This window comes from Lingula anatina, chromosome 1, assembly GCF_051362555.1.
Source record: "Lingula anatina isolate TDL-2025a chromosome 1, LinAna3.0, whole genome shotgun sequence".
NCBI classification, from domain to species: domain Eukaryota; kingdom Metazoa; phylum Brachiopoda; class Lingulata; order Lingulida; family Lingulidae; genus Lingula; species Lingula anatina.
The window spans coordinates 1,320,426-1,441,258 of NC_141767.1; the positions used below are offsets into that span (position 1 = coordinate 1,320,426).

The 120,833-nt window shown below is 38.7% G+C and overlaps 8 protein-coding genes, 1 long non-coding RNA gene and 1 pseudogene across 15 annotated transcripts in view; 8 read left to right on the plus strand and 2 right to left on the minus strand.

The window, feature by feature from the left end:
* The first annotated feature begins 230 nt into the window (after positions 1 to 230).
* On the plus strand, positions 231 to 39,722 carry LOC106181113 (uncharacterized). 5 transcript variants are annotated; one of them, XM_013565398.3, is made up of 15 exons: positions 231 to 254; positions 16,641 to 16,884; positions 20,938 to 20,996; positions 23,630 to 23,705; positions 24,720 to 24,826; positions 27,037 to 27,127; positions 28,855 to 28,994; positions 29,485 to 29,573; positions 29,804 to 29,898; positions 30,138 to 30,242; positions 34,689 to 34,817; positions 35,505 to 35,957; positions 36,222 to 36,350; positions 37,438 to 37,545; positions 37,720 to 39,722. In XM_013565398.3, exons 1-15 carry the CDS (start codon positions 246 to 248, stop codon positions 37,833 to 37,835), a joined length of 1,950 nt encoding a protein of 649 aa, XP_013420852.2. In that variant the 5' UTR covers positions 231 to 245; the 3' UTR covers positions 37,836 to 39,722. The 5 variants fall into 5 exon arrangements, 4 of the variants coding, with proteins under 4 accessions (XP_013420852.2, XP_013420853.2, XP_013420855.2 ...); XM_013565399.3 differs by lacking the exon at positions 231 to 254 and adding an exon at positions 2,538 to 3,608; XM_013565401.3 differs by lacking the exon at positions 231 to 254 and adding an exon at positions 7,044 to 7,294.
* A 2,138-nt stretch (positions 39,723 to 41,860) lies between these two features.
* On the plus strand, positions 41,861 to 52,119 carry LOC106153506 (ras-related and estrogen-regulated growth inhibitor). Of its 2 annotated transcripts, none has more exons than XM_013527472.2 (3): positions 41,861 to 42,526; positions 50,211 to 50,341; positions 50,748 to 52,119. In XM_013527472.2, exons 1-3 carry the CDS (start codon positions 42,436 to 42,438, stop codon positions 51,183 to 51,185), a joined length of 660 nt encoding a protein of 219 aa, XP_013382926.1. In that variant the 5' UTR covers positions 41,861 to 42,435; the 3' UTR covers positions 51,186 to 52,119. The 2 variants fall into 2 exon arrangements, with proteins under 2 accessions (XP_013382926.1, XP_086857185.1); XM_087001059.1 differs by lacking the exon at positions 41,861 to 42,526 and adding an exon at positions 48,131 to 48,264.
* Positions 52,120 to 55,033: 2,914 nt separating this feature from the next.
* Positions 55,034 to 58,943, plus strand: LOC106153516 (uncharacterized). 2 transcript variants are annotated; one of them, XM_087001000.1, is made up of 9 exons: positions 55,034 to 55,143; positions 55,340 to 55,503; positions 55,837 to 55,848; positions 56,151 to 56,381; positions 56,661 to 56,705; positions 57,002 to 57,477; positions 58,029 to 58,125; positions 58,426 to 58,529; positions 58,699 to 58,943. In XM_087001000.1, exons 2-9 carry the CDS (start codon positions 55,344 to 55,346, stop codon positions 58,777 to 58,779), a joined length of 1,206 nt encoding a protein of 401 aa, XP_086857126.1. In that variant the 5' UTR covers positions 55,034 to 55,143; positions 55,340 to 55,343; the 3' UTR covers positions 58,780 to 58,943. The 2 variants fall into 2 exon arrangements, with proteins under 2 accessions (XP_086857126.1, XP_086857127.1); XM_087001001.1 differs by having other exon boundaries at positions 55,038 to 55,143; positions 55,343 to 55,503.
* A 5,150-nt stretch (positions 58,944 to 64,093) lies between these two features.
* LOC106153502 (uncharacterized) lies at positions 64,094 to 68,241 on the plus strand. Its single transcript, XM_087001003.1, has 9 exons — positions 64,094 to 64,200; positions 64,669 to 64,838; positions 65,176 to 65,187; positions 65,457 to 65,678; positions 66,317 to 66,373; positions 66,737 to 67,194; positions 67,330 to 67,429; positions 67,695 to 67,798; positions 68,016 to 68,241. The coding sequence occupies exons 2-9, from the start codon at positions 64,679 to 64,681 to the stop codon at positions 68,088 to 68,090; spliced, it is 1,188 nt and encodes a 395-aa protein (XP_086857129.1). The 5' UTR covers positions 64,094 to 64,200; positions 64,669 to 64,678; the 3' UTR covers positions 68,091 to 68,241.
* Positions 68,242 to 73,914: 5,673 nt separating this feature from the next.
* On the plus strand, positions 73,915 to 79,065 carry LOC106153503 (uncharacterized). The gene is made up of 9 exons (XM_013527470.2): positions 73,915 to 74,021; positions 74,440 to 74,609; positions 74,861 to 74,872; positions 75,112 to 75,333; positions 75,954 to 75,995; positions 77,613 to 78,076; positions 78,239 to 78,338; positions 78,572 to 78,675; positions 78,846 to 79,065. Exons 2-9 carry the CDS (start codon positions 74,450 to 74,452, stop codon positions 78,921 to 78,923), a joined length of 1,182 nt encoding a protein of 393 aa, XP_013382924.2. The 5' UTR covers positions 73,915 to 74,021; positions 74,440 to 74,449; the 3' UTR covers positions 78,924 to 79,065.
* A 4,287-nt stretch (positions 79,066 to 83,352) lies between these two features.
* LOC106153507 (innexin unc-9 pseudogene) lies at positions 83,353 to 84,537 on the plus strand (annotated as a pseudogene).
* Positions 84,538 to 87,894: 3,357 nt separating this feature from the next.
* LOC106153510 (uncharacterized) lies at positions 87,895 to 92,803 on the plus strand. Its single transcript, XM_013527477.2, has 2 exons — positions 87,895 to 88,579; positions 91,867 to 92,803. Exons 1-2 carry the CDS (start codon positions 88,429 to 88,431, stop codon positions 92,241 to 92,243), a joined length of 528 nt encoding a protein of 175 aa, XP_013382931.2. The 5' UTR covers positions 87,895 to 88,428; the 3' UTR covers positions 92,244 to 92,803.
* A 2,597-nt stretch (positions 92,804 to 95,400) lies between these two features.
* On the minus strand, positions 95,401 to 97,008 carry LOC106157538 (uncharacterized). Its single transcript, XR_015332188.1, has 3 exons — positions 96,659 to 97,008; positions 96,328 to 96,415; positions 95,401 to 95,905 (listed from the first exon to the last, which is right to left on the minus strand). It is a non-coding gene; the product is annotated as an uncharacterized LOC106157538 (long non-coding RNA).
* Positions 97,009 to 110,035: 13,027 nt separating this feature from the next.
* On the minus strand, positions 110,036 to 110,830 carry LOC147763819 (uncharacterized). Its single transcript, XM_087001090.1, has one exon. The coding sequence runs from the start codon at positions 110,828 to 110,830 to the stop codon at positions 110,036 to 110,038; it is 795 nt and encodes a 264-aa protein (XP_086857216.1).
* Positions 110,831 to 115,403: 4,573 nt separating this feature from the next.
* The window catches only part of LOC147763820 (uncharacterized), a 6,052-nt gene continuing 622 nt past the window's right edge, over positions 115,404 to 120,833 (plus strand). The window contains exons 1-3 of the mRNA XM_087002021.1: positions 115,404 to 115,835; positions 117,671 to 117,794; positions 120,348 to 120,584. Coding sequence (XP_086858147.1) covers positions 115,782 to 115,835; positions 117,671 to 117,794; positions 120,348 to 120,584 — 415 coding nt within the window. The 5' untranslated portion in view covers positions 115,404 to 115,781. The remainder of the gene's footprint in view (positions 115,836 to 117,670; positions 117,795 to 120,347; positions 120,585 to 120,833) is intronic.

Sequence of the window (120,833 nt, forward strand, 5' to 3'; positions counted from 1 at the left end):
ATCTTGGATTTTTAGGTGGGCCTGGTTACAATGAAAGAAGTGATAACCTTTTCAGCAATGTTCGTGTTATAGAGTTTAAATGTGGTGATTTCATTGTCACTGGTACTTGGTAGCATCAAGCAATAAATCAAGAAAGCAGTAGATCATAGACTTCTTTTTAGCAGTGTCTTAGGTGTCGACTATGGGGAACGGGTACCGGTGACTTTATTTGATGTAGCAGACCCCGTGCTGTGATGATGTGAAGGATGACGGGGGTGAGTAAGACATCACGATCTTTGCGTTGATATCATGTAACATACCAACGGAAAGCGATTGTATTTATGTAAATAAGACAGAAAAATAGCGAAAATATTCTAATGTATGTTATAAAGATTGACACTTTTGTTTGCTTAATGGGAGCACTCACATGCACAGGCACACATGCAAACCCACATGCACGCACATGCACGCGCGCACACAGAAACCCCGGCTTAATCTCACGGGCACATATAAGCATGCACAATCATTCACGCACGCACACGCTAAATCCTGGAAACCCTTTAGACGAAAAGTGTCAAAGGTTTAAGCGGCTGAACCTGAAAGGTACATATTCATTACACCATCAGAACATTTAATTAAGCTATTAGCACCGGACTCCTACCACATATCATCAGCACTGACAGACAAAAAATGGTACTTGAAAGTGATCTAACCTGACATAATGAAACGAGTGTGACGAGATCGGACCACTCTGCGGTTATGGAGCATTATATCTGACCTCAGAGCTGTGATTATTCACACCGCACTTAGCGAGAGAGACGTCAGGGCAAACATTTTCACTTCTTTTGATCATAACCATGAAAATAGGCAAGTAGTGAGAGGGCAGAGACGGAGATACGGGCCACAGTCACTGAACGCTACAGGCTGAGAAAATAGTAGTACAGGTAGTTAAAAAGAAATTAGGGATTAGGGACCGAAAAAAAGATTGAAAAACTGCATCATATCAGCGCCTGGGTGGTTTTTCTGGTGACAACTTTATGCGGGTCTCGCAAGCAGATCGATGATAGAAGCGATTATAAGATTTTAAATTAATTTTTTATGATGAAGTTGTAAACCCGTCTGTTCAGTAATGCGAGAGCACCTCTCTGACTGGCTTACTATTGTTCAATACTTTTTTCATTTTGGTTAGTATTTATGAATCAGTAAAGTACGCTAGTTTTTGCTAAAAAATCTCATTATAACAGCTGAAAAGATCACACGCCGAGTCTCAGAACTGTGACACTGCCTTCCCCCCCCCCCTCCATCCCCTGGCGTACGCTTACCACAGCCATTTAACAACGATCACATTTGCTGAAACGTTAGGTGCTCAGACTGCGTTACTAAAAAAAAAAATATGTGGATTTTTAATCTTGAGTAAACTTTGGTGTCACTGCACAATGGCAAAGGGCCCCATACCAAACTTGGGAGATATTGTTTTCACTGTTGATATCGACCGGTAGAGGAATGTCAAGTAGAGATTAACTGGGTTTAAGTAACTATTGATGAGATGCGTAAATAGTCGGCGTTGTTGACGTAGCAGTGCGTTCTCTGGAAAGGTCTACGATGTTTACAAACATAGCGCCAGGCTTGGCTTACTTTATACCCGAATACGACTATTTTGGGTAACGTATAGGGATAAATTGCGGCATCATTTTTACTGAACAAAGAAGTATTTGGCTTTGTTTGTTTTTAAACCATTTAAATATCCCAGCAACTGGCTTGGAAGGTAGAGGGAGCTCGAGTGAACCGTTTTTTCAAGGTTCTTCAAGGTGTACCAACAGAGCACCAACCTGGTTTATTTTCGTTCCCGAGTAACGTTATTTTTTGGCCAGCGCATTGGAATAAGGTGGTCTCTCTTTAACTTAACTAATGTAGTATTCAACTTGCTGAAAACTTTCTTTAAAAATCAAACATCGAAAGGTGTTCACTTCACATTTACGTCACAACCTCTCACGAGGAGAGGAAACACTTCAACACCTTTTTGGATGTATGAAATTACCTATTCCCCCTCCTTTGTTTGATATTATAATAGATCATCTGTTTTCGTAAGGTTATGATCAATTCTGTATGCTAGAGCTCAAGTAACGCATTTCGCACTTTATACCGACCAGCAGTGCTTGACGGCCTACAAACAATCCGGGTCCTGTACGGGGCTCAACATATAGCCAAATTTCTATAATAAGTTGAGATGCGGGGATCAATTACCCAATTTATATCGGTCCGGAACTGATGAAGGTTGCGGAACAATTTTTAATTGAGTAAGGTTGCCGCAGCCCATTTAGCCTGACGTCTGTTCGGCAACCCGATACTGGGACCTTTCAAAGTATTACTTTTTATAACTCGAGAGATTAGATAGCTACCTCCGATTCACAGGTTCCCTGCCGCTCTCAATCAGCTATTGTTAAAGTCCAAGGGGCTTGGATTGCAAAAATGAGATGAAATGAAAGATAATTGGACTCTCTCACGAGCTGAGCTTCGTTTGAAAAACCAGATGAGGAGAGTTTGGTGCACATAACTATTTCTGCCTCTGCAACGCATCGGATCTCCTCTCTCTTCGCCTGCCAGTTTGTCCGAGCGTCTTAGCTAAGTGGCTGTCTGGTGAAATAACAGTCGGATTTGTTCAATGAAAAGTGGTTTGAGAGGAACGTGATATTAGACGTGATTATTTCGAGAAATAATTTGAAAACTGCAAATCATTCTGGCTAACGTTTAACGAAGATTTACATGCGTTTACACGATCTAGGATCCGAGTTCTTGAGGCGTGTTAAGTAGTGCGGACTTAATCTGGCAGGTCTCCGGTAAGATTGTCGGAAGTTCATTAATCAGGATTGTTGTGTAGAGCTCTATCTTTTTATTCGAGGTTGATTTCTCTCTTCAGAATCCTGAATAAGCCAGTTGTCACCCCCCTTGTGAGTGAGTCATCTTAGAGACCTGAAAATACTATATATAGATTGACTCGCTAACTTTGCTGGACTGAACTTTGACGTCTCAAAAACTAAGCATACATCAGCCGATCAAGCCACTACGTACGCACAAAGAGCCGGGTTAGTGCACTGTAAAAAGTCCGGAGTACCCAAGTTGAGTAGAGCGGACGCCGGCATACATAAATTGGGACTTAACTAGTTAACGAGACATTAGGAAGGTGATCCGTGCACGTCCTTTAGGATACAAATATATTTTAAGCAATCACAGGTGCGACACGTAGCCACCGGGCAGCAGATCGCGGTGTCCAGTCAAAAGGTTAATACAAGAACCTGTTGTTTACTTCGTAAGAACAAAAGAACTACTTAAAGGGACTCTTGACTAGTCCAGAAATTAGGATAGATAACTGTGAGAAAGCCCATCGGGAAAAGGGACGTGTTCAGAAGTACATTGTATAAATTGTTGAAGTCACTCGTCATCCAGTATAACTTACTCGTTACGTTTCCACCCTTTATTGTACTGACGACGAGATATTACTGAAGACAGTGACAAATTGGCTCGTCTGACAGGTGCTCCAGACGAGTGCAATCGGGATTGAAGAGAAGACGAAATCCGCCTCCTACCTCTTAAATTACGGTTCAAACGCACGGAGACTTGCTTCAGCAGAGGTACGTACTCGTTGACACTGTGACTGTCTGGGAGATAATGGTTTATTAAGCGTTAAGTGGTGAGCTGTATGTGTGTGTGGTGTAATATTAAGATTCTTATGTTCATTTTATGTGCTGCTCAACACATTCAAACTTTTCATAAAGCACGCATCTTTACTTTTTACTTACTCTGTCGACATCTTTTTTGTCTACCTTTTATTACGGTGCGCTAAAGGGCAATCCCCTGTTAATTAAGTCACGTAATTCAATTTCTCGGTATTGTAATGTACGTGTTCCTTTTCATGTAATTCTGCATTCTTATCGTTAAAGTTTAGTCACCGGGTTGATAGGGCAACTCCTAATCTTTATTAATGATAACTGACCATAAATCGATACATTACAGCTTTAACTAAAATTTTACCATTGATAACCTGTTTAAAATGTTCAGTCTACACATCACGCGCTCAAGGCCTTACTTCCTTCAATGCCACCGAATTAACAATGATTAACTGATAATGCGTCGGGATAATCCCTAAGATAAAGCCTATCAGTGGCGGCATCTCTGGCGCAATTGTTGTCTCAACTGTCGCATTCACAAGAGCTCCACCACGACCAGATGTGCCTCCTCCTTTCAGCTTTCTGGATGTGTTAAGCTAGAGAAAGATAGAGAAATTATCACTAATCCTTTGCGGGAGTCGTTTATCTTTGAGCAGTAGCAATTTACCTGAACTGACTCCAGTGAAACCTAAGTCTAAGATAGCGAGGCAGGGCGTTAAAAGAGCGAATTTTTTTGGCATTCCCCTCGTACAAGTAGGCTTAAACACATTTCCTTGACCCTTGCTCGCTGATCTTCAGATAGCAGGAATACCGCAAAGGCTCACATAGCCGCCTCTGCCGCCCGCACCCGTTGCCCCAGAGAGCGTTATGAGACAAGAAAGGCATTTGTAGTGGGAACAATTCATAGCATGATTATCAATAACTGCTGTCAAATCAGTAAAAGCACCATAGTGTCGACTTTGACGTGGTAGGTCCCCATCGTGTTCTGATTACCACCCCGTCGCGTTTCATTCAGCGTTTCTTGTAATCTACTTCCATCGTATTAACACTCCGCGGCGAGACGCGCGCCAACTGTTTGAGTAGAGTCAAAGTTCTCATTAGATCCCGATAGACCGATTCTGATTCGATCCTTATGACGCAAGCATTCCCGATTGTATTCTAATATTGTGGCTTACCCAGTTTCTTCTCGTTTTATGCTAAAGCAGAAGTTAAAAGTTTACGAAATATTATGCGAGAAAGTGATGGGTCAGATGTCGGACTGCTGACGCTAAGGAGATCGAATCAGATTCGATCTAAGGCACCGTGGTGTGAACGCTGCTAAAAGTGACTGTACTAGAAACCACAATTGCTAAAACATTCTGAAAATTCTTGTTTATGGATAAAAACCACAAGAAAGAAGATGCCCCGCTGCGCCGTTACGTTACAAAGGATATTATTACAGTGTGAATATCTGTGATGATTTCTATTACGCGGCCTGCTGTCCATGGTGCCATTCTACCCTTGTAGGTAAATTGGCAAGATTAGTTTTTTGTAGCTTTTTTTTCACCCTTGCTTTCGAAGTAAGGCACGTGGGTAGTTTCCTTCACGTGAACTAGGTTGATTACGGGTCACGGGATGAGGTTTTCACTATTTTACCATACCTAGCTTTACATCCTAATGATAATAATGATAACATTAATAATAATAATAATAATAATAATAAAATTTATTCTTGCGACTTTTGAGTGTGTGTGTGTGTGTGTGTGTGTGTGAGAGAGAGAGAGAGAGAGAGAGAGAGAAAGAGAGAGGATTATAACGGTTCAAGTGTATTTGTGTTGAAAACATCGCAACGTTTGTTTTTTCTCTTGCGTCAGATTTGAAATCCGATAACATATTATGATAAACGAGCCATGTTCTGTTCTGTGATCAATTCACAACTTATTCTGCTAAATTTGCAACATTACGGTCGTCTGCAGCATAAGAATGGAGATGGAGCCTGTTTGCTCTTTCAGTGCCTTTACTAACCCATTAGCTGAAACGCGCATAACAACGCTGTTAAACAACGTGCAAAATAACGTTAACATTACGTGCCACGAAGCCACCTAAAGGCAATAATTAGATCATTGAAACGCTATCTTAATAGGTCTGTGTCTTGGTAAAGGAACAACCAGGCGTTATAATGCATAGAAATGAACAGGATGACGCAAGGAAAATATCTGGTTGCAAAGTATTACCTTTTTTTAATTATTTTAAGATTATATCCTTGTTTTAAAGGAGTGACTTGAAGTCTTTCACCTGTTTAACCAGCGTCACGTGACATAGGTAACACCGCTCCTTAGCTTGGGTGAGGGCGCCGATATCAAGTTCAGCCCCATCAGCCCATTATCTTACTAAGAACAATCCAATCGAAAGATATCTACATAAATTAGAATTGTATATTTAGTCAGAGCCGTGAGAAGTTGGATCAACAATTCAGCGTTTTTTTTCCAGGTCAATGGGCGAAAAACAACAAAGTGGGGATATGCAATCAATTTAATGACTTTTCCGTTTGCTGGAACAATTAGAATAGTCTTTATATATCTACAAAATTTGAATTGCATTAGTAGGCAGAATTATAAGCAATTGAGTCAACATCGATAAAACATAACAGTGGGAGTTAAGAGGAAAAACGCGTTCTTACGGGGATTTGACTGAACTCACGCGGATGTATTGCCGTCTAAATAAGTATTCCGTTCCGTTTGTTAAAAGGTGAATAACACGTGCTGAGAGCGATATCAAAAACTAATTAGATTAGAATAATTAGACCAGATTTTGGACGCGAATCAACCCAAAGCAGGTATTTTCTTTAGGTTAGCTATAAGCGGTATCCTATCCTCGATTTTCCCACCAAATTAAACTTTCCTTGAAAAAAAGAAGTAATTTTCTTCAACTCACAAGTCTTTTCTCGACTTCGATGTTTTACACCATCTTTAATTAGATAATTCAACTCTAAATGTTTCCCAAAAAGTTTAAAGCGACATGCCTTCTCTCCAGTCTTAAGATCTGAATTGAGATAGAAAATGAGGTTTGCACGATATGAAGACATAGAAACTGACTTTAGGACGTTTTCAAAAGTGGATAGTCTACCTATAAGTGACCTCAGAGCGATAGTATGTAATAGAAGTCGCCCGTCCTAGCACTGGCGGATTGGAGAAAATCCGGTCGTGTCACCAACTCTTATTACACCGTACCTTGCCTTGATCTGATATTATGAGATAGAGATTTCGACACAAGGTTACCAAGCGGAAAACAGGCAACGAATGTCACTTAAAAACATGGTAGTGACAATTAGATAACCATTAATAGGGCATAATTCCCCACCATCAGTGCCCTCTCTGCCTCCTGCCAACCTGCATGTAATGAGAGTAGGAAGTCGAGGTGCCCATTAACAAAAGGGATGTCGTTAAGCATCATGAAAAAGCTGTAATCTTGTCGCCTACCCATACAATTAAAGAGATGCTGAATTTTGTGTGCAAAGCTTTTTTACGACGCTCCCCGCGGTGAAATCTGACTAAGTCGTCGAAGTTGAAGATAGAAGCTATTTCGAGTCAGCGTCTTTCATGTGTAGCAGTAATGCGGAGGTTATGCACGCGTGTTTGTAAAAATTTTGTAACAAGTCGACTATTTTAAAGGTAAGTTTAAAAGCTAGTGCTTTTTATCGTCGCTTTTAGTTCTCCGGCAACGTTTTTTACACCAGACTTTCATTTCATGCCAAACAGAGATACATTTCGGCAGACTGCAACGGCATCCGTCACAAAAATAGAGGCTTAATTTTGTAAATATGAACAGGAAGTATGTAAAAAATATTATTCGTACTTCTGTACTTTTTATTGGTTTTCTGATCATGCTAAATGAAAAAAATCTCATAGACGTCATTCTCATGGCTGTTCCGCTGCGAAATCTTATCAATGGTTGTATGTTGCAACGCTAGCGACCTTAGAACAATCAAGGAACATTCTCTTGGGCTGCTGGTATTCTGAAGATGTTGCGGTTTCCCGCTATCTTCTATGATACCAAGATATAGCGGAGTCCCGGGGTAGGCAGGAGGACATGCAGACTTTAAAGAGTGCTCTGTGGGCCTTCTTTTGAAAAAGAGATACAGTTGTTAGTACCAGAGTACCTGGAACTTTAGGTTATCAACCTTCACAAGGCATCCCCCTGTTATTTCCGATTAACAAAAACCAACAACGTTATTGGCGCCGGGGCTTGCATTATTCATCAAATACTAGAGGCGGGAGGTAGGTTGGTCATTTTATGGGGGCTTGCTACATCAGGGACCCGGGCTTTTAAGGTGAGTTAAGAATCCCTCTCTTCTGTACTTTTCCCCCTTCTTGACTCTACACAGTAGAGAAATGTCTGTTAGGGCAATGTTTAGCATGCTCGGCGTGGTTGGACTTGGGCTGACATATATACATCCTCCTAAAAGTATTAAGTTAACCTTCCCACACAGGTAGGTGTGTATATACATAACAGTTCAGATGTCCAGTGCCCGGTCCTGACCCGCCAGAGCACGGACACCACGGACCTGCCAGATCTACACTCTTCAGAGTTACTCTGGAAAATGGTAAAAATTGTTCGACAGAAATGCCAGTATCGGTCTTCTTAGTTAATGGCAATATGAGCTCTATTTAGGACTCTACATTCTAAATATAAAACCGCAACTACTAGGGTTTCTCTTTATATCCCGTATTACTATTATTCTGCATTTATATATACGTATCTCCGCTCTAGTATTACCACCTTTACTCCCATAGGAGTTACATGACAGCAGGGAACAATCCATTAAAATACATAAAGGACAATAAAAACTTAAATCGATTGTTCAACCTTTATCGCCTGTAGCGCTCTATCACAACATCAGGAATTAAGGAAGATTATAAAACATAGAAGTTGCGCGGAGGGATACGGCATAGATTTAATCCATAAAATATATATTTCTGGATTGGCGGGGCGGATTGATGTGATCTGTAATTGCTCGACAACGTCAGGTACTCTTCCCCTATAAACAGTGCACTTAGTAAAGGTAAGCGTTAACTTTGCCTTGTCTTAATTTAGAACTTATGATTTGTGATATGTGTATCAGAGTCCGCGTTTCCCTACGTGGAGGTACGAACTTGTCACACATACATCGGTTCTGTTTTATGTGCTTTACAGTGAAGTAGACACAAGTTTGGTGACATCTTTTTTGCTAAGCAGTGTCTGTTTTTGTGCTTTTGGTGTAGCCTTTTCCGTAAAGAAAAAAAAAATAAAATACCTGAAAGTAGAAATATAGGTTCAGTACCGTAAATCATATACAGCAAATGAACAGACCATTTGGTTTTCATAGAGCAACCCCTTTGTCATTTCTTGGACCCCCTCTCGGTACAGCTTTTGACATTGCGTTAACTACTGTTGCCCTTGAAACCAAACAATAGCCCATGTATTGCAAATCTACTCTCGTTTTGTTGGTAGAGTTGGAGCTATGTTATTAGCTCCGTTAAAAACCCATGAGGTGATGTTCGCTTAAGGTGCTCGTGTTGTGCTCGCGGCCTTAAACTGTCAAACAAATTACCAATTATCTGCCGAGTTTTGTAAAGCTTTATAATGTCTCAATAGTAAAAACCGTCATATTCTCCATTTGTTTAAAAGTTCAGCGTTAGTCTGAACCCGGCACGTGTATTTGCACCGTGTGTTCTGTGTTAATGTCTGCCATATTACACAGAGTTCATGAAATGGAATTTCTTTTATCTCCCATATTTGTTTGAGATGAACCCATTCTGAAATAGGACCATAATCTATGAGGCAATTTCCGCAAAAGGTCCTTAATTATGATGAAAATACCCATTCATTTTTTGACGTGTACCATGGAAGAGCAATAACATACTGGAAACATGAAGCATATGCGTCCCAACATGGTATGTCTTGTTATGTTCGTGTTGATTTTCATGCCATCAAGATTTTCATCTCAAAATGCACTTTGAACAATGTTCATTACTAACGAAATGATGGATAATGCTGTCATCTGAGGACTAAGTATGCAATATTCAAAGGCACACACCCACGCAGCCTTGTTACCGGATTGGCCATAGCACATTGGTACACGCTCAAATCTATCGTTTTCTGGTCTGGTCTTGCCTGTGGGTGGCTTCCTTAGAAAAAACGTCAGAATAATTCGCCAGACAGATATCATGCATGTTTATTGGGTATGTGTAAAATGTCGAAAGTATTATTTACCCCAATCTACAAACATTGTTTGCATTCTGGCTTGCCTCCCAATAGTGCTTCCAGATCGTGGAAGAATTGCCGACGAAAAGCGTGCTGGAAATGTTCCGATATCATTCATAGTGATCGCATCCAGGGAAATGGTTATAATTGGGTATATTATCCCCTGTATCCGGAATCATTTCAGTCTTTGCTATATGTTCATACATAAATTTTCATTAGACAGGACGGTTTTGTTAAACCATTCAATGCCATATTCCTAATCATTCAGTTCATGCAATGTTGGCGGTACTAAGGTTAAAACACAATATAACACACAATTACTGATGATATATTACTTTTATTTAGTCGACGGGACATTAACGCCCACATTTTTTCTAATCCTGTGTTTTTAATCAGAACTATTAGAAATCAAAACGCCAGCTCGTACTCAATAATTCAAGGCGAGCTTTAAACGGACACTTCCACAGAGAGCCCCACTGCGTAGCAATAACGTCTTGCAAATAATGAAAAGGCGATACATTTTCTTTTCATTCTTGATTAGAGTTGTGAAGGCAGAAATAGGCAGTATATTTCGATGCTGACGTCCATTCATTACTTTCAAACATTAAACTAATGAAACGAAGACAGATGGCAACAAAACTTCTCCAATATAAGAAAACGTTTTCAAGTGCGATGACGGAAGCGATAATTGGAATTGAGGGCCACATACAACGGTTCCCTGATACACAATGGAGTTAGCTTATTCTATATCAATGAGTAACTCAACATGTCCAACTCTCTGCTATTATTTGGGTGTTTGCACTTTTGTGGCAAGCAAGCACATATGTTGTCAATTGAGACAAGACTCTGCGGCTGTTGGTTGGTGGCTGCGGTTGACGTCTCTTTGTTGGTTGGTGGTTGACGTTTCGTTCTGTGTGTTAGTTGGTGACTGTTGTTGACTTGATATTGTTCTCTGTGTTGGTAGCTACGTCTGGTGTGGCCCATGGTATCTAGATATACAGTTCCACACTGTCTACAGCTGTTGACTGGTCAGATAGTTCCTATAGATACACTTGGCGACTAGGATGTCATTGTGGTCATTGTGGTCAAGCAGTGACTGGACAACTGGCAAGACCATCCTAAGACATATATTCCGTGTTAATGAGACAATGAATGACGTCAGATTGCCATAAGACACATATCCTTATACATATTCTCACAGATTTTGAAGCGATTACTGTGACTTGGGTGTCTTGGATGAAAATGATATTTCATTCACTTCCTGTGAAATGATCTCAAAGAGACGAGGATATTCTTCAAACGTCAGATGACGAATATCCTCGAACTTTCAATACCGCGTGGCATGAAAATGACTGGGCCATCTTTGATTTCTTGATTACAAATGGTATTTCAATACCGCCCATTGATAATTGTTTCAAATAAATCACAGTGATTCATTTAAATTACGAATATCTTTTTAACTTTTTCGTACATTTCATTCTAAAGTAACTTTGCCAGTTTAGGTTATTTATAGGGATTGGTTTCGTTCACTCTAAACGGGAATGATTTCTTTGAGAAAAAATGAGCTTAGAATGAAGCAATCATATTTGTGCCAAACATGTGATTGTAATTAGACGATAGCACCGTCCAGACAGGTTGGAATCTTTGACGTTGGTAGCCGTTGATCAGTGTCATCGTCAGAAAAAAGCAGGTGCCCGTTGCGGTAGTTATATGACAAATCATGTATTGAATGTAATGTTTCCCGTCTCCTCGGAACTCATCTTTTTCTGTCAGTTTTGGAGATGCATTTCCATAATGCAAGCACGACTTAAACATGAAATGGTACTTTAAAGACACGATACTATGCAGGATATTGATTGCGTGTCTTCCTGTGCTATTTGTATGTGGGTTGTAGAGAATTGTCTTCTAATGTGCGATGCTATTCACATCACGGACACCTTGCACCAACAGTATATACCATGCTCTCTCTCTCTCTCTCTCTCTCTCTTTTTCTCTCTCTGTTCACCCAATGCTGAACTCTTTTCCAGCTATTGAGAACTAACATATGTGGTGGGTGATCGATGTTTCAATGTTGTAAATTTAATTCTTTTGATTGCTTTTCAACTCCAATACATTTGATACAAATTCTGTTACAATTGTTTACTGTGGAGGGTTAGTTCAGCACAAGGGGTGGTCATATGAACATAGCCAAAAACACCATTTACGTCGTAAGCTATGCCAGGACAACGCTCTCCAATAATTAAAAATGCCAACAACAGTTGTTCCGTGTTTTATGCTGTTTTTTTTTTCAGTTATAATAAAACAGTGACTTACTCTAATCCTACTCGCATTTTCTCGTTGAAGCTTTAAGAGATGAGATGTAATTCAGTAGTATTCTTTCTTCCAACTGCACATTAAACAGTATGAAACATTTCCTTATGGTTTTTTAACCGTTTTATTTATGTACCACCTGTTAGTATCATGGCGGAACTACTATAATTCAGGGAACTTAACTTCAAGGCTAAGGAGAGAGATAATGCAAAAAGAGCTAGAGCTAGTATTTAGACAGAGGGAAGAAGTGATGATGCACCACTATTTGGACAGAAAAATCTTCAGATCTATGTGATTTGAAACTTGGCTGAGTGGCAAGGAGCTGGGTTAGGGTAGATAACTAATTGTCAATTAAGTATAACGACTGTGACGAAGAGCAGCCTCTTTGACCGCATTCTGACACGGAATTAGCATTTGTATAAGATAAGATTCTTGGAGTCACGTAGAAGTGAAAGTTCTTTATCATCTTTAATTCCCATCATTTCGAATGGTAAATAGTGGAGAAAACAATAAGCAATGAAACAGATGCTTTGCTCGCTTTATTTCAACACATTTTGCGTGACAGGCCAGGGGTGCAATTGTACATGTAAGGTTCATTGCCAGATTCTGAACTTCCAGTTTCCAATGGCACAATTTGTTAATACCCTACCAGTGTTGCCCTGTGGTTATAAACTAAACTGCTACTGACTGTGGCGATTTATCCTCAAAACGGTGTCATGTTAGAAGGGCTTCCTTTTGGCTTTGAAGAAACGTTGAATTTGCAAACGTATCTTATAATTGGATAGATATACCACTTAGTATTTTCTTACCAGTAATCCACTCGTCGTCAAAAATTGTGCGAAGATGTAAATTTCTTTTATTACAGTAAAGAGTAACCTCCATACCGGACTCTGATATATGTGATGTATACCATCACAGTGAACACGGATGGTAAGGATTCGTGCTTGTTTTGAGATTCTACATCAGAATTGTCATGATTTCCTTACCAGCCAACCAAATCGGGGCCGCACCAATTCTACACGCAGCCAATAATTTTGGAACAGGCGTGTGTTGATAAAATAGTCTTACAGGGTGTTTGTTGCCATGTTCCCGGTAGCACACGTTTTGTTTTTTCCTTTAGAAACTTGATATTTGTCGTTTTCAATGCAATCCAATCGGAACAAGTCGGATACCTTTCATTATTTATAATTTTATATGTACGGATACGGATTGTTCATTTTGGGTCGGGTTTAGATTTTGCAAGCCCTCTCTATAAATCACCAGCCAGGGTGGATAAGTCCCGTTGCTCACCGAGCTTAGAAAGGAGAAAATGGAAAGGGAATTGAATGGTTTCCGGCTGGCCATTATTCTTAGATTACAGGTTTATACTTAGTTTTTCACGATATATTGCACGTTTATTAATCCATTACGACCTGCTAAACGCTTAAAGGAAAAGGTCTGCCAGGTGAATTAAACGACATAACAATAGAAATGGAACAGACTAGAAGTGTTATTGACAGACACTATGTCTTTGCAGTACGATAAGACGCCTAAAAAAGACGATAAGTGCACTGTCTAATGGAATAGAAGGACCTGTAATGACAATACAATTGATATTAAGTCCCAATTGATAGTCCATATACATTGTTCATTGGCGTTGTATTCTTAGACCCACGTCATTGATCTTATGGGGATTAATTCATGTTTGTACATTACATCATGAATACTTTTCTTGTTAATCACGTGTATTCAGTTCAATTTTCTAACCAGGAAGAGTTTATTAAAGAAACAACGCATTTCCAAAACAAATCCCTGATAATCTACTATCGAAGCAGTCCAGTTAATAAAATTTATTTGCAACACAGTAGGTAGCTTTGAACACAGAAACCAGGGGTGAAAGTTGACCCGCACACTACACAGGTTTACCTCTTAGCTTCAATCCCTTCTTTATCTTATTTCGATCAGCAATAAAAAAGGCATTTAGGCATGTTAGTTTTTTTTAGTGGCCAGGAAAATGTGCTTGGGTTTGATTCGTATCTATTGAGCAACTGTTCTTACTTGTCGAGTTCACAGAGCGCAAAGTTAGTCACAAGTGCACTGAAAACCACTTTTTAAATCAAAAATGTTTTTAAGAAAATGGTCATGCTGTTGCGTTCACGCCCCGCTCTTTACTCTCCTGGCATTCATTCTTGACACCCTTCAAAGTCAATTCGCAGTCATCAATGTTACTTGACTTCTGTACGCCATCCCAGACAGCCATCCAGTTATGGTCCAAGAACCTTTAATTACTGTTCTTGAACCAAGGGGCGTGACGTCAGATTATGTTCAACGGTTTTTGAGTGTTAAAAGTGGCCTTTGAAAGGCGCAGACGACACTTTCGCTCTCCTCAAGCAAGACCCGGCAACTGGTACTGGTGGAGATTATCTGATGCTCCCGTCACCCCGCTTGTTAGGTACGATACAGCGCCAAGGCGTACCAGGGCTCTCTTCCGCCACCCATAACTGAACCACTTTGTAAGATAGCGAGAAAATTGATAAAATGTTTAGATGGTTCAGTTAAATATTCATTTTGGCGGCAGATTTGTTGAAATATGCCATGTTGAAAGACAGTGTTTAAACCTACATGTGACAGTGTGGTACAGATCTAGTCAATGATGTTATTTTACATATAAATTATCACAATCACTGCAAGATGAAACATTTGATAAGATGATGCAGATATAGATAAAAAAATAAAAAAACTAATTCCATTCTGATTATTTATATCTTTCTGAATATTGTAAACTTTCGGTGTGGGATATGAAGCCTAGATGACAATGAGAGGCGTCAATAATAAAGCATTTTGTTCACTACATGGCATAGTTGATGTGCTTTACCACATCTATTTATCAAAGAGAACCGTTGATGACCATAGGAATCAGTGACGTGGAAAATACGTCCCCGGCCACCAATAAAACATGCCAACAGCTCCAGTAATTACAGACGCTGTGACCCGTGTTTAGTGCCATAAATCATTGGATTTTTTTCACCACATCCACTTTGGTAAGATATGAAGCTACTTACAAGATTCTTCTGTTCATTCACAGCTGCATGTGGTGTAATTAACTTCTAGCTGATAAAGCGGAAAGCCGTCTGCAACTTTTCTTACAAACAGCGTGTGTAGAAAAGGATTTGTTTATCTCAAAACGTTCAGCCTGTTCTTTTTATCCATTCTGATACAGTTAGGTTAAATTTTGGGGCGTTCTTTTGATTTTTATTGGTTTGCAAAAAATAAAAAAAAAACTCTTACTTCCACAACCTATAAATCAGCTATAAAATGATCTCAATAACGTTACTCTGTTAATCGGAATTTTTAGGAGAAGGGCATCATCAGGAGGATCTACGGTCAGTGGAAGAGCTCGAAATGCTTAATGTCCAGCGGTTAAAGAAAGGTCAGAACGCTACGCTCTCTGACTACTGGCCGTTAAAGTGGACGTTTAACGGACTGTAGTTGATTGTTAAGCCTTGGTGCTTCATTGTATCTAGTATGGAGTGTGTCTCATGAACAGCAGCGGCCCAGATGTGTTTTGTGTAAAAACGTGTGTGCCTTTCTCAGCTTGAGGTAGTGCGCTTTTTGTAGCTGCAGTGGCAGAACACCCTGTAAATACATTTCCGTATTACTACTGCTTAGTTAGGCAAACCGTGATTCCCTATTTCGCTTGACACCATTTATTATTTCATTGAACATAAAGAAAGTTTGACGAATGGTGCACAAGTTTGAAAAAGTCCCCCACCGATTAGAAAAAAATCTATTTTTGCCAATATTCTCTCTGGGCTAACCACATGGAATTTTGCTACGGATATACGTTACCAATGTAAGAGGTAATGCAATGCAATAGAACTGGCAGACAGCCACTTGTACATCGGGAACAGTATCCAACTTTCTTTACCTGAACACATGTTTTATTGTAGTATTGTTTTCGAGAAACGCGGTTGGGCATTTTACATTTCTTGTTGAGTGCGTAGCATCAAAGTTAACCGGATTACACTACGTTTACAGATCAACCGGCAGAAAGTAGTTATAACAACGCCGTCGTCAGTATGCGTTCCACTAAGACACATGCTCTTAGCAAAACAAGTTGTAATCTTAAGTAATCGACGTTTTCTTGCTTCATTTAAACGTTACTAAAAGTTCAGGTCTGCAAACCCTAAAACCATCTGTTTGCCAGTATGTGGTTTCTATACCGCGTTCATACCCGTCAGATGTCGCCACTGACGCATACGTACAACACGCTGCCTCCGCTACCGTTAATCAGAAAATCACTCTTTTCCGCAATCTGGAACAATTTGCTTTCGTCATACTACTGGAAGATCATATTTCACTTAAAGGCCATAAAACCAAACCCCTTAGTAATATCACAAATATTGACCCCGATTTGCATGTGTCACTCTCTCGGACTGCTATATAAACCAGCACACTTTCACACATTTTGTGTTTTCATTACAGCTCCAAGCTACGCGATACTCGAGGACGTCGACTGAACTCTCTAACTCCAAGAAGTTATCACTCTCTACAGACAAGAAGTGCAATTTAGCAACACAGAGTCAAAGGAAAATGGATTGTATACGTGACCAGAGCAACAGTTCTATACTACGATTGACAGTGACATTACTGTTATGTGTTGTTACTTTAGAAGCCAGAACGTACCACAATAGACACTGGGAGAATAAATTGATAAAGAAAGGCTACGGTAAGCTATTTCATTTGATTTTTCTATCTATATGTCTTTAAATATATATTTAAAGGAAAAAAGTAATCTACCTACAAGTGTTGTTTAGAAGTAGCGGTTGGCAGTGTAATGTGAAGTTGCGTCTGTGAGGATTTATAAGCGTTTATGTCTTTAACCGTGGGGTCGGGGTCAGCTTAATGTATACAAGGTTTTTATCTGTATATACAAGACGTGGAAATGATGGTGTTTACTGGAATATATGACAGGAGAAAGTACTCTGGCTGAGATTCCCAAAATTTTTCTGCTATTTTTGTTTCGCGTTTGTTTCAAAATCGTGCTTCGGCGTGTATACTTGGCACCCGCTGTTGATTGAAGTCGACAAGTTGTTTGAAGCAAAGAACGTGGAACACGCCATAAAGCAAGGCATAAACGACTTACATGTGGACCGTTGTTGATGTCAGTGCTACCGTGCCCCCGAATTCCCACTTGTTTTCTCCAGTTTTACGCACATTTTTTTTACTTGAAATATTATAGCTTTTGGTAGAGTCCGGATTGCAAATAAGACTGAGCGAAACGTAAAGATTGTTTGTAGTACACAAGGTAGACAATAAACACTAACGTATTTATTTCTGATAAAGAAATTATCATTGCCTTGAATTAATGTAGGTATACGCTATATCAGTAAAACATCGAATCGAAGTTTATTTTTGTCAAATAGGAGAGAGAGAGAGAGAGAGAGAGAGAGAGAGAGAGAGAGAGAGAGGGAGGGGATAATGGTTGTGATGATGCGGGACAATTAACTCAAAGCGGACACTTATTATCCCGGGTTGATTAACAGGGTTCAGTGGAAAAAAACACGGACAGTTTAATGATCCGGAATAATGACATCAATCGATACGACTTCTCCTTGTTATGTCGGAACTAAGAAAATGACTTGTTTGTACTTAGGGAGCATAGGCTTTAAGCGTCTGTTCCCTCGCCTTGGAGTCGATGTTAAAGCAGATTGTTACACCAATAAAAACGCATTTGCCTCGCGTGGCAGGGTAATGTTGGCACGCAGCAGAACAAATCAAAGCAGGCCTTGGAAGGCAATGTGGTTCTGATAAGGCAGGCCCTTTGTCTTCGAATCAAGATATTACGCCTAACACCTGAGAACGAAATGGTAATCATTAACTTCACTATTGTTCCCCCTGATGGACCCTGGATTGCCTCTCTGCGCCACTTTTGGTGGTTCTGGTTCGTTCCAGCTATCTGAGCTTTACCTCTGTTTGGGCCAAGTTGACGGAATGATGCCATTAGTCACTATTTCATTTTGAAAAGTCTCTTTTCGCTTCCCACAAACCACAGCTTGCTGGTTGAGTCAATTGCTCGGTATTTGTCAACCGCTGATATGATATGATAACACGCAGAGTAAATGGAGACATTTTACCACAAGATTGATTCGTTTCGTTAATGGCGTAACGCGTGGATGGATGGCATTAGATTTATGAGCTGGTTGTTTGTTACTTCAGAAAATATAAGTGACATAAGTCATTAAGATTGACTGTTTTCTTAGGGATTTATAGAATCTTACAAAAAGCAGGCATTGTGGCATCTCACGAACTTAGACTTTTCACTTTCTTACAAAATATGAACATCTCGCCATCTGATAAAGAAGTAGGTGTTTTAATATATTAAGAGGGTAGTCATGTCGGCAAAAAAAAAAAAAAAAAAAAAAAAAAAAAAAAAAAAAAAAATAGCATAGCGTTATCTGAAAAAAATGACAGTATATTGACAGAAACAATCGTCCTCTATGTATCCATTTTACGCGAAAGAAAATGAAATAGTCTGTCCGAACACCAAATGCCGTCATGTCACTTGTGTTAATTGAAAGATACGTTTAGGAAGGGCGAAAGACGCGAGTCTGTTTTGTTTTCCTTATGTTTTAATGTTAAAAGCTTTTTGTGTGGTTTGGGTATGTCTCATTGTTTTTAAAATAGGTGGAAGAAGACGCATTTTGCCTTCTGCTAAATCATTTATTTGTAATTCTTGAAATATGCCAACATCACTGTATGACTATTATCTGATGTCATCTTGTTGAAAGAGCGAGTTGGTGGATGTCGTATTGCATAAACAGATGTAACAGATCAGGAAGTGAATAAAAACATATATTTTGACATCATTCCGTGGATGATCTGGGATGATTTCATGAGAAGGGCAGATACATTGGTGATTGACAGAAGGCTCGTGGAACTGAGACATCCACCCAGCTTAATGGTTTGTGGTCGGTAATGCGGGGATTGTCGAATCTGTAAAACAATCTCCGTCTCCACCACGCCTTTTCTTTGAACTGAAATCGCATTTAAAAGCATATAATTCGAAAACAGCATTGAATTTTAGAAAGAAATATCGCTGCTGCGAGTACAAAGGCTAAATATTATATCGTGTTTTGATCCTTACTGCGTTCTTGTCTTTGGGTGTAGTCTAGATTACCAAGCGCCAGCCATTCCAGACTTAAAATCCTCTCATAGCCGGCCACTTGCTAATTTGCCCCCTTCGCCACAGAAGGCTTCAGTCAGCTCGTCTCTGGCAGTCTGCCATGAAGCACCTTCCTCGCCCAGACGTGTCTATCCTGTAGTTAACGACCGATGCAATGGATGAGTGAGAGGTGAGAGATCCCGCGTACGTGCAGCAGACAGGTATTTTTGAAATCGTCAGACAGGAACTTCCTACTTCCGGTTCATGCATGGGTGCCTCATTCCGCGTTCTTGGATCTCTCTCTCTTTAAATTTATTTTCGTTTTAATGCCTGTCCCAAATTTTATGATTGGTCTGAAAGTGAAATACTGTCATGTTACTTTATTCCCTCCTTACTTGTGTTCTAACGTTTAGAAAAAACATAAAACAGGTGACAGATTCCTATGATATTGTAAAATAATGCACCAACCGAACCCATGTGTTCTCCCTTTCCGTGAATATAAACTGAACTAACGAACGTAATCTAAAAACCAAAGAGGGAAGTATCTCATTGCTGGGATACTGCAACCCACCCCCAATTCTGTAGAGTGCAACACGTGTAGTTGGCTCCGTGTAGCTGGCAACAAGGTTCGTCCAATTTAAAACCAGGCACCAATCTCTATTCTGCAGGAACCTTCAAAAACAATGGAACCCGGCACCTTGAGTACTTTAATTGGAAACAACTCTTTTGAGATGTTGTTGTACAGATACCTGTAGTTGAAAAAGGCAAGGTACTAATCTTGGAGTTTTGTAGGGAGTCAATTGCCATACACTTTTAAGTGGGTAATCTATTTAGTTCATCAGCCCCATGGTCTTGGCCATGTTAAAGCTTTGGACGACGTATCCCAAAAGGGGGTATTTAGAATAGAACTTGAATGAGAACTACTCAGCGCCTGTTCTTTGCGTTTTACATCATTTGTCGACATGTCCCTTCGCTTTGAATCATTGTTTGAAATATAAAACGGAGAAGCAGAATCAAAATAAATTTTGGATAAATAAAATTACGTTCTCAGCACTTTCGTATGCGGTAGCTGTATGATCTGGCGAGTAATTTGTTTGAAAAAATGACTACTCAGCACGGCTACCCCGCCCCCACGCCACTCCTGAGCGTTAAAGGCCAAATGTATTTGTCTTCGTTTGTGTTTGAGTTGTATGACAGGGCAAAAATTAAAGCCATTATGCTCCCTTGCAAGAAGCTGTCACGAAAGGCAAAACCCTTAGTTAAAACCCAGTCCATTCTTCACTATTCTACCACAGGATAGCTGTGCATGCTAATACCAGATTATGTCAACTATAGCTAAATGCGTTTTATGACACTCAATTGCTCCTTTAAAGGAGTTATTGGTTTTCAGACCCACTTAATATGGCTTCTATTGGCTTCCGCCGTTTAATGAGGCAACTGCGTGTTGGTGCATTCTGTTTTTTATACGTAATTGTTACATTTAATATCTCATGACTCGCTTCAACTGACTTATTGAACTAGTACGTGCATATCTTCTTTCCTTCTTGTTTCTTTTTTAATAGATATATACCACGTATTTTCGTCTGTTTTTATTTATTTCTCTATTTATTTTCTTAGGTACAGATAACTGGGTGACCAAAAATCATATCGGAAAGCTGCCTTACGGGAAGACGAAGGTAAGACTTCATTTGGAAATGGTTTTACATATTGAAAGCATGGTTTGATGCTCAGAGGGTGCAACGGCAGATTACGACCAAAGTCGTCGTCTTTCCCTGAATGTATTGATTCTGGAATAGGAGCGTGAAGCACATGGGCATATTGCTTTTCACGAAGCCCCTGGAAAACCTTTTCAATTATTACATGGCGTCGCCCTGCCTCTTAGTTCTTCTTTCAAGGTACTGTATGCTCCACTTAATAAACTGGTTCTCGGTACAAACGTATTATACTCGCGGAGATAGAAACAGCTTGTGAGGCGTAAAAGATATGCTAAGTTTCTTTACCCAAACAAAAAGTCTAGGGAGCCTTCTTTGTCAAAATGTCATCGGATTTAAGTTAATGAATCGTTACTGCCGTCTCATTCTGAAAGCTGAAATGGATTCGGTAGGATGACGGTTCGAACGTCGGTGGCTTGATGAGTTAATTTCACTTTGTGTGCATTTACAGAAGGTCAACCGTCATCTCAACTTTATTTAAGCATGCGTAACCAGCATTCTGGTTTGTGTATACAATTAAATTTGAAATTTGTTAGGATGTTTACGCCATTAAGGGCAGAGTTGCTGCATGTGATGCCATCTGCATGCGAGTTAAGAGTTTGGTAAAGAGCCAATTTGACATGGCGCTCGCATCATCAGGTGTCTCTTGCAGAATATTGCCTTTAACGCAGTTAAGTGGTCAGTGGCATCTTGGATTGGTGCGTCATGTGAGACACAGATTCCCAGGCACTGTGCGTGAATCCAATGAATCGGCACGTGAATCACCGATACATTCACGTAGCAAAACCGAGCTCTCCCACCCATGCTGGGCCAGTTCTCACACTAACACAGTCCTGGGAAGAAATTACTGAAACAATGGTTTCATTTCCCAAACAATAGGGCGTGTAAGTAGTGTTGCCCTCCAATAAAAAAGATCAGCTGGGAATGCCCAGGGCTTTGGTCTACCGCTGTGTACTGAACGTGGTGCATTCGGACCAATCATCAAACACAAAACATAACAACTGGAAAATATTAACCGAGTCCTAGTTCTCACGTTTTTTACTCATATTTAATGAATGTGTTTTTCAGAGGATATTCGGTGTGTATCAAAACACTTCCTGTTTGTAGCGGAACATTTCCTTTGCATGCACAGGCTAAAGGTTGATTATTTGCACGATAGAACCAGTAGAGAATCGCGATAAAAATACGTCCATAACATTTTTACCCTAAGATCGGGCTACTTATCTCGAATGAGAGATAAGCCGATAAAAATGGGGTTTTAACTTTCCAGGTTTACATCTTAGCCGTCTTAAGTAAGCACTGTTTTTGTATTTGATTCTTTGGAACAATCTAGCCCCAGGGCAAGCACCGATGTGGCGCACTTTAAAACAAAAGCCAAAGGTCTCACTTATAAAAAGAAATCTAAACAAAGCCTGCGATTAAGTTCAAGGGTGCAAGCCAAAACCTAAACCGTAATGCACACATTCTTTGCTACAAAGCTCAGTAAGAAGTCTACAAAGTGAATCTACTTTAAACAAATAAAAACTGCACTTTTCATCGGCAGCTATCAGATAGTCTCTAGGACTGTGCATGTATGTTTCAGTAATTAAACAGTTAAAGAACTTTATTTTTGTTGAATGTCGTTACATTGTTAAGCAAACAAAGTCTGTTGTGATAAACCAAGGGAACCCCGAGATTTATCACGGAAAAATCCCCCCTAACACGTAACTCGATAGCTCGCCGTGCTTGGAACTAGCGCACACACGGTAAACTTTTTTCTGGGCAATTTCATGGCTTTCAATTCCAAATTACCGCTTAGATGCCCTTTGTTAAATCAAGGTTTTATTGTGAAGAAGTGATTAATATACTCTAAGAGACGTGTTTGACACAATAGATCATAGACCAACCCGTCTGGGTTGGACCGTTTTTAAACCCCTAGTATGTGAGTAATGTCTTATTTCCAATTTTTGACATTTCTCAAGAAGTTAATTATCCGCAACAGTACTTTTAATTGGCTCTATATTTCATCCGCCCTATTTTGGTATTGTTATTTTCCAGATTGTGTGTATTATATTTTGCCAACAATATCTTTAAGTTACCCAAGCTGACAGTAAACAATGGGCTTAATTAACTCGAGGTTGAAACTTTGTGATCACTTTTTTGGCAATATTTCCCTCCATTGTTGACACACGAGCAGCTCCACTTACGAAAAACCAGCCATGCTTGCATTAGCAGCAACAAAAATAAAATCCACAAAGCAGGAAGCATTCTGAATCACGTTTCAAAATATTCCTTTATCAAATGTCTAATTAATCATTCAGACATACACTTTATACATGTGCATGTATTGTTTATACTGTATAAATATAAATGATAAAACGTCACTGAGATCAAAATGATATAATGTCACATCTTGTCATCTCTCTACACTTAAATAAACAAAACATTACAAACATTATACATTTATTATTGTTATCATTACTTGATATAATAAAAATAATTATAAGTATTATTTAATGTAATGCATTGTTTATAGTGTACATATATTATACAAAATATTGTTAACAGTGTTCAGACTTAAGAACGGGTATCACTCTATCATTCATATTCACTTTCAGGGTTGTGAGAAGCGGTTCTCTGTTGTCAGTCCCAAACATACCATGTGCCTGAATGTGCACGTCAAAAGGAAAGATGGTACGTATTCTTTTTAGGTACACCTAACGTTTAGAAGCACTATGAGATTATTAGTTAATCCGTTTGTCTTTTGTAGATAAACAACACGAAAGTAACCTTTGTAGCAAATTCCTTAAATGTCCTCACGTTGCTGAGAGATAAGTTGTTTTGAGCGACACCAACGCAAAACGCCACGGGGCGCAAAGGATGGTTACACTGCTTTTTCAAAAAACATACGGGAAAGTTTTCTACTATGCATTTCTCGAATTTGGATCTCACTGGTATCGGAGAGAAAAAAAACTGTGGTTATTGGCATTTTTGCAGAACAAAAACTAAATTAAAGACACGTCTTCCCACCTATCTTTACCTTTACTACCTAAATATTTGTGGTTCTTCTGGCAACAGGTGGCAACTCTGAAAGCATTGTTGGGAAGTTAGTTTAGATTTCTGTTAAAGGTAGATTTTCTTCGTGAAGTACGCGTACAGTGAATGAGTCATCATGTTAAAACACATATGGCTTTTTAGCGGCCCTAATTACGGCTGGTTTTGCACTGAATATCATGTTGGTGTCGAGCAGTAAACGTTGCTATTGGAATTGCTACTACCAGGCCGAGATAAAAACTGCACTGCCAATGGAACTTTATGTCAAATTGAGATAAATAAATTCTGTTAATAGATTCAATTAAGTCGAAGTACTATGATGAACAAAAATCATTTATTTACCGTTTCTCATACCCTGTAAGTGAATGGGACAGGAAATGTAATGGCATAAACTAAGTATATTACATGTATTACATCCGTGTTTATTGACGTCAGATTTAATCTAGGAACAGGCCAAATTTCACTGGCATGTGCGTCAATCTTTTTTACGACTTTTACAAGGTGGACTTTTATGACCTTTGCTTTGTTTTGTGTGCATTGAGCAAAGATCAGACATCAATGCAATAAACTAACTTTAACAATAGCCAGTACAAATAATATGTCATGAATGCAGTTTCTGAATGGGAAATATTAATATGCTATTTTCTTCTTCAGGGATAACCGAAACGGAGAAAAATCTTATACTCGAAAGACACAATTATTATCGGGCCAATGTGGAAAAATTTAACAACCAGCCCCCAGCTACAGATATGAATAAGTTGGTAAGTCTCTCCACAATTCTCGGAAAGAACATGTATCACTTCATTCTTGGAACTGTAATTGTTCTGTGGTTAATGTTTATGGTAGTAATAGACTACCTAAGGGTAACATACCCCGTATCTTGCTTGTTGCCAAAATAGTTCCTTTGAAAGTGTGGACAAGATTTCACGTACTGTAAAACAAGGGAAGAAATGGCATGATATAGAATGGAAATTTAACGCAATTCTCTGAATTGGAGATATGATGTTACGAGTTACTGCCACAATTACAACAAAAGTGCTTACCACGAAGAATTTGTGGTTAGATATTTGTAACTAAGCACCCCTCTCCCTCTCGACCAGAGCAGATGCTTTTTCTTCTAAGTACTCAAATATCTCACTTTACGATCCGTTCTGCAAAAGTACGTGAGCACATACATTTAATAAGGCGATAGGCGTGATTGGAGGGAGCGTTTGGTGGGTTGAAAAAGAACCATTTTATTGTTCAAAAGACAGATCGAGCGTAAAAACGCTAATTGGACTGGAAAATAATCCGTGCACATCGTCTAGTGACTCAGAACGGCAACCAAAATCAGGGCACCAGCCCTCATTTAATTAGGTTCAACCGTGCGCGTGTAAAGGCTAAACACGAGGTTCAGCGAAACACAGTGATTTTAATTTCGAACGCTGTGAATCCGGGGTACCAATTCCGAACTCTTCATCAATATCACATTGCGCTATACATAACCGATAACTGTGTAAGTTACCGTTGCCTAATTATCATGCAGATTGAAACATTTACGCGGATTTGTAACATCTGTGAAAGCAACATATAATAGGATATCAACAGATGACGTATTTGGTGTAAATAAACGTGGGTATTTTGCTAATAGAATCTTATCACGCGACATAAGAGTTAAATATACAAGCCCTGCACCTTTTAAACAAAATAAACATGGGCACACGTTCGTCATTACAAGTGGCCAATCTTTGGGTTACTCTAAGCCGGGCACTGCTATGACTCAGAACCCACGTTAAACCGATAATGGCAACAGGTTCTCCTGCCAAAAATACTTCAAAACTTTCAAGAAAATGAGGTGATTAAAAGCTTCATTTGTAAACATGCCGACCAACTCTGCACGTAGTGTTTGGTATTTAATTGGAACTGGTGGACGTGCAGAGGGTGGTGCTGGGTTCTGGCTTGACCTTGGTCGTGTTTGATGGAGTGTCCAACAGGGTGATTGGCAGTACATGTAGCATTAAATATTCAATAATGTACATCAGGATACACGGGCTTAACAATGGCAAAACCAAGGAATTCCGTATATGGCAGTTGAAAGTCGTGGCCATTGTGTTATTTTCGCTCTCAGCCATTAAGAGGATGTGTTCATTGAGCCATTTCGTCACTTGTGCCATTTGGTGTTCCGTCTGTTTTCCCAATCACCTCGCACTAGCCTCCGGAAGCCAATAAAAATTCACATGCTGACTAGTATAGAAAGACACTTCACTCATAAAGTAAATCGATATACCCCCTCCCTTCTTACCACAACTGGCGTTTCATGTTAGTGACCCTCACGTTTTTTCAACGAAATACAATATAAACTACACGTGCGCGCGTGTCTTCGCATGTCAAGGCAGCGCAAAACCTGGACTTCACGGACCGGAAGTAAGTCGCGCAGAAAATAACTGAAATACCTAAAATATCTTGGAGGTTTGGTTCTGTGTTTATATGCCCTCAGGGGAGGTAGATCTGGACCCATTTGTCATTTTGGTAATAGTGATCACGTCAGCCATTGAAGGAAAATAAAATTAAACAAAAAATACCGTGGTAATTGGTAGCGTTCATGGGTGTTAAATACGTGAAACTTAAATAAAATGACAGGGGGTGAATTATCGCCTTTCTGTCATTGAAGTCAAGCACTGCATTTAATCGTTCCTTGTTGCTCCATGTTAAACACCAAGTTGAATGCCCGTTTTATTCCATAATCTCGCAAGCCAAATGTCAATGAAGTCTAATGTCAAAGATCGTAGTGTCTGCACTAGATACCCCTGTGATCTCCTTTTAAACTACCTTTAGTGAGCGAAAAGTAGAAATAAATCTTTTTTCTTGACATATCTAGTTCATTATCTAATAGTAGTAATGATACCAACGTTATGTTACATGTAAGGGTCGACCAACTTGACATATCTAGCTCATTATCTAATGATAGTAAGATACCAACATTATGTTACAGGTATGGGACGACCAACTTTCTGAACTTGCACAGAAGTGGGCCAGTAATTGTCATTATGATCACGAAGAAAGCGAGAATAGAAACATTCCAGGTACGTACATTTGAGGAAAATACATGTACAAAACAGCTGCTCTAAATTCTTGTGCCTGTACGATCACCCACGCTTTGTGCTTGGAATATTTAATACGCAGTCCAACTGGTACGAACGTTAAACATATGTATGCTGATAAAAGTTTTATATCCTGGCTATATTCAAGTGCGCAATGGGAATCCACCTTGTATTAATAACGCAGGGAATCAATAATAAAATGTGAACTGCCCACCTTTGGGAATGTCATATTTCCTATGTCTAAATATCCTACAAACTTACTTATCTTTCTCAATTCAGACCTTAAAAACTCTTATATATATAAAAAATCAGTCAATTAATCAGTCAATTAGGGCTAAATTAGAAATGGTACAAAACATAGAATCAAATTCAAAGATGGGCCGAACAATGATTCCTGAGTTGGAGACAATTGGATTTTTTCGAGGAATATTCGATTTGGCGGGAAAATCGCGGACAGGATTCCTTAAACCTGAACTAGAATGATTTAAAGTTTATAGTCGATATTCAGAATTGAGTTGTTTTCCACGCTGGGGGGCATGCACGGACCTCCAAGCATGTAATAAATCCCCGGTAGCTGAAAACTGTAAACATGAAACAGAACAGTGGGTAATTTACGATTATATCTTCCAAATTTTGTTACGTCGGTGTCCATAACATTGAACAAACGCTGTAACTATTTATGTGTGTGTGTTTTTGAAGGCATGTCAACCCCCTAGCTGTGTTATCTGTAGGTTTTGTTAAGTCAGCGTTTGTTTCCTTAAGCAAAATTTACTCAAGTGACCGTATAGGTGCCAGTATTCTGAAGTAATTAACAATCAACAATCTTGTAAGGATTCATCTTTACAGATCGCTGAATAAGTTGGCGTTTTTGTTTAGTCTTGTCTGTTTCTGTCCCACGCGAATAATATTAGTGGCCGAAGGTGCGACAGGTCTATAGTAATCAGCTATATGTAATTTGGAAAATAATTCCAACTGCCACATTGCATTATCTAACAATTTTGTACGCCAGTCGTCCTGTTTTATCACTAAAGCATTTAACAGTGGCCGTAAGTGGTTGTAGTTATATTACAGCACGGAACAAAGTTTTTCACCCCTGCGTTGTTTTCCCAGGCATTTGTGATAAATCGGATTTTATTAACAAAAACATTGGAGTTATCGAAATGACCAAACGCTAGGCTGGAGGTGTCCGTATCTTTTTGTGTGATTCTGAAAATAGACTGTTCTTTGGAATGCGAACGGGATTGCAACCCCCACATTGTATTATATATCCTTTTGTCAGAACCACCTCGTTTTGTTTTCCGAGCAGATTTCTAATCAAACCAGCCGTATCAGCTCCAGCGAGATGAGCCAATTTGTTGGGCTTCTGTTTAGGCTTCATTTGTGAGATAAAAGGGCGAAGTCATAATTGACATTCTCTCGGCTAACATGTTTTAAATGACGGGGGGGATCTTTGATGTCCCGCGCTGTATATAATTAGTTTTGTCAATTTAAACAGAGCCTCACCAAAACACCGGAAAACGATGCCAAAACTTACAGGTAAGTTGAAGGTTTGGGAGTGGAAACATTGGCACTAAAGGGTTTTCAGTGCTTTTTGAGGGTATCCAGGTCAACGGATATGGAACATGCCTCTTAAAGGAATTCTGTATCAACAAGTACATATCTTCAATATATAATGCATTAGATAATAAAAATTTGATAATTCATTGCAGGCTGGGCCAGCGTGGGTCAGAATTTAGGGCGTGGCCAGAGAAACTGGCATCAGGTGATGAAGATGTGGCACGACGAGGTGAACTATTTCAAGTACGGACGCGGGTCGATTAATGGTTACGAGACAGGCCATTACACACAGGTAATATCAACAAGATGGTGTGATACATACATTAGTCTGGGTCTGCGGCGTGGTCTGATTGCTTTAAGAGTTCACAATATTCTAAGCAGTGAAATGCGATTTTTAGAGTCTAAAGGGATTATATACAATATGTGGGTATTTTAGGTCTATATAGGTTATCTTCTTTTTCTTGGTTTTTGTGGCAGATGACAGCTATTGCTCCGTTGGCAGTGAAAAATCTGGCACACTATTGTCAAAAGCAGCTAACATTTATGTGATGCGAAGGCAACTCGTGTTTAAGATATCCGGTTTTCACTGAATTGTACGCTCAGGCGCTCCCAAGATGTACGAAGCCACTCGAAAAATCACCAACAACACCCAAGTGAAACAAAACCAAGCCTGTGACATAAATAAAGATATGATTTCGCCTATTTGTTAGAATTGACCGTACTATTTGTGGTCAAGCTTTATGTGCGATATATTACAAGGTCGATTTCTGACATTATTTCAGATGGTGTGGGCAGCGTCCACGAGAATAGGGTGTGGGTTTGCCCAGTGCAATGGCACCAAGACATTTTATGTTTGCAACTATGCACCATCGTAAGTATACTTTTATGTTTTAGAAAGAGCAAAAAGGGAGAAAGAACAAATGAGGGTGAATTTTGTGTTTTTTGAAATATAAAACGCGATGATTTATGTTTCGTTTTAAAAAATCATATACAACTGGTACCATTGTAAAAGCAATAGCGCCTACAGCAGAAAAAATACACAAAATGAGATAATTTTATATGTAGAATGTCACCTTATACCCATTATTTTATATCATTCAGCGGTAACCTCAGGCACAAGGTGAAGACCCCATACAAAGCAGGACCAACTGGATCTTCCTGCAAGAAGAACTTCGATTCAAGATCTGGTTTATGCGGTTAGTATTTGCCATTTCGATATCGGTGTGTGAGCGGAAGAGAGCGCAAGCGCGCGCGGGTTTACGTGTTTTAACATATTTGTACTTCTCTAGACGTGCTCATTAGCATGGACAGTAACATAATTTTGTTATTAAACATGACGCACTTAGATTAGATATCTCTCTCAATATTTATAACAAACAATACCAAATGCCATGTTTTTCTCAGCCTAATATGTGACCACACCACTGTGTTTCAGACTGCGGTGGCAAGGTTTGTAAGAACGGGGGAGAGTTGGACGTGAGCACGTGCCAGTGCAAGTGCAAAGATACATGGTGGATTGAGAAGGGAGGCGAATGCGACCGTGAGTGCTTAATTTCATCGATTGATTCATTCATTCTGACACTTTTTTGTGGCTTATTTGATCTAATTGCTCTTTCAAAGAAATATTTACATGGCGGTGGTTAAACAACAACAACAACAACAACAACAACAACAACAACAAAAAAGATTGATTAAATAGTGGTTCAGATTGATTAAATAGTGGCGCTGTGCGCACGTCTCCAAGACAGGCTCAACCCAACGTCAGGACACCTCGTCCGGTCCCCATACCCTTTTCAGTGTGCCGTAAAAAGATGAGGCATTCGTCTTGATAAAAATAAATAAATAAGCACAATAAAGCACATATTATACCATGTCATACATAGGATGCAGAGCTCGGCGTGTCAGTTCAGATTGTTACAAACCTGCCGCACATAGGAAAGGTAAAGTGCTCAATAGCTCTAAATCTGCACGGTCACTTAGACCGTGACAGTTGAAGTTTTCCACACCAATTGTCATTATCAAGGTTATTTGTTTGTATCACATTCCACGACGCCGCACATGTAATCAGATTATGAACATATGAACAAAGGCCAAACCAAGTCCACAACGTTCCATAGCGCACATGTTTATGTAAACTTACTAGTCCATGGTTCGTCTTTGAACGGCACATTTTCTAAACAAACAATTCCTCACAACAAAACAATAACTCACACTTAATGCTAACAGTCATTTCTTTTGCTAGTAAACTCCGTTTCTGTTATAAGAATTCATTGTTATCTCAACAAAAGTTTCAATGGTTTTTATTCGAGTTCAATTTCGCATTGACAGAGGTTGCTAGCAGGCCAACGCTGTGTTTGCTAGTAGAGATACAAATCAACAGTACTTGATCTTTATTATCCTCAACGTGCCACGGCCGTTTTACAAAATTCCTTTTTAAAAAAGCTCCCATTTTTGAAATCAAACAATTATATTTGTGTTTTGCTGAATATGGTTGCGCGCCGTCTGAAACGCTCCTCCCATCTCCTTATACTGTGCTGCCCCTTTATAAACGGTCCTTTGTCCAGGTATCAATAGAAACAATAATATATAGAGAAGGTCCTAATAGTTAGGTACACGGGGTATAACTTCGAGGGTCTCTATGACCACAAGTCTTATGTAGTGTACCGTGTCGTTCGGGGCCAGTCTGTCACCAATGGGACTCGCTTCAGGAGGTGGTTTACGGGGACCTTGGACGCGCAGGGACAGCAGATTGTCGTTAACAGTGGACACTAAGACTCCCTGCTCATACAGAGTTTTGATAAATCCAGAAGGCGGCAGCACAAAAGTGAGATGAATGTTTGATGAGCTTTCTCTAGACTAGTGGTCAAGTGAAGTTTTCTATGAACTGACGTAACATGACGGCATTGTTTACTCAAGATCAACTAGCCGAAGAGGAGTTAATTTTCCATCTTTTTCGAGGTTATTGAAGGAGAAAATAGTCCCATGTATACGAGATATCGACGCAGATCGTATTAAACAAAGGTGTGTTGAGACTCCATGGAGAAGGCATGATTAGTTGAATGGAAAGCAAACTTGGCTGAGCTCTGAACTTTACAACATATGCATCCGTGTTCAATGCAAAGAGAGACTAACTGGAAACGGTAAATACCAACATTTTACATCGTCAAATCAGGCGATAATGACACGCTATGAATAACTGAAGATGGGCATTTAAATCATTGGAGCGGTCAGTGAGAAATACTGCGTTTATGTAGATTCAAGCCATCATGCCGGCCGGGATAGAAGGCACTGACCGTTTGGTCGACGCTGAAAAGCGCAACAAATTCGAGAGGGCTCGACTGGACCTCCGCTCAAAACTTTTAGAGAAAGAACGAACAGCTGTCGTGAAAGATGTTAATATGTGGATGAGGCGAGTTCGAGTTGAGTATCTGGCGGTCCCCCGCCACACAGGGCAGAGTTCTGAAGGCATCCCAACAGAACACAGCAGCGACAGACAAATCCGACAGTCGGAATATTTCCGCTTTGGCCCCAGAATGAGCAACAAACGGTTATCGAAATGGCGTAGAGATGAGGAAAAGCTGCAGACGTTCTTGCGTGCGTCAGAGCGAATAGTGCAGGAAAATGAGCAGATAAAACACAAAGAGATCACCGTGGACAGTATCCTGGAAGATATCGAGAAAAAATCCATTCAAAGGGTGGAACAGGCCCAAGCGATGTCAGAGTCGGATGAAAATCGACCTATATTATCTCGCGTACGCGATAGACTTGACGTATTCGATGGTCTGAAGGACGATAACAAGGCATCTACCGCCAAAGGCAATGAGCCAAATGACTTCTCTTTGCCAGAATGGGAAAATGATGTTCTCAAAAATTATAAGACATTTGTTACCCGAAAAATAAAACTATCAAAGAAAAGGTTCCAGCAAAGATCTCTTAGTGCGTCGCAACTTTTGAGTATGAGTCCAAAAAGTGGTCAAAACGGCCCTTTGCACAAGTCGTCTTCTGTAACTGATGTGTACAATTTACGAACTGCATCGGTGAAGTCAAATAATGGTGCAACGAAAGCCCCTCCTCCCACTGCTAGTCGGAAGCCTATATTACGGGCCTCTAAATCCTCTCCAGCATTATTACCGTCCCCCAGACACCAACACAGCGCCCCCTCATCCCCAAGACAAGCTATGGTCACTCGGGGAGCGACAGGGGGATCTGATGAAGACCCTATGATCGTGATGGGTGATAGAAGAGACGATACCACAAGTTACGTTACAGAATCTGATCAAGACGCTGCAGTTATGGGGCCTTCCTCGTATGTACCGGCTTCTACTAGTCAAAAACCTCCAACCCCACCCACTAGAGGTAGAGCCCCCAAACCCAGGCCGGTTACAGCAAACATTGCAAGGCAACAGGCAGCAAAATCTTCATCTCAGGACACCGATGTTCGACCAAAAAGTGCCGCGCAGTTGACGCGGAAAGTAACTTTTTCGTGTGATACAAATTTCTCAGACACTGACGCAGACGATCTGTCAGATCTTGAATCTGCGACAGTACCCGCAGCGCGTGAAATGACGACTGTTCATGAAGAAGACGAAGAGAAAGAAGAGGCGTATAAACAAGGAGTAAAAATTGACAATTATGTGGAAAAATGGAAAGATGCGACGACAACAAAGAAACTCGTAAAAGTGAAAACAAAAGTGCCCAGTGTCCCCGCCCCAGTTTCGGGACCTGAAGATGAACACCAGAACGAAGCAGTCGAAGCTTTAGTAGATAGAAAACGTTTTTTCAAACGCAGTAGCTCTTCGGTCATTTTAGTCTCCTCTGGCCGAAATGTTCGAGTAGGAAGTTACACGAAAGAATCGACCATTGAGAAGCAAACCTCAACGGACCCCAACGCCCAATCCCGCGGAGCGAAAGAAAAAATCGCACAAAACGCTACGAAGGAGTTCGCAAGAGCAAAATGGAACATGCTTCGTAAAAATGTTAAAAATGTCGACGTCGATGCTATTCTAAAGCAAAACACGACCGACGGTCGTAAGAACGGCCCGCAAACTGACCACGAAGCAGACGACAACAACAACAGCCCACATCGTGCCTCACAATGGCGGCGTAACTTGCAGGCAGAGGCCCCCACCATGGGTGGCGGACACGATATCCGAAAGGAAATTAGAAAAGCAACAGTCATGTCGAAATCCCAGAGGGCTAAAATGATGCAGGACATGATCAACCAGAACCTCATGAGTAAAGTGAAATCATTTGTATCGGAGGAGGAGAAAAATAAATTACAGGACCGAGTGAATCGTTTTAATATGATGATGGGGCTCGCCACAACCGAAGATGGCGAGGAAAAGAAAAACAGCAACACAGACAACAATGAAGATGAGACATGATTTATCCTTTAAAGTGGCGCCATAAAAATATAGATTAATTAATTTGCGCTGGTAACCGTCCAATATATCCCCCTCACACCGGTTGAAGGCTGTAGTACCTGTACCCGCTGTTACACTACGAAGTCTAAGGATGCCATTATTTGCAATATTAAAGATTAATTCATCTTTTGAGGTTAGCAGAATTGCTCGTCAAGTAACATTCTAAGACCACAAAGAAGCCCGTCTTGAAATTCTCTAGGGTCTAATCACTCACTGCTAAATGTAAAACTGTAATTAGTAACTGTGATAAAAACCTTCAATTTGTTCAAATTGGCAAAAAACTAACATTTTGCTGATGGTATTCATCCCGAGGGACCTCAACTAACCACTTCAAACGTCTTTAAGGTGACGTATCCTCAGAATTACTTGTTGAAAACCGTCGTAAAATTCCGTTGAAAGAGCAATTCGATACAACACACAGCTTTTGTTCCTTTTCAAATATTAAATATTTTCATAGTGATACAATATAACGCTTATCTTATTTATACTGTAGTTATTTCTTTGTTTGTGTGTTTGTTGTTTTGGAAATGGACTAACAATATCCCGTTTGTTCTGTTTTCTAGTTGACTGCTCGATAGCTTTTGACTTGAATATCTGCGCCAGTAGCGGTGGAAAATGGGGGAAACGCGAGTGCCAGAAGTTTGCGGACGTCCCTTACAGTTTTTGCCCCATCACGTGCAAGCTTTGTCCAAGTAAGTATTATCCATGGTCGCTCAGTTGTAAATGAAATATTGGAAACTTGGCAAAATAAATGATCTCATAGAAAAACGATAGCCTAGGTTGGTTTTATGTGATCAGCAGAGCGAGAGCACCAAAGCGCATTATGTAAAACAAGTGTGCTTTTTAGACAGAAGATATGTGTAATCATTTCAATTATGGGTGGCTACGAGGCAAAACAAAAGATCCACAATGCCTTCAGGGAACAGGCTCTGTGGTTGATAGCACATCGTGTACAGGAAAAAAAATCTTGAATAACCTTTACATTTATCAGAATTCTTGGGGATAACAAATTATTTTAAGACCAGGCTCTCTCAGCAATGTCTGATCATCATTTTAGGTAGACGATCAATAAGATTAAAAGACAAAAGAATATACAGCAAGTAATATATGGTTCAAAATTATTTAACCTACTACTGCTCTTAAACATTACCATCTTGACATATTGACTTTAAAAAATGGGAAGATGAAAAGACAGACGATGTTTTATTCTTTGAACAAAGGTTGTGAAGAAGAAAACGCTGCACGAAGTGGCATCTGCCCCCTCCCCATCCCACCCCCACCCCTCCCCCAATCTCCCATCCCCAAGCCTTTTTTCAGCCAACACCAATTTAACGCAGTGAAAATGAAGCTTACCTCACTACATTTCTTTACCATTACAGTGTATGGCGACGTGTACTACGGTGACCCTGACGCTACCAACAAAGTAACCGACTACGATTACAGTAATTACGATAATTATGACTACAATTACGAAGAGGAGCAGGAGGTCACGAACAGTGCAGAGACCAAGAGAAAAGACGACTATTTTGACAACGAGCTGCCTTTTGATTACGATGATTCGTCAGACAACGATTATAAATTATTAGGCCAGGATCATTTTGAACCACAGGAGACTACTACTACTACGACGACGACAACAACTCGCCCTACTTCCACAACTACTACGCCGACGACAACAACAACAACAACACCAACGACAACGACAACAACACCAACTACAACTACAACAACACCCAGAACAACAACAACCACGACGCGGAAAACCACCACCACAACTGTAGCGCCGAAACTGCCACCTTCAAAAGAGAGGATACTACAGTTTTCTAGGCCAGGTGATTACATATATGGTTTTGTTTTAAACGGTTAATTTCTTTCTGTTTATTAGTTATGTGATTATTAATTAATTAATTCAAGTGTCACATGGAATACGGTTGCATATTAAAGTAAAAATTCAATATTCAGAATGATAAAGTTTTCCATTTCGTCGAATTATATTGTTATTATATGAAAGTCCCCACTTACTCTTCTGTGCATAAGCATAATATATATATATATATTTTTCAAATTTCAATTTTAATTCTGGTTTTCATTTCTAGATCTCCCTAGCTGCCTGATAGTGGATCCAGCTATGTGTGGCCAGCCCGGGTATAGCTTCTGGCCCAAAGACTACTGTGTCTATCCATCCATCAGGTCAACGTGTCCAGCTATGTGCAAAACCTGCGCAGGTAATTACGACGATCACGTCATTACGTCATCTCACTCTGACTACGTCATTTTGTCATCTTATTACGTCATCTCATTACGTCATATCATTTCAATGTCTTAACATCATGACACATGCAGAGCTTTGTTCTAAAATGGTTGCCGCTTGGTAATAAAGGGAGTTATAGTGAAGTTCAGGAAACACTACCGGAAATAAACTTTTTTATGAAACGTTTACCTAAAGAAAAATGAAAAAGAAAACGGCATGGTATAATTGTATGCCCGCTTTAATGGTTTCAATACGGGTGGAGAAGTACGGCCAGCATCACATATATTTTACAATTGAGATTTAAAACGAGATTCTCCCAGTAATGATGCTTACACAGTAGTTAAAGTACAAGGTGATAACGACCACTAAAGGATGCCCCTTAATCGAACCGAAAGGAATATAGCTTATAAATCTTCTACGCGTTCACATAAAACTTCTCTTCTTTTGACCGCAGCATACATGTGGGACATTTGATTACTTTCATGAATGAGGCGATCACGTTGAATACGAGTTTCCCATCAGAAAATGACACTCGGGGAGTTAGCAACAACATTTCCTCGAAAATGAGTTGTCCTCTTAATCGATTTTCTTTACAAAGTCATTACCCTTGTAGGAATCCAAATCGTCTAGAGCAGTGATTGCGTTTTTATCTTCTCCGCCCTCGCGTCTGGAGTTCCAAGAAGTCGATTACTTTCCTATCGTCCTGTTGCTTGTATTAATCTCAATTAACTGATATATATGAATAGATATATGACTGATGACTTTCCTGTAACGCTTACATATGTGTAAGGATGATCTGTTTGCTTTGTTGGTAGAATATATGTACTAATATATGTACTAAATATGATTTATTGCAAACACCGTGCTGTAAAAATATCACAAGACTGATAGTCATAACATATATTTTGATACAAATCATTCGTTGCATAAAGTCATAACAGCTGACAATATCAAATAATAATGCATGTTTAGTTTACAATGATATTTTGATGGCCGTCATTGGTTTATGATGATCAGTGATGAACTGTTAATTAAGTCCTGTATTGTCTGAACTTTTGTAGCCCGCCAGTGCCAGGATTACCACGGTAAACGCTACCAGGTGGGCGAGTCGTGGGCCAATGTCCATGGGCAGTTCACATGTACATACACCGGCGTCACCGTAGAAAAAGGTAAATAGACACAGACTATCGATTCGATAAAAAATATTTATTTTATAGTATGGAGGTAAATAAAAAATAAAAACACGGCGATTACCTTAGAAATGTGAATGAAATTAATGAAGACGCTTAGTTGATTTAAAATTCATTCAGTTCTTTTATTGTTTTTTCTTACTTCAATTCTAGGCTGTTACAACAGAGAAAAACAGCGGTTTATTCCTAAAGGCGGCCAGTACCAAGACGACGATGAACTGTGCACGTGTAGCTGGCACTCCTATCTCAGATGTAAGACCATCACTTAATCCCCAGCACGTGCCCCGTGCCTAGTCACCAGTTGTGTTCTCTGAATGTCACGCATGTCGGAGACTTTAACAAATACGCGTTCAAGAGGCGTATGGTTTACAACAACAGCAAAAAAAAAAAGCTTCACGAACTGAAAACAAGACATAAGTTGAAAGCTGCAAACGTACACGTAAGATTTGGCACTTGACAATGAGGTCCGTAAAGGACCGGGTTTTCGACATGAAGTGGGCATTCGTCTAGAAATGTGTGCAGTAAATTAAGACTGATGCCTCCTTATAAGTTAACAAACAGAAGACAACGCTGGTCACCCTAAATCACGTTCAGCGACGCCCGCGCAGAAATAAAATGGAAAATTGAAAATACGGCACATACGAAGTGCGCCATTGGAAAATAGTGTTTATTTATAATGATCTAGTCAGAATTTCGAGAACAAACTAGTAGAGAGGTCTCGTCCTGGTCACAGTAAACTACAGGGCATTTAGTTGAACTTGATTTGGGGCAGCGGCGCGTTTACTAGCGTCCACGTTTTAAGTGCAATCATTCTGTTGTGATACTCAGCGCAGTCTTCATTTTAATGAACAGAGAATCTCACTTCTTAATTCACGGAGGAATACGAGATTTCTCAGACTGATGAATATCCAGAGTTCCAATGAAGGCTCGTGCGTGGAATAGACATCAGCATTAAGTTCATACCTCTAGCTGATGTATTGTGCCTGTGCCTAATACATCTCTCAATTCATCAAAGGATAAATCCGTTCCGCGCTAGCGTGTCCTTCCTCAGTGACATTACGTGTGCTAAATACTGCTTAACGTAAGGAAACTTACTAGAAATAATCAGAAATGATATCTCTTGTGGATTCCGACTTGACTGATTGGATTCTTAACAAATAACTAATTCTCGACCAAATTTACATTAGTGTCTCTGCGATATATCGCCGGCGGATTACTATACTCTGTTATGTTTCAGAAGCTTGTTAACTTTTTCAGAATGTTTTTAAAATCTCCCCATGGGTCTAATCTAAATGTAATGAAATAGTCTCAATCCCCCTAAGGTGTAAATAATTTGCAAATACACGTACCTTACGAACTTTAAATGTGTACATATTAATTAAGTTATAATGAGACAGAGACGTGAACATTGTGTTGTTACTGTGTATTCGTCAGTATGATCAATTATTGGCTGATCGAAACTGTGCACAGTTCACTTCTGGCAGACAAAGTGAATATGACGTTTCTGAGCTCTGCCGAGATTATATTCTTTTGAAAAGATTTTGTAGATAATAAAGAGGCAGACAACAAATTAGACTTCATAAATCAGCTCTAATAGAAAGGAAAGACAGACAATTGGGTCATAGTCAATTCAGATCAGAACAGTCTAGTGAACATGAAGGTTTCCTCTCTACTTGGGTTTCATCTTTCCTGAATTGTTTTCCTCATAGCATCGCTAGACACTGCTCTTGCTCAGAGCCCCCAAAATAACTTCCTAATCATTCTTCCAATAGAAGATTATTTGTTTTAAGTTATACTTTGTGTACATATTTTTTTCCGTTTTATTTCTATATTGTGAATATTAGGGTGTACATATTAGATTAGGAGCTGTATTTTTGCCTTTCGTATTGTACGACGTGCAATTTGTTGTTTACTTTGTGGATATATATAACATTGTATTTTTATTTATTACATTCTGATTGGTTGTATCTGTTTGAAGTCAAATAGGTCCACAATTAAGTGTTTATCATTACCAGGGATTGGACCCCACCATACCTGTACAGGTGAATGTTGTTGTCGGAGTATTAACTGTTTTAATGAAAATCTTACTCAAAATCGTAATTGTTGTTCCGACGTTCTTCGGCATAGAATTAGAAATAAAAGTTTTGGAAATTATACCCATGCTTGTTTGTATTTTTTACCTCTTTCAAACAAATCTGTATGAGAATGCATGCGCCCCAAGTACAGGAAGACATAATGGTCTTAATGCTTACCCAGATTAATTGAATTAATTAATTGAATTGATTAGAAATGACATTAAGTGTCAAATCCAAGTGCTGGGACAACAAGCATTGATTACAGGGATGCTTGTTTTTCTCTCAAGAAATAAAATCTAGATATTGTGTTGAAAAGCGTCTATTCTCTGACTGAGGACAAGTTCAAGTAAGAGCTGCTGTAAACGCTACTATACTGAAATCGACAATTGTTAAGGAGTTTGCAGTCAGTAGTTTTATGATTTCTGTGATAACTTACTAAAAAACCTCCCGCAACTCACAATCACAATCTGCAATGTGTTAGTTGCGACTGACCGATGAGATTTCATGAAAACCCATCAACGTATAATGGAATGGCCGGTGTTACAAATACATGTTACAGACATGCTACACAAACTCCTGGACAAAGGGCGCAGCAATCATATCATCGTTGACCCATACACAACAACTTTGTGTCCACTTTCCACTTGCTGTAAGGCGGTTGCTATGGTTACTCTCTCTTTGGTTACTCTCTCTTTGGTTCATTAAGTCGAGGAGGAAGGGGTGCAGTAACACTATATATCGCAACTACCACATTTGTACTATATATGTACATTATTATATAGTTAACTAACTTCCGATATTTTGTTTGACGCTGACGAATATAAGACGATGGAGGGCACGATCCTTTTGTAGATTCAAAAAGATTCAAAAACACGCTTTTAGGAGCGCAGTTTGGTAAATTAAACGTGTTTCAGTTTGCCATCTGCCCTCCCATTCTATTTTGTGGTCCACCAAGAAATATCACCATGTATATACTACCTCATTCTGGATCTACATGTATCTCTTTGATTCAGAATAAGAAGAAAAGCCACACCCCCCTCCTTCTTACACAGATTAACACTCTGACTCCACAACTGTTGGTTTATCTATAGATTAAAGCACAAGGCAGAACTAGAAAAGTTTCCTGATACTGTTACCCACCGTAATTTTAAGAAATTACTGGAAAAACAACCTCTATTACTATTGAAAATGCCTCAGTCAGCGGTGGAAATATAGGGGCCTAATAGAATCTAGTCAGTCGAGGGCACTCAGAATTATGTTTCCTGATTTATCTTATGCTGATGCCCTGTTAAAAACAAACCGTGTCACTTTAGAAAAGCGGTGTATAGAACTATGCAAATCTTTCTTTGAGAAAATTAAGAACGAAAAGGACAAATTAAATTTCCTCTTAACCTCCAGATTATATAGGACGCTAAGACGTCACCAATAAAGCTTCAATCTAAAAATCCAACATCGAACCTTTTCATACTTTTTTTTAAATCTAACGACATGTTTGACTTTTATTTCGAACTCAGTTTGATATTAGTGTGAATCCTCTATTTTATGTAAATATTTTGTTATATAATGTTTTCGAACTCTTTCATCGGTACATCTTCAACTTTTTGGTTGCAATGCTTCAAATTAATTTTTTCTTCTACCTCTGCATCTTTTTCTTCTCGTTATCATTATTATTAAAGGAAAATACGAGAGTGGCTTCAGCCCAGGAATACCCTGAGCGTCCGGCTGCTGTGATCTTGTGATGTATGCTACTTAAATGCAACAATCAATCACAACTAACACATCGTGTTTACTGTTAAATGTAGAAAGTTGAGTCCGCGTTCCAAGTGTTGATGACCTCATTTATCATCATAACACTTCAACGAGGGTTTAATCAGACGGCTTTGATTGCGCGTCCCATAATATTTGCCACTGTAATTACATCTAGCTGTGATTTAATACTTAAGCCATGTGATTTTTTAAGTTTAGATATTTTCATTAATGTTGACACTAAATAGGCCTGTTTCTGTTTTTCAAAAAGACACGCACACACGTGCTCGCGCGTACACCCACACACACACACACACGCACGGACGCAAACACACACATGCACGAACGGCCTACCAAAAGTATATTTGTCTTAAGTAAAAATGAAACTTTTTCTCACATAGATCAAAGCTCAGTTTATGACCTCGTCCGGACTCATTGAAAGGTCGGCCACGTTTGCATTAGAAGGTTACGTCTCCTCACACCTGCCGCGAAGTTGTGTTGCCATGGCGAGCGCGAGGGCCCTCGTGACGGGTTGAAGGAGGCTGCCATTACCCTAATTGAAGCTTGAAAGATGGCAACAACTTGTTCGTCAGAGCGGCAGAAACTGTAATTAGGGTGCACCAGGTCGTGGAGATCTGGAGAAAAAATCTACTTATAATACCAACGAGTTTAGCCGTCACTTGAAAGACCCTCAGAAGATCGGGATTTACTTAAAAGCTTTTGGCTGAAAATATTCTCATTTGAGAAAGAGAAAAACAATTTTGGGGGAATTCAGAAGATTCCTGGTCGTTCTATCAGTTATTGCTGTGTATCTCGGTGGTATCTCAGTTCTAGGGTTTTACCTCAGCAGTAGTGTGGACTACAATCTCCGGGTGCCAAGCGTGCATGGCGTTCTCGTGTTTCCGTGATATTCTAATCAAGTTGTGGATAAACAGACTGCTAATATGAAAACAACCACATTAACTTGTGTATTCAGGTTGTCACTGCAGATACTGTGTTTACTTGTTCAGTGAGGATAGAAAGCGTAATAGTTCGTCATAATCCAAGAATGGCGGGGGGCGAGGAGAACGGGCGTCTCACCTCTGGGGGACGAGACATGAATATTCTGGTCCTGGGAATGGACGGAGTCGGGAAAACAGGTAATTTTGGTGTTCTCTTAACTGCGCGAATTTTAGAACTTAACATCTGTATTGCGTTGATGTTTTATGGTCGGTTTAAAAGAATAGAAGTCTATTGAAACTGACCGACTGACCACATGTTTTGAATGCAAGTACCCTCCAGGTAGCTGAAAACGATGAGATATCACACCATGGATTTGTCTAAATTTGTTATCAGCTTGTCTGAGGGAATGTAGCTGTCTGATAGCATATCGTAGGCAAACACGGTCTTGTTAAGTGGATACATACCAGGAGAAAAATCGCGATCATACAAAGTATTTTTATAAACTTTTTTAGACACAGTACAGCATTTGGAGCCCAGATCTTGTTTTTACCCTCAGGCGTGAGAGAGAGCGGGAACAATTATTCTCTTGTGTTTTCACACCAGCACAGTGTGAATGGCTGTTTGAATCGTGCTCAGTTAATAAAAACTAAAATGTGGATCTTTTTTCGCTTTTTTTGCGATCATTAATATCTGCAAAACGAGGTTAAATGAACGTATTTGCTTTCTTAAGAGATGCACAGCGGGTTGGAGAATTCATTTGAGTTATGTCCATAATGCTTTGGCGGTTTTAACTGTTTCACATGTTTTGGTAATGTGGAATGCAGTTGGTGTTTCGCATACATCTGTACTTAGAGGTAAACTTGATGTATGATCCTAGAGGCTCGTCTCTGTGAACCTTCTGCCGTTAAAGTGCAGAAAAACCAAAAAGAAGATATTACTACGGTCATTTAATAATATATCACTATATCAAAGCATATAAAGGCACTGATGAGCACCGTTTTAACTTTAAACCCACTCCAAAGAAAATAAATAGTTTGGTACGCTTACGTATGTTATACGCAGGTGTGATGGAATTATGTGTAATCGCTCCAAGATTTTGATATGTTTAAAAGTCAACAAAAATGTTGTATACCCACGTGTTGACAGAGTGAGTTATCTACGGCATCTCTGCTCAATCTGAGAGTTTGAAATTATTTCAGAGAATTATCCCATTTTGTAAAAACAACATCGCACTTGTTTCCACAGTGCAACCTTCCCACCTCATCTGTGTCCGGAGCATATAGAAGGCACGTGAAGGCACTTGGCTGGCTGTTTTGACACTGGAATACAATGGAACGCGCACTGAGCCCTCCACAGGTGAATGTTTTTGAACACACTGGATCCGTTAAGATATTTTTGTAAAAGAGAATAAATATAATGAACTGTTTTATTTTACACTGTTTCGGATGGCCCACACATGCACAGCGCGGAAAACGGTGTAAGTTCAGTTGTCTGTACAGGTGCCAGCTTTGGAAAATGCTCTTGAAAAACTGTTTGTTACACATTTATGTCAAATATAAAGATAAAGACGAGATATGAACCTAAACAGGTGCAGTGGATTATGTGTGAGGATGGGAATGATATCAAGGGCAAAAACAACCATATTTTGAAGAATTTAGCGACGGCCATTAATCGGAAACGTAGGTGGAAACCCTAAGGAGAACAATATGGCGAGAAGACCCAAGAATAAATTTCAGGTGTTTACATTTTATCCTCCGGGTTGCATGGTGCAGCACTTAATGATTTAATGATTTGTTTGTTTCGTTTTTCATACACAAAAACTTATACCCTTTAAAGTTTTCGTATTTTTGCCCTGTTTCAAAAGTAACTTTTGTCTGGAGATTGGTCTAATTTTTAGAAAAAAAACTGTTAAAAAAAGATAATATGTGTAGTATATCTTTTAAAAAGTATTGCTCTGAATAATTTGTCACGTCTTTTTTCTTTATTGTTATAAAACGGGCAAAATAATTAATTTCATTGGGCTTCTACTTTCGTGTATTAGATCAGAGTAGACTTAAGTTTTAGTCTGAAAGTTTACACAAAAATTTAGACTTAAGTTATTAGTAAATCATGTTGTGCTTAGTCATATACAATCTGTACTTCAGTGTATATAACGGCCAAGGCCAACCAGCATTAACAGCAGCTGTCTATCGAGGATTTATTAGCATTTATCGGTAAATGAAAAGGGCGCTGATTCGATCCCCAGCTTTCCTCACGAACCGATCTAAGCAGATGTTAGACGTTATATCGAGCTTTTCACATTCCGTTGGTATCGTGCTCTCTTAGCACTCCTTGAAACATTCACCATCTTATGTCACGCCACCTGACCTCGAGTAAGGATTTTCCTATTACGTGGATTGAAACCTCAACTAGAATGATTTCTTTGAAGCATACCGCATGGTAGCTTTTTCTCTCTTTATTTGGGGCACTGAGAATGCAAATCATGGCTTGTATAATGTTCAACCCTGTGTTTTTCCAACAGAAGCCAATGCCATCAAAAGCAGGCGTGGTTCTATCTAACTTGTTTGCCAGCCTAAGGTAGCTCACAGGTTAAAAATAAAATGTTATCTTATATTTCGTTTTTCAGTCTGTTTCTTCCAACGTTGGCCTACAATACACGCATGTCGTGTGTTCGTAAGCATACATGTTTCTACCCTTTTAACGGTATACTGACTAGTCATTTCTAATTTTGTTAAGATCTATAACTGCGTCATTCATTCCATGCATGTCTCTGACTGATGAGCAGAAAATGCACATCAAAAATAATTTCACCGCCAGGTGTTTCGACCACCAGCTGGCCACTTTCAGAATTATAAACTAATAAATATTTTTAACATCAGATCCCCCAGAACGACTAATTTCCCAAGTTGTTTTATTTTTAAATGAGAAGAGTTCCCGATGAATTCCAAAAGGAAATAGCTCTTGCCAGCAAAGCAGGTCTTGAGATGTATCTCCCATTTTATGGCAGTGAAGGTCAATTTCTGCCCAGTACATTTAAGGCCTGCAGAGAGCATTAGGGTCTGCACACACTTGGGTTTACACGTGTTTTCACCGCGGCAAAGATGCTGTGATCATGAGGCGCTTATATTCAGTGAAGGTTTTGGAATGTTCTCCAAGCCTTAATAACGTACCTCCAATACGTGTCATTTAATTTTTCATCGGATGTCGAAATAACTAAACAGGCTGTCATTAAATGAAAAGTGGTATCACTCCTCTCTTTTTTATTTTTTATCGTTATTTGCGTACGCGTTAATTGGATCTAAAACTTCGGCAGTAAATTAAGTCAAAAGCTTTGCACTTAGTACTATAACAGCGGAACCCAGTGTTTCTAAACAAACAAAAAGGAGAAATAGCACTTCGTCTGGCATCAGAAAGTAATCCTTACAACACGGTCCAAAAACCTGCCAAATATATCTTACTAACTGTGATCTGGCTGATTAGATCCTCTCTTATACAACTTAGCCGACTTGTTCGCCGATGTTTATCTCACTTTCAGCAGAGATAAATTGTTGGGTTGCGTTCCTTAGATTGCCAGTTTTTTAGACACCCGTAAGATCTATACTCCTCACAAGAGACAAACTCTTTGTTATTTACATCATTATCTTTATTAATGTTTCCTTATGTTTTTGCAAAATTATCGCATAGTACAGAAAAGTGCTGAGAAAAAAACAGCGAGGATGAAAATCTACTGAAGATTTCATTTTTTGGCCCTGGTATAAGGTAAAAAATCGAAGCATATCTCGGTAAGACACAAAGCCACTGTATCCAACCTTAAGGGCCATTCCCACATATATTTGGATCGTTCTATCTCCCTGGGGAGTCTCACTAAATTGCTATCAACCTTACCGGCTTAAATGTCTGTCATGCATAGTAAAGCTGTTAGGGGGTAAATATCTTTACCCTAGCTGATACGGTAGGTGTGACAGACATTTAAACTGATTTTGATTAATACTTCAGGATGTGTCACAAACGGGCTAAGGGAGAAATGATTAGGTATTTTAATGATACACGTCACATACGTTATGTACAGGCTGTGCTCTGAGCCCTGCTGCTCGGTGAGTGCTTTTATAATATTGGAAAGGTTTCCGTTTGATAAATCTCTCGGAATGAAATGCAAATCTATAACTTTATTATATTTTCATCCAAAAACGAATCAATTACCATTGCCTACCCTTGGTCCTACATGTAGTTGTAAAGAATGGCATAATGAACCACTTAACCGTTTCTTACATGACCAGCAGCCTTAAAACCAGCTAAAGGGGTATCCAGAAAAATAAGAAATGCATGGGACTGAAACGAGACTCGGGGTAACCGTTGAAACGCAGGGTGACGTGGCTCTGATGAGCTTCCTTCCTAACACAGTGTCCGATTCCCGTGGTGAAAGCAATTGAAAGCAAATGTGAAAGACGAAGAACATGAGTTATATCCATCGGTGTGATCTGCTCGGAAACACTGGGGGAGCAAAGTAGTATTATCAGACTGGAACGCTCTCAGAGCACTTACTGGTGCATCCAGACCAGCTGATAAACCTGTCTTGGTTTCAGTCTTAGTGACGTCACCGAATAACCGTAATTATGTGGCCACTGGATAAAGTATAAACCCCAGCAGAAGACCGAGCGCTCTTGTCCTATCGCTACCTACTCTTCAACTCTCGTTAAGACGAGTTAATTCAGCGGAGAGAAGAGCAGGATGGGGTCAGATGCAATATCCCACTAAGCATAGGCTGTTAAACCACGTGTAAATTAATTAGACATCTGTTGATGTCATAAAAACCAGAACCAGGCAAGGTTTCCAGATATCCACGTCTAGAAGCATCCTTTCCAGGCGAAGCTTTTAGCTGACTGTAATTACCCGGCAGGTTTCGCCAAACATTGCTACTACTTCGTGCTGCGAGGCGGCAGCATTTAACCCTCGGGTTAGTCTACAGTGGTTGCCTCGCGAAGGTGGCTTAGCACATCGCTAGTTCTAAAATTCAATATAGTTATGAAATAACACTGTGTTTTGAAATATAAGTGCTGCGAGTGAAGGCGGGGGAACATTATAAACTAAGTTCGTTGCGCTTGTATTTTTTAGAGGGGGTTCTTGTTCCAAAATGTAGGTCAATTACGTAAACAGTTGCTAACATTTGATAAGAATAAAGTCTACCGTTTCGTGGTAAATAAATGATCGAATGACAGAATTACAACATTTAAAACAGAAGTGATTGTGATCGCAGGCGAAGAAGGAAACAAGGATCTGTTTTATTAAAAATGATTTCTTGTCTGACATAAAAATTCTGATCAATTTTATGCTTATGTATTTCATTTTATGTATGACTTAAATAGAGAAAATTAAGACTTGACGTGAGATAAAATAGTTTTCAGATTGACAACACACCGCTGCGAACAATTATCCTCCCCTTCAGCAGCAGGTCGACACTCAACCCCAATGTCATTAGACTTTAAAGATAAGAAAGTTTACGTTAAATGATCCAAATGCCCTAGCGTATAGCCTATGTTTTGAGACGCATTGAGCTGCCTGTTCATTCGAGACAAAATCCTTCTTTAGCTTAACCTTTTCAATTACTAGGGAAACTAGAGTTACCGAATCCTATATCATTTCTTAGCAGGAGAAGAGATGTTACCAGCAGCATAAACAGCTCTGGGCAAAATATGTATCTAGCCACCACCTGTTATCTTTCTCTGTGCCTAGTCCGCTATAAGTAGACGCTACAGAGACAGGCCTGTGTTTTTCCCAATAGGTGGACGCAGTTAGCATGTTTTCGCGCCTTGTTTATCGTTCGTTTTACACCAAACATACCAACCATTGCCCAACATCTCGCTAATGTTAGTGTGTGTCAGATTGCAGTAGATATGGCCGTGAAAAGACCTGGATATGAAAGCAGACAACATGACAGGTATGATCACCGCCACCAGTTTGGTAATAGAACAACAGACGCCATTTGAAATGAGATTTAATGTCAGAAAAAGTTTAATGCTATAATTATTACGCATTAAGAAAAAAAGAAATATATTTCAAGCCGTTATACGAACAGTTTTCATAAAGATACGCTTAGCGTACAGAAGGCAAAAGTCATAGTAATGGTCACTTGCCCAACGTACATCTAGAAGAAATGAGATACATCTATTAGATGTTTTGAACCGCTTCCAAACCACTCAAGTGCCGTTCTGACCTGTTATAGCAGGATGTCGACTGAAGCTGAAAACAATTTGCCTGTTAGCTGTCATTCCCGTTGATCAAGACATCTGAAGCAGTTCGACCTTTAATTAGACAACATTAATCATTTTTTATCGCCTGCTGCGCTGCTTATTAGTTTTAAGATAACAAATAAGACTTAACAATCTCATCGCAAAGCCGCACACGTGATATCGATATAACTGTTGTTTCGTGCTGCTATTTTTTTCTTTTTTATCTCAAGGTCGACTTTTAACAAGACGTATTATATTCACATTCTGGAACCCGTGTCAAAAACACAATTTAAGAGTTTACTTAACTTAGACGTTTTCGTGAAGTCAGCTATGTGTTATTGATCTAACGTCTTGCGAACGATAAGCCCACCATTAATGTCTTTGATAGAATAAATCAGTTATTGTCACGACTAATAGTAAATATCATCGAAGATAACCACAATCTGCTCTTAAGGCTTTAGTTTAAAACAGAAAGACGAGGAGTTTTGATAATTATTATCTATTTAGAAAATTACAACCCATTTAAAGGGTTTGGCCCAAGGCACGTGTTGAAATAAATTCTTCGTTCACTTGATTAATATTGTGGCACATTTTCTCCATATTTTCAAAACCGTGTTTTATGTTATGAAAATGATCCACGTGTTCTATAACTGTAGCACATAGGGTATGTACCTGGAAACGTTTGTTATCGCAATCAAGTATTACACGGTCACCATACAGGTACTGGTAAACATTAGTAATCTCACCTGTCACAGTCAGCGAGCGTGTCGGCGTCTTCACGGATTTTAAAGATACTGAGGGTCCGTGAAACATAGAGCGTTGTCTCCATTAGATTCCAACAGGTCAGGATTTGCGTGACGTAAGCGTGTCAAAATTTAGGACGTTATTTGTCTGAGCAATGGAAACCGGTCCTTTATCACATAGGTTACTTTCTAGTACATAATACCAAACATTAAATATAAATGTCGTATTGGCAACGCGTGACTTTAATATAACACCTCGCCAACTACGAGCTTTTTTATCCGTTTTTCCCCTATAATGTCTTATCAAGTTATACGATAGACGATGAGTTTTCAAACATCACTAACTATATTTTGATAACAAACACATATTAACAAACTCGTTATAACAAACATGATTTGTTGCATTAGGTGCACGAATATCTCTCTGATGTAATACATGTATACAAAATATACAAGCTTCTGGACATAAAAACATTTACATTTAAATCACATATGCTAGAAACCTCGTTATCGTTTCCATCTATTCAAAAAGTAAATCAATTTACACCCATAATAACTTTTCATTCTGTCAGATATGTAGAATACCTCTTCTCTCAGTCTTAATTTATTCCAGTGATATCGAGCGCATTGAGTCTTAACGTTGCCACGGAGAGCATTTGTACTAATCTGAAAACATCATGTAAACTGAGACCACATTTGTCTCTTTCTTAGAGCCATAATCATCAAACCATGACCTATAGGGCTTTTCTAAAGTATCATCAACTAATGTTGATGTACCAACAAGCGGGCGGACATTTTATCACCTTTCCTACAGTTATTCAGATAAAAAAACTTCCTTCGCTTGTCGTGATTGATCAAATTTTGTTTGATTCACTTAGCATATAACCAGATTTTATTCCTCTTTTTCTCAGCTCTGATAGTTCGTTACATTACGAAGAGATATATTGGGGACTACGACCCGTACTCGGAAGCAATGTACACCTCTAACTCCGTGATTGACGGCAAACCAGTAACCTTGCGGGTGATAGACACAGTCGGTTTGGTAAGGGCTAACACGAGTAATTTATATGGTCGGTTTGGTAAGGGCTAACACGAGTAATTGATATGGTCGGTTTGGTAAGGGTAAATTATATGTCAATTATTAGGGTACGTTTATAACTTCTGTGTAATAGGTTTGTTTATTGTTTTACTGTCTGTGAAAGGTTAAGGTCTACTTGTAGATTATACCTTAAGCATGTCTTACTAGACACAACATGTGTAAAATGATTATTGAAAAGTAATGGTGAGATAAATTATTCATTTTCAAATATTTCTACATGACTATATATTTACATATATTAGTATTATTTTTACTGGATTTGCTCATAATTTATTAAACTACAGGTCGTTACCTGATCCCTGTGTCTATATACATTTACAAACCAATAAATAAGTTATCTCCGTTGCAGGAGAAGAACAGCAAAAGGTCAGAGCAGATAACGTGGGCCGATGGGTTCGTGCTGGTTTTCTCCCTCACCTGCAGGAAAAGTTTTGAAGCGGTGAAAAGAATCAAAGAACATATCAATGAACTTAGGCAAGACACAAAGATACCCATGATACTTGTCGGAAATAAAGCGGATTTGTCCCACGCCCGCGCGGTCAACCCGGTAGAAACCCGAGGCCTTGCCACGGACTTGCAGTGCCCGATGTTTGAAACGTCTGCCAGTGATAACTACGGCAGTGTTGTGAACGCCTTTCACGCCCTCTATCGGGAGGTGCGGACAGTACTGAAGCAAAGAGAAAAAGTGAAAAAGGTGATGCAGAAGCCCGGTATTTCTAAGAAACTCCAAATTGCAAACGCTTTGAGGAATTTACGAGAGTTTCGAATCAGGACCTATACTGTTTGACGAGTATTTGATTTGATTTTTTTTATTTGAACGACTTTAGAGTATCTAGATTTTCTTATGTTGAATATGGTAAGGAAATGTTTGACATAAGGCACACTTTCAAAGCGGGTTGAAAACTGAGCAGGCCAGGCGGGTTCGAGGTCTAGGCTTCAAAGGACTTAACCAGCTTTTAAGATGACTTTTACCTACATGATATACATGCATTAGAGGCGAGTGTTCACTTTTGTAAAACAAGTCCACTGGTTCTAAATGGAAACGTTTTAGAGGATACTAGTAGCATCAGGAATCATAATATTGGTATTTTATTTATTTACATGTATTCGTTAGTTGAAAGGCAACACATTTGGTCTAAACGCATACATGTGGTCTATGGCATACATGGAGATGTTATCCATAGCAGAATCGAACTTCTAAGTACTTGATTCCATATTAAATTTCAAAGCCTTAATTCTGATATGCCCTATTAGCACAAGAACAGGAAAACGTCCTTCAGCAGAAAGTCATCCTCTTAAAGAAACGTCAAAACACGTCGGTTTTATTTTAGTCTTGACGGCATGACTAAATGAGTGCTGAACCTTCAAGTAAGATTTCAAAGATTTTGTTTCTTGTAATTTCAGCATCACTTCTGGAAAGAGCTCGTGACTGGAATCAAATACATGTATATTAGAGAGACAATGGCTGCACTTTTGACGATTATGGAGTGCTGATTGTTTCTATATATATTTTTTATAATTTTGAAATATAATTATATTTGTAATATTTTCATCTATGTATTTACATAAATATTCAAATAAATATCCTTAGATTGGTGCTTTAAATTTTGAAGTTTTGCTTGAGAAAAATTGTATAATGTGAAAACAATCAGTAGTACTCTGTAATGTTATTCTATATGCTTAGTTAGAAATCAGTATTAAAGATCATGTTGGAAAGGCAATTTCTCAGTGTAACTTCGTATTGAGTTAACTGCAAAACGTTTGTGATGTGTTAATAAATAATTGTTATGGTATTACGTGAAGCACAGACAAATTTGCATACATGCACGTGCCTATATTTTAATTTTTTTTTTTTTTTTTTTGCATTTTATTTATTATTTATCTACATTTTTCGGTAATGAGGAGGGGAGAGTACTTATGAAGTAATTTTTATGTCATATCGTCCCAAGTATAGATATAATTATCACCATCTTTGATATTTTCTGATCTGCTAATTTATCCGTTATTATGTTAAATAGATGGTTGCTATAGTAACCTGTGTACATTAACTTTCCCAGTACTAGAATATACATGCAAAAAGTTAACGAACCTTGGAGTTGGGCCATCAAAAAACAGGGCGGCAAATTTATCACCTTGAGAGAGTTATGTCCTCTATACACGAGAGAAGATGACAGTTTTGCCTTAGGGACATCATGATCTCGCGCACGTACATCTCATTATCACCTCACGCACGCATGCACACACAAACACACACCGACGGCATCACAATCTTAATCTCCAACAACAACTGCAGATTAATTTCAATTAATCTTTAATAGAGGGTGTTTAAAACACAATTGAGGTCCTCCGACCAGCACTTCCTCGACTTTGTTAAATAACTATAGACTAACATCTGTCATTTTGTTTTGGACAAGCGGTGGAAGGTGAGGTTCTGTCTTAAAATTTGGCCTAGATACGCCCAGTGTCGCTTACAGTGTTTTTTCTTTTTTAACAAGGTTCTTTTATCCAGAAAATGTCAGTCGGTACACTGCAGACCACACCACAAACGTCTTGAAATATTATACTTTCAAATAAGTTTGGATATGATAATTACAGCGTGCATTTTTTTTTGTAAAGGGAAACGAATACCATATTGACCGAGAAAGAGATATATATACATATCATATTAATTTCCATTTTATACGTTTACTTTATAAACATGACAATAAACGAATAATGATAAGCATTATTATTATTATTATTATTATTATTATTATTATTATTATTATTATTATTATTATCTTACAGTGTATCTCACAGATATCAAAATGGCAGGAAAGACCATTACTGAACTGCTCGCAAGATGATTAGAACCATTACTCTTTTCTTACTTTTCGGTTACATGGAGTGAAAGTCACAAAAGCCAATATTCTAAATAATCACCGCAAACTATTACATGTGCCACGCTTTAAAGCTACATTTAAATTCATGTTTTGCCTCAAAGCCTTGCCAAATCCCACCACAGTTTAAAAAAGTGTAACTCAGAAAAATAACAAAGGGTATCCTGAAAAATGTTGTAAGAACGGATTTTCTGCTTTAATTTCAAGCCACCAACAACCCTCAACTGTCTTACTACCATATATGGGAGTAAGAGTGACGATTGTGCAGTGCTGCATAGTGTCACGTACTTCAGCCGACCTTAATGAACTGGAGGGCCAAAAAAGACGCTGTTTTAAATATGTTTTTTTTTTTTTGTGGCTGAATGAGAGATAAACTTGTGATTAATATGCCTAACTGGGAATCCACGTTCGCCTTATTTGTTTCGTTAATATAAACGACGAACGTGAAGCAACATTAGCAATATAAGTCAAACTCCAGTAACACTCCACCAGAGACCAGCAAATTCTCGCTGGACAGTACAGAAATGTGTACAAAATTTGCTGTAAATATCTCGTGAAATAACCCTCTCTGTGGGCCTGTGTTTCCCAGTGTCCGGTCATCACGGCTTAACGTTTCTCCGTTTACAGAATAAGTCTGTTAATAAGGCAGTGCCATGCGACTCTTAGACGGGACGCAGAGCCTTTGATTGTGAAATATAAGTACATCTTGCACTTTGGGAAACAGTCCAAGTATGCATATCAAAATTTTGTCAAGTTACCTTTGAACGATTTCAATATAAATAATCCAAAGAACATCGCGTTATAAGAGAATCTATAAACGTTTAACGATGCACGTCCCCCTTGTTTTCCTCGGATGGAATGATTTGCTGTCAAAGTAAAGGATATTAAAAATGACACGCGACATATTTATTCTAAATTTAATAGCCTCTTTGAAATTTAGATTTGAACGCTTTGTAATGCTTTACCTGAAACCGCGACAACAGGGGTGAAAGATGGCGTAAATAAACAGAACGTGAATCGATTTAACCTTTTCTCTTTAATCTTATCAAGTTCAAGGACTTAAAGCAGGCGTCACTTCTTGGTGTTTCTACATGTATTTATCTGTAACTCTACACAACAAATCTATGTAGATGTAATATTCATTAAAATAAATGTCTTCTGCATGATGATTTCAAATATTTTGCAAAACAAATATCTTGCAATGACAATGTTTACTTGAGTTTCAGTTATTCCACAATCTTTATAATTACATTATGAAAACAAGACATTAATTTTGAGGGTTATTTCACCAGAAGTATGTTCCGCCACATTTATCATTACAGGTGAAAAAAACACATTTGTCCCATCGTTTTTTTTTCTCTTTTTGAAAAACGATAGTTAAATAGAAGCAGTTTCGGTGAGCCAATCTGAATACAAATATGTAATGGAACAGGTGTCAAACAAAATGTCACCCTCTAGAATGTAAAGCGTCGAGGGGGCGTTCTCCGCGTGAATATTTGCAGGTTATGTGAAACAATGCGTTAATGATTATGAAAAGCACATAGCGGTACTGGATGACACGTTTGAAACATGGTATTTTGGCCGATTCTTTACACAGAAATTGTATATTTTATGAGAAGTCCTAAAAGTACGCAATATTACCACGCCTATGGTTTAATTACGTGTATATGCGTTAACACTGGTAACCATGACACTCAGATCAACTTATTAATAAATATTGCATGAGCACGATTTGCAATTCAAAGACACACATCGTTCCTGGGTCAAACAAGTCAGGAGAACCCGTATAAAACTCAGTGCAATGATACTCGTATTTTAATTACTGGCTAAGGCTGACCTTTGGACGTCCAGCAGTGATTAAACTAGGTTTGTTATAGCCGTAAAACTGCTACCGACCAACTTGAAATCCAAATTGGATCTCTAAAATACTTTGTGGAACAGACATATCTTAACATAATACGATGACTGCAGCCAATGTCTGCCTTACGTGATTGAATTATCATTTATCTAGACACCATCTGTACAGAAATACTTATGTTAATGATATTTATTTCCATTCCAGCAGCATGGCAGGCCCCCAGGTTCTGATCTTTGCGGCTTTATTGGGCTGTGTCTTGGCAATGCCACCTATCGTTCCACCCTATGGACCAGCCCAGGCTCCTTCAGTGTATTCTTACCGGTGGTCCGTGAACCCGCCAGCATCGGCTTACAATGCTCTGACACCAGGTATGTCTACTGTGTGTAATGTAGTCTTAGAAAATCGGTAGTATTAGCAATATCTTCAAATATGTTCATGAAACAGGATTTCTCAATTTTTAAAGCTGCATTCATTGTTGTATAGCCTAAAATGTCATGAGTGGTAATGATAGATTGCTCAGTTACATGTGCATATTCATGTTCACCTTAACGCATTAAAAGCGATAAATTTGAATTTTAAGAAATAGAAATATGTGTGTCAGAAATAAAATGTTTGACTAAATCATTCATCATTATACAACCCCACACTTAATGACAGATTCTGAATAGGAAAATAATTATTTTAATATTCATTTTTTGCAGATGAGGCAGAAGGTAAGATATAACTATCTGCACATTTTATAAAAATAGCAATTATATAACGAATGTTTTCTAAGGCCAGGGTGATTTTGACGGTTCAAAAAGCCTTTAGTTGTATACAATTAAAAACAAGGCATTTAATGTCATATCAAGGTATCCTCATGCATACGCTTTTAATGTTAGTTTTGTAATATATATATATATATATATATATATATATATATATATATATATATATACCTGTTTATAAATGCTCGTTTTTATTATATTGTTTTCAAACTATTCAATGTGAATTCGCCATGATTTGATCTTACCAGCAATCTGCAAGGAGTGCAAGCCCCTTGGCAGTGGCCTTGGTGGCTTCTTTGCTGTCCATACTGATCCAGTCCACTACATTCGCTGTGTTCCACTGGGTGACACTTGGCAGGTGCTCGTATTGCACTGCTGTAACCATACTGCTGATGGCGGCGGTAGCAGCACGGTGTGGGACCAGGAAGTGTTGACTTGTGTTCATGACCCTGATAATTGGCCCAATCCCTACCCATGTGGTAATTTTATTCAACTAAAGCTTTTTAAGTTGCTTTTGCTTTATCTAATATTTTTACCTTACCATGTAAGTACGTACTTTTTTATGTCTTTCATCTTTGATGAGATAATAAATGAATGAATAAATACATAAACTGTATAACAATATGAATAATTTGAAAACATTTATTACTCAATGAGACGTGAAATGGAACCACATACATTTGTGACTCTAGAGAAACAAATTAAATATTTTATTTCACTTCCATGCATTCCATATTTCTTTCTATTATAATCTTCAGAGGGGTTTGAAGATATCGATCCACCTGTCCCGCCGTCGAATGTTCGTAAGTACACAAACACGTAATATTTTAGTGATTTAGCTTTGTATCAAATACTGTATTCTTTATATATTTGCTTTTCTTTGGGTTTCATAAAATGCGAGGCTTTTTTTCTCTCTTGCCTTTGACTGTTTAGGAATGTTTTGGGATGTGTGCTGTTTGAAATACTTGGATAATTAAAACGAAACGTTTTATTTGTCCAAGGTAATGAATGTAACTGTTTCTGTGAATAACTCAGAACTTGAGAGGCCTCCTTTATAAGAATGAAAGATATTCTGAGTGTTATTTGTATTTTCTTTCAGCGTTCTGGCCCCTGCAGTGGACCCCCAAACTGGACAGTCTGGTAGAGGACAGAGACTACGGTAAACCAGGGGGCGCTGTTGCCCGCGTGTACACTGGAGTTTATGACCATGGTCACGTGAAGAAGGGCAGCCTCTTCGTGAGAGCAACTAATAAGACCGTCCCAACGATCGAGTTCGATGGCCAAAAGGTCGATGACACCTACGCCCACATTGAGGTTCCGTTCTTCGAGAACGCGGAGTGGAGCAAGTACAACCCCGGGTTCAGTTTCACTTTCGGTTTCTGCATTGATGCTAATACGCCCCTTGACGCTGCATTAATAACCAACGCCGACTGTAACTTTACAGCTTCCGTTGAGATCTCACTCCAGCCAAACCCGAATCCAATACCAGGCCAGAGTGCATATCTTCTGCAGGCACTGATACGTAGCAAAGGAAATAGTCCGGATACTATATCCACCGTCCTGCCCTTCTTCCAGGTAAGTGTGCGATAACATAATTACTGAGGCGACATTAACTCTATCACGTCTAATTTTATCTTTATCTCACATTTTCGTATTGTTTGAGGCATTGATCAAATTTCTAAATACCAAAATCGAACGTATCAGTAGAGGTAAAATCTCCGTCGAGATGTCTTAATCACGTAGAAATTATATTCTGTAAGAAAGAAAAATGCTCTGAGCATTAGTGTGAACGACGAGTTATTGTTAGAACTTCATTGTATACGAGTGCATACATGTACAAGAACATTCACATGCACAAGTTGTAAATGTAATATATTCCCCAAGCGAGGGATACGAAATGACATTATATTCCTTTTGACGATTGAGGGTCGACATTGAATTTCCAGTTTCGTTCTTCCCATCTGGTGGAACATATAAAATTGACCTAGGGACCGTACATTAAAGGGATAATAACTCTTCTGTTTTTATTGTGAAACATTGATCTCATTCCTTTAAACTACATTAAATAGCATCCGGTAATACAACGTGATATATCTATATTGTTAAACATTTTTCCTTTGTTGTAGCCCCCTCTGTGTTACTTCGCTGGGTTCTCCTACACCCAGGCCGGGAACAACATGTTGTTGTGGTTGAATGGATACACAGTCACAGGGGCGGCCCAAGGTAATGTTCAGTGAGAGTATGGAAGTACGGCACCTTCACCTGGGCCCAACTGAAGGGGGCGCCACTGAGGGCTTTTTATCATAATTTATCGATCGATTATTCGTATTTATCGGCTTGTATTTTTGAGCTGTTGTTTTGTAAATTGAAATGTCTTATAATAGATTTCAGGTGATTAGACAGTGATGCAATTTTAGTGCAAGTCAGAAGCCATTTTGTGGAATTTTTCAAGAGTTTTAAGTTAAATTGTTTTAATTTTGTAAACATATTTCCTAATTATCATTTTTTTCAACTTCTTTGTAGGGCCACCAAGGCGTATCAACCAAAATCCATTGTTTATCGGGTACAGTTGCTATGGTTACCCAGACCAACAGCCGCCGCGTGCTCTTCATGGATCCATGTCGTCTGTAAGTTTCACCCCTCTTCGTTATATTTTATATTCCCTCTTTACACACACTACCAAGTTTAATTAATTTATGTGGAATACCGTTGTTCCCTATGTCTATGTATGGCCACCTTCAGTAAATATTTTTTTATGAATTTATAGCCCACTGAAACATTTGTTCTTTATTTCAGATAAAGATTTGGGGAGACAAAGCACTGGATGCCGCGCAGATTAACCAAGAATGCGTGGATGCCAAGTTCTGTAATTTATAATTATCATAAACTGACATCATGAGTGATATATTGAAAAGGATTTATCTCTGAGATTGGTCGATTTAATATCTACCTTTTAAAGGACATCTGCCGTTTATTTACCTCTAGATTTATCTTGACTCTGAAAGGTGTATGTCAGGAATAAAGGAAATTTTTAATTTCCACTGTGTTAGTTGTGCCGTCAATTGTGTTAGTTGTGCCAAGGATAGATTGTGCCCACATAAACGTGTTGCGTTCTCTTGCTATGGTTAAAATGAACTTTTTATGTTTGGCAAAATTTTTATGTTCGGTAAAATGATTTAATGTATCAATAACTGCTCTGCGCTACATGTAAAAAATTAAGAAAGCATGTTTCGGATATATCAAAACATTTTTAAAAGAACAAGCAGATCCAAATGATCGACTTAAGTTTCTTACTCTCATTTTAAATGTTAATTTCTCTATCTTTCTCTCCAATCTTTACCAAATCTGTTATCCTCAAGCACTCAGTCTCAAACGTTTGAAAATCTCTTTTGTGAAGTATCTATTTTGCTCCCCTATCGGGCGAAGAATTTTCTGTCAAAACTGCCAGATGCTCGATAAAAAACGTCATTTCCTATTAAAGGTGTATGTGACACGGGGAATGTCATCTTTTGTAATTTAAATGGGCAGTTTTACAAAGACGTCTACTTGAATTTTTTCCAGTGTTTTCTGTAAAACGGGAAGACGTACAGTACATTACTCTTTCATAACGGAAAAGGTTTTCCGCTCAAAATATGTTATTTCATGTCTACGATCATTAGATTAATAAGTAATAACGCGATATACATTATTTAATAACTTAAATCGAGGGCCCTGGAGTGAGTCGAAAAAGACTTAAAAGTCTTCAATTTACCTTTAAAAGCAAGCAAAATCTACCTAGACGGTAAATATTGTATAGATGATAAATATGATAGATAAATATAATGTAATGTTTCAATAGGGACCCTTTCCGGGTCATTTTATTAAGGCAATTTCTTTACCTTTATTATATTGCTAGAAAACGTTTTCATTGACATAACAAAAACTAACATTTTACGGAAAGTAAGTTAAAATCGTAATGTTCTATTCACAGGTAATTGGATTGAATACCGATACTTAAAACCCCTTCACACAGGAGGGCAATCCTTGTGCTTCCTTTGTGCGACCATGAGGTAGCTGGCCAAGTCGCCATTGGAGGCTCAAACTAAAAGGCTGAGGTGAAGTGATTGGGTGGCTAAAATTGTATAAAGATGGCACACAGGATGTTCACGTATCGCCGTTGACGCGATAGTCGACGTGAAGTTCATAACAATCCGCCATGGAGGTACCAGTAACTGGTGGCAGAAAGCAGGCTCAAAGAAGCTAGAAATAATGTGCAGACACTGCCGTGGTTGCAGAACGGATGCTCAAAGTCGGTCGGTGCTTATAAATGCAATTTTTTACTATCTAACACTGATAGAAAAATTATAAACGCTCATCAGTCCCATAGCAGACAGAGGCATGATTGAATGGCTGCCACTGATTGCCGTCGGAGGCAAGGAGGATGATCAATGGTTGCTCAAGCATCGTCTGCCGGTCTGACAGGCAAGGTGCTCAGTGGACGCACAGTTCGCTCGTAGTTCTATAGGAAAAACCCGTGTTACATGTAAGTCACTGAAATGAGGCAAAGGGTCGCAGGAGCCTTTTCACAGAGACACGATTTTATGGCTTTGTCGACCATTTAGCATCCTCGTTGAAGAGGGTAACGAAGGCCGCAGCTCTGTGTAAAGGGGGTCTTACAGTGTACATACTGTATGTACCACCAGTATATTACGAAGAAAGATAATTGATAAAACCGTATGACGATCTACGTTTCATAATACACCAATACCTAAAAATAAACCTGTGGATATTGTATAAAAACAATATGTCCTTGTTACAGAGGCACAAAATACATGTGTAATTTTTATGTTCTGTTATGGTGCACGATAACAGATTATTCAAAATAACAGCTAAATATCAGAGTTATCTCCATTTTAATATTTCAATGTTACTCAGGACACTTATTCAGATTTCCTTTGGCAAGCTATAGGATTTTATTTTCGGTCTCATTTGACGCATCTTGCAATGCAAAGGAGGTAGAAAAAACATATTCATTTAGTATTTTTGACAGATAATGACGCTCAAGTGTAGCACACCATGGCCACTAGCCCTAGATTCCTGCCTATTTACGTTAACGCATGCGTAGTTAACCAATACAAATTACTTTTCCACAGATAACGACGTGCATGCATCACCGGAAATGAACGGGTTAACCGCGCATGCGCGACATAATCTGTACAAGATGAATGCTCACCGTCATTAGTCCGTGCTGTCATCTTCCGGGATTGAAGTCACAAAAGATTAAAGTTATAAACGTGTTATCTTTTATATATCTTTAAGGCGTTGGTTGGTTTACATCGCTGAAGTATGAAAAATGTTTTTCAGTTGCAAATTTTATGCTTAATATTTGCAAAAATTATAGATAAATCTATATTCAGAGGTGCTTCATTTTAAGTGCGTATGCCATAGGCCTATTTTGATATAGGGGCGCAATATCCTTGTCACCATATTTTGTCTGTTGCTGACAAGGGAAAGTTGTACTTAAGATTTGCAGGTTGAATTGGTCCTCTATAATTGGTTTGAAACAAAATGCCACATAAGATTCCCCAGTGATAGGGTTTGCAAGTATCGACCAGTTTTTTCTATATTTATTTATCGTATATTGATAAGGACACCCTTCACATTTAAGGTAGGACCGCTGGTTGGAGATTTTATCTTAAATTAAAGGTCTAAGCTTTTTTATTCCTTTTGCATTCATTTAATGTATCTTCAAAATTATGCTGGAAACACAGCTCCAAGTTCATAGTGTGACATAATTTTGGGATTTTGGGGACAAAAACATCATTTCCGGTTTCCTGATTTTCTAAGGCACCTGGACAGCGATAAACATGCTCTTAATGGTATTTTAACACTTGAACAAAGTACTACAAACGGGGTTCGGGGATTTTTCTTTAAAGACTTACTGTTGATTTTATTAATAAAAACGTGATGGTTCCCGCACGAAAATGCAGTAGTATCGAAGTAGCAAAGAAGCATTAACGCAGTAGTGGTGTGGAGCATATTTGCAGTAGAAATGCAGTATACCCTACTGCAATTCTACTTCAAAAATTACATAGGGTTGTACAGAGGAGGAGCATTAATGCAGTAGATTAGCAGCATGATAGAAGCATGTTTCAAATATGCTAATTAGCTCCCAATGCGAAGCAGATTTGAGGCATATTTGCAGTATGATTGCAGTAGTCTACTGCGCTGGAGCATCTACTGCGTTTTCGTGCGGGGTTAGCCCTATTTGGGTACAGCCCCCATTGACAATACCGGATGCGGTCCATGATGAATCAAACCACAATTTAGTTTTTCATTTTCCGTTGTTATAAAAGACAACTCTATGTGCCAAAGACTGGTGGGTTTAACAGTAGTTCACCAGGTCCGGATTTAAATGTTTTTATAACTTTTATTTTTGTCTTCCTTTTCTCACATTAAACCGCATAGACAGTCCGAAAAAATGGTTTTATAAATACACCGATTACATAACGCCACGATCAAATGGACCAAGCACTTAACAGACAGGGATGAATATTTCAACGGAAAACCCTTGAAGAGCTACCCAGAGTAACTTGAAGGGTGACAACTTATGTCTGGCAGCATCAGAAATATGTTGAATAATTAATGCGATTATTTAAAGTGCTTCTTTATGTTGTTCTTACCCATGTATTTATGTAGTTGTTTGTCGGAATAATTTTACTAAGCGTCCTCATGCTCATCTTTAATCATGATTATTTTTAAGTACAATCACATCTCCATAACATATTCATAGTGCAGTAATAGTGCCAGCATACATTAGGACATGATTCACGACAGGCAGGTTGTATGTATTATGCAGTCATACTCAGTGTTGTATCGTGGATAACCAAGGAGACATCGCTCTACACAGTCAAGTATTTAATTTTATTGGAGTGTTCTAATAATAGGGAAATCAGTGGTAAAGATTCGTGCCAGATTACATGAATAAATCAAACACTGTCATGTTGAAATGACGCTTTCTTGGGAAGAGATTTGTAAGGGACTTAGATTTTTCCACCTCTATTCACAAAGTGATAATTTATCTGCAGCCAATAGTTACCAGCATATTCTCAATATTTCGATGTCTATCTAAATCACCTTTCTCAGGAAAAGAGGCAATATCACAGTTTATCCTCTATCCATGGCGTGCTTGTTACCTTCCAGCAGGTGCCCTATACCTGTAGATACCCTGTACACATTGTTATATGGGAGCTGTTGACTGAGGAAAATTACTGCTTTAATATGATTGCACACCCTTAGCAAAATGAAAAGTGCAGCAATGTTGCGACCAAATTTGCTGCAAACTAAAAGTTTGCGGTAACTAGTTTGCAGGATTAACCAAGAAAAATTTGTTTTGCTGCTGATTTGCAACAAATTTGCAATTACAACTAGAGTTTGCAGATGGTTTGCAAGAAAATCCTTTATGTTGTGGCAAATTTACGACAAATTAGAAGCAAATTTGCAAGTTTGCAGTAAGTTTGCAAGAAAGTATTCAAGGTCTTGCAAATTTGCAACAAATTTGCTGCAAATTTACAGCAAATTAGCAGCAAATTTGCTGTATATTGGCAAGAATTTCTCGCAAATTTGCAGAAAATCTGTAGCAAATTTGCAGTGAATTTGCCAGATAGTTTGCGGCAAGTTTGATATTTTGCTAAGGGTAAAATAGTTCTGTTTCACTGGATGCAAAGACTGAAAAGTGAACAATTCATACTTATGTATCAAAACTAAAAAAAAACATCTGTAAATGTTGCATAAATCTTTTGTCACGTCATCGAAGGAACTGTAATTATTGGTTACCACTGAAGCATTTGAAATGTATCAGTGAATGCTAAAAATACGAAATCTTACGTTAATGACGCAATAATGGTTCATTGTTGGAATTTTGTCAATTTTCATCTAAGATGTTTTCAGGTCCATGCAATATTATGATGCCCTTAAAACTGATATCAATTGTTTATTACAAACTCGTTGTTAAGAGAAACATGTTTAAAGCATAAAATGTCCAATACAGTTTAGCAAAACAGGTAAAAGATAATTATATTCCATAAACTTTCATAATTGGGGATGTTTAAAAAACATATTTGCAAATATCTTTCTTGAAATAATATGCAAGTCAAAATACCACTTTAAACGTTCATCATAAAAAATGTTATAAAAATGTTCATACGTTGCAACGCCCCTGTACACTATGTATATAAGTTGATGAGAAAGTTTGTGCCGTTGCCTGCAGACAAAGTTTGCTCTCAGGAGAGTAGTCTTGTCTTCCAGTCACTTAGCCAGGTTGGTCAACTGTTTTATGTCATCTTCTAGACTTAGAATAATTTTCGGTAGGGTGTACTTGCCAGTTGCTTGTGTTATACTGGGTGAAATGTTTGGTATAAAATGTGATCAGCTCGGATAGATCAGCATCTTCTAGACAGTATGTTTCCTAAGTTTTTGACCAAAGTAATGTTGCTTAAACCTACGACTGAGATCGTCTGAAGAACTGCGGCGATAAAGAGAGGTGCAAATGTATGACAGTTTCAAAAGCTTTTTCAAAACCACCGTTCTACATTAAAAGAATTCAGTGTTAAATCATAACCTTGCAAAGTAATTTAATCGTGTTCATGTTTAATTCCAATGAGTTTCATTAAAACACATTCATTGCTATTGGTTTAAGTGAAAGATCTGAACAGAAGAGTCTCCATTGTCTCAAAATCTGAGAGTAACGTCAAGCGTCATGACCTTAACCAACATTCTTCATTCCAGTTGCCTCAATATGGTCAGTTACCAGATCATCGTTGCCGTTGCCGTTCTGGGCAGTGTCTTAGCCGTGCCCCCGCTTCCACCGTATTCGCCCGGAAAACCTGCCCCTTCAGTGCACCGATACCGGTGGTCCGTGACCTGGCCGCGAGACGCATACTACGTTCTAACAGAGGGTATGATATCATTATATTATTTTCCACCGTACACACCGGTAAAACCTCGTCCTTCAGTGTATTCTTACCGGTGGTACGCTGCCTTGACGCCAAGTTTGATATTTTGGTATCGGCATGTTCTATCTTTCTTTTTTGTTGTCTTATTCTTTGTATATTATTCATTTCTTATATCTTCAAAATATAATTTACTTAAGGATTGTTAGGCTACCACAGCACATTTGAGCAGTATTCATGCATTCTATGAAATAACCAAAGTGCGCAAAATTCCAATTAAATTCTCTTTGTCTTCCAGCTAACTTATATATATATTAATTACGGCATCTTCTTCTACTTTCAGCTCAAAAAGACGGTAAGTGGACCTTCCTTTTTGTGTTGATTTTTTAAATCATGTGTATCATATGGACACATACAGTCCAATAATAACACAGTTACATTTTTGAACCGTGCTGAAACAAAACGCTCCAGATTACTGTTATGTTAACACAATATCGTTTCATCAGTGTTTGAATAGATTTACATCCTTTTCTCAATTATACGTTTTTTAAAATTATTTTACAATTCCATCGTTTGTTAAGAATAAGGCATATAATTTGTTGATACCCTTGTCTTACTTTCCAGAAATCTGCAAGGAGTGCAAACCTCTTGGTAGTGGCCTTGGCGGCTTCTTTGCTATTGAGGGTGACCCAGTCCACTACATTCGCTGTGTTCCACTGGGTGACACTTGGCAGGTGCTCGTATTACACTGCTGTAATAACACCAATCATGGCGGCAGTAGCACGGTGTGGGACCAGGAAGATTTAACTTGTGTTCATGGAGATTGGCCCAATCCCTATCCGTGCGGTAATTAATATGCCTTACTGATGATTTATCGAGGACACAATTGTGACGACCCGATATGTCCGACAGGCCAGATATGTCCTACGACCAGAGAAGGCCAGAAATGTCCGACTAAAAAGAGCCAGGTGTGTCTGACAGGCCAGATATGTCGGACACAACTGGCTCTTTTTTGTCGGACATATCTGGCCTGTCGGACACATCTGGCTCTTTTTTGTCGGACATATCTGGCCTGTTCACTGGTCGTAGGACATATCTGGCCTGTCGGACATATCGGGTCGTCACACACAATGGACAAATGCACACTCCAGCTTTTTCCTTATTAAGCTTCCTTGAAAGGGGAGTATAAACTATAATTTAGATCTGTATAACAATTAAATCATGTAGGGAAAGCTCTGAATGCGACCGCATTATTGTTTTATTGTTTATTTAGTTTGTATCATTTATTCTTTGTTGATTCATTCATTTTCCTTTTCTTTTAAAACTGGGTTGAAGTAGATGAGACAAAAAGTAAATTCTACAAGTACGAGTATATCTTTCTTGTAATAAACCAGGATTCATAACAATTCAGTTTGGGGGTTTGTGTAACTTTCATATTTCTTTATTTGGTATGCCTTCCAAATATCTTCTGTTTTACTTTTCAGAGGGCTTTGACGACTCTTCATGGGGTTCTCACACTTTTCCCCCGCCAGTGCATAACCGTAAGTTAAAGCATATGTTAAACGACCTGTCGTCATTTCGCTTATTATTATACCCCAGGCACACTAGAGAGGGGAATAGCTAGAATATCGTCGGAACGAAAATTCCTTGTTTATTCCTGAATATTAGAAGTCCGTTCTAAAAAATCTGAGTGCATTTCCAATATATAGGCCCATTCTTGCGCCCGGTCCGAATGTTTTTCTCATGCTCAAACTTTCGAAGAGCATTCCAATAGTCTATTGGTGTATTCCAACTGCACTATGAGTACATGGCCATTTTGTCCTTCAAGAACGATATTAATCTTACCATCGGTGTCATTCATTTATTATATCAAATCGCTCATATTCCATTCACCTGTTTCCCAGCATTTTGGCCTCTGGTGTGGACCCCTCATTTGCCCTCCCTGGTTGAGGACAGAGACTTTCCCTCTCCAGTCGCCCGCGTTTACACGGGGGTGTACACCTTCGCTGGTGGTCACGTGCAGAGGGGCTTCCGAACGAACGCTATAGGGAACACGGTACCGGCCATTGAATTCGACGGACAACAAGTCCCTTACCACGACACAGCCGAGGACTCTTACTCCCACATCGAGATCCCTTTTTTCCAGAACGCTGACTGGAGCCAGTACTTGCCCGGGTTCACAATCACCCTTGGGTTCTGTGTGGACCCAGATTCTCCACCAGACGCTGCTCTCATCACAAATGCTGACTGTAATTTCACCGCCTCCGTGGAGCTCACGCTTAGAGGTGGTAACACGCTTGAAGCCATGATCCGTACACAATATCTCCCAGAGAATACTGTTGATCTGCCTTTGCCAGCACGGGTAAGCAAGTTAAACTATTCCTGAGGAATATTCTGTCACCTTTTTTAAGTTTTCAAATTCCATCCACGCAAACAAACATTCATAATGGAGTTAACATAACGTTTTTATGAAAAAATGTCTCTTTTGTTATTTCAGCCAAGTGGTTGTTACTTCGCTGGATTTTCCTACACACGTGCTACCAACCAGATGCTTTTGTGGTTGGATGATAATACTTCAGACACAGAAACAGCCTCTGGTTTGTTCGTTTTCTATCTAACCAGAATGTTTGCATCAAATTTATACAGATGTATTTGTTAATATATATTTTTTAATTTCACTGCTATTATTTCTGTCTGATCCGTTGTGCGTCTTTTCATGGTTTGAGAAACGGCCTTCTACAGGTGAGTGATCCATTTCCAGTGCATCATTTTATTGTGTTCTCGAAAGTGCTAGACTTTTTTCATCTTCTTTCTATTATCATTAAACAAGCGGGGAAATTAAAATGAAATTATAATTTTCAGGACCACCGAGGAAAATCAACCAAAATCCGCTATTCTTCGGATACAGTTGCTATGGTTACCCTGATACAGCGCCACCACGTGCTCTGGATGGAGCCCTGGCTGCAGTACGTCTCTCTCTCTCTCTCTCATATATATTTTGCCAAACGTTTCCAATGTTTCCTTTTTGATAATCCTTTAATTGCTGAACTTTCATAACGTGAAATATTATCTGTAAAATTAAATAAATTTTGTGCGGTATCATTAAAAAAATACCCTATTGTTCAGCAATCAAAATGTTCGTAATTTTTTTCTGCTCGTGAACTCTGAGTTTGTATTCTTCAGATTCATATCTGGGGTGACCGGGCAATGAATACAGCCGAAATGAACATTGAGTGTGTATTGGCTGGATTCTGCTAGATGCACCGTGGCTTGACGACGTCCAGATGAAGCCTCTTCGTTAGTTTAACAGTGGCTTTAGCTACGTTATTGTTTCAAATTTGATCCAAGACAAATTTGCTGTAAGATGATTCAATTTTGAATGTCTTAATAAATCCAAAAATTCAACTCATCAATTGTCTATTAATTGCGTTTACTCCTAGTCTCTCTCTCTGTCTCTCTCGTTCTCTTGTGCATTATGTATTTCTGTTATTTCTCATAATGTTTCTCTCCTCATACTTTCTCAGCATACCTGGGGTCATGTATGATAAAGCGACAAGACAAGGCTATTCTCCGCTGTAAAATAATTGCTTGGGCGGGGGAGTTTGCCGCAGATAAAGAAAAAACACTTGAGTATGGTAGATTATTAATCAATACGCGAACCTAAAAATCAACCCATACAAACAAGATATCTGTGAAAGCCATCTTTAGAACAAGAACAGATGATGCCAATACCTCTCTGGATAGTCCCCTGTTAATAGTCCCCTGTCTTACTAACTAGCAAACAGAAATTTACTTTGACTATTACTTTAAGACCTATTGAATATTCATAATTAAGACGGGTGATACACAGTTGGGGAGTTAACGGGTGACTAGAAGGTCCTGTTCTCTTCTTTATGTTTACTTCTATTACTCTTTCGAATATTTGCAGGTTGACTTGGCCCTGTATAATTGGTGTGAAACAAAATGTCAAATAAAATTCTCTAGTGATAGGGTTTGCAAGTATCCACCAGTTTTTATGTACATACATGTACACAGATGTGTCTGTCGTCGCCGCGCACTATTACCGATAACACGATAAGTGGAAACCGTTTTACCTTTTGGTTTGAAACTTATAGAACAGATGAATATTCATAATACGCCGGTCAAGTTCGAAAAACAACAAGATCGAGTCCTTTTCTTACAAGATAGGCTGTTTTTTCACTTTTTTCAGTTCGATAACACGATAAGTGGAAAACTATTTTACCTTTTGGCTTGAAACTTACAGAAGAGATAAAAATTCAAAATATGCAGGCCACGTTAGAAAATCAGCATGATCGGGCCATTTTTATTGTTATGCTGTTTTTTTTTCACTTTTTCCATCATATGTACAACACTGATAACACATTTCAAGGAAAATCAATAAGCCTTCTATCTTAAAACCTACAGGAGTGATTCATCTTACTAAAATACAGGCGGAGTTTGAAAATCAACTTGATTGGACCATTTTTTCGAAAGGTTATGCTTTTTTTGCCTTTTTTTGGCATATATGCAACACTGATAACAATTCCAAGGTAAAACGATCAGCCTCTTATTTTAATATTAAATACAGACTTGACATTTAATATGGAATATTTCAGTTTTAAAGGTATACCTAGGTAAAAATGAGTTTTTTATCGAAAAATCTCAAATCTCATATAAGATATCTGATTGGGGAAGTGTGAAGACAGGTGTGTCTCTACCAATTAACTGATTACCAAGTCTGATGCATTGCTGCATTGTGTAATATGCAGTGATTTCATTGGGTAGTGCTCCTTTGGGCTGGCCAAAGCTTGGCTTTGGCGAGGCATGGTTATGTCAAAAATGTATCCATATGTCGGCAACCATTGCATAGAAGAATTTGAAATTTTGCATGCAAGCGGTCGGTTTTGCAGTGCATAAAATGAGTTAAGCATTGTTTATCAAAATCGTTAAGCTGTGCCAGAATGGCGCGAAAAAGACAGACATTGCCAGACAGATTATTGCCCCAAACGGAACTGCCCGCACAGTTTCATAGAGTAATGCCCAGGGTTATGTACCCACACAGACAACACGTCCAATGTATCGGTATCTTACCACCAAGATTCAGGACTCATAGTCCTTCAGGAAATGCTGCTACAATTAAACCAAAACCACCTAGTCCGTTTTAAATGAGGGGCAAATTGTCACCAAAACGCGTATTTCAAGGCGCTAAGCGAAGACCAAAATGGTTTCAGCAGGTTAGGATATTAGGCGACCTCTGAGGAAGCCACTGTAAACGGCAAAACAGCGTGGTTTGTTTCTCTAATGAATTGGGGACCATGACCGTTTCTGGGCAGAACACTGAAATCGCGTTGTTTTCTTTATTGAGGTCAGATTTCACCTGTACCGCTATATTGGTCAAAAAAGAGTTTACAGACATCCTGAAGAGGCCTACGACAAGGTGTGTGCCGCTTCTGAAGTGACTAGGACCATTGACAGCGTCAATATTTGGAGTTGATACCACATTGGTGCCAAAACACCAATGGAAGTCATCGATGAAAACCTGAACCAAAACAAATAAAGGAATAATCTGGGAACCACTTGACTATCATTTGATAGGGGGCACCTTAGGTACAGTTTTAAGTTGCACGATCAGATTGCTGGTTCACACAGAGAACTTTTTATAGCAGATAACTTACAGAACCAAATGAATAAGCAGCTACCTTGGTCATCAAAATCGCCATATTTGAACCACTTTGACAATATGTGGTTCGGTCAATAGTCGCCGAATCAACGGCCTGCATGTCCTACAACAACACTGAACCAAATTGGACAAGTTTTAACCGTTGCCTGGAGTTTTATTCCGGATTAAATTCTAAAAAAATATCGCAAGAAATGCCTTGCCTCTTGAAAGCTCTGGTAGCAGGAAGATAAGGTCAGGCATAGCAGCGACTGTTACTGTGACTAGACACTGTCATGAGGGTCCTTTGTGGGTCGTGTAAGTCTTTTAAAGACGATAATTTGGAAGATATGGAGATCCAAAATATATTTTTCAATGGTTGTCGTATGACTTAAAATTGGCAATGCATTTTTGTTTGCTTCACTGGCGAAGTCAATTAAAGAACTGATGTCGCAATGACATGGAACATTTTATCAAAAGTTATTAAAACACGATTTTAATCCTTATTTTTATTTATCAGTCTGCAAAATAGGAAAAAAACTGATGAATGATGATTTAGAAAAAATATTCCATATTAAATGTCAAGTCTGTATGTTAAAATATACAGACCAAGTTAGAAAATAAGCTTGATCGATTTACATGTAGTTTTGATTAAATTATGCCTTTTTTGTATTAAAGTATTTTTACCTCAGGTTTCATTCTTAGGCATGTTAACTTACTAGCATCATTGAGCTAATTAGATAGGCCCCGCGTAGCAGTGTTCTTTTGACATTTTCTGCCTCTTTACAATATTTTCAGTTGATTATATAAAAATGATGGTAAACTTGTTATTGTGTATTGTGTAGTAAAGTGCCAACAATGGAAATAAACCCATATCATTGCAGTTTGTCAGATTCAATTATTCACTATGTTCAGAATCTCACAATGGAGCAATTTGGCATATAAAATTGTTCTATCGATATTTTTCCTATGTAAACAATTTTCTTAGTTGATCATGTAAAAATGACAGTCAATTTATTATTATTATTATTTATTTTATTTATTTTTTTTTTTGATAATAAAAGTGTTGAAAATGGAAATAAACTCAATTCGGTACAGTTATATCTTGTTTACATTTTGTCATCCTCAGGGTTTGACTCTGAATTTCCATGTCCCTGAAGACTTTTGCTAGTCACATTTTTTTTTTATTATCCATGACACTTTTATTTTATTATTCAAAATTGATGGTCATTATGCTGTTCAGCATTATGAAATGTTGTATCAAAATTGAAGAAAACCCTGTTCTTGACACTGCAAAAGCAAAGCCATGTCACTTACTCTTTTCAAACTTTCAGAAAAGTAGCATAGGACTAACATATAGCTTATTGGTTAAGATTTCTGGAAGTTATACAGTTTTTTTTTTTGTGAAAATATATCGACATTCTCAAGGTGTGACTTTGAACTTCCATGAGCTATGAAGACCTTTGCTAGTCACATTTTCTGAATATCCATGATACTTTATCAAAAATTGATGGCCATTATGCTGTTAACCATTATGTAATATTGCATCAGAATTGAAGAAACCCCGATTTTGGGGCGCCATAGTGACCATTAAAGAAAAACCATGTCACTTATATTACTCTTCCTAAACTTACAGGAAAGAAACACAGGACTAAAATACAGCCCGAGTTGGAAAAGCAGGATTGACATACGGCTCAAATAAAAAACCAGCACTATTGGATTATCATATTTCATTGCATTAATGTAATTTTTTGTGATAATTTCATTTTTCTCATTCAGATATTTTATAAGTGTGAACTTGAACTCTCATGTGCCTGAAGCCTTTTTTTTTCATCAGTGTTACCTGTTGTGCATAATTAAAATTTGATGTTGACTTTGCATTTTAGCATAATGCATTATTGCATCAGAATTGACAATTAATATCCTATTTTGTGCATTATTATTTTCTGCTTTTTGTCTGTACATTTGACAGCTTTGCTGCCTTGTTTTTTATTTATTTATCCAATATTGATAAAGACACCCTTCATATTAAAACATTGACAATACCGGATGCACCCGGTTAAATTTTTTCATTACTATTATTTTTCTGTTTTCCTTTTCTCGCGTTAAAACGCGTAGTCAGTAAGAATGAATGGTTTTATAAATACACCGATTACATAATCGGTGTATTTATAAAACCACATCAAATGGACCAAGCACTTAACAGACAGGGATGAATATTTCAACGGAAAACCCCTGAAGTACTAACTGAAGTACTAACTTAAAGGGTGACATAACTTATGTCTTAGGGCGTCATAAATTTGGTGAATAATTAATTCCATGACATAAAGTGCTTCTTCAGGTTGTTCGTACCCATGTATTTATGAAGTTGTTTGTCGGAATAATGTTACTAAGCGTCCTCCTGCTCATCTTTAATCATGATTATTTTTAAGTGCAATTACATCTCCATAACATATTCATATTGCTGTAATAGTGCCAGCATACATTAGGACATGATTCATGACAGGCAGGTTGTATGTATTATGCAGTCATACTCAATGGTATATCGTGGATAACCAAGGAGACATCGCTCTCCCAGTCAAGTATTTTATTTTATTGAAGTGTTCTAATAATAGGGAAATCAGTGGTAAAGATTCGTGCCAAATTACATGAAGAAATCTACTTACCGCCATGTTGAAATGACAATTTTTTGGGGCTGAGATGAGTAAAGGAATTAGACTGATTGAAATGTTGCATACTGTACTCCCAAGATTTTGATGTCTATTTAAATCACCTTTCTCAGGGAAAGAGGTAATATCACAGTATACCCTCTATCCATGACATGTGCTTGTTACCTTCGATCATCATAAAGGTGCCCTATACCTGTAGATACCCTGTTACACATAGTTATATTGGAGCTGTTGAATGAGGAAAATTACTGCTTTATCACCGCATAAAATAATACTGATTTATTTAACGCGAAGACTGAAAAGTGAACAATTCATACTTATATACCAGAACTCATATACCACCATGTACAAATGTTGCATGAATCTTTCACCACGTGTGGAAAACACATCAACTGTAATTATTGGTTACCACTGAAGCATTTTAAAGGTGTTAGTGGATTAAAGATATGAAATCTAATGTCTCATTCTTGGCATTTTGTCAATTTTCATCTAAGATGTTTTCAAGTTCATGAAAAATTATGGTGCCCTTTCAACTAATGTCAACTGTTTATTGCAAACTCGTCGTTAAGAGATACATGATTAAAGCATAAAATGTCCAATACAGATTAGCATAACAGGTAAAAGATAATCATATTCCATAAACTTTTATAAATGAGGATGTTTGAAATATATATTTGCAAATATCTTCCTTGAAATAATATGCAAGTCAAAATACCACTTCAAACGTTCATCATAAAAAAAGTGATTTATACGTTTCAACGCCCTGTACAATGTCCATATAAGTCGAAGAGAAAGTCTGCGTAGTTGCCTGCGGACGAAGTTTGCTCTCAGGAGAGTAGTCTTGGCTTCCAGTCACTTAGCCAGGTAGGTCAACTGTTTTGTCATCTTCTAGACTTGGAAGTTTCGATGGCTCGTGTTATAGATATTTGATTTAAAATGTGATCAGCTCGGATAGTTCAGCATCTGTATGTTTGAGTTTTCGACCAAAGCAGTGTTGCTTAAACTCAGGAGAGAGATGGTCCGACGGACAGCGGCGATATAGAGAAGTGGGTCTTTAATATAAGAATTCTCCGTATAATCACCTCTCCCTTGCAAAGTATATAACTCACTAGTTATTTAAGATTTATTACAAGCAGCTTCATCAAAAACAAATTTATTGCTGTTGGTTAACAAAAAAAAAAAAAAAAAATGACCAGGAGAGTTCATTGTGTCAAAAATAAAGGATAAACAATACAAGGTCGGATTTGCCAATTATAATTAAAACAACCGCTTTTCATTTCAGTTGCCTGAAAATGGTCAGTTACCAGATCATCCTTGCCGTCGCCGTTCTAGGTTGTGTCTTGGCAGTGCCACCTATCGACCCACCGTATGGACCGGCCCCGGCCCCTTCAGTCTATTCTTACCGGTGGTCTGTGAACCCGCCAGCAGCGGCTTACAATGCTCTGACACCAGGTGTGGTATTATGATATCAGCTTGTTCTGTCATTCGTTTTGTAATCTTTTTATTTATCTTGTGTCTCATATTCACCAGATATATTTCACTGAAGTATCATTAGGTCATGGCAACATATTTGTTCTTGTTTTATTGAAAAGAAGACTGTAAGGAAACCTTAAAAGCTAATCTAGGTTACTGTCACGTGATATACTCATCGTCTGCCAGCTAAGTTTTATATATATTAATCGCGGCATCTTTTCTACTTTCAGCACAAAAAGACGGTAAGTGGTCTTTCTTTTTTGAGTTAATATATCATGTTTATCATGTAGACACTGTGCAATAGTTAAACAGACGCATATTAACCCTGTTATATGTCAACACATTACCATTTCCACAATGTGAGTTTGAATAGATTTACATCCTTTTTGCAGGATAAGAAATATTATTTGATTATATTACACTTTCATCTTTTCTCAAGAATAGGGATATTATTTGTCGATTCCCTTATTGTACTTTCCAGAAATCTGCAAGGAGTGCAAGCCTCTTGGAAGTGGCCTTGGCGGCTTCTTTGCTGTTGAAGGTGACCCAATCCACTACATTCGCTGTGTTCCACTGGGTGACACTTGGCAGGTGCTTGTATTACACTGCTGTAACAACAGTAATCATGGCGGCAGCAGCACCGTGTGGGACCAGGAAGATTTGACGTGTGTTCATGGTACAGATCCGAATCCCTACCCGTGTGGTAAGTAATGTGCTTTGTAGTTACAAACATGTACCGAAGATTAATCCAAGGCAAATGTCTCACACCATTGCCTTTTCTATAAATGTTTATGGTGTAGAGCGAGGCGAAAACATTGTTGGCACTAGTGCTCCACACACTTGCTCTTTCTCTTCCTCATCTCCCCCACAGCTCCTTCAGCCAAAGACTGACTCTCCAGTGGGCTGTGCGTTCACTGTCCGGTTGTACTAGAGCTACGAAGCTTTCTTTACTTAATTTCCATTTCAAATTTGAAACGCACAGATTGGTTGAAGACAGTCCCCGGTTTGACAACTGCCAGCTAATGACAGATTCTAGAAACGGGCTCTGAACCGAAGAGTACTTGCCTACAGAGCAGAGCGGTTTTACATGTACATTCGATGCCTGTCACGGTGTTAAAACAGACTTGTTGTTACACAGTTGTATGTCAACGTAAAGGGAAATGGAGTGGGTTGAGCAAGCGATTTAAAAAAATTATATCTATAGGTCCATTAATAAATTCATATATATACTTTCCACATATACTCCTGTTAAGAAAGAGGGACGTTGGTAATATATTAAACAGGCAATATTGATGAAAATCACGTGAGTGTTTTATCTTTCAGAGGGTTTTACTGACTGGCCTACCCACACCGTACCACATGTTCGTAAGTATCTACATAGTAAATATAGAATAAAACTACGAGAGTAAGCTTTATTTGTTCAAACTGGTGTATCACTGACCATTTTATATTAGTAGGGGAGACCGGGGCTAGTTGGACCCCGGGGTAAGTTGGCCCCCCGTCAATTTATGAAAAAGTAACTAAGAGGTAAAAAAATTGGCCACACACTCTTGCAAAGTGACCGTAGCCTACAATGCTAAGGAAGTGTCGGATGTTAAAAAGTTTTACTGAAGCTGTGAGTCGAAATAAACAATTTTAGCACCTAAAAGTAATTTTGTTTAAGAGATTTAAAAATCTATTTTCATAGGCTTTTGATCGAATATAAGATATGTATAGGGCATCAAACTGAAGCTCATTGTTTCAAGTTTCACATAGATGTATCATCGTTGCTCATTCTAGCACCATAAATGGCTACCATCCTTTAAAATAAATAATGTGCACCCGGGGCTAGTTGGCCCCCTTGACTCGGGGCAAGTTGGACCCTCATATTACCCACAAACCTTTGCGCGCAACGCTGTTTGAAATAAACAAGTTGGTGAAATTGACAAAGCTTGCATGCCGGTGTCTATTACCGTCTGATTGATTTTTTAAATTTTCTCACTGGTGTCTTTTTGAACATTTATATTAGAAATATTCTGTTGATTGTAAGTATTAAAAAGCAAATCCATTGGACTTTCCGTAGAAAAACATTTATTTTGCCTTAATTCATTGTAAGGGGATTCCCTTTGTATTTATAGTGTTATATGTGGCCCCAAGGGGATTTTCCACCCCTCCCTAGCTAGAGACCATTATTGAAAAAACTCTATGGTTTACAACTGAATTTGTTACTTTCTTTTAAAAAGAAAATTTATTATTCGTTTTCATTCATTAAAAACCTTCTTTATACCATTATTTATTTATTCTTAATTAAAACAAAATACATTTTATTGATAGATATTTTGGTTCTTGCAACACATACCCCCCCCCCCCCCACCCCCCACCCCCCAACAACGTGACGTACAGAAACCTCAATAATCTGCCTCATTTGAACTGTTTATTCACCAAAGACTCAAAAATCAATTAAAAAAATTAAAAATTTATAAAAATGTATTTCAAGGCGTTTACATGGGATATATACTTCATTTTCGTATATGGGGGCCAACTTGCCCCGACCCTGGGGCCAACTTGCCCCATGGCGGGGCAAGTTGGCCCCCTTGACGTCAACTGCGTTTTTTGTCAAATTGTGAGCTACCTGGCATTATATTCGAAAAATAATGACGTTGCATACGTAGCTTAGTTCATGGTGCTTACTTTGAAACCGGTTTTGTTACTCTAACCCACTCCTAGTTGGCTCTACAAGTCCAAAAGTGTCTAACTGGGCCAACTAGCCCCGGTCTCCCCTATTTTTGTCTCTTTTACTTTTAGGCTGCATTTCATTACGTGAGATCTGAAACCCACAGGTTTTGGCGCATATAGCAACTCTTTTGTACTTAATAGCTGTGTGGAATCTAACGCCAAATCCCGTGATGATTTCGTACTTTAAAAACCGATTTAGTTAGTTTAGAGTTATTGTATATACAGGTATAAATCAAACCGCTCATATTCCATTCACCTGTTTCCCAGCATTTTGGCCTCTGGTGTGGACCCCTCATTTGCCAACCCTGCTAGAGGACAGAGACTTTCCCACCGGTGCAGTTGACCGCGTTGCCACGGGGGTGTACACCTTCGCAGGTGGTCACGTGCATAGGGGCTTCCGAACGAACGATGTGCCGAATACGGTACCAGTCATTGAATTCGACGGACAGCAAGTCCCCGACCACAACACCGCCCAGAACTCCCACTCCCACATCGAGATCCCATTCTTCCAGAACGCTGACTGGAGTTCATACTTGCCCGGGTTCACGTTCACCCTGGGGTTCTGCGTGGACCCAGGTTCTCCAGCAGACGCTGCCCTGATTACTAATGCTGACTGTAATTTCACCGCCTCCGTGGAGCTCACGCTCAGAGGCGGCAACACGCTCGAGGCTATGATCCGCACAGAAGGTGGCCCCGAGGATAAAATTTCTCTGCCTTTACCAGTACTGCGGGTAAGCCTGTAAAACTACTTCTGAGGAATATCCTGTCATCTTTTAAAAGTTTTTAAAACATTGCAACATTTTCTATCAAATCAAATTACATCTAAACACATAGATAGTCAAATTGGGGTTAACATAATTTTTTATGAAAAAAAATATCTTTTGTTATTTCAGCCAAGTGGTTGTTACTTTGCCGGATTTTCCTACACACGTGCTACCAACCAGATGCTTTTATGGTTGGATGATAATACTTCCATAAATGGAATAGCCTCTGGTTTGCTCTTTTTCTATTTTATCAGACTGTTTCGTATCACATTTAGACATTGTTTATATAACTAATTTTTTATCATTGCAATTATTTTTGTCTGGTCAGTTGTGCCTCTTTTCAAGGTTTGAAAAACAACTTTCTTCACAGGATATCATTACATTGTACAAGACTTGTGTTTATTCTCCTTTCTGTTATTATTAACAAGAGCATAGAAATTTAAAGCGAAATCTATTTTACAGGACCACCGAGAAAAATCAACCAAAATCCTCTATTCTTCGGATACAGTTGCTATGGTTACCCTGATACAGCGCCACCACGTGCTCTGGATGGAGCTCTGGCTGCAGTACGTCTCTCTCTCTCTCTCTCTCACTCTCTCTCTCTCTCTCTCTCTCTTATATATTTGGCTAAAAGCTTCTAATGTTTCCTTTTTGATAATCCTTTTATTGCTGAACTTTCAAACATAAACGTGTTGGAAAAATGTTGGAATGTGAACTCTGAGTTTGTATTCTTCAGATTCATATCTGGGGTGACCAGGCAATGACCACAGCCGAAATGAAAAGTGAGTGTGTAGCGGCTGACTTCTGTCCATAGGTGCACCATGGCAAGACGGCGTTCTGATGAAGCCTTCAACAGTTGCTTTAGCTACGTTATTGTTTCAAATTTGATCCGAGACAAATTTCCTGTAAGATGATTCAATTTTAAATGTCTTAATAAATCCTAAATTTCAACTCAACCCAACAATTGTACTTTAATTGTGTTTGCTTCTAGTCTCTCTCTCTCTCTCTCGTGCGTTATGTATTTCTGTTATTTCTTGTCTCTTAATGTTTCTCTCCTCATACTTTCTCAGCATACCCGAGGTCATGTATACGATAATGTGACAATTAAAACCAGAACCACTATCGGGCTTAAAAGTTTATTAAACTACATAAAAGTTTACATAAAATTACATAACTACAGTAAACGTTAACTACTTCAACAAAGTACATCAACCCGTATGTTAATGAGTTGCAACCCTTAGATACAGGTAGCAATATTACTAATTGCAGCTGTTCAAAATTCCCATTTACTAAGCGTAAATGTTAAAAAAAACTAAGTGAACATCATGTACGCAAAATGTGTAATGCCAATGTAAGAGGCGCCTTCCGCCCATATGAGGGACGGGAGGGTGGGAAAATCTTCTACGCTTATGCTTAAGCCGCTTTTAATTGAAGCAAAATGGGCTCGAGCGCCCTTACACGCTGTCCAGCTCTAACGGCTGCCAGGCTCTAACTGCCAATTATTTTGAATGCGCCACGTGAGCTGGCTGACCAATCCCGAGCCCGCAGCCTAGGCGTCCCTCTAGTGGTGGTTTTAAATACCATTCCCAAAGGGAAAGGGTACAACAAGGCTATTCCTCGCGGTCAAATAACTGCTAGGGCTGTGGAGTTTGCCGCTGATAAAAAAGATATACTTGTGTATGGTAGATTAGTAATCAATACGCGAACCCAAAAATCAACCCATACAAACAAGATATCTGTGAAAGCCATCTTTAGAACCAAAACAGATGATGCCAGTATCTTACTGGGTAGTCCCCTGTCCGCTCGTTAACTTACTAGCTAACACAAATTTACTTTGACTATCACTTTAAGCCCTAATTATTATTCTTAATAAAAGGCGGTCTATAAATCGTTTAACAGGTGACTAGAGGGCCCTGACAACCTCTGTAAGGGAGGGGACTGTACCCAAATAGGGCTAAAAATGGATAAAATCAACAGTAAGTCTTAAGAGAAAAATCCCTGAACCCCTTTTGTAGTACTTTGTTCAAGTGTTATAATACCATTAAACGCATGTTTATAGCTGTCCAGGTGCCTGAGAAAATCAGGAAACCAAAAATGATGTTTTGCCCCAGAAATCCCAATATTACATCACACGACGAATTTGGAGCTGTGTTTCGAGCATTATTAGATGTTTTGAAGATACATTAAATGAATGCAACAGGGATAAAAAAGCAAAGACCTTTAATTTAAGATAAAATCTCCAACCTGCAGTCCTCCCTTTAGTCAAGTGTACACTTAAATTCACTTGAATATTGCATCTCGGTTTTAGACTTCAGCCATAGATAACCAACTTCTACTACCATACATAAGTTTTACAACCCAAGATGTTAATTGCTGTTATTTACTTTTTGATCAGCAACTTGAAGTCCGCTCCCCACACCCCCGTACATGTATGTGGTCTTAAGCATACGCTTTTATTTGAACGTTGATTCTGTAAGAAAAAAATGAATAAAAGAAAAAATAAAATCAAGACAAAAAGATAAAAATTATTCTATAGCCTATCACGTTGTTGTGATCTCAAGCCTCCCGTTGACCAGGGCTCCGTATCTCGAAAGGTTCGCTATGTTGCGCACGTGCGCAAGTGTCTCGATTCCATAACCGATTCTTTTTCGAGATACGGGGCCATGGAATCGAGACGCTTGCGCACGTGCGCAACATAGCGAACCTTTCGAGATACGAAGCCTGCACGATTTAATTATGAGTGGTTGTAGCGGGCACCTGGCCACCGGCAAATACCAAAGAATCGGTCGAATTCACGGCACATTACAAGTTCAGTCCTTTCCTCAAACAATGTTGCCTTTGGCTTTTATCGCCTATCATTTCAATGTTCACGATTTAGCAAATTTTTGCCAATCTTGATTTGGCTTAAAATAAAAAAAAAATCGTATTTTGAATAAGATAGTGGAAACAAGATATATTCATTTCAATTTTTCATTGAGGTTTTTTCCTAGTTGTTCCCTCTTTAGAGTGCAGAACTTGACAGTCCAAAGCCACGCTTCAACTAAATCCCCACCACAGTGATGGTTTGATGTGCACCCAAACTGTAGTGGCTCTCAGCCGAATGCCACAGATGTATTTAATTAACTAAAAACAATCAGCGTTTTCCATTAATGACCCAAATGCCACTTCACGCGATAACCCGCTCCATCCAACTGACACGCAGAAAGGCGTCCACGAACGCACCCAAACGCGCGATCACCTGCGGCACCTGGGCAATAGAACAGTTCTAAAACATATTGTACAACGTAATGACGGCATGGTGTAACACGCCATTGATTAGCCCAGCACGGCCGTGCCACCAACACGATATGCTCGATTAATAATAAATCACGGATCTCCCAACACAGAATATCAATGTTAATAAGTGACGGTAACTGAGCATCACCTCAGCAACAGGAACAAGGAACTTGAAGAAAGAATTTTTTAAAGACTGCCGTTTTCCTGTGAGGCGCACATCAGGCGGGGGTGACGTACTGCGAATCGCTATTGCGGAGAAATAACGCAATGCCGTTCACCGTTCTAACGTAAGCTTGGCGCGTGGAGTAACGTACCAAGTGATTTTTGCCCTAATCCCCAGGCTCTAACAAAGAACATGAATCATATCCCTGAAGTGAAAGCCTCTAGTGTCTAGGCAAGGTAGGCCGAAATTAACTTTTTATCTTATTGGGCACATGGGTAATATAAACCAATTGCAATTGGTCTAAAGCACATTAATATGTCATTTTACCTTTGATTTACTTTTCGCCTGAATGGTCAGTTTTGGTGTAAAGATTTTCCAATTCGGTCTACAGTAGGCAAAAATATATATGTGGAGAGCAGCACGGTGTGTTGAGTTCTAGCGTTATGGTTTCAATTGGATGTTTTCCTTGAGTTTTGTTATCCAGTATGGAGGCGAGTACTGCAGGTGCCCGGTAAGTATGGGATACTACAGGATGACATGTCTTCAGGAGTATATGACCCCGGGCAGATAGGGTGTTTATGATGTTTATGTGTGGAGCTTAATTATTGGCATTTGTGAAGCAGTTTTGTGACAAAGGTCTAGACGCAATTATAACCCCTGCTTATGTATTTCTTAAATTTGTATTGAGGGCAAGGGTGCAGCCATTGTACCAAAGAAATCGTGGTTTTGGATTAATTTAAAACATCATTTTGCTTGAAAATTAACATGTCCGCGAAGTAGGCCCCTGTAAACTACATTAGTTGTAAATAGACGTAGAGAGAAAAGAACTTTTGAAATTTTGGTTTAGCGAACGCACTTATCTTTTAAAGTTACAGGTAAAGTTGACGTTTTGGCTTTCAATACTGACAAGAAAGAGAATTATTTGTATTGGTAACTTAACCACAAATTGATAGTAAATTTATGAACAGGGAAATGTAACAAATGTATGTTTTTGCTTTATTCCTGTCTAAATACCTGTAGCTTTCAGAAGTTCTTTTAATGAGATGCTAAAATTTTCATCGAAAGACTGGTTCCTGGGGCATTACAGGGGCACATGTCAACTTCGGACCTTACATAGTGCACTTCTGCATAAAGTTTTGGTTAGGACTGAATAAGCACGCTTTGACGTTGACGTCTTCTTGGTTTCTAGTGTCCGTATGATAATAACGTTGTTTGAAGTGGGCTCGTTACACGCCAACACACAATAATGTACATAAGTCACATAAGAGATGTGCAAAAATAAACAGTACCGTCGATGCATAGTATCTGTAGCACGTTAATCACACCTGTTTTTAAACAGAGGACACGCAAAAATGTATACTGTGTGTAGCCTGCAAGGCGGGCCATGTTTAATGCAATGTAGGCGTGTTGGCGTGAGGGGGGGGGGGGTGTCCGAATAAAATGGCACCATGGATTGGGGCTACTTATCTGATGCACGTAAACCATCGATTTTCAGTGTCTCGCTCTACTTTAAACTATTTCACATACAGTGTATGAAAATCTCCAGGAAGTAGAATATGGTTTATTTGCATGTTCTTAGTGAGTCGGCGTTAGAGTGTACGATGAAAAGCTAAATGTACTGACAGTAAAAAAATGAAAAACGTTGCTGTTCCTGTAAACGTTCAACTATTATTTTGAATGTGATCAAGAACTAAAATTAATATACGTATATGTTTACAGAGAATGATTCAAGGAAAACCGTGCTTTTTAATTTATTCTCCATTGAATGAGACATTTTAAAACCATATTTCCCTACATTTGCAGCATGTCCTATTTCTTGGAGGTGCTTGGGAAAACCGTCAAGGGATTTCGAAACGACGATGATTTTTTCGATCGCTTAAGCCATCGCTACACCTCCATTTTCCTGATCATTTTTGCTCTGGTGGTCAGCACGAAACAGTACGTGGGGGACCCCATCTCGTGCTGGACGCCGTCCCATTTTTCTAAAACCCAGGACGATTACACCAACAGTTACTGCTGGATAAAGAACACGTATCACAAGCCAATGGACGAGAGGGTACCGGAGAAGTGGGAAGGACGATCCTACATTGGTTATTACCAGTGGGTTCCTATAGTCCTCTTCATACAGGCTCTAATGTTCTACCTCCCCTGCTTAGTGTGGAGGATCCTTAACAGTAGGGTGGGGATTGACGTAGACGCCATCGTACGCTGCGTCAGCGTTGCGGAAAACGTCAACCCGGACGCAAGGCGGGTTACTATACGTTACGTGACACGTCACATGGACAGGTATCTATGGTACCACAAACATGACGTCAAAGGGTGTGCCTCGTTGTGGAGACGCTGCTGCACGTGCTTCTTGTGTGGAAAACGTCATGGGAATTACCTCACTATAGCATATCTAGTCACAAAGTGTTTATACCTGGCTAATTCTATAGGACAACTATTTCTACTTAATTCTTTCTTAGGAACTTCGTACTACCTATACGGTATTAATGTGTTATCCGACATGATCCAGGGGCGAGACTGGTCCCCGTCATCAAACTTCCCACGAGTTACTCTGTGTGACTTTGAAATTCGATTTCTTGGCGGGGTTAGCAATATACACCGCCACACCGTGCAGTGCGTTCTACCTATCAATTTGTTCAACGAGAAAATCTATATTTTCATCTGGTTCTGGTTGGCATTCGTTACCTTGGCAACCGTCTTTGGGATAGTCACATGGGTACGACTTCTTTTCCCAGCTGATCGAAGGAAGTACATCAAAAAATATCTGAAGCTCACGGGACAGATACATTCTAATACAGATTCTGGACTAGTAAAAGTTTTTGTGTATCAGTACCTCAGGCAAGACGGGGTGTTTATCCTCAAGTTGTTAGCAAGAAATACTAATTATCTCATAGTTGCTGAAATAGTAGAAGAATTATGGGAAACTCACAGTGAAAAGCAAAGAACACAACTTTCTGCAAGGTCTATAGAGGGAAATGTATAGCATATGATAGATAACAAATTCTAAGTGTATAAATATGTACATATAAAGAATTTGTTAATGATCCCAACTGACACCGTCTTCGCTATCCAGTTCATGCATCTCTGCTTACCTGAAGTATTTTTCAATTTCTTACTATGCAACTAAAAAAGTTTTAATGGAAATGACAGAAGTAACGAACGCTCAACGTAGGTAAAATGTCCCAGTGTTGTTTGAACCAAAAAGAAAATAAGTTCTTTCATAAAACGACCAAACGTCGATCACTTGAATAAATATCTGATAAACAAGAGAAATCGACACTGCCATTACATGCGAGTCTGGCATCAGAAGAGGGAAAGTAACAAATTTATCGGAGAGCCCACTTTGGACGAAAGGGCCTAAAAAGACTAAAATATATTCTTGACTATACGGAGAATATTTGAGATGTCGGCATCACCTTTATTTTAGTAAATTAACTTGATTATTAGCTTTCCCAACCGTGATGTCCCTGCCTCTGACGGCTATTATTAAAAAACAAGCGCATTTGCTGACTAAGTTTGACTTCGACTGAATGCCTTTTTCTCCCTACGATATAATCAAGTATACAATGCGTGCGAAGTAAAAGAGATACCAGTACAAAGGTTAAGATAAAATCAATAGATTCATATTATTAAAAAGTGTTGATTGCGGGTGGATGTACTTTAAAAAATTTACAGACGGGTCCAAAAAAAAAAAAAAAACAGAGACAGACAAGCAGACAGGCATACTGGCAAAAAGTCAAACAGACGAACAGGCAGACAGGCAGACAGACAGACAGACAGACGAGTAAGTTAAGTGGATGTTAAACGAAATTTATTCCAGGTACACAGACAGTCAAAAGACTTACAAACGTGCATTCTGAAAATGGATAGTTTTAATTCATTGCAGGAATAAAAGATGCACAAAAAAAGGGCAAGAGAGAAAAATAGCAGGAAACATCCGCTTAAAAGCAATGTCATGATTGTGAAAGTGCGTGCATCTGCGCCCCATCTCATAGGCCATAGTATCAATAATTAAGCGATAGTTTTGCTTGGGCAGATCAATATTCTTTCAGATAAAAAGTCACGGTAAATTTGACATAGCTGTTAATCAGCATGGTAATTGATTTATACGCAGCATGGTTCAAAAGTCAGATAAAAAACAGACGATAAAACATGAAGATAATTTTCAGCCTTCTCACTTAAACAACACTCCATCTCGAACACGAAATCATTGTCTCTTGTTAATCTTGTCCATTGCTTTAGATGTGCTTTCCAATGTGCCAGGTGTTCTGTGAATGCTATATCTTCTGCAGCTGCCATGTCCCATAGATTGCGTCAGAGAAGAGGTAGTCGTCGCACGTTCAGGTTTACCTGTTGCAATAGAAATCGTGTATATGAAGAAACAGGGACCGACTGCCTTAGATCTTATAGATTCTACCTTTTTTCATGACCAAACGTTTTTCATGTTCATTGGACACCTTCACCAACCTTAGGCAACGCCTGGGTGACGTACATGCAGTAAAAACATTTTAATTCAAACGCCATACAGTATACAGTACACTTCACCATACCCACACCCATTCCCTTTTATAATATTCCCATAATACCAGAGTTAAGCTGTCAGTAAAAGTAGTTTTGAGAAATATTTAATAATTACTGGAACAGTATACGGGGGTATTGCTATAAAGTGACGGTTTCTCGCAGGTAGGACTAACGGAAAAACACGGAATTGAAAAGAATCTGAAAGGTTACAGCAGGGAGGTTTCGTGTTCAACATTAGCAGTTACCAAGTTCAAGATGATAAATATGCGATTAACTTTGATGGTGAGGTGGAAGAGAAAGGTGGGACACGGTGGGATATCCTTTTGGAATAAAAATTCCTACAAAACATCTTAAAAGTCACGTTTATAGCCCAAAATATTTCAAGACCGAAAGACGGTCCCAAATGTAAGATCTGGTATAATTTTGGTAAAGATAAATTCGTAGCGCACTTAGATATCGATCTGATACATTTTCAATTTCTTTCTATTTATAATACGGGCCCCACTGTTTTATCTTCCGTCAAAAAGCTTAAAAATATTGCCTTACAGTTAAGACGAATTTTCGGTCTTTTAAGAGTCTCGGTCTTTTCGAAGTTCTTATGTTAAAATATCCCCAGACTTTCGACCTGCTATCAACCCATACCACACTCAAACCGTCATAAACAGTTTGAGTGCCTTTTTATTCAATGAAAATAAATTTCTGGTACATGTGATTAACTTTACTATCTGGCACTTTAAGGCAAAAACTAATTTGAGGGTAATTAACTTTATCAGAAAGACATCAAAGAAGTGCAATTGTTTGGATATTGATAGAAATAATAACACACCTAACCGTGAACGAAGAGCAGAAGCTAAACAATACTGAATTTTTATTGCTTTCTACTCTGCAATCCACGTGTTTCAACTTCACTTGTCTCCATTAACATAAATGACACGACTCCCGCCGTTTTTCACTGTCAGTTTGTTAAGTAATTCGCGTCTTTTACAACAATTAACTTGGAAAGTACAAAAGCTGGCCCGCAGCAATAAAACCATTCCTCAGTACAGAATAAGAAGGTAGAGGAAAAGTGAATCGGCATTTACCTGAAAGATTTATGCCTGCCACGGGTAATTAATAACACCTTTACGCCCAAACTAAATCCCTCACAGGTCTCACAGCGCTGATATTTTTACTCGTTCACCAGTTAATGTCAAAGTCGCGTTCACAACATTACTGGTGTGTTCGATCCGATTTATTTAAAGCAGTGTGTGTGTGTGTGTGTGTGTGTGTGTGTGTGTGTGTGTGTGTGTGCTGGTTTAAGCATTTGTGTGTGGTTGCGTTCGTTTGTAAAACAGACAGTCACATGATTATTTTAATTGCCGACTTTAACATTTCATTTTATCGATCTCGAATGAATGTACGCATTAACAACTTCACGTGTTTTCACCTTAAACAACAGGTGCGTTAAGTGGCTGTTAAGCCCCTCCAACAAAGTTTATATTCTCTTCCACGATATACGGTAACACCACTCGATATCTTTATCAAAACCCAACACCTTGATAAACTATTGGCTTCATATCTTTCATGGGGCATGTAATTTTCAACGGCATTTAGTCAAGTTATGAATGGCTTCATTCATGATTTCTTTTAATTTAAATCACAAGTCGATCTTTAATCCTCAACAAATGGCCAATGGTATCAAAATTGTTTTAGTCATGCTTTATCATGTCTAAGCGGTTTTCGGTTTATCCTTTAACGCTTAAAATATATATAAATATTTACCGGTTGCTATGATGGTTCAGTTTTTGCAGATTATGTATGATTGTAATTCAGGTATGTTTGTTTTCACTGACGAAGCACGACTCCATGCTGCATGTACACGTATTCGGAAGAGATTCAAACCGGACAAAAATTACAAAAACAAAATTAGTTCCTAGAGACCTGTCTTCCTAGTATGCAGGGCTGGGATGAGAGAGTAGTCCAGTGAAACTAGCCTGGTACTTTTCCAAACAAATCCATATTATATATCTATTTCCCGTTCCTCTCTGCTCTCGTATTTTTGGAGCGTCACCTCCTTGGGGTTTCGTCAGCGTTTCAGATGGCGAGCAGACGATACTGATACGGGTATATATAGGTCAAATTGCAACGATGATAATGACGTAACTACAGATATCATCAAAACATCAAGTGGAATCAGAGTCTGACGACGTATCATTTTAAGAATATACCAAGATCGACCCACTATGAAGATGGCAGATGTCGCCATGATAAACTGACACACCAGGAGTTAATATTTGACAAAAAACAAAGAAGGATTTGTAAGAGCCTGTCTCTTCCTTATCGGTTTTCAGACAGCAGAGGGGCATGCTGAAAGATGGCTTACATATATGTGAGGTTTCCTTTTCTCCTGTGCAGGCAGGTTATATACCTATACACGTTGATTGGCGGCTGGTTTCCTCAGCTGTTAGCTAGCGTAGTAACAACACTAAACACACCTGGCAATGGAACGGACTCCACTACAACAGGTAAAGTGTGTTTCAATAGATTTTGTGAAGTTTTTAAAATTTTTGTCCACTCCGACTAACACATCGACTGTTTTAACGTACGTATGTACCAGAGAACCTGCTCTATGCTCAGTAAGAGTTAAAAAAAAGACAAAGGTGGAACGTGAAAGAAAACTTATCTTATGTCTAACACGACTCTAGATTTAACCTTTGCAGATGCAGCTTGCTAATTTTACTTCTTACTCCTATTACCCGACATGCTATGCCAGAATGTAAATCGGAAAAGATTTTCATCAGCTGCGTTATGCACTAAGAAAAAGCAATGTTTTTTCGGCAAAGTGCCAGTGTTAAAATTGTGGTCTCTACCTCTAACTAAGACCCAAACTTTTCAATATTTGGATGTCTCCCTAGAGCATCTCCATCAGCTACTGGTGTGTGTGTGTGTGTGTGTGTGTGTGTGTGTGTATGTTTGTGTGTGTGTGTTGGGAGGTCGGCCCATGTATTAATTAAAACCCACTTCATCAAAGTAATACGATTGAGTAGCCTACATGTACTGTGTCCCCGAGGACGAGTCTTTTGACGACGCCCCTTGCTGCAGGACATACATGTAATGTACATACATACATACAGCTACACTGTATAGATAGGTGTCTCGCTGAAGTTATGTACGGTGTCTAGGCATCTTTATGATGAGGATCCATCTAGCAATTGATTGTAAAGAAGTTATGTTAAGTTGGTCGTGCCTCGCTTCTCGTTGTGGACTAAAGAAAACCCCGACAGTTCGGACAAAGAGCAGAGCTCAAATCAAAAAGTAAAAGGATGGGGGTTGGTTGCTTTTTGGTCAACAAGTGACCCCCCACTGGCCGCAAGTCCAAAAGAAAAAAATGTTTCGCCCTTGTGATAATGGTAGCTCAAACAAGATGGCGCTCCTTTGGGGAAGTAAGCCTTTCTTGGAATATAGACAGGTGCCAGGCTTGTGTTCAACTGAATGATTCAACAAAGGTTTCTCAGCGCTACTGACTGTGGTGATGTCAGATATAACTAAAGAAAAAAAAAACACCTCGTTTTCATGTTCTCATAGGTAGTGTAGATGAGGCGACAAAAGTCGTTTTTTGATCTCCCCCCCCCCTCCTTACTCTGAGTAAGGTTGAATTAGATTTCTTCAAAAACGGTACATGAAGAGCTATATACAGCACCATTGTCCTTTTTTTTTTTTTTTTTTTTTTTTTTGAGTGGCAGTTGTGACGGCGTATAACGGGTTATGAAGGCTTGTCATTACTGATTTAATTTTTTTCAGACCTCACAATAATCTGAATATTATCTACAGTAGGTTTATAATTCAGCCATTTTGTTCTAATTCAGCGACCCCAGTTGTAAATTGGTTATGCTGTACATGTCCGGTTCACTGTGGAAAATGTCTTCTTGGTTGAAAATAGAAGAAAAACATTTTTTATTGTTGTTAAAAGAAGCCAATGCTGGGCACTGCACATGTATTGTGTTGGCAAGCATCCGCTTTTTGATCATGACGCGTGATTCGGTTCTATACCCATGGGCGGACCCAGAGATATTTTTTGACAGTCTTTTAAATGACATTTTTTTGATATATCCTTCATTTTTTGACCGTCTTAAAATTGAGAAATTCTGACCGTCTTCCGGAAGACCCAGAAGACGGCCTCCATCTGCCTCTGTATACCCCCTCCATCTTCCCATGCTGAGTTCCATACAACCCAGAGCATTCATAATTCACTATGCTTTATGATATATGAGAGTTTTGTCCTCCTATACATCTTCTTGGTCGCTATCAGAATGTTGGTACAGGTTAACTGAAGAGGTTATCTATACCTGATAGCAGCAAACAGTGAGGACTCTGTCCCGTAACCTTGGGATGATAAGATTACACAGAAAAAAAGCGTGGCGGCAGCAATGTGGAACCAACGACCTAGATGGGTCACCATGGACAACGGACACTGGACACATAGGGCTCATTCCGGATGAAACTCCGCGGGGACTCTAGCTGAATGCAATCAGATTAACAGACTAAGACGCCTCCTCTCGTTTTCCAACGAAATCATACATGTATAATCACCAGCTTTTCTGTATTGTACTCAACGCCAGGAGGCGTGTTGAACTCCTCATGTGGTTGCATTCAGCGAGAGTCCCCGCGTAATTGGATCGATCTACGTAAAACGATAGCTTTATTAGGAATGAGCCTATAAGTTCACTGTTGATCAAACTCGTTTGAAATTCCTCCAGATTTATCCTGATGATAAGGACTGGTCCTGTAGGACTGATCGTGAACCACCTAGAAGTGGATAGAGAACTCTGTCACCGTTAACCCTCTGCCGGCGGGTCCGCTACGACTAAGATCTATACACAGTTGACCCCATGGTTGCCAAATATACGAATTTAATTTGTAGTAATCCTCAAATAGTTGTGTTCTGTTTTTGTTAAGAACCTGTTAAATAATATATTTTATCATCCTTGGTACCATAATTTTGGCAACCCTGCCACATGCAATATCATGGTAGACACTGACATGTTTTTCTCAGCCTCTACTCCTACGCTCGTGAGCTCCCTCCGGTATCTTGACGCCACGGCGATCACATTCCTCTCGCTTGTGAAGTTCCACGAACTTGATTTTTTGCCAGACTTTCAGCAGAAATGTTTCCTTCACATTCCAAGCGATGATAGCTGTACCACCAACTGCAGCAAACATTTAAATGTTCTCCGGAAAAAATAAGATGCTAGGGAGCTGTGCACTCGGGACACCTCCGATCCTCAGCCATCTGGATGTTTGGCGATGCAATTCAGACCGATTACCGGTCTTGAATTGCACTTGTCCGAACGCAGCTCCTACATATACGCGACTACGTTCAGTGTTTAAATATAACCCGTTTCAGATCCAGAAGGAAAACGGACTGTAAACGACTCCATGCACCATATAAAGTGGTCATCCCTAAGACTGGGTTCCCATGCCTAGATCGATCTAACAGGATCGATCCATCTCCAAAGGGTTTTTCGCTAAATTTCTTTCGGCTTAAGAGGCTTAGATGTCTGACGCGCCTGCTGAAGCTGCTAAACGATAATTAATTACCCCCTAGCAGCTTCAGTAGGCGTGGCAAACATCTAAGCCGCTTAGTTGATAGCAATTTAGCGAGAATCTCCTTGGAAATAGATCGATCCAAAGTTAGTTCGATAGGTCTGGGAATGGTCCCTAAACGTCCTCTGCTGCTAACATAAACTTGAGACGAGAAGCCTTTATATGGAATATAAAGAGTGTTTATTACATCTGCTTTGGTATTTTACAGATCCTGATGCCTCCTTGCTCAACACAGTTACAAGATTATCCTCGACAAAGTCAACAGACTCTATATCCAGTAATTCCGTGAGTTTAGACAATGGAGCCCAAATGAAAGACAATGGACCGTGGTCCCTCAACCCGACGCAAATCACACTGATTGCGATAGGAGTGACATTCTTCATTGTGATTCTGGTTGTGATGGGCAGTCTGTTCACACACTGGCAGAGAAGACGGAACGCCCACCGTATCCGACACTGTGATCAGCCAAAGGTATTCGCTCCTAGAAAACGTCGACACCAACGGCCGTCACCTCCTGGGCCTCCACGGAGAGCGCGACCGGCGAGCACTGCCTCTGCTGCGGCGAGCACTGCCTCTGCTTCCTGAGGGAATGAACTGTGATTTTTCCATTGTGTACAAAGGACTGGCCTTAATTTAATTTTTTTTATCATTTCTAAGTTGTATTAAAATCATTTCGCTTTTAACATGTAAATGTATAGTGCTCTCAACCGTTTCAAAAGAGTAAAAGTTTTGGTTTTAGTGCCTGATTTCATGAGTTTGTTTCCCTGATGACACTGTTCAAATAAGCCCTAACAGAATACTATATTGATAAATGTGTCAGATGTTGGCGCTTTGTGCCATGCTTATGAATCAGTTATATGAAACAAGAGTTGTATGTAATTTATCAATCATTTTTGAAGACAAGGGTGATGAAATATATATTGATGGTGCTTTTCATACTTTTCGCCTCCCCAGTTGGGATACATTTATTTTCTATTTGCGACTATTTTGCCCCTCCGTACCCTAGTTTGAGTCTCTTCTTTTTAACGACTCCACTATCATATTTAAATGCGTTTTTAGGTCACTTCTTTAATTCAAACCCCGTTTAATCTTGATTATAAAATATCATTTCTATGGTATAACTACATGTAAATAAATTTGCAAAATAGTGATTGGAATATTCTTGAATGTACTTCACAGGTCAAAATGCGTGTTGCGATCATTTTGAGGAGGTTGTGTGCAGTTATCGAATTTACTGTTCAACTCGAAACCACAGATGTACTGTAGGCGAAGAAAGTGCTTTTTATTTTGCAATTTAAAGTCAATTTTTCTCTCTTCACAACCTGGCATCTAATTGTCTGTAACGTGACAAATTTCGCTTTAGGATGAAAATTGACGAGGTTTTCACATAAGATTAGTAGCTTTTAAAACTACCAACTTTTATCAACGTGCGTTTTCATGACGTGGCCATTCCTAAGAATGACATGTTTTAGCATATTTTAAGTCACGCAGATGAACTGTGAATGTCCTTTTAACCTAATGCATTTAAATGAATAGCATGCCAAGTCACTCCACATTACGTAACATTGTAACAGACTAACAGCTGTCACGTTTTCTACTATGTTATTCGTCTTTTGTTTTTCGTATCACAAACTGTAGTAAAGAAAATGGCAAGAAAAATGGCAGTGGAATGAATTTCGACCCCGCTTTCATACCTTTGTCCCCGAACCCTCAATGCCCAACAGTTACTGCATCATTTTTATCTATCTTAATAACTGAAATAACATGAATATGCGTTTTCCAAATCAATTTATTTCTTTTTTCATTTCGGTCAATCCCAACGACGTTCATCACCTAACAATCCTAACAAGCCCCTCTCTCTTATCTCCAGGTTTTCATGTTTTCATGCTGTAACTCAAGCTGTCTGACTATTACGTCAGACTTAAACAGCAAATACTGAAAGACCTTTACATCGGGATTGAAAAACAATTAAGCAGGCGGAGGACTCTGGTTACTATTCAGCTTAACATATAAAATACACACGTAAAGTCGAGGTACCCAAGGACAGGACACCTTAAAATAACCAGGTCGCGATAAGTAGAAAAATGAAGTTATCTTCTTCATCATGAGGTAAATTTCTAGTGAAGTTGTAGCGGCCTCATTTACCTCGGCAGACTGTATGATTACACCGGGAAACTATATGTCTAAGACCTCATTCCCATACCTAGATCGCACTAGAGGGATCGGTCCATCTCCGACGGGATTCTCGCTAAATTGCACTCAGCTTAAATGGCTTAGAAGTCTGGCACGCCTAGTGAAGCTGCTAAATGACAGATAATTACCCCCTAACAGCTTCAGTAGACGTGCTAGATATCAGAGCTGCTTATGTATATATAATAGTAATCTGAGTAGAACCTTTCTCAATAGTCCAAGAGTTAAGTGAAAAATTGTGCATTTTTTACCTTCAAGCATGAAGTTTGGCACAGTTGTGGACAATGAAATTCTAAGCAAATATGGATATATGGGCATGTCTCAAAATTCCAAAATGGCCTCAAAATCCAAGATGGCCGCCAAAAATACCCTTTCAAATTAAGTGTGTGTCCATGATAAGACCAGTCAGAGGGTGGCAAGGTGGGGGTCAACAGATTTCAACCAAATTCATAATATAGTTGCATACATAGGAGATATTCATATTGAAGGCAACAATCCCAAAAGAAATCATTGGATATAATTATAATATAATATTAAATGTTTTGGCCATTTTTGGCTTAATTTTCAGCTTCGGTCAATAAAGCCACTTCATAAGCAAATATGTCAAAACTGATGCATTTTTAAAATAAATTGATAATTTACCTATTTAAAGCAGCCATTTGCCATTGAGAATATGTTACTTAATTTTAGTTTAACCCACAAACTAATGAGCTACGCCCATTTTTATAACCCCACCCCCCAAACTCACTTTTCTACCAAGCAATGTTCAAGCATTCATATCTCTCTTTTTGCAGGGTTGACAGCCATAAAATTGTATAGGGATCCTGAGCATATATTGGTCTCATCATACAAATTTTTAAAAGTATGCTAAACACAACAGAAGATATTGAAAAAGTGCCTCAAACAAGCAATTTTAGCAGAAAACAAAACGACCGAAATCAAGATATCAGTACATTTTGAGATAATACCTTCCAATAATCAAATTTAATCAAAGACTCACAGCCAGGAATTCAAAAAATGCTTTGATAAGGGCAAATCTATCCAATTTTTATAAATACAAGATGGTTGCCATCAATTATGTCCCAAAATACAGTTACCATAATTCCTCAAAATAATCAAGAGGCCCATTTTTGCAGGTTTTTTATTTTGAGGTCTGTAATACAGGGTTGCTCAGATAATATTCTTTTCAAACAGAGCGATGCAACTTCTGAATAAATTTAATTTATTAGTGACAAGTTATTCAACCCCCCCATTTAATGAGTTATTACTGTGCATATCCAATGTCATCAGCATTGCGTATATAACTTATTTTCAGGGAGCAATAGAGAAAAATAAAAAACATTACAAAGGATTTTTCTAAAGGTAAAAGGAAATGACTGTCTCATTTTATCAGTTTTCTCAAGTGCAACACGAATTAATCCACTTGAAATGATTTATATTGCATTTTTCAACCATTCTTTTTCCTTTCAAATGATTCATAGGTTTTGTAAATACATGTGATATCTTGTTATCTATATTCTTTTTCTATAAAGAAAATTAAAACAAAGCAACATACAATGACAGGAGGAGTACTTTATTTTCATATTATCAATTGGACAGTAAAAGAACAAAGCAGTTACTTTTCACAGGAGTGAAATCAAGCTATGAATCTCCAAGGTTCCAATATCACGGTCATCTTTTCCATATACTGAACACAACAGTGATGGGTAGTGTTACAGAGATTTTAATCTTATAACTGATTGATCCCCAAGTTTCTTCTTCTGGTTGAGAGATCTAGGGTCTCCTTAGACAGTAATGATAATTCAGCAATCTTAGAAAAAGTGTGGTAACTTGAAGCAACATGCCACTATAGTTTAGTGTGACTGAACTGTCAATTGTCAATATTTGTCAATCCAATGGAAATCCAATTTGAAATCCAGAATTCCATGATAGAAAGACAGAGTTGGTGCTCACATCTGAATCTGATGAATTTGCCTGTGCAATTTCAGGTGACTCTTCTATTATTATCTGTAAGATTGTCCATGTCAAGGTTAACATCCAGGCCTAGGATGTAAAATCTGAAAAATAAACATAACATCAATAAATGTTTTACAACAACAGAGGCTTACTGTGTTCAGAATAGAAACTACTGTAGCAGGATCAATCTATCTCAGCGGGGTATCACACTCAGGCTCAGTCACTGTAATCAGCTTAATTGTCTGGCACACCCCCTTGCAAAGCAACATGAACAACATACAGGTAATGGACCGCAAAGTCTTCCTGATTTTACTAAAGTACTTTTAGTTGTACAAGTGTTCTGTGTAAGTCTTGAAAATTGAAGCACAGTGTGTTACAAAGTCACATAAAGCTAGGTGGTTAACTTCAACTTCATTGTAAACACACATAAATCTGCATATGAAACTAAAATATAAAAAACTGGCACAAGTAACATCCCCTAAAATGCCAAAACTGAATGTGAAACTGAATGTGTGTTACATACCTTTGATTCTGGGAAAGAAATTTCTAATGAAGCTGTCTACAAGCTGTCTCTTAACTGTTTGTGTTATGATAACACATGTAACAAAGCCCTAGAATTTAATGCACAAATATACTTGATAAGTTAGATACACAGTTAATTCTCTTCAGCAGACATATTTACCATGAAATAGAAATCAAGTAAAATTCTATGAATTGAAATATACCAGAACATATTTTAATTCTGCTTAATATTCTTTATATTACTTAAAAATATTCAAACTTATTATTTAAACTGGTTTGAGTTTTTAGTGTATCTGATTCTAGTATATATATATATATATATGATCACTTACCTTACAACAAACATCCAGAGCTAAATCGATGAGCTGGATATATTGAGGAACCTAAGCCTGACAACAGTTTGAAGTGGTTCAAAAAAAAAAAAAAAAAAAAAAAAAAAAATGCACATTCTAACAGGGGCGGATCCAGGGATATTTTCTGACAGTCTTCCAAATTCTCTTTGTTGATCCATCCTACATTTTGACCGTCTTACGACAGACAAAATTAGATACCCGACAATGTAAACTTCAAAATCTGAGCCTCAATCCGCCCCTGCTGACGACCAGCTGCTATGGTCATTTCTTGTGATATTCTGGTGCACACCAATCCTTCTGAGATGTACCTAAGCATCTCTAGTGTTCTTCATAAAATTAAGAAAGCATTATGTTTTAACACTGTAAGGACGATGTGCTTTGCTCCACAGTTGCTCCGGTGATAATCCTAGTACCCGCCATGTTGAAAATAGGTCACAGAGTTAGCATTGTTATTTTACATTTAGTTTCTACAACATAAACAAATTTAAAAAATGTATTTTTGCTTCATAAGTTTGTCTGCAGGGCAAACAAGATTGTTTTAAGGGCTTTTCACAAACCTATACATGGTTTTGACTTATTTATTTAGTTGAAGAAACAGATAAGCATTTCAGTAGTATAAAAATATTCGTTTTTAGGCCCTTTTTAAAATTGTTATAGTTCTAATTTTACAAGGTTTAACACAGATTTTATTTCACAAAATTTATTTTGCAACCCTTTTCTATCAGCACATACCAAAATTATATGGATACAACCTGCAAAAAAGAAGATGTGTGCATTTAAAGAAGGGGAGGGGGTCAAGCATACGGAAAACATGCCTTATTAGAATCAACCTTGTGTGGTCATGACAGTGCCCTTTCGAAAAATCTGTACTGGGTATTAAAGGTCTTTCCTTAACCCATCATATGGCATACCTAAATAATTCCTTATGATGTACATGATTTTTTAAAGAAATATTTAAAATTATAACTTTTCAAGAGCTAAAAAATGCAATATTTTGGCAAAATTGCGGATAAAAGACCTTCCCCCATATCTCTAAAACTAATGATCCAAAATAAGAAAGCCAGTGGCTCACAATATCTTTCATGTTGATGGTTTACCACACCAAAAATTATTAAAATCTGCTGACCCCCACCTTGCCGCCTTCTGACCGATCTGTTTGGCTTTCTCATGGACGCGCTCTTAATACTTCAAGTACATAGTCTTTAAAAGTCTTAAAATATCCTATTAAGGTTAGAAGACACCGTGGTATGAATTCAGTATCAATATCTGCCTCTTCAGTTGTATAAATCCAAAATGGCTGCCAATATTAAAAAAGCAGTCCACTTTTTCAAAATATCTATGAGAATGGTGAATTCATTATGCTCTTAGAACTACAAGCATGAAATTTGTCATGGTTGTGGACAATGAAATTCTGGTAGGAATGAGAAGTGTTATTCTAAAAGTGAAAATGATCTAGAAGAAAATAAATCTAGCGAAGAATGCAATGACCATAATAAAGGCAGAAAAGATATTAAAGGGATAACAACTGTTTGATTTGGTCAAAATTTCTCCTTATTTACTAATCGTTAATGAATCCAACTATATGTCAATTCAAAGTTAGTTCTTTTTTTTCTAAAAAGTTCGTTTTTTGTCCATCTCTGCTAAAGTGATACAGGTATAGACATCTATGAAGGGCCACGTGGTCGGATGGCAACCACAGATTCCAGAATGATTTCGATAACCGATGTTTTGGTGGTAAAATGGAATTTAGTTTATTTCTATGAGTTGTTTACAAACTCATACGAACAGTTACTCTCCCATTAAGAATACATGTACCTTGGTGATGAAGTGAAATTTTCTGAAATTTCTAGGAAGAATAATTTTCGCTACAAAAGGTCTAATGCGCATTGCATGCGTTAAAACTGGAGCACAAAGCGCCTAGTGGGGCATGCACAATGGACTATAAGCACGCCACAAAGGTACAAATTACCAAATGTCTCAGGCATATTCAAACGTGGCTTGATGATCAAGGCCTTTTGTCTAGGTGTTTTCCTCTCACGACAGAAATAAAGTACAAACAAACATTTTATCTTAACAAACCACAATATATGACGAGGGGGAAAAAGGTTCACTACGGGCTCGATGACTAGTCTCAGACTGAGGATGATTCAGTTTCTGGTTTTCTGGTTAGCATCAGGCACAGACGTAGGTGACGAATGTGATCGCGTAAGAGAAATAAACTTAAGAGCGACTGGAATTGGTCTTCAAATGATCACTGGAAATTCAATCATCTGTAGCACGCAAACAAATATAGGTTTTAACCTGAACATTAAATGTCATCCATGGCAGTGCGGTTTGCCAAAGAGCGAGGCGGTGCCTCTACCAGCACGCCCGACGAGAACGATTCACCAAAAGAAATAGGTCGACCTCAGTGACGTAGACGAGAGAAGATATGTTTGTAATGAGACAGAGTACATTGGCCAATAAAAATGGCATATTGAGCTATTACAGTGATCAAAGAAATATTTCATGAAAAGTGGGGTATTTATGTGCAAGCAATGTTGATGTGTACGTTATTTTATTATCAACCGTTCATCTATTGCAAACGTCGTATCAAAAGGACAGTTTTCAATCTCTTCATCGAGTCCTCAACCATCACTAAATATTTGGCTACTTACAAGGTAAGTTTCTAAAGTTAGGTGTTTTTCACGTTGATTTGAACTAAGTTAAAATTTTTCATTACATTGAATGGCGATATGCACTTGGTGGCAACTTTCCTGTTGTATCTGTGAAATGTTTCTATAGTCGACACCATTCGAACATCATTTTAGATGTTTCTGAAAAAAGTCTGTCGGTTTTATTTGACTTTTTTCCCTGACCGCATATTAAATGTAATATTTACATGTTATGTTATGTGATGCTCTAATGGATTTCGCCCCACTCTAAATCGATATTGGTGTAACAAAAAAAAAGGTTAAGTGTAATTAAATTTACGATTCGACAGGTAACCCAGAAAATTGCGGCGTCACGTTTTGTTTTTCATTCTATCAATTAAATTTACTGGTCCTGAAAAGGGCACGAGTGACATGGTTTCTTTTGGTCTTACAGCTGAAAAAGACAGCGGCGGAAATGCGCCGATATCTACCAGTTCTAAATGAGTAACAAATGAAGCATCTGGACATTATACATGTATTTCTATAATCAGATGTGCGCTGAATAAGCATTGCTAATTCTTTACACAATACACCTTGGACATTCGTCATTATGTCCAAGGATACACCTAATGAGATGAGATAAGTGATTTCATTGTATTGTTTTTTATCTTATTTATTACGACAATAATGTCTTTTGTATTGTATTAGAATCACATACATGATAATGATAAAATACATCGCTATTTGGAAGTCCATAAAATCACAAGGAACATTTTAAAGAATATCAAGGTCTTCAAATTCCTGACTTAAAGAAAGATACCAGTTGCTTTTGCAAAACAATAACCCAATCATGCCGAGTTTTGGACTCGCCCTACCATTTTGCCAAACAAAATCTCCTTAAAGTAGGCCTACTACGAAAACAAGGTTCAGTGGTTGTAGTGTCAGACGCGTACGTCATCGACAACAGCTACGGCTAAGACACAGACAGACCCAGCTTCAGTAATATATACAGACACATACAACATGTACTTTCTAAGCGATTGAATAGAAATGTATAGAAAACAAAGGGGCCATTCAGAACAGAAGGTCCGAGTATCAACTGGCCCAAGGCTGAAATAAGCAGTCTTCCCTTCAGGTAGGTTCCGCCATATTTGAGCCTTGGACCAGTTGATACTTGGATCTTCTATTCTGTATGGTCCCAAAGGAATGTTGCACCCACTCTCATCTAGGAACTAGCATGTACAATCATGTACATGTCTGTACACATGCGCAATGCTCAGTATAAACATCGCGTCTATTGCCAATGCTGGTGGTTAGAGGGAAAAATACGAAAAAGCATTTAGCGGACGGGTGGGTTGTGGGTAGCAGTTCAAACTTAAAGAGCTCTTGTATGTAGATGGATGTTTAAACAGTGTATGGGAATTTTATCTTGAGTAACATTGAAGAAGAAGAGCAGCATTTGGACTTTGACAACCATTCCTGTCACACTGTATTCGGATGGTGCTTTAAGCCAGCGACACAGTGTTGACTTTGAGCTAGTTTGAATGAATATACTAGTGAGTTGTTTTCGCAGAATGACATTTATGCTGTCTTGTTCAAAATACTTTTTATCAAATAAACTAAGCAACATTTATGTTCAGCAAAGATTAACGGCTATTGCATATATTAAGTGATAGTGTATCTTGTCTTTGTGGATGGCTTTGAAGTGCACTGTAGCTTGCGGAGACTCTTACTTGCTACCTAAAGGCCCCTTAACACTGGGCTGCGTCCCGTCTGCGATCAAAAATGAGGTCAAGGCGATCTATGGTCTCCAAAGCAATTCAGTCGTGTCTCAGTGTAAAGGCGTCTGCGTCCTTTGTGCGTTCTTTGAACGACCAAATCTTGATTTTAACCGTACATGTAAAACTGCGAGTGACCTGTGCGTTTGCTGAGCGAGTTGTCTGCCTCCCCCGTGCATCCCCTGTGCAACCTCTAATGTTCATTGCGATGTTTGGGCGACCATTGAGCATCCTAGTTGTGTACTCGGTACCTTCATCGGCGATCAGTGGCGACCATTCTACGATCTTTCTGCCTTCTGCTAGACTGATGAGCATTGTTTGGGCTTCCTTCGATATATCCTGACTCTTTTATATTTTTTCATCAGTTCTTGCCCGGTCACCCAAGTCACCCAATGAAGAACATCTCCAGAAAACGAAACATATAATTAGGAATAAACTTTTTTCAAACTCCAGTAACGCAAGGCTGCATGGACTGATAATAAACCATTGTTGTCCTTATAAGACGGATGGACAGGTGAGCCGAGAAAGGCTGACTGACACAACATAGAGTTTTTGAATCCGTTTTCGAAAGACGCATTCTGCAAAAAAAATAAATAAATAAATAAAAACTGCAACAAGAACTGAATCTTGAAAAAAGTAAAATGTTTGATCTATAATTACCTCCAAAAATGGATCAGTTCAAAAATGTTAGGGGAAAATACCAACTGGAGGCTGGTATGAGGCCACTAGTAGCTGTTGCCCTAAGATTTCCTGTCCCTGGTGAAAACTACCCTAGTACGCCCCAGTTTGAGAGTAAAAAATATACTTAAGTTTACGTGTCGACAACTGGCCGTTGGTTGAGCATTCATTCTGTAACCAAAGCGGTGCTTGTGCCTCCTTTCTGCGACCCTTGAGCGATCTTGCAGCGTCCATCCTCGTTCTCTGTGCAGTTGTTTTGAACATGCGCAAAACTTCGCAGCAACCAGAACGCAAAACGTTCTTTATGCGATCTTTGTGCGAACTTAGTGATCACCGTGCTTTTTTTGAGCGTCCAACGGCGACCTGGTCAGTGTAATGATCGCACAAAGGACGAAAAAAGGACGCCGTCCAGTGTAAAGGAGGTTTAAACAAGATAAGTTACTACATGTAGTTTAACTAGAATCCCCCCACGCATTATTTGCTGATTTTCTGATTTTAAGCGAAAACCATATTGTGTTCATCATGCCAATTACAACCTCAGTAATTGTTGCAGAACACATGAAAAACAAAACGCCACCCCAGTGTTGAATTAGACTAGTTAAAACTTCTGTCTGGCCTTCAGTAGGTAGAAAACAATTGAAGAAGAACATGATTTAACAAAATAAAATTTTAACGAAAGCTTAAAAGAGAGTGTGAAGATATAGTACGGTACAAAAATAGCTACAAAAAGATATTAGAACAGTATCTATAGCTGTTCCTGTTAGTAAGTAAAACTTTAAAAAGACAATTTCGCCCCCCAAAAAAATGCTGTAGATGGCGCTATCTGGGAGATGAAGTTTAGTTAGAGTCGGGTTCTCAATCATATCGCACTTGTTGTGTGACAGGAATGGTAGTCACTTCCCCATTACTTTGTAAAGGTGACATTCGTCCCATATACTAACCCCAATACTTCAACTAACCCTAACCTGTACTAACCTGTACTAATCCTATGGGTCCCCGGACTTCCATTCCTAGGAGTGCCGTTCTTGTCGCACCTGGAGGTTCGAATACTCTCATCAAAATTATATATTGAATAATTTAACATACATTTACGCTGAACAAGTAATAAAGTGTGTTTCTGTGGGGGGGGGGGGACTGTATTTTTTTTTTTGGGGGGGGGGAGACAGTCAAAAGCCACATTCAGCCACATTCGACATTGTAACCGACTGTTATCGACCTTATATTCATCATAAGTGTACTTCTACGTACGAGATGCAAAAACAATTAATCCTAAAAAAATTGAACCAAGTTAAACTGGGGGAAATAAGATTTTCCGACGTTACCTTTAAACAGGGGAATTTTTGACCCTGCAGGCATATGCAAGTGCTCCCAATCAACATGTACTAGCACTACAGTCTCCAATATTACATTGTTTTTTATTCAGAGTCAGTTTATTGGTACATCTTGACAAGCAGATGCTGTGTGAATCATTGGAATAAGATACGAGTCGTGTGACAAAGCTGGCACCTTCCACCTCAACTAATTTATATAAAAAATAACTTCCTTCGTTCCTCTCTTGGGGCACAGGAAAATCTAAACCGCGTGAGATTCAGGTCACACAAATAGGGTAATTAAAATATGGAGAAATAAATCTTTAAAAAAAATTGTTAAAGGGATAATAACTGTTCGCATGATATTCATATTTCGCAATAAATACCGGTAAATTATAAACAACTAAATATTATAAATTCTATTTTACCACTAAAACGGCGGTTAACGCAGTTATTCTGGAATATGTTTTTGCCATCACACCACGGGACCTCCAAAAACAAAAAAAAAAAACAAAACAAAAAAAAAAAAAAAACGGGGACTATCTTTGAATGTTGGAATGGATTCATTAACCATTAGTTAGTATGGGAAACTTGTCGTTTAGCACAGGAAAATTCATTTTATGGCCAAAATTAAAAGTTGTTATCCCTTTAATATCTTTTTGAATGGATCTTATATATCAACCCACCTTCATAAGAAGAACAGACTAGTGATACGTAATACACATTTAGGGCTGTGTTGGAGGATACTTTTAAAGACCTAGTGTGGCACTTGTTCCGACATTGGGTGGTATAACTGGTAATGTCTTCAGGATTTTTGGGAAATACATTGTATCTGCCTGTAGATTTCACAAATAACACAGTGGTGTGATTTTTGCCGCATTCAGAACAAATTGATCTGGTATAAAATATCCACGGATCAAATATGGCCAACCCACATGAAAGCTTGGCACTTAATCTCCAAACGGACACTGCATATATTCTCAAGCGATTAGGCGGTACGCTTTCAAGTGGGTTGGCCATATATGTTCCGCGATCTGTTAGTCCGCGGATCAACTTCTGTCATTCTTGTCCAAGTTTACTGGAGTCAAATGATGGCATGGATATGCCCTGGTGGTATAACGGATATAATCTATTGGTTTAACGGATATAATCTACTGGTATTAAGGATATGATCCACTGATATGACGGATATTACCTACTGGTATAACGGATATGATCCACTGGTATAACGGATATGATCTACTGGTATAGTGGATTATTGAAGACAAACAGTGTCTGAAATTATCCAGTTTAACGCAACACGAATCCAGATCCAGATCTCTCGAGAACATTTCGACCTGTTAACCCGTTTTTTGAGTTTCAAATTTCTACTTTTCTATTTTTGAAATCCACCAGCCTCAAATCCCATTTCAAGAATGACTCAAAAATGAGGTCAATGTTGAAATGGGTGTCATCTTATAAAAGTGTGTGGTCTTGGTGCTTTATTTCTATTTCCATATGCAACTTTGGCCTTTGCATGTGGATGTCGAAGGCACACAGTGATTAGATCTTCAGATGATGCTGCTTTTATAAAATCTTATGTAGGGCGACAAATAATTTTTCAGCCACACTGACTTGAATTATCTGAGGTGGGGAGTGTGGGGTAACCGGAAACCGTTCCTTTAAATTTACACAGTGTGGGTTCGCAGTAATACATTTCTGCAAGTTTCTTAGACGACTAAAAATAAAGTCAACTTGCTACGTGATGAACCAAATTAATTCCTCGTTCAGCCAAAAAATAGCTTTAAAACTGTACCTTCTTAAAATTGCAAAAAGGCGAAGTACTGCGCGCGCATTGCATACGTTTTCAAATGAGTTGTCGAAAACGGTTAAAAACGGTTATAAGTAAAGACTTCAAAATGACACCTTCAAATTTGTGGTCGTAAACCATCACCATTGTAGTTCGCAATGATAAACGAATCTCTTTAAGCTCTGCTATATTTGCAAGTCAATGGCATATAATTTGACCTGCTTGCTCGATTAATAAGCATCTTTCTGTACACACACATGCGTCAGAGTTATTGTCGAAAACGGAAAATCGTGAGCGGCAAAACAGAAAAGAATTATAATGGCAATTGAAGAAACATGCAAAGTGGAATAATTGGACCGTTTATCTCTTGCACCTTTTCACACTCACGTTAAGGTAACACGATTTGTTATGTACCTTTACATATACATATGAGATGAATGTCCTAAACTTACATAATTTTGTACGCTTAATTCAAGCGTGGGCTCGAAATAGGACATTACGTTTTAGACTTACTCAGTGGATAACGCAATTCAAAGATTCCACAGTTCGTGTCAGATTTACGTAAGGTCGCGCAAAGAAAACCCAAGTCCACATAATGACCAATTTAATGGTTTATTGGTTGACTCTGTCTAACTACATCATCTACGTGAAATCTCCAAGCTCTAGGCCGTCTCCCATGGCTCCGTCGAGCGGTCTCCTTCGAGTCTTGTTCAGTCTGAACTCCCGATCTTAATTCTGCACGTCTTTTATACCATATTTCTTATCACAAGGTGGATTCAGTGCTGCATTATTTTGGCGGTACATACCAATTTTAATTATTCAAATTGCACACGTCCACTTAAGTTACATAACTACAGGTAAGGCCATAAAACGAGTCGAGTGCACAAGCAATCGACTCTAATCAAATTAATTTACATGTCTGGGAATTATATTTGTGAACACTACAGATTGTTGCGTTCACGTGCCCATATGGGGATGACGTGGGCTGCTGCTGTGGTCTTACTTACTTTCTGCCAATTGTCACGCTAGAATAGCTGTTCCAGAAGTAGCAGAGCCTGTAGAACCTGTAGAACCGCTGAAGAACCGCTTTGGGAACAAACACAAGGGTCTCTGGTAGGGAAAGTGGTCTCACTGGGAGGTGGGCAGTGGGGTCCCGTGGCGGATTTAGAGTAGGGGGTCAGGGGGATCCTGCCCCCCCCTCCCCTTCGGTTTCTGAAAAATATATCACACCAATATTCCCCTCTTGAAATTAGAATTTTGACTAGCTAAATCATAGTTCTAAGCCTTAGAGAATAAAATACACTGACGTCACACTGTGTCAACATTATAAAGAATTTCGATGTAGACTGTTCCAAATTGCCGAGACCCCATGACTTAAGGTTAGTTGTAATAAAGAAAAAGAAAACACAAATCTCGTTGCCTGTGCAGGAGGCCCCAGTGTAATAGCGCCTTGGACCCGGCGTGTTCGATACGTTTTAAGAGCACTTGCGGTGCATATAAAACCAAATCGCAGGCGTTTTGATGAAACAAAATCATTGACTTAGTTTGTTGCCAGTTACAAAAGAACCAAAACCTAAGACAGTCAGAATCAAACCTATGGTGCAGACGTCATTAATCCACTCAGGAACAATGAATTAAGCCCCGAGCTGGGTGGTTGGACTGTATGCTCACATAACGAAATGGTCGTCCTAAGCCATCATCGGCCATGTAACCTTTTGCTTGGTTTGCAGTGTCAGTCTAGTGTTCCCTTATTTTCCAGCAATAAAATAATACCTCATGTTTCGAAAGGCAACAAATAACCATTGCGTTAGAGAAGAAAAACGCTATTTCTGCTCACATGCATTGAGCGCAATCATCCTAGATAAGGCAAAACCTAGTGGCTTAGCGTAAGGTCAAGCGATATTTCTAGAGATTTGTAGGAGAGTGAGGTCAGAAATAAAGGCAGACTAGCAAGTATTTGAGACTAAAGCTGACACTGGATTTTATTCCCTGTAGTTCTGTCAAAATGCAGCACAGCACGTACAGTGCCAATTCAACGTGCTTTGCGTGTGGTTTTCTGTATTGCTTTCTAAGCTAACATTCCCGTCGTATAGAGTTTCACTTGCAAAGTTCACCTCACCGGATTCACGCACGGTTTCCTATCTCGTATGACGCAAGACTGACTTTATGCAATCTAGGCTTATTTCCATTTTAAAACTAACTACTGTTGAATATCTTTCATTATGTCTGATGTAGAGACAGAATACAGAAAGCACAATTTGGGTACAGTTTTAATTTGGGGGTACTATTTTGCGGGGTTGGAAATCCAGCTTAGACTTCTGAAATCGCATTTCTGGTGACTTAAAGTCAACTTTGTGAAAATGGTTTATGAACGGTCCACCCACTGTTAATGACGCTGCCATGCTTGCATGTAAAACTTGGTCGTAAAACAGAAGAACAGAAGAATATATGAGTTGTGTTCAGTAACCTAAAGACGAATGCAAACCTCCCCGTGTAAACCGGTGTTAACAATACAATGTGGTAATCTCGGGTAAAGGCCTTTGCTGTCCTAGTGTTACCGCAGATAAGAAAACTAATGTCGTTATCAGGAATAAATGCTTTGCGGTTGAGGTGAGAAAAAGAAAACAGCTGTCTGCTATCGAGGAGATGCCTTTCATAATGGCAACTTCGGTTCTTTGGCATGTTATTTCTTTCCTCTGTTCCTGTTTTTCGAGCAGGCTTTGATATACCTGAACGCTACTTTGGCAACCAAGGGCCACAAGATAAATCCGTCTTCATTGTGTTTTATTAATTTTAAAACCCTTATCTCATCTTTTTTTCTGCAATAGGACACTTATTAATTTGCAACGGTAACCCGCAAAATCTTACGTAACTTACACTAACTCCTCCCCGACATAAACGTTCTTCATTCTGGATGTGTCGGGAATATAAAAAACGAGCAATTTTTGTCATATTAATGGTAAATTTTATTTTGGAAAATTATCTGTTCTGAATGCATGTCCAGAACAATATATAAATATATTAGTGTGCTTATGCCCCTAGTCTACAGCGACTACGAATTTCACGAACCGTTTGAACTGATAAATTTTAGAAATCGTGGGGAATTGTGGAATTTTGCACATATCTGGTAGAAATCTTGTCCCTGCTTAACTTCCGAAATGGATGTTCAGCATAGAGCAGCTATACAAACAGCTATACATTCACTAATCATGTTAGATTGTTATCCTTTTTGAAAGCAGGCAGCGCCGCCTACAAGAGATAATTACAGCACGCGGTAGACAGCACGCGGTGGACATTTGACACGTCGGATTTTAGGGGGTACATGTAATAAATGTGAATAAATGATATTAAATATTGATATCTTCACCTCTAGTTTGTCTTTTCTGTTTCACTAATCATGTTAGTTATGGTATCTGTAATGAAAATCACTATTTATAACAATTTTCACTTGTGATGTGATCATTTATAAATAAAAGCACATGATACTGGAGGTGGGACAACCTTTTTGACCAATGTTGTAGTACTGCTCATAGAACTGGCATCAACTGGTGATAAATAGAAGACTGGTTCCAAACTTTTGTGCCGATTTCACGATCTCTCAAAAATTCCAAGAACTGGCTGAGAATAAATAAAAATCAGTTAAAAGCTTAAAGAATTTATCACTATTGAACTAATAACACTGGAATTTATCAATCCTTGGGTTCGTGGAATTCGTAGTCTGTGTGGAATATGTGCAATGGGAGGTAGAGCAGAGACAGACGACGGACATGTAAATCATCATCATCATCATCATCATTTAGAGCCTATAGTGTTCCACTGTTGGACAAAGGCCTCAGCATGCTTTTTCCATTGTTTCCTATCCTGAGCCTCAGATTTCCAGTTTGGCCAAGGTTTCTTCTTCCAAGACTTCCAGTAATCATCTAATTCATCCCTCCATCGTTTGACCGGCCTTCCTCTTTTTCTTTGTCCATACCTTGGGGTCCATTCTGTAAGCCTGATTGTCCACCTATTGTCCTTCATTCTTTTGACATGTCCTGCCCACCTCCATTTCATTTCTTTAACTGTGAACAGTACGTCCTTAACTTTGGTCTGTTCACGTAACCATACATTCGTTTTCCGCTCTCTTGGACTGATGTTCAACATAATTCTTTCCATCTTTCTCTGAGCTACTTGTAGCTTCTGTTCCATGGAGGCATTCAGTGCCCAGGTCTCTGAACCATAGGTGATTGCCGGGAGCACACAAGCATTGAACACTTTCTTTTTCAGGCAGGTAGGAAGGTTGCTCTTGAAGATGTCATTGTGCTTCCCACATGCTGCCCATCCTGCTTTTATCCTTCGTTGGATTTCTTTCTCCAGTGTTCGATCACTAAGGCTGAACCGTTGCCCAAGGTATATATACTCTTCTACTGCTTCTATCTCTTTGGTGTTGACCTTCACTGTGCAAGGGGTGGTTAGTGGTCCAAACATCACCTTTGTCTTGCTGGTGTTCATCTTTAGCCCACTTTTTGCGCTTTCATGTGCTAACGCCTGTAGCATTTCTTCGAGGTCTTTTGCATCATCTGCTACTATTATGATGTCGTCTGCAAACCTAAGGTGATTGAGCCTGGTACCGTCTATGTTTATGCCCTTGTCCTGCCAGTCTAGATCCCTGAATATACGTTCCAATGCTGCTGTGAACAGTTTAGGAGAGATTGTATCTCCTTGGCGTACTCCTTTCTTGATCCTGATCTTATTGGTGGTCTTGTGTAGTTTGACTGTTACAGAGCTATCGGTGTATATGTCTCTGAGGACGTCTACGTATCCATCTTCGATCCCTAGATCTTGCAGGGATGCCAGTATATACTGGGTTTCTACTGAGTCGAAGGCTTTTTCATAATCAACGAATGCTACACATAGTGGAATGTTATACTCAAGACATTTCTCTTTGAGCTGGTTGACAGTGTGCATATGATCAGTAGTGGTGTACTGGCCTCTGAAACCTGCTTGTTCCTTTGGCTGCGCTTCATCTAGTTGTCTTGTTAGCCTTTCGGTCAATATTTTGGTGTAAATCTTGTACAAATTAGAAAGTAGGCAGATGGGTCTGTAATTCTTGATGTCTTTCCTATTGCCCTTTTTGAACATTATGATCATGTTGGCGTTCTTCCATGCTACAGGAATTTTCTTCAGATTTAGCACTTTGTGAAGAGCCTGGCTAATTCCTGAGATGGGATATCTCCTCCTGCTTTTACCATTTCTGCTTTGATGTTGTCATTTCCTGCTGCCCTTCCGTTCTTCATTTTCTGGACTGCTGACTCTACTTCCCAAGCTGTTATGTCTGGTAGATCGCATGCCTTTGTTGAGATTTCTATTCCCTTGTTGCTGTCATACAACTCTCCATAGAATTCTTCTACTCGTTCTAATATCTGGTCTTGTGTGGTGAGCTCATTTTCATCTTTGTCTAGAAGAGTCAGCATTCTATCCTGCCCTAGTTGAAAGGATCTCTTTGCTCTTTTCATGCTCTTTCCATTTTCGATGGTCTCTGCTATCTTCTTCATGTTCTGCTTCCTGATGTCTTCCCTTGCCTTCTTCTTGATGGTCTTATCCGGTTCTGCATATTCGATGTTGTTTCTGATGTCCCTGTTGTTGTTTACCTCCATTTTCTTCATCATCCGTCTTTTCTTCATGAGAATCCTCGTTTCTGTTGAGAGCTTTGAGTCCTTCATTTTACTGGCCGGTGCGACTTCTGATGCACATTCTAGGATGGTGGTCGTTATTCTATCGTTCATTTCATCTACTCCATCTTCACCTTCTAGCTCTAGTGCACTGAATCTGTTCGTTAGGAGGATTTGGAACTCGTCTTTCTTTATGACCAGTTGCTCGATACTAGGTCTCTTTGATGGATTTGACAGGCATTTCTGTCTGTCCTTCCTGACATTGATCCTAATCACTCCCATAACTGCTCTGTGGTCACTGCCCGCATCCATCTGTTTAGCACTTTCACATCCGTGAAGATGTTCGGTCTGTTTGTCATGATGTAATCAATTTCGTTTCTTGTACATCCATCTGGGCTTTGCCATGTCCATCTTCTTGATATCTTCTTCTTGTAGACGGTATTCATGATCTTCAAGTTATTTGCTGTCGCCCATTCAATCAGTAAGTCTCCTCTTTCATTCCTCCCTCCACTGCCAAATTTCCCTGTGGCACGCTCTTGTACATCTGACTAATTTGATGTGATGGCCTAGTGGTTAGCACGCTTGATTCGGGTGTGAGGGGTCCCGGGTTCGAATCCTGTAGCCGCGATTTATCATTCTGGTAAACATGTAAAACCAGTACTACCTGTATCATGGTCAGGACCCGTAAGCTTTGAACAGCAACCTGATTAGGAGTTACACAAAAAAAAACCTACTGCCTTAGTAGCAAAAATCCAGCCGGATCATAAGGCTAGCGGAGAAAAACCGTATACAAACAGAGGGCAGGCAAAGCTCTTTAGTGTGTTCACACAAGTTTGCCTAGGAATAGTGTTGCCAACTTCAACACCCTCTCCCAACCCGCAATGGCCAGCGTGGGATGAGTAGGCCTAAAAAATTCCAGCATGAAACGACCAACAAACACACGGCCCCCAGTACCCAGCCGCACAAACGCCCTGAACTTAGGAGGTGATCCTGGTTCAGACCAGCAGAGTGCAGGAGGTGTTAAGAATCTCTGGGGCAGCAAGGATCACCGAACACCAAGACCAGTGAAAAATTTCAACATCATTGTTGTCGCTTATGACAACAATTTGCGTTTACAATCGTATCACTAGTCAGCTTTGTATTATTATGCAAATCATTTACTCTGTATATATACTGTATGCAGCAGTTCTGGGCGCGGCCACGTTGTATTTGACGAGCGAAGGCTCAGGTCGCCGAGTCTGAAGTTTTAGTAGGCAAAATTTGTGGATCAACATTTGGACGGGAAAGCCACATTTCTCTGTACGTATTGTATTCAATTCTATTGTTAATCATTTGCACAACATTTCCGTTTCTTATAATTAATTTATTATTTCTTTTTATATTTGTATTCAATTTATGTTATATTTGTGTATTTTGTATAATTAGTTTGGTATTTATATTTCATTATTTTGTTATTTTTAGTTTCACCATGTCCATGTCAGTGTGTGCGTGAAATAAAGTGTGAACATTTCCCGTCGTTTGTTTGTTTGGTGTGGGATCCGCAACAATCATTACTTACAACATTAGAACTCTGAAGAACAATGAAAGACTTGCAGAATTGGAAACTGAACTCCAGGACACCGGAGTTAAATGGCATGTGATAGGCTTGTCAGAAGTTAGGCGAGCGGAAGAACGCTTAATTACCTTGAATAGCGGACATATATTGTACCATACAAATGCTTCAAATGGCCAACAAGGAGTTGGATTTCTGATACACAAGGCGCTAAGCAAGAACATCATCGAGGTAAAGCAAATTAGCGCAAGGGTGGCTACAGTCAAGCTCAAAGTGAATCAGAGATTCTCAATGAATCTCATTCAGGTATATATGCACCAACATCAAGCAGACCAAATGAAGAAGTAGAACAACTGTATGAAGAAGTACAACGTCAGTTGACAACAGACTGCCACTACCACATAGTCATGGGTGATTTCAACGCCAAGATCGGGACATGTAAACAGCAACAGAAAATTGCAATTACAAAGTAATAAGAACATTTAATTATGGCCCCCATCGTAAACCAACTGAAATAAAGAGGGGGTACGCCAGCGCGTGGCATCAAAATACAATAAAATATTCATAATAGACATGCTGTTGTCTACTGGCGGTGACGTTCTTGTAGCAGTGGTAGTGCAGGCAGTTGATGGCTATTACACTTCGTCGTGGTAACACAAAGTCACGACAGGGTCACAGTAAATTCCATAAGTCTGCAATTTTAGGGTTCATAGTATATTACATCATTTCTGTAATAATGATAATAATAATTATCTATTTATTTAGTGTTTGCCTCGTCACCAAATTCTTAAAAACTTGATAAAACACTGAAACTCTCCTTAAACGATATTTATTTTGAGTATTCAATTCGACATTAGTTTTGCACGTTAAACTTAGATATATTCATGAATATTTTCTTATTCATAAATATGTCGATAATTTTTACTTTAAAATATAATTTTATGAGTCTACTTAACGTTTTATGGATTTTTAACACTAGATAAATAGATAATTATTATTATCATTATTACAGACTTGACATTTAATATGGAATATTTCAGATTCAAAGGTATACCTTCGTAAAAATGCGTTCTTTTTTCAAAAATCTCAGATCCCATATAAGATATCTGATTAGACAAGTGTGTCATCGAGTGTGTCGCTACCAATTAACTGACTACTATGTCTGTCGCACTGCTACACTGTGTAATATGCAGTGATTTAATTAGGTAGTGCGCTTTTTGGCTGGCCAAAGTTTGGCTTTGGCGAAGCATGGTTCTGTCAGAAAAGTATCCACATGTCGGCAACTACTGCATCGAAGATTTGAAATTCTGCATGCAAGTGGTGGGTTTTGCAGTGCGTAAAATGAGTTAAGCAGTGTTTTACAAAATTGTTTATCTGTGCCAGAATGACGCAAAAGAGACAGACATTGCTAGATAGATTATTGTGTCACACGGAATGGTCCTCACAGTTTTATAGAATTATGCCCAGACTGATGTACCTACACAGAGACCACACCCAATGTATCGAAATCTTACCACCAGGGTACAGGACTCACTGTCCTTCTGGATATGTTGCTGCACCACCCAGTCCATTCACAATGATGGGCAAATTGCCACCAAACCGCGTTTTTCAAGACTCTTAGCGAACACCAAACTGGTTTCAGCAGGTAAGAATACCAGACGACCTCTGGGGAAGCCACTGTAAACAGCAAAACAGTATCGTCTGTTTCTCTAATAAATTGGGGACCATGACTGTTTCTGAGTAGAACACTGAAACCGCGTGGCTTTCTTTATTGAGGTCAGATTTCACCTGTACCGCTCAACTGGTCAAAACAGAGTTTACAGACATCCTGATAGGCATACGACGAAGCGTGTGCCGGGTCTGAAGAGACTGGGGTTATTGACACGTCAGTATTTGATGCCACATCAGTGAAAAAAAAATAATGATAGTCATGGATGGAACCCGAACCAGATCAAATAAAAGAATAATCTAGGAACTAATGTGGTATCATTTGATAGGGAGCAACTTAGGAGCAATTTTCACACAAAGTACTTTTAATAGCAGATAATTACAGAACCAAGGGAATGAGCTGCTACATTGGTCATCAAAATCGCCATTTTTGAACCACATAGACAATATGTGGGTAGACCATTACTCGCCGAATCAACGGCCTGCATGTTCTACAACAAAACTGAACCAAATTGGACAGGTTTTGACTGATGCCTGGAATTTTATAACAGATAAAATTCTAAAAACCTATCCCAAGGAATGCTTTGCCGCTTGAAAGCTCTAGTAGCAACCAGATGAGGTCAGGCGTTACAGCGACCGATGCTGTGACTAGACACTGACATGAGGGTCCTTTTTGGGGCGTGCAACTCTTTTAAAGACGATAATTAGGAAAATATGGAGATCCAAAAGTGGTTGCCAAATGACTTGGAAAAGGCAATCCATTTTTGTTTGCTTCACTGGCGAATTCAGTTAATGGACTGATGTCACAATGACATCAAATATATTATTAAAAATTATTAAAACACGATTTCAATCCTTATTTTCATTTATCAGTCAGCAAAATCGGAAAAAACCTGATGAAATTTTATTTGGAAAAAATGTTCCATATTAAATGTCAAGTCTGTACATTTAAACACTTTTCTGATTTAGAGGAAACCTTATTTATGTGATAAAAATGCAGAGAAAGTCTCTGTTTGGCGAGTGCAGCAAAATGAAATGATCACGACTGTTGTGGTTAAGAAATCGCGATAATTAGATCTTATGAAACCATTTACCATGGATCATGATGAAGACCTATCAGACATCCGGTTGTGCCAGAGATGAACAGATTCTGGTTATGTTTACATAATGATGTTGTCAGCCTTTTGTTTTGTTTTGTTTTTTATTTCTTTCCGTTTTAGACTCACCCACCCTTGCCTGCCTTAGCGTGTTACAAATAAGAGCCAAGTTTACCGAAAGAAATCGAAAGCTAATATCAAGAAACATATCTCCAAACCATGAATACTATTGATAACGCCTGGCCAGGGCACCTGTAATTAAAACGCTTTGTCACAACTCGTTTGTCACACCTGCTTGTATGCATTCTTCAATTTTACACCTCACTCTCTCGCACTCTCACTCTTCTCAACCACCTTGCCAACCTTTATACATGGTCAGTTTATCGGCACATCACCATGGTCCGTTTTCATGTTTCTAATTGTCCACTTTAGTTGCTACACGATAGAACCACTCTCTTAATATTCTGATGGGAGAATCCTACGCTTAAGTAATAATTTGCAACTTAAATCTTAATGAATAATTGTGTCTATAGATATAAATTTCGCTTCACTCACCTGCCGGGAAAAGAAGACTGGTTAATCGCCCTTCGTGTGTTGTCATAAAAAAGGAGGGTGTCTTTGGTCAGAAATTTACTTTAGGTTTTTTTTCTCGTCTCATACGAGACTGTTTTTAAACTGATCCTATATCAATCTATCACGAAAAGGAATATTTTTTTCTGCCTTATTAGACGTAAAGTGAGCCTATGCCAGTCACGTGGTATACATATCGAGGGCAAAGACTAGCACTTATTTACAATATGGTGGTTTCCAGTTACGGAGAGATGAATGACAGTATACTCATGTTCACAGGTATAAAACTCAACACTTGACGTTTAGACTTTAGAAAGCAGTTAGAAAACTCAACAGCAGTTTTAATTGTTTCTTGGTAAATAAGAAGGTGTCAGCAATGCGACAAACGGGTATAATGGCGAATCCTCTGGTTTTTGTCAACATCAAAGAGGTAAGGAAAAAGTTGACAATTTTATATATTTCTTGTCCTTTATAGTAAATTCCTTTCGCTGCGTTTGTGTTTACTGTTAAAAACAACGGATTTGTCCATTTTGGCAAGGCCTAGTGTGGAACTGGCATGTCCGTTATCTATAGTAGTTTTCTTAAGTGATTTTGATGCAACGGTTAAAACATATTATTTGCTTATTTTTGTATACTAATTAGACCAAGACATTTACGTTTGTAATTTCTTACATTATACAATGCGCTTGTTGTGGATGACCACTCTGCAAGACGTCAATAGAGTGGACAAACTGGACAAAGTAAAGAAATGTGCACAACTTGCAAATAGCGAGTGAAATATATGTGAATATCTAGTTCAAAAGTTCTCTCTGTGACCCTGTTGGGGGATTTTGTAGATAACATACCATGCCCTTACCGTTTTCAGAGGTGGAATTAATTTAAACAAACGTACTATGCTATCAAAAAGTAATTTTTCAAAACAACAATAATAATCACTGAATCCGCGGCCCATCCTCTTTTGCAGAAGTCAGCAGTTCCAAAGGAGGGTTCTTTTCTGACAAAAAGTGGACTTTTTTTTACCCTCTCATTCGACGTATGGGATTTGAGAAATGGAATAAAACCCAGTTCAAACTCTGACATCAACAAGGAGACATACATACGAGTTTTGTTTTCTCGATTCAATGTCTGTGGAAAAAAAAATTTTTGACCAGTTTGAACGATGGGAATAAATGTTGTTAGGTCTTAGAGTTCAATGGTTTTCGATATCTACAAAGGATTAAATCATTTGTGATAACAAGCCGACCATCGGTGTAAGCATTTCGTATTTCCTAATAAGGACCACGTTAAACTCTTTTAGATAAATACCAAAAGACACCATTTCATATTACCTAAAAGTGATATTTGAACGGATTTTTTCTGCTTGATTTCTGTGCTGTACACAAACGGGGCAGAAAAGTCGGTCAGATAATAAAGTTAAATTTAAGACCAAAAATGTGAAAAAGGTGCAGTTTAAAGCTCTTTTATGGCTGATCGTGCTATTAATTCGGTTTCTCGCTTGGCATTTCGACTTTATTTGTGTTGTTTAAGAAACAAGTAGCAGTGGTGTATATGAGTAACTGGGAATCCACTGTCCACCGACGCTTGGTTCAAATGTACCTTTCATAAATGAATGCAACACAAAACTTGAAGATCATTTTGAAAATTAATTATTCCGACCAAAAGAGCAGATCTTTGATAAAAAGAACCCCCTCCGCCTGTTGACAGGTCCGTCGCAGTTCAGCACTTTTTCTCTCTTTTTACTACCTCAAAAAAGAAAAGATTTTTGTATTTCTGTATGTTTTGTCAAGTTATCTAACTTTAGAAGGTCTTTAAATTAAACGATAGCACATTCTTCACAGGTGTCAGAAATTAAGTGTTTAGCATGCCTACCTGCCATTGTGATGATGAATAACAATATACACCACAGTTACAAATCAATGCCTTCCTAAACACTACTGCACGATTCTGGTTCTTATGATTAAACAGTACTTAAGGGTCACTTATCACACTGATATTATTTATGAATGGTTCTTACTTAAGTCAAGATACCTTGCAGACTGAGTAATTGATTGATCTATGAATAGTCTCATGAGATTTGGTGAGTGTGACATTAACGAGCACGAAATAGATACTTGGCGTACGTCTTTGTTTATATTAAACCTGTAAACCTTTTCATTCCAGATGGTGTTGCGGCAAAAGTTAGTGTACAACTTTTTTCTCTAGCAGAAGATCAGTTTGCTTGCCCAAATTTCTGCCTAAAGGTCTTTGTAAAACTTTTCATTTCAGATGCTGTTGCGGCATAAAATAGTGATAGCTTTTTCTCTACTTCTAATAATCAGTAGTCTGTGTAAGAGTCACGCTTGTGGAGATAACCCCATGGTAACCGTGAGGACTTTTGCTGCAAAAAAAGGTAAGGATTTTTATTCTTCTTCAAAGCAATCAACTGCTGGTGCACTAATGCGTGCATTTGAATTAGAAATTGGTTTGTCTGTTTTGTCTCTGAGTTCACATTGTTACATACAGTGTAACTTGAGATCATAAGGAACAGAGTAGGCCTACATTTCATTTGCTAAATGTGCAGTAAGCCCACTCTTAATGCCGTATACCGCAGCATCAAATCGTACAGAATTTAATAGACGCGTTGGTCAAAAATTTGGCGTTTTACATAAAAATATGATTGGTCTGCACACTAGAGATATATTAAAATTGATTACCCTACTAAAGAATGGATTGATAAAAAAGAAATCGTAGTAAAACAACCCACTGCAAAAGGACAGATCACGTGATCTGTGACGCGATACTTGCTGACGTGCACCAAGCAGCTAGCATAAGGTGTAGGACCAAACTGAAGGTAGAAAAGGTGTGTTCTTTGACGTTAAGACACTGAAAAAACACCTGGGCCCCGTAACTCGAAAGCATCGCGCATTGCGACCGAGCGCAAGCGTCTCGATTCCATAACTTGCCCATACCCGCCATATATAATACACTGTAGTCTCTATGTGATATCGCTATTGGCGATACGCGATGTTTTTGAGTTATGGGATCCTGGGCGCCTGCAATTAAATATTTCTTGAAAAGAATCAACAAGGAGACATACATACGAGTTTTGTTTTCTCGATTCAATGTCTGTGAAAAAAAAACAAACTTTTGACCAGTTTGAACGATGGGAATAAATGTTGTTAGGTCTTAGAGTTCAATGGTTTTCGATATCTACAAAGGATTAAATCATTTGTGATAACAAGCCGACCATCGGTGTAAGCATTTCGTATTTCCTAACAAGGACCACGTTAAACTCTTTTAGATAAATACCAAAAGACACCATTTCATATTACCCAAAAGTGATATTTGAACGGATTTTTTCTGCTTGATTTCTGTGCTGTACACAAACGGGACAGAAAAGTCGGTCAGATAATAAAGTTAAATTTAAGACCAAAAATGTGAAAAAGGTGCAGTTTAAAGCTCTTTTATGGCTGATCGTGCTATTAATTCGGTTTCTCGCTTGGCATTTCGACTTTATTTGTGTTGTTTAAGAAACAAGTAGCAGTGGTGTATATGAGTAACTGGGAATCCACTGTCCACCGACGCTTGGTTCAAATGTACCTTTCATAAATGAATGCAACACAATACAAAACTTGAAGATCATTTTGAAAATTAATTAATCTAAACAAATACATTGTTTAGCTGGCAATGCTGCGTTCATAAAGATTTATTGAGCCGTCATTAATCACTTGTAATGCGTTTCCAAACACCTTACTGGTGAGCTCAATATGACGACTCAAGGAGATAACTAATTTGATGACAACGACAAGCATCCCTCAGACATAACGAAGAAGGTGCATTATTTTCAAAGCTGGATATCTACAAAACAGAAACCCAATTTGCATATTTTGAATCTATGCTTGGACAAGTTTTCTGAAATATACACGCCACCCGTTATTCGATATTTCACTCACGCTAATACATGATATTGCCAATGACATATAACGTTGAATGTTTTAAATAGAAGTTTGGTATATAAAAACGATCCTTGACTTACACAATGTCGAATTAAAGGTTGTAGGTCTACTATACATACACGTCGACGTATTTTTACTGGGCCTTTTGGTTGCATTGACAGTATGAAGAAACCTTCTAACCTTTGCCGATGTGTACAAGTGGTGATACATGTAGAGTCCGGTTCTCATCTCACCATCTCTTGTCGTCACGATCTCTTGACACGAACGCCGTCGTGCGCAAACATACCTGTAAATTGACGCAGTGTCTTAATGTCAGTGCGTTTTTCACGTATGGGTGAAAGATGGAGATGAGTTAAATTGGCAATATTTCGAATGCTGACGAACTCGAACACACGCTCGCGCGGGCACTCACGCACACACACAACACACACAAGAAAAAATATTAAGGGCACATCATCTTAGCGTGTTATTGTCTCAATCTCGAGTTACTCAATTCACAATGATATTTCCCAATTTAAACCTCGTTCCAAATCTAAATAGAATGCAGAATTGCATAAACAGAGGCAAACATAGGCAAGCCAACTCTTTTTGGGACAAATTTATTTCTTTAGCATAACGACCTTTCTACAGAATCTTATCTGTATTGTAAGATAAGAAAAAGAACTCAAACAAAATTTCAATTTTTGATTTAAAAATAATAAATCGATTAAAGATAAATATTCTATCATTAGTTAGATATAAACCCCAAATAGTTTTAAAATGCATTATGTATACCTCCATATATGCAGAATCCCTTTAAAAGAGAAAGAAACAGTTTCCTGCTCAACAAAAGAATAAGAAAGAAATCAAGAAATTGAAAAAGACAGAAAGAAACGGAGAATACATTCTTTGATGTCATTTCCGTTCCTGATTTAAAACAAAAAAAAAAAAACTTTCTGTCGTCAGCTTTCAGTTATTAAAGTAAATCATCAAATTCTAATAAGGCCTTCCTTTCTATAATCTTCTAGGTTTTACTCAACAGTACGCCATGCAGTGGCTGCGGGAGAACTACGCTCGTATGTACGAGGAAGTGATGAGTCGATACGAGGACTATAAGAACTGTGTCGCTATGGTAGATACCGGCTATTTTAAACGAGAGCACCCGGAGAGAGGGACAGTGTACGGCACAGGACGCTTCCAAGTGGCGTATAATACCGCCATCACTGGCTACAGGGAACAAGGTAGCAGCAAAGGCTTCTGGGAAGGTACATATAGATTCAAGGATAAATATAGATATGAGATTAAAAAGTAAAGAAACTGAATTGTACGTTTTCAGGTATCTTTGCAGTCTTAAAAACATTTGCTTTGCAATAATGAAACATACTTGTAAATAGAATAACCTTTACATGCTAATGCGTTAAATGGTACTGTCACACCTGACGTACAGCACTAACGTTTGGGACAAATTGAACATACGCAGGCAAACGTTGGTGTACGTCCGCCTACGCAGAGGG

Bases quoted from the DNA above. Each gene is read 5' to 3' on its own strand.
- LOC106181113 (XM_087003800.1), top strand. From the start codon at position 16,397: ATGTCGCCACTGACGCATACGTACAACACGCTGCCTCCGCTACCGTTA. The intron at 16,885-20,937 runs GTAAGCTATTTC...TTATTTTCTTAG, and splicing joins ATTGATAAAGAAAGGCTACG to GTACAGATAACTGGGTGACC. The intron at 35,958-36,221 runs GTGATTACATAT...TTTCATTTCTAG, and splicing joins ACTACAGTTTTCTAGGCCAG to ATCTCCCTAGCTGCCTGATA.
- LOC106153506 (XM_013527472.2), top strand. From the start codon at position 42,436: ATGGCGGGGGGCGAGGAGAACGGGCGTCTCACCTCTGGGGGACGAGAC. The intron at 42,527-50,210 runs GTAATTTTGGTG...TCTTTTTCTCAG, and splicing joins GGACGGAGTCGGGAAAACAG to CTCTGATAGTTCGTTACATT. The intron at 50,342-50,747 runs GTAAGGGCTAAC...TCTCCGTTGCAG, and splicing joins TGATAGACACAGTCGGTTTG to GAGAAGAACAGCAAAAGGTC.
- LOC106153516 (XM_087001000.1), top strand. From the start codon at position 55,344: ATGGCAGGCCCCCAGGTTCTGATCTTTGCGGCTTTATTGGGCTGTGTC. The intron at 56,382-56,660 runs GTAATTTTATTC...TATAATCTTCAG, and splicing joins GCCCAATCCCTACCCATGTG to AGGGGTTTGAAGATATCGAT. The intron at 57,478-58,028 runs GTAAGTGTGCGA...CCTTTGTTGTAG, and splicing joins CCGTCCTGCCCTTCTTCCAG to CCCCCTCTGTGTTACTTCGC.
- LOC106153502 (XM_087001003.1), top strand. From the start codon at position 64,679: ATGGTCAGTTACCAGATCATCGTTGCCGTTGCCGTTCTGGGCAGTGTC. The intron at 65,679-66,316 runs GTAATTAATATG...TTTACTTTTCAG, and splicing joins GCCCAATCCCTATCCGTGCG to AGGGCTTTGACGACTCTTCA. The intron at 67,195-67,329 runs GTAAGCAAGTTA...TTGTTATTTCAG, and splicing joins ATCTGCCTTTGCCAGCACGG to CCAAGTGGTTGTTACTTCGC.
- LOC106153503 (XM_013527470.2), top strand. From the start codon at position 74,450: ATGGTCAGTTACCAGATCATCCTTGCCGTCGCCGTTCTAGGTTGTGTC. The intron at 75,334-75,953 runs GTAAGTAATGTG...TTTATCTTTCAG, and splicing joins TCCGAATCCCTACCCGTGTG to AGGGTTTTACTGACTGGCCT. The intron at 78,676-78,845 runs GTACGTCTCTCT...TGTATTCTTCAG, and splicing joins TGGATGGAGCTCTGGCTGCA to ATTCATATCTGGGGTGACCA.
- LOC106153510 (XM_013527477.2), top strand. From the start codon at position 88,429: ATGGCTTACATATATGTGAGGTTTCCTTTTCTCCTGTGCAGGCAGGTT. The intron at 88,580-91,866 runs GTAAAGTGTGTT...GGTATTTTACAG, and splicing joins AACGGACTCCACTACAACAG to ATCCTGATGCCTCCTTGCTC.
- LOC147763819 (XM_087001090.1), bottom strand. From the start codon at position 110,830: ATGGATGCGGGCAGTGACCACAGAGCAGTTATGGGAGTGATTAGGATC.